Raw genomic sequence first — 140,345 nt, 5'->3', positions numbered from 1 at the left:
CACATACGTACATTAATGATGCAATTCTTAAACGCCCAAGTTTGTGTTTTACTTCTTCTCAGTAGCTCTAAATCTTGTGATTCTTGAATCATCAGGCCTCAAGTGCTGCTAAAAGCCTCAGGCCTCATTGCTATGGACTTCTATACAATCCATTGTCCATCATGAGTCGGCCCAAAATCATCCCGATCCCTTATCCCTTATTTCTGCCCTAGGATTGATGGATTTATGATAGACTCTCTATCAACAAGTGAAGTAACATCATTTTTATACAATCCTAAAAAAAGGCTTATGTCAGATTTGCCTCTCACTCAGACTATCTGTCTTGGCCTTTTCTCCAATTAGCCATGACTTGATGGCAACTTGATTTTAATTTATTAAGGTAGGATAGAGGATGTATTAACCATATTTTCACTCTTAGATTGAGAGTTGAGAAGTGTTTGCATCGTAAGACTGAGTCAGTCCTTAGTTTTCTAAATTTCGCTGATAGAAAAGGATTGCTAAATGTTTAATCTTTGGATAGTTCTGTCAGATAAATGCGTTAAAGTGATTTTCCTACAAGTGAATAAAGTCATTGGAAAGGTAAGTTTTTTAAAAGTAAAACAAAAGAAATATTATTGCTCAAAAGGGCTGGAAATATGAGAATTAAGACAGGTGGGAAGTTTACTTACTTGCTTAGTCCTCATGACGAGGTGGCATTGAGAGCGTCGTCAGCAGCACGGGTCTCTGCATCAGACGATCTAGCCTGGTCCAAAAATTTGCCAAGATTGTCATTCTGACGGAACTTGGGCCTTCCTCTTGGACGTTTCCGGCCAATACTGATTGGTTCAAAGTCATAAAGAATCGGAGCTGGAGTGTTGAGACGCAGTTGCGAAAGATGTCCGAGCTGGCGAGAAGTGTTCGCTGTACAACCTAGTGTGGCAAGGACGACTGAAAAGTCATACTTCTTAGGCGGTTATTGCTGACAAAGTCTGTCCATTGGATTCCCTCAATTGTCCTAAGCCACTTGGATTGGAGAGTGTCGAGACGGCACCGGTAAATGCTAAAAAGAAATATAAAACTAAAACAAACTGGAATAGTCTGTGATCATAAACATCTATATAAATGAAATCGGTTAAAACTCTTACTTTTTAATTGGACAAAGCACTTTGGTTGGTAACTTCGGTAATTTGGTTGTTAATTTCAATAATTTGATTGGTAATTTCTTAGGCTGGCAGCGTCGCACATTTCAACAAGTTTTAAAAAATGGCTATGGCTAGAATAATTCTTGTTTGAAGATATGCCAAACAAATTGGACGTGGTAGATTACCACTTGTACTATCTGTCTCCAAAAAAAAATAGACATCTAATAAAGGATCGTTGACAATGGAATTTTACTGATACCGAAATTTCGCCAGTGCCAATTTTGAGACTCAGATGAAAGGAAACTCATTGACAAGAGAGATTTAGCTAGTGTCCAGATCTAGATCGAGCCAGAAACTTTGAACTAACGATCAGCCTTAGCCGAGCCAATCTTCTTGTTTGGCTTAAGATGGGCCAACTTTTGCACAGTCTCCTCACCAGAATCAATTTCCGAGCCCTACAGTGTGTAGGTGTGTACACAGTGTGTAGCTAGGTTGGAATTCTGGGTCCTGCATCACCAAGCTGCGATCAAACCCACTGCGCCACTACAGGACGCCGAGCCAATAATAATTTTTTGTGGATTTTTTCTGATTGTCTAATGCCTGAACCTTATCTAGATAGAGAAAAACTTCAAACAGAAGTATATCTCCATATGGCCCTGTAGTGCTGTAGCGAGTTTAACCTCAGCTTGGTAATACGGGACCCAGGGATCGAACCTAACTGTGGTAACACACTGCAGGGCCCAGAATCTGATTCTAGTGATCAGATTATTCGAAAGTGTCTCCACATTAATCCAGATAATAAAAAGAAGTACGTCTCCATACTTAATCCAAACAAGAAGAAGAACGAATATTGGGAGGAGGTACTGGAGCTCGTCAGATTTTAGGAACATTTGCGTGACAAGAGAATCTTTCGTCATTATGAAATACATATCGTCGAACCTTTGTTTTTTTTAACAAAGGTAAGGTAAGCTTTGAGAATAGCTGAGATAAAGACAATCGCATTTGATAACTTAGTTGATTTCAGTGTTTACATCATCCATTGAAAATGGTAAAATCCGGTCACTAGCATCAACTTATACCGGTTATCAGTAAAATTATTTTAAAATAACTTTCCACAAAATAAGTTTTTCAAAAAAAAAGTAAAGAACTCCTTTCAATCAAAACTAAGCAAAAAAAAAATCAAATAATCAAGCAAGCATACAACTACCCCAAGTCAGTATAAATAAATAAATGAAACCCAAAACAAACGGAAATTAAAATCAAACAGTTCGTGGTAACGAACTGTAAGTAAGGAAGCGACCCGCCTCAATAGCAACCGAAACTCTAAAGAACAAAATTTTGATACCAATAGATACATCGAAAGAATCAAATTTTAATGCTGATTTCAAATATATAAGTTTCGTCAAGTTTAGTCCTACCCATCAAAAGTTACGCCCTGAGAAAATTTGCCTGAAATTTGAAAAAAAAGGGGAAACACCCCCTAAAAGCTATAGAATCTTAATGAAAATCACACCATCAGATTCAGCGTATTTAGAGAACCCTACTGTAGATGTTTCAAGCTCCTATCTGCAAAAATGTGGAATTTCGTATGTTTTGCCAGAAGAAACATCAAAGGTGCGTGTTTATTTGTTTTTTTCCCCCAGTGGTGAGACTACCGACCAAGTGGTCCTAGAGCATTACGATACGGCTGATTAGAATGAAATTTAAAAGTTCTAGTGCTCTTTTTAAGTGACCAAAAAAATGGAGGGCAACTAGGCCCCCTCCCACGCTCATTTTTATCCCAAAGTCACCCGATCAAATTTTTGAGATGGCCATTTTGTTCAACATGGTCGAACATATAATAACTATGTCTTTTAGGATAACTTAATCCCCAAAGTCCCCGGGGGGAGCTGAAAGTTATGAACTTTACCCAATGTTTACATACAGTATTGGTTATTGGGAAGTATACAGACGTTTTTAGGGGTGATTTTTTCTGGTAGCGGGGGGTGGTCGGGGGTTATGTGGAAGGATCTTTCCATGGAGGAATTTTTCATGGGGAAGGGACATTGATATGAAGGAGGCACCGGACCCAGCATTATTTAAAAAACGAACAGAAATTAAATAGAAAAAAAGTTTTTCGACTGAAAGTAAGGAGCATCATCAAAACTAAAAACGACCAGAAATCAAGGAGGCACACTTGTGCCTCTATAAAGAGGCGACCCACCACAATGTTAAGCGATTTCAGGTCCTAGAGGTCGCAGAGAGACGGCGGTAATCGCATTTTGTAGCCCAAGCTCAAACTAAGAAACGTGCAAAATTTCATCCTCCTCCGACTTTATCTTCATGGGGTAAACTGGGCCGGAAGTTTGGACCCTCCCGCCACAGCCCCCCTTTAACGTTATCCGATTGGGCTGAAATTTAGAGGTTAAGCTTTCCTAGGGCTCGGGAGCTTATCCTTGAAATTTCAGCTCAATCCGGTCACTCCTTCCCTGTTTTCAAAAAACCAAATATAGCCACTTAAATTTCATCATTTCTTTTTTTTTTCTTATCCACGCCTACAGGCCACAGTTGGCAACTGATCCGGGTGAATGAGGACTCATTCGAAGCAGAATTTGACCTGTTAGGGCCTTTTGATATTTTCAGACCGAAAAAATTATCCCCCGTATTTACATTTACGAAAAACCTCGTTTTCCTATAATAGCCCATGTTAATTTTTCCCACCACAACCCCCCTTTAACGTTGTCTCTTTAAAGGAGTGATCAGATTGAGCTGAAATTTAGAGGATAAGCTTTCCTGGGGCCTGGGAGCTTATCCTCGAAATTTCAGCTCAATCTGATCACTCCTTCCCTGTTTTCCAAAAACCAAATATCAAGTTTTGTGGGAATTTGCTTGCGTCGAAAATAGATTCCATTTACTAAAAAACAATTACAACTGTGTCTCTTTAGTCCAGCGTTTGATACTCCAGACTGTCAGGCGGAAAACCCGGGTTCGATTCACCGTCAGAGCAAATTTTTTATATACTGAATTTAAACTTTAAAAAAGAAACTCAGTTTCTTTTTTAAATTATTTGAAAAAAATTACTTTTTCTAAAGAGTTAAAGAGTCTGAGTTACAAGGTCGACCCTTAAAACGTACAGGGATTAGGAGGCACAGTTGGGGGGGCTGTTAAAGAGGCTGAGTCACAAGTTCGAACCTTAAAACGTACAGGGATTAGGAGGCACCCTGTACGACGTGATTTGAGTATTGAGGAATTAAAAGCCTTAAGACAAGAATGTTCAAGAGCGGGGGTTTGGGGGCGGCAGCCCCCAACTTTAACTCCTGACACGATCAGCTAACAGTTAGTCAAGCAATAATAACTAATAAACTGTACAAAAACGTGCAGAAATTATTTGAAAAAACTACGTTTTCTAAAGAGTTAAAGAGGCTGAGTTACAAGGTCGAACCTAAAACGTACAGGGATTAGCACAGTTGGGGGCTGCCGCCCCAAACCCCGCTTTCGCACTTAAAAAAAGAAAGTTCTTTAAACTGAAGTAAGGAGCGACATTAAATCTTAAAACGAACAGAAATTATTCCGTATATGAAAGGGCTGCCCTCCTCAACGCCTCGCTCTTTACGCTAAGTTTGACTTTCTTCAACTCTTTTTTTAAACAATAAAAACTTTAGCGTAAAGAGCGAGGCGTTGAAGAGGGCACAGCCCCTTTCATATACGGAATAATTTCTGTTCGTTTTAAGATTTAATGTCGCTCCTTACTTTCAGTTTAAAGAACTTTTTTTATTTAAAGGCTGCGAAAGCGGGGGGTTTGGGGGGTGGCAGCCCCCCAACTGTGCCTCCTAATCCCTGTACGTTTTAAGGTTCGACCTTGTAACTCAGCCTCTTTAACTCTTTAGAAAACGTTGTTATTTTTTCAAATAATTACGTATATGATTGGGTTCGCCCCCAAGTCAATACCTCGCTCGTTAAGCCAAAGATTTTTTTAGTGCTTTCACAAGAGCTATTTATTCTAACTAACGGCCTTTGTGATAAAGGGGTCATTTTTAAAGAATTGGAACAAAATTCGAACTTTGGGGTAAAGAGCGAGGTATTGACTAGGGAGCGAACCCCCTAATATACTTATTAAAAATATATGAATATAGAAGTTCATAACATATGTCAATTCGTAAGTTACATATATTTATTACTAATAAAAACGTTAGTAAATAAAATTAAACAACTTTCGAGAAAGCCATTTAAACAAATAAAAGTAAAATTAATATGCAAATTTTGTTCTAATTATTCATCTACTGTGAGCCAAAATCAAAACCTGCATTAATTCAAAAACGCTCAAAAATTAAATAATAAAAAAAACAGTTTCTTTTAACTGAAAGTAAGGAGTCACATTAAAATTCAATACGAACAGAAATTATTTCGTATATGAAAGGGGCTGTCCCCTCCTTAACGTCTCGCTCTTTACGCTAAATATTGACTCTTTCTCATAAATCTTTTTTTTTTTAACAATAAAAAACTTTAGCGTAAAGAGCGAGACGTTGAGGATAGGACAGCCCCTTTCATATACGGAATAATTTCTGTTCGTTTTAAGTTTTAATGTCGCTCCTTACTTTCAGTTAAAAAAAACTTGTTTTTCTATTTAATAAATAACAGTGTCAAACTCAAAACGAGCAGAAATTAATATGAGTAGGGGTCTAAAACCCTATGCCTTCTAAAGGTCAGAATATAATTTGTACTTTACTGAAAAAAATCTTTTAAATGTTTTCATTTTTATAACTTTAAGAAAATCAAAAATTAATTTTGATTTTAAGGAATACAGCATATGTATATTAAGCCGTGTTTTCGGGCTCAGCGGGTTCGAACACGGGTTGTTCTCGTCTAGTTTCAAGTTTCTGGTTTGTCGTCTAGTTTCAGCGGGTTCGAAATTTCAACCCCGTGTTCGAAGACGGGTTGTTCACGGCTCAGCGGGTTCGAACACGGGTTGTTCTCGTCTAGTGGTGGCCGGCGTTTATCCCCCCCCGTGGAAAATACCCCCCCCAGAAAATACCCTCCCCCCCCCCAAAAAAAAATACCCCCCCGTGGAAAATAAGACTTTCCAAGTTCGAGAATTTTATTGGAGTTTTATTTTTTTAATTTCCATAGGGGAATGGAATTTTGGTACTTGTGTATTATGCGCCACTCACTCAAGTTTACGGTGTGTAAAATTCGAGAACACACCGTTTTTTTTGTTAGTTTCTTCGTTACTTTAGAAATAAATTTGCGCTATAGATTTGCACATTAGGGGGGGGGGGTAAGCATAACGGGTCTTCATGCAAAATGTGTTTGGTACAATTATTCTGCATATTAGACAGATAGACAAATAAGTGTATTTTAAAGCCGAATATACGGCCATGAACACAGTAAAATAACATAAATGAATATAGCGAATGGGGGGGGGGTGTTTAACCCCTCCAAAAATGTTCTCCCCCACGAAAAATACCCCTCCCCATAGAAATATCCTCTGGACAATTCAATCCTGGCAATTATCCTTAACATCCCCACGCGTAAAATTAAATCGGCAAAGAGAAAGCAAGACATAAAGACGTATATGAATTCTTGCAAATTCACCCAGCTTAAAATTTCTTCTTAAAATTTCATCTCCTGGAAACTATTTAAAATTCTCCCAGCCACTATATTCATTTATGTTATTTTACTGTTAATGGCCGTATATTTGGCTTTAAAATACACTTATTTGTCTATCTATAATATGCAGAATAATTGTACCAAACACATTTTGCATGCAAACCCGTTATGCTTCCCCCCCCCCTAATGTGCAAATCTATAGCGCAAATTTATTTATAAAGTAACGAATAAACTAACAAAAAAACGGTGTGTTCTCGAATTTTACACTGCGTAAACTTGAGTGTGTGATGCAAAATACCCACGAACCAAAATGCCAGCCCCCTACGGAAATTAAAAAAATAAAACTCCAATAAAATTCTCAAATTTGGACGGCCTTATTTTCCAAGGGGGGTATTTTTTTTTGGGGGGGGGGGGGGTATTCGCCTAGAACCTCGTCTAGTACATCAAGCAGGTTATCGAGGAAAACACGGGGTTGAAACTTCGAACCCGCTGAAACTAGACGAAAAACTAGAAACTTGAAACTAGACGAGAACAACCCGTGTTGGAACCCGCTGAGCATGAAAACGCGGCTTTGAATTGACAATCCACATTTTTTTTCAATAAATTAATTTTAATTTATTTTTCAGTAAAGTACAAATTATATTCTGGCTTTTAGAAAGCATGGGGCTTTTAGAAAGCCATCCATTGAAAATGGTAAAATCTGATCACTAGCATCAGCTTATACCGGTTATTAAATTAAAAAAACAAGTTTTTTTAACTGAAAGTAAGGAACGACGTTAAAACTTAAAACGAACAGAAATTATTCCGTATATGAAGGGGGCTGTCCCCTCCTCAACGCCTCGCTCTTTACGCTAAATTTTTTTTATTGTTTAAAAAAATTGAGTTTTGAGAAAGTCAAACTTTAGCGTAAAGAGCGAGGCGTTGAGGAGAAGACAGCCCCCTTCATATACGCAATAATTTCTGTTCGTTTTAAGTTTTAACGTCGTTCCTTACTTTCAGTAAAAAAAAACTTGTTTTTATTTTAATTTTTGATCGTTTTTGATTTAATGCAGGTTTTTTTTTAAGCCTGTCACCTGTGTATAATTACAAAACAACGTGCGTATTAAGGTTGCTTTCATTATGTTAAAATACTTGTGCGGATGTTCCTTTGTTTTATTTACCAACGTCTTTATATGTAATAACTATACGTAACTTACGAATTAACTTACGTAACGAACTTTTATATTCATAAATTTTTAACACGTATATTAGGGGGTTCGCCTCCTAGTCAATACCCTGCTCTTTAAGCTAAGGTTTGAATTTTTTTCCAATTCTTTTAAAAGGACCCCTTAATCACAATCAGTTGAAATCAGTTGAAAAACTTTTTTTTATTTAATTTCTGATTTTTTTCTTTAACAATGCTGGGAAATCCCCTTCATAGCAATGCCCCTTCCTCCATGAAAACTTCTTTCATGGAAAGATCCTCCCATATAACCCCCGCCCACCCCCTCCTCCCACCTACCATAAAAAATCCCCCCTGAAAACGTCTGTATACTTCCCAATAACCAATACTATATTTTAACATTGAGTAAAGTTCATAGCTTTCAGCCCTCCCCCCGGGGACTTCGGAGAATTAAGTCATCCTAAAAGACATATTTATCATATTTTCGACCATGCTGAACAAAATGGCTAACTCAATATTTTGATCAGGTGACTTTGGGAAAAAAATGAGTGTGAGAAGGGGCCTAGTTGCCCTAAATTTTTTGGTCACTTAAAATGGGCACTAGAAATTTTAATTTCCGTTCCAATGATCCATTCCACGATATTCTAGGACCATTGGGTCAATACGATCACCCCTGGGAAAAAAAAACAAAAAAAAACAAAAACAAAAAAACACGCACCCGTGATCTTTCTTCTGGCAAAAAATGTAAAATTCCACATTTTTGTAGATAGGAGCTTGAAACCTCTGCAGTAGGGTCCTCTGATAAGCTGAATATGATAATGTGATTTTCACTTAGGTTTTGGGGCTTTTAGGGGGGTCTTTCCCCCTTTTTTCGAAAATGCGCCAAATTTTCTCAGGCGCGTAACTTTTCATGGGTAGGACTAAACTTGATGGGAATTGTATATTTGAAATCAGCATTGAAATTTAAATCTTTTGATGTATTTATTGGTATCAAAAACCCGTTTTCTAGAGTTTCGGTTACCATTGAGCCGGGTCGCTCCATACTTACAGGTCGTTACCACGAACTGTTTGATTAAACCTCATTGTGAGTGGGCCTTAAAAAGTAACGGAAAGTATTACGAAAAATTGTATTTTTATTCCGTTCCCAGAGAAATGTATTCTCAGGCACATTAAATAAGAAATACAGTTTTTTTTTCGAATGAAAGCAAAGACGAACATTAAAATTTAAAACGAATGGATTTTCTTTTCCGTTATAAGGGGTGCTTTTTTCCCTTCTCAATCTTTACGCTAAAGTTTACTAGCACTATGCTGAAGGCATTTATGACTGTAATCGATCATCTTCTAAAACATTTGAACCGAACATTGTATGGCAAAAAACTAACTTAAGTCTTCTGTCTACTTATTTTTCTTTATCATTCATTGCTAGAAAATGACACCAGTCGTGAATATTCAGCGTGGTAAGGTTTATATAAGAGAAATTCGTTTTGAAAAAATTGAAAGCGGGCAAGGTCTAATTGTAGTTATCCTAGTAGAACTTTTGGCTGAATTCCAAGAGTTTTCTAGTACCCCTTTTTTTACCACTTTCTATTAGTCATCTTTGTCTGGTTATTTTTAATTCTTTTTTGTGTGTGACAGTCCATAAAACATTAATTCAACATCAGAAAACTAAAATATTTTTAGTTGAACAACGGAAAAAATGTGCATACCGCTTAGTTTCTATAGCTTCTAACATACACGAAAATGGCATATTTTTAGACTCTGACAATTTAGTAAATTTAATCACTGTTGATTAAATACTACCTGACCGATAATTTACCATCCAGTTCAAACTGATTTGCTGTAAATCGTACCTTTGTCTGAAAAGTGACTGCGAACAATTTCAGCAATGTTGGAGCAAAACCTTTTTAAGCCACATAAAATATTGTACTGACATGTTAATAAATTGAGAGTTATTTGATACAACAGACCACATGTTGTATCCAATATATTAACGAAGATATGTAATTACTTGTTCTTCTTAGAGCATCTTACATTTTCGACTTAGTTAATTAAGTGTTAATTATCTAATTAATTTAATCTGTTAATTAATTTAAAGTAAATACTAAGATTTAATGACTCGACTTTTCTTGGTTTTTGTCCCATTTTAACGATGCCTATCATTTTGTGATGGAAAAACAACAATAGGAAAACTGCTAGTTATGTCTTTCGATTCCTTCTAAAATCATAATTAGTAATAAGGAAAGAGTTGAAGAGGGATGGGCAGGACATTTTTAGAATGTGCTGAACCAAGATAGAGTTGCAGGAAAAGATGTAGAGGAAAATGAAAAAGTTTGTGATACCTTGGATGTGAAGGAAGATTTGTTTTGTGAGGAAGAATTAGCGACAGTACTAAAAGGATTAAAAAATAATAAGGCTCCAGGTGCTGATAGGGTGGTAAATGATTTCTTAAATATGGTGGGTCTGGTGTTAGAAATAAGTTACTAAAGATCATGAATATTATTTTTGAATAGGGGAAGTAGGCTACCTACCGATTTTAGGAAAGCCCTAATTAAATCACTGTATGTGAAAGGTGATAAATGTTAGTGTCGCAATTATAGAGGCATTAGCCTGATTTCTGTAGGTAGCAAATTACTTAGTAATATGATACTTTTTGGACTGAGAGATGCTGTAGACGAAGTTATAAGAGAAGAACAGTGCGGTTTTAGAAAGGGTAGAGGATGCGTCGACCATAATTTTTACTCTTAGGTTAACAATTGAGAAGTGCCTGGGTTATCAAACACCTTTAGTCCTTAGTTTTATTCATAATGAGCAGGCATTCGGTTTTGTTTATAGAAGAGCTTTAACGAAGGTCTGATCTCTGTATGGTATTAATTAAAAAAACTTATTCCCCGGAATAAGTTTTTCAAAAAAAGTTAAGAACTCCATTAAACCAAAAATGAACAAAAATAGAATAGAAGAATCTACCAAGCATACAACTACCACAAATCGATATCAATGGATAAGTAAAATTCAAAATGAACAGAAATTAAAATAAATAAACGCGTCAAACTCAAAACGAGCAGAAATTAATATGAGTAGGGCTCAAAATCCCTATGCTTTCTAAAAACCAGAATATAATTTGTAGTTTACTGAAAAGAATTCAAATGAATTTACTGAAAAAAATGTGCATTGTCAGTTTAATATACATATACTGATATTTATTCCTTAAAATATTAATCAGTTTTTGATTTCTTAAAGTTATAAAAGAGAAAACATTTAAAAGAATTTTTTTACGGATGGTAGGTTGTCATCTGTACAACAGAAATATTCTCTGAAAGTTTCACCTTCATAGGTTGCGGATTTTGAGCTAGCCAGGAGACACTGTGTGTATACATTTAATACTGCTTCTACGGTTACTGTAACTAACGACACCAATGGCATTAATTTGAGACTTTTAGGGAACGTACAGGAGAAGTTTCAATTAAACGAAAAAACCTATATACATGCAGGTATAAAAAGGACATATAAACACTATAGGTCATATAAGGACCATGGCAGCGATGCTCTATCATAGCTAGTAATATCATTGATATTTTAAAGAAACTGATTTGATTGAAAATTAAAAGTTCTAGTGCCCTCTTAAGAGTCAAAAACAATTGGAGGGCAATCAGCCCTCCTCTTTAGCTAATAATTTTCTAGACACTTCCAATCAAACTTTTAAGACAGCAATTTTGTTCAGCATAGCTGAAGGGTCTAGTAACTATATCGCTAGAATTATTGGGTAGGTCAATCCCCCCACAGTTATGTTATTCGCCCATTATGCTTAAAAATCAAATGTTGCTTTAAATCTAAATCAAAACTCACTGTTTGTATGCTGGTTGCCAATAAGACATCTCAGCAATATATCAAGAACAACTGAGGGTATTAAGTTCAAATTTTCGGTGCTACTTCTATTACTACTTCTGCTCTTAAAGTTTTACTGAATCAAAAGAGTGTAATTGTATCCAGGCTGTGAAAGAGCATAGATGTAATTTTTTGGGAATGGTATTAACTTTTATTTATCAGGTCAACTAGAGGATGGAAAAAAATTCAAATGAATTTACTGAAAAAAATGTGCATTGTCTGTTTAATATGAATGAATGAATGAATGCATATACATATGCTGGTATTTATTTCTTAAAGTCTTAATTAATTTTTGATTTCTTAAGGCTATAAAATTGAAAACATTTAAAAGAATTTTTTTCAATAAAGTACAAACTATATTCTGGCTTTTAGAAAGCGTACGGGTTTTGAACCCTACTCATATTAATTTCTGCTCGTTTTGAGATTGACTGTTATTTATTTTAATTTCTGTTCGTTTTGGATTTCATTTATTTATTGATACTGATTTATGGTAGTTGTACGCTTGGTAGTTTCATGCTTGGTAGATTATTCGATTTTATTTTTGCTCATTTTTTGTTTAATGGAGTTCTTTACTTTGTTTTGAAAAACTTATTTTGTGAAAAAAGTTTTTTAAATTAATTTCTGTTCGTTTTATATTGTCATAGTCTTTTTCAGGGAAAAAGCAAATAATAGTTCGAATTTTTCCGGTTTTTTTTTAAGAAATTATAGTTTGGCCTGCTATTTATATGCTAGAAAAACTTTTTCAACAATTTTTAACAACATGCAGTCTTTTGAAAATCCTAACGGAGAAAGATGTATATAACCCATTTATGTATACCATTCTATTGACTTGACAAACAAAAGTCGATGAAATTCCCACAAAAAGATATCACTAGTATTTCACAGGCGGGATGCTCTTGAACTATATCAATTCAGTAAAATTTTAAAAGCAGAAGTAGCAATAGAATTAGCTTCGAAAATTTGAACTTAATAACCTCAGTTGTTCTAGGTGTATTGCTGGGATGTCTTGCTGGCAACCAGCATACAAGCAGTGTGTTTTGATTTAGATTTAAAGCAACATTTAGTTTTTAAGCATAACGGGCAAATTAAATAACTATGGGGGGTTGACCTACTCAATTACCGTGAAAGTATAGTTACTAGACTGTTAAGCTATGCTGAACAAAATGATTGTCTTAAAAGTTTGATTGGAAGTGTCTGGAAAATTATGAGTTATAGAGGAGGACTGATTGCCCTCCAATCATTTTTGGCTCTAAAGAGGACACTAGAACTTTTAATTTTCAATCAAATTAGCTCCTATAAAATATAAATGATATTATTAGCTATGATAGAGCATCACTGCCTATGTCCTTATATGCCATGTAGTGTTTACATGCCCTTTTAATACCTGCATGCATATAGGTTTTTCGTGTAATCAAAACTCTTCCTAAACGTTCCCTAAAAGTTTCAAATTAATGTCATTAGTGTCGTTAGTTACAGTAACCGTAGAAGCAGTGCATTAAATGAATACACACAGTGTCTTTTGGCTAGCTTAAAATTCACAATCTATGAAGGTATCAAAGTGAAATTTTCAGAGAATATTTCTGCTGTACGGATGACAACCTGTCATCTATGGCCATGCTTTCAAAATAGCATTACGGTAATATCTTAAGATTGAACCCATATCCAAAATTAAAACTTGGGACGCTTGTTGGGAGAGATGCTGAACTATAACCAAAAGGCAGTATTTATCTGCCATGACTACAGCTTTTACTCCTACAACTACTGCTACTATTACTGCTGCTACTACTACTATTGCTACTAAAGCTAAGACTACTACTATTAACTGTATTCCTACTGCTACTACTATATTTACTGATGCTACTACTACAGCTAATAAACCTAAGGATAATAAGGCAAAAATTTTGGGCAATATTGAAACTGTATTGAAATAAATTGAAACACACTATGCCCTTATAGGTTGTCAAGAGGACGTATAAGCAATACGACCGGTTTACGGTATTAAGTTGAAAATTTAATCGTGTGTTGAAGGGGATATTCAAAACAAGGTGCGATGTACATATTTCTGCTACTACCATTGCAACTACCACCTCTATTGCTACGCATAAATACTGAACCTTTCACCAATACTGAAAAAATTGATGTCTCAAAACTTTGCTTGGATATTTGTTAAGGGAAATGATGGGCGTGGGGGGAGAGGTTTCTCTTAAATCACTTTGACTCTTCAAAAGGGGTCTATAACTTCCAATTTTCAACCAAATGAGCCCCTTTTAAAGTTAAACAACCATCCGTTCCATAAAAACGTTAAATACTTCCTGGGCATAACTTACAAACCTTGCCTCTAATCTCTGGGGTTGGTTTCTACCCCAAAAGCCTTGTTATATGATATTTAGACTGCTTTGAATAGAATGACTATCTCAGAATATTTATTAGATGCATTTCGGGACAATACGGCGTGTGTGTGTGTGTGGGGGGGGGGTAGCTGCCCTCCGATCCCTTTGACTCTTAAAAAGAGCACTAGAGCGTCTGATTACCAGTACAATGAGCCCCCTCCGAAGTTTTTATGACCACGCTTTCTATAAAAACATCATATGCCCCCAGGACATAACTTTCAACCCTTGCCCTGAGGACTGGAAGGATTTTTTTTATCCTCAAAGACATAATTACCAGATGTCAAATACGATGAACAAAATGGCTATCTCAACATTTTAATCGGAAGTGTTTGGGTAAATGATGGGCTTGGGGGGGGGGGCTCTATTTGCTTTCTGACCACTTTCGACTAATAAAAAAGGCACTATTCCTCTCAATTTCCAACTGAATGAGCCCTTTTTGAAGCTTCTATGACAAAACTTTCTGTAAAACCTTATATGCCCCAAGGGCATAAGTTATGACCCTTGTCCTGAGGGATATGGGGGGTTGTCATCCTCTTAGACATAATTTCCAGATCTTTCAATTACGTTGACCAAAATGGCCATATCAAAATGTTGTTCGGAAATGTTTGGGGAAATGATGTGCGTGGGGGGATTCTCCCTCAAATTACTTTCTACTATAAAAAATGGCAATAGTCCTCTCAATTTTCGCTTGAATGAGCCCCTTTTGAAGTTTAAATGACTACGCTTTCTATAAAAACCTTATATGCCCCCAGGGCATAACTTACAACCTCAGCCCTGAGGGCTGTGGGAGGGTTGTCATACTCGAAGACATAATTTCCGGACTCTTCAACTACGTTTAATAAAATAGCTATATCAACATGCTTATCGGAAGTTTTTGGGGAAATGATGGGTGTGGGGGGGGGGGGGGGCATTCGCCTAGATTGGATAATACATATATAACAAATTTTGCTATATCCATCATCAGTACCAGGTATCCCAAAAGTCTCTTAACTAGTTTAATCATCAATTTTAGTGCATATGTTGAATTTTCACCCTAAGGGATCGGTCCTTTGGGGCTAGTAATAGACGATACTAAGAACAACTTTTGAACAAGAGTACGGGTTTTGATTTCCGCAAGTCCTGTTATGGCCTCTGTTCTATCTCATCTTAGACCTTTTCAATCGTAAGGGATGTTTAGTCAAGGTGGGGTTTAACTTTGGGAGTAATTCCTTTGTCTCCTTACATCCCACCTTCTTGTTCTGCTCTCTCATTACCCCAACTCTTCACTACCACCGCCTTCCAGGAGCTCTGAGAAATAGGGATGAAAGGTTCAGGACCATAGGATCTCAAAGATGTCCCAGCCTTGGCCACTGCATCTGTCATTTCATTACACTCTATTCCAGAGTGCCTTGGCACATCTAGGTAATTTGGGTTCCTTCTGATGCCAAGCTATTTAAAGCTTCATAGCATCCCGATTCTCTTTCTTGTCGGCTCTTTACTGAAGAGCCTTTAGGCATACTTGATCGTCAGTTAAGATCTAAGAAGTAAAACTGTAGCAAATTCTCCCAGGTGATGTCTAACTACCTCCTTGTCCACATTGAGAGTATCTGGATATATTACTGCTCCGTTCCACAGTTTTCCATCAAACCACGAAACATCAGTATAACAGACTACGGTGTTGCTTTGATGGAGCAGCTCTATCTCCGGCTCCACTTCCTTAGTTCCTTCCTATCCCTCATGACAATCTGAAATTGCCTACCAGGTTTTACTGTTACTAACTGTTAGGATAAAATTATCTTTGGGTATCTTCAGCTCCCAGCACCGTTACAAATGTTTACATGGCCTTTATTTTTCCCATTTCGTATGTGGGTCAGTTGATCAGTTATCTGCAACCTGACAGCACTTTTTATTCCTTATTCCTCCTGAAAATTGTCTAAGGGTTGCAGCCCCAAGATAAGCTCCATGGATGCCGTTGCGGTTCCAGGATATGCTGATGGAATCATTAGGCTTACTTACCTTTCCACCCTTATTCAGGGGGGTCGTTTGGCTCGCAATTTGAGTTGGACTGGTCTAAACCACTATCCCATATTATAGAATCGGTCTGATTACCGTCTTACATAAATACATTATCTTCTTAGGAGTCAAGCCACGGCTGTTTCCCATCATTCGTTGATGTTTAATTAGGAAACTGAAGCTTCCCGTTTTCAAAGCAGTGAGCTTTTCAATTCAGCTGGTGATTAATTATCATCCCAAGGTATTTCACCTGTTTCTCTAGGGACAACGGGCGATCATATATTTTTAGAACAAAGGAAACCTGTCATTTCCTCTTTTTGGCGAATACTGCTTCTTAATTCTTTTCAGTAACTAAATGTAGCTTATGATTCTGTGAACATATTTGTATTTAATCCAGCATAGTGTGTCCCAATTTAAACAGAATCCATTGAATTTTTTTTTCTCGATAGGGATACTAAATCATTCGCATGTATCTGGTTTTATCCGGACTGCTGTTTTAGTAAATTCAACAAACTATCGATGACCAAGTTCCACATGCACGGGGATCTCCCCCCCTCGGATATCGTTTCTGGATAGTTTTGATTTCTGGATTCTCTTTAGCTCTACGGACTACCTGTTGATTCCAGAGCATATGTGAGTTCCGTTTCTGAATAGATTTATCTAGTCTCACTTCGTCCAAGGCTGTTTCTATGGATTCAAATGTGGTATTATCAAATAATCCTTCTATGTCAAGGAACATGCCTAAGGCTCATTCTTTATATTCTAAGTATTGTTCTAACTGCCACACCAATTGGTGTACTCTTGCGTCTGTAGAGCCTCCTATCTTAAGTTTCGCTTGCTTTATTGGATATCATGTTCTTGGTCCCCAGATCACTTGTCAGGAACAAATGGATTAATTGTTACATAATTTTCAATGGATAGGAAATTAACGTAATCATTCTCTAGGACTGGGGGTTTTAGTTAACCTTTTTCCCTGGCTTAGATGTGAAAACACCCATTGCCTTCAGTCATGTGCGGGGGACACAGCCCAGAGCGAGGCTTCTCTTAGAAATACCAATATAATAGATTTGCATTTTATCCCATCCTTTCTGAAGAACTATTGAGCATAATCTATCGGTTGCAAGGGCTTTATAAGGCTGAAAATCATTCTCAACTTTTTTGACCCGGTCCTCCCTCGCAATTCAGGACGCCGGCTCCTTCCCCATATTTGAGTTTATAACGCATGCTGGCACAGAACTATTTTCCTCAAAGTCTTGACATGGATTTCAAGAGTACGGTTAAGGGTTTCTTCTGGGTCCACTCTGAGGGTGCCATTTACTTTTGTCACAATTCTCGAGTGTGTCAGGTGATCTTTTTTTAGAGTATTTAGTAGTCCATTTGCTAGCTTCACCAAACTCTATATTTTCGCATAAACCCCTCCATATCTCCATTTTCAGATTTTATAAACCTTGCAAGTAAATGTTCCAATCTTCGAGATTATTCGTTCGGATAGCTATTCTTAGTGTCCTTCAGGTCAGTTTTATTCTGTGACTTAATTCCAATATCCACTAGTTATTGGTTTGGTCTACTTCCTCAACAAGTATTTTTGGGATTGCCTGTTTAAATACACTGCTTATGCTTTTTGTGAGTCTTTCTGCCTCCTTGTCTAGATTCTCTTCGGTTACTCCAAAAGTCTTTCGGGTTGCATTTGATTATGGGTGCTTCAATTGTTTTTCCTTATATCCCTCAGATGTTTCTTTTGGCGCAAGGATATATCTAATTTTGACTTTTACTATTTGATGGTCAGAGAATAACAAAATATCGTCCACATGCCATTCCTTCATCATTCTCTCATGTTGAGAAGGGATTATTATAGGACCCAAAGCTTTCTTTTTCCTCTTGTTATGAATGTAGGGCTTGAACCCTGATTGTATCAAGCAAGGACACCCGAAAGCTCCCCTCCTATTTCTATCAGTTGTTCCCCATAAAGTGTGATGCATATTTGCATTACATGACAAAATTAGGGGGATTTTCTTATCCTTACAGTATTCCACCAATTCCATTACCTTCTTTGGCGGTGGTGTCTCATCAAATGTTTCCGGTAGCGGGTTTTAGACCTCATATGAGAGGGCAAGGTATACCATAGGACTAAAATCTAAAATAGATAAATCTAAAGTCAGAAAAACTGGGGTGGGGCAGCTACCTCTTCCCCCTGCCCAGGCATAAAATTGACACTAGGCCAGTTATTTTGCACTAAGATCTTACATCTAAGATCTCACATATTTCTGCAAAGATTTCTGTTCTTTTAACTCATCTTTGTTCTAAGATCTTACAGCTCACTGACGTTAGCAAAAAGTGTGAAAGACGCCATCTTTCTGCTATATAGAACAATGATGAGAGAACTTTGATGATATACTCATCATTGTTCTTAGACCACTGATCAAAGCAGAATGATGAAAGACGTTTGCAAAAAACGCTATAAGATGTAAGATCTTAGTGCTAAGATTTAACTTTGAAGCGTTTTTTGACCAAAGATGTAAGATCTTAGAACAAAGATGAGTAAAAGAACGGCCTTACTGCGTGTCTCACCTCGGGTGCATGGCGACTCAGAACAAAAACCTTGCTTGCACAATCAAATAGTACGAAATAATATAAAAGAGCTCTGAAATGAATCGGGTCTTAAACAATTGCAGTTTATAGCAACCATGGGCGTGTTTCCGGTCCGACGAAAAGTTAGTAATATTTAATAAAAATTTAATATTTCGTTCCAGGTGAGAGCGAATTAACAGCTGGAACAATCAAAAATTAAATTTGTATTGATTTTTTGCAGTTAACTAGCGTGTTTACTAAATTAACTTCTGTACATTCATCATCAAAGTGGGAAAAATGGAGGTAAATGACCAATTTAATAGTAATTAATGAGTAGAAAGGGATCAAAACTCAAATTTTAACTCGTGTTTTAATAATAAATTACAATGCATATTAAGGCATTAGTTAATGAACTGTTCCAGGTTGGCAGTTAATTCGTATTAAATTTGAAGTAAATACGAATTAAATTGGAATTCTCACCTGGAACACGCCCCTTGTTTCAAAGAAAATTAAAGCGAGTATTTATTTTCAAGTTTTGGAACAAAACAAAATTTTCATTATTACTTAGATGGCAGTAAATCAAATCTTAAAATTACTGCGAACGTGTTGCGAGCTTGCGACGTAAATAATAAACAGATACATGTGTTTAAATTATAACAAAGAAAATTGGAACTTGATAAATTCATGGAATTCGGTGGGGTTCAGCCTCACCAGTAATGTTGGAATTAGAAGTTCTGCCAGAAAGATCGCTTGGATGTAGTGATCAACAATGGGAGTTTATCCTAGGTAAGTTGTTTTAGGCTAATAATAGGCTAGCTTAACTAAACATTAACACATTTAAATTGCTAGGCTACCTTAATTAGCCTAACACTTGTAAGCGAAATTGAGCTACTGTGACGTATTTGTGTAAATATCTACCAAATCATATTATCAACTCACGCATAAAGTGAATATACCACTCGATGCCTTTTTTAATGCTGATTACAAATATAATAGACCTAATCATTTCTATCGGAAATAAATTTCAACCCCCCCTATATATACCAATTCAGGGTATATATTTCTACATTAGGGGGGGGGGGGTGCAGGTAAAGTTTAAACTTACCTCTCATTTACATCAAAATTTGCCCCCCCCCCAAATGTAGAAATATATACCCTGAATTGGCATAGGCTATAGAGGGGGGGGGCTGAAATTCATTGGTAAATATCTACCAAATCATATTATTGACTTACATATAAATTGAATATACCACTCAATGCCTTTTTTTATGCTGATTACAAATATAATAGGCCCTAATCATTTCTATTGGAAATGAATTTCAGCCCCCCCCTATATATGCCAATTCAGGGTATATATTTCTAAATTAGGAGGGGGGGGGGTAAAGTTTAAACTTACCTCCCATTTACATCAGAAACAAAATTTGACCCCCCCTAATGTAGAAATAGGTCTATATACCCTGAATTGGAATATAGAGGGGGGGCTGAAATTCATTGGTAAATATCTACCAAATCATATTAGGCTATTGACTTACACATAAAGTGAATATACCACTTGATGCCTTTTTTTATGCTGATTACAAATAGACCTATAATAATCATTTCTATTGGAAATGAATTTCAATCCCCCCTATATATACCAATTCAGGGTAGGCTATATATTTTGGTAAAGTTCTACAAAATCATATTATTGAGTTAGGAATAAATTGAATGTACCCTTTAATGCCTTTTTTTTTGCTGATTACAAATATAATAAGGATTTCTATTGGAAATGAATTGCAGCCCCCCCCCTATATAGGCTATACCTAACCCAACCTAACCTAACCCTGAATTGGCATATATAGGGGGGGACTGAAATTCATTTCTGATAGAAATGCTTATTATATTTGTAATCAGCATAAAAAGGCATCGAATGGTGTATTCACTTTATTCCTAACTCAATAATATGATTTCATAGAACTTTACCATAGCCTATATAGGGGGGGGGGGCTGAAATTCATTTCTGATCGAAGTTCTTATTATATTCATAATCAGCATAAAAAAAGGCATCAAATGGTGTTTTCACTTTATTCCTAAATCAATAATATGATTTTGTAGAACTTTACCTATATTTCTACATTAGGGGGGGGGGGGGTAAAGTTTTAACTTACCTCCCATTTACATCAGAAACAAAATTTGGTAAAATTCTACTTTATATACTTTTGGCTATATGGGAAAGGGGTTGGGTTAGGAAAATGAAACTTTCAGGGATGGATTTACATGCTAAGGTATGTCCTGGGAAGGTACTTTGAAGTACCTACCTCCACTCCTTCCCCCATCTATATAATGGTAAATTACTGCACATTACTAGTTGTTTTAGCTCACATTTCATCCTATATTACTATCATAATTATAAATCACTGCTTACCTTACACAACTTCAGCGTTTTAACCTTGTTCATTAAAATATATTCCAAAATCTTATTTTCATTGTAAGCCATTTAGAATCAATTGAGTTAGCCTATGACTAAAGTGAATATACCACTTGATGCCTTTTTTTATGCTCTTTACAAGTATAATAATAATTTTTGTCGGAAATGAATTTCAGCCCCCATCCCTATATATACCAATTCAAGGTATATATTTGCACATTAGGGGAGCAGGGGGAAATTTTAAACTTACCTCACATTTACATCAGAAATAAAATTACCTACACCCCCCTAATGTGCAAATATATACCCTGAACTGGTATATATAGGCTAGAGGGGGGGGCTAAAATTCATTTCAAACAAAGATGATTATTATATTTGTAAAGATCATAAGAAAAGGTATTGATTGGTATATTCACTTTAGTCATAACTCAATAAGGTAAATATATACCAAATCATATTATTGAGTTAGGAATAAAGTGAATACACCATTCAATGCCTTTTTTATGCTGATTATGAATATAATAATCATTTCTATCAGAAATGAATTTTAGCCCCCCCCCATATATATGCCAATTCATGGTATATATTTCTACATTAGGGGGACTGGGGGTAAAGTTTAAACTTACCTCCCATTTACATTAGAAACAAAATTTACCCCCACCCCCTTATGTAGAAATATATACCCTGGATGGGAATACTTATGAGGGGGGGGGGGCTGAAAATAATTTACAAAATAAATGATTATTATATTTGTAATCAGCATAAAAAAGGTATCAAGTTGTGTATTCACTTTATTTCCAACTCAATAATATGATTTGGTATATATTTGCCCTCAATAATATGATTTGGTAAATATTTACCCGAGTTTATAATTAGGCCTACTCCTCTTCAGAAATAAACATGCTAGGCCTATAAGTGTAGAATTGGGGCTGTTGAGAAGGAATTCTTGCTTCCTAATATGCAGAATAATTGTAGGCTACACATTTTGTCTGCAACTCCTCTTTAGCCTATATATTTCCCATATGACCTTTGTTTTTGATTCTTTTACAGTTCATTCAATGCCTAGGTAGGCTAGGCCTATATAGAATGAAGCAAGAGTGATGTGTAGCAAATAGATAATTTGGGCTATATTTTTACACATTAGGGGTAAAGTGTAGGCTAGTAGAGCTGCAATTAAAATGTGTTAAGTAGGATAAAAAAACACAGTATGCAATTGAGCAAAATTAGGTAAATTTTTTGTTGTTCATATTATTGACTTACAAATAAAGCAAACATACCACTCAATGCCTTCTCTATGCTCTTTCCAAATATAATAATCACTTTTGCCACAAATGGATTTTACCCCCACCCCTATATATGTATCAATTCAGGGTATATAGGCTATTTTCACATTAGAGAGGGTAGGGGTAAAGTTTACTTCTGATGCAATTCAATTGGGATGCTATCAAAGATGAAGCAGCACCTGGTTACCAGTGATTCTTGCATACAACTAGTCATCATTCTGGAGCTCTGCAAGGAGAAATCCTTAGATTGCTCCTAGCTGCAATTTAAGGTAATAACAATGTTATTACCTAAATTCATGTTGTTCATGTTATTATAACATGAACAACAAAAAATTTACCCAAAATTATGTAAAACTAAAATCCTCACATCTTGTTACTAAATAGGAATTGAGAAGAATTGTATATCAATGAATAGCTAAAAATCTAAGCTATGTATGAATTTGGTTCTTATTAAAATTATTTAAGATAAAACACTTGAAATTATTAGTTTATTGACTTACCTAGAATGACCTCTTTTTGGATATACCAATTATCTTATTTTGATGTATATATCCTTTTAGTGTTTCAGTTTTATTCACATATTAACTGAAAGCTGATTGTCTTCTGATTATAAAAATGTAACTTTCATTGCTTGAAATTTATTCTACAAATCACAAATATTAAAAATAAAAATTTTTCTTTTCAATTGCTTGTCAAAACAGAGACCACATTTCAAATTTATGTTGACAAATTATTGATGAAAATATCACCAAATTTGGTGAAATTATTAAACCCTTCCCCCAATGCAAAGACACATGATGTCAACTTTTGATGACAACTCTCCTCTCCCTCTTTTCTTTGGCTCTGTGTATTCATTTGAATATAATTAAAAACCATCAAAATAAGATTTTAAGAGAGAGGAGAGAATATGTAGATGTAGATGAAGGCAGACAAAAGTGGAGGGTCTTGTTACTACACTCACATTGTGTCATGCTGTAGTAAAACAGGGGCAGTCCAAAACCACATCTCTTTTTTTTGCTGGAAGACTGAAGAAAAGTGGTCTTTCCCAAAAGGAGTTATTTTACCCTACAATTATTCTGTTTATTATGAAGTAGGAATTGTTTTTTCAACATATTTCTTTCTCAACAGCCCCAATTCTAGACTTATACTACAAACACTACAGAATCCTAAAGACAACTTAAAAAATTCTAAAATACTTGCTGATATCATTCCTAAAAGCACTTCACTTTACTCTTCCCCCCTCCCCCCTAATGTGCAACCAAATAGCCCAAATTATACACTTCATGTATTTCTCTGCTTCTTGATTTTGCCATTAAATCTAGGCCTATTTGAAGAAACAAGTGACATATGGGAAAATGCACAGAACATATATGATTTGGGCTATAGGCTGTATTTGGACATTTGGGGAGTAGAGGCAGTGTATAATGTGATGTGAAGCATTGTTAAGAGTGACATAAGTATTTATTGTTTTTAAGTTTTTTTTTTTTAATTTTTGTGCTTCTTTTTAGGAAGAGTGATTGTAAACTAGAAACTAATGATCCCATGGGAAGGTATTTTGAAGAGTCAAACTTTGAGAAACAGATATAATGCTCCAAAAGCCACAAAGAATGTGTTTTGAACCTCATACCTTTACTCAATCTTGATTTATAAGGTCTTAAAAATTTATAAATCTATATATTTTTTTTGATTTATGAAAAACCTGGATATGGCTTTAGATTCTGTTAAAACAATAGAAATTGCATCATCAGAACTAGCAACTAAAAATAAAAAATTAAAGTTTTTTTCAGAATTTAGAGAGGTTAATTTTTTTCAAAACTTAGAAGTTATTTTTAAGTGGTAAAAGATACAACTGCCCATTAATAAAGAAACACATCACATCAAGAAATGAAAAACTATTTATGGTTATACCTGGGACCATTCAAGGGGGATGTTGTCAGGATGGCAAATATTATATTTGGAAAAAAACACCTATTAGTGAACAAAATGAAAGTATTTTCTTGGTATTATATTGTTTCAAGCTCTTGTCATTATATTGTTCTTAGTAATTTTTCATTAGAACTATGTGTTTCTGTTCTGCTATTTTTTGGTTTTCAGTGAAACATGATTTGCAGTAATTGTATTTTTTTTTGTATATTCCATGCCAACTATAATGAAAGTTACAAAAATGATTGCATACAGTACTAGCAATGGATCTTATAGAATTTAAAAAGAGATTGTCATTTCACAGATGGGTACAAAAATAATATTTGTATTTATAAAAGTTTTAATAAAGATTGGTATAAAAGTGAGGGAATATTCACTAGTATAGCAACCTCAAGCAGATTTCACAGTTGTACAAAACAATATTGCTAGTTATTTCTCTTTCTTTTTTTTTGCCTTACTTCCAAGATTTTAATAGCTTGAACAATAATTAACCATGTATGAAGGCTAATCCTAAGACAAGCAATAAAATAAAATAGGGTAGAACTGAATTTTCCATTCAAAATCCTTCCTAAATATAATCTTCTTACTGTAAAAATTTGCTTCCACTGCTTAAAAAATTACAGTCATAAAGTTATTCTGCTTTTTATATTTCAAAAGTAGACATGCTTTTTGATCCTACACAAAAATTGGCATTATCCATCATATAAAAAACTTCTTTTATATATATATATATATATATATATATATATATATATATATATATATATATATATATATATATATATATATATATATATATATATATATATATATATATATATATATATATATATATATATATATATATATATATATATATATATATATATATATATATATATATATATATATATATATATATATATATATATATATATATATATATAAAATCATCATGCATAGCAAATAAAGTGAAAATGTATAACTGCTCCTACAAAATGTTTTCTTTATATATGTTGAAGTACAAATAATAAAAACTAGAAATATATAATTGAGTGGAAAATCATTATTTTTTTTCAGAAGATGGATTTTAATTGCTCAATTGAAAGATGTAAAAGGACCATCATAATATATACTTTTACATTTGTTTTTGAAAGTTGGCTATTCCAAGCCCAGAAGTGCTGAATTTGAGTCATATGGTTGTTGAATCAATTAAAACTTGCAGAATTTAAAGGGAATTGACCAAATTTATTTACTAAGGACAATTTTGTTTTGTGACTAAAAAATACAAAACAATTTAGTATAAAAAGCCTATATGTACAGGATAAAAGTTGTTCTATATCTTTCAACAGAAAATGTTATTAGGATAAAAACTGGGATTTTTATTGAAGCAAAACAAGAGAGGTAGGGCTTAAGGGGTAAAACTGACTAGGGAAAGGATAATATGTCAAGAAGCCACCCTGCCCAATTGGATGGCACACTGCACTTGTAATTTTATATCCTTTTGAACAGGGGTTTTAGTCCTAGTGTTGTCAATCCTTTGGGTCTGGGGGTCTGTGATGTGACTTTGTAAGGTCAGCTGCAGTGAGTCTGTGGAGCTTACAGTTAAACAAATTACCATTTAATATCAGAATTTTAGAGGTGAGGCAGAAAATGTATAGCTCTTGCAAGTAATTAGAATATGTCAAGAAGCTATGGAAGGCATACATAAAATTACAGCAATACCAGATGACATTTGAGGAAACAGCTGTGTGAACTTGGGCCACACATTTGGCCACTATCCATTACACTGCTGAGTGCTGGCTCTTTTTACAAAAGAAGGCACTTAAATAGTGAAATTAAGAAAAAACTACAATTAATTTCCACAGCATGTTTATTAGAAAAGTAGCCAAAAAAACTGATCAGATACATGGAATATTGATAAGATAGTACCTGGTAGACTAATAGCAGGTGGACCAAAGAATGATTATCTTATGTGTTAAATTTACAGAAAAATTGTTTTAAAAATTACAGAAAATCCCCCCTCCCTTTCATACCTCCCCAATATATTGGCTCAATATGTGTTTCCATTTGTTTATATTTTTAACACCCTTCCCCATAAAATATTTTTTTATCCTCAGATTGGATTTCTTTCCATAAGGTAAGTTTTTTTTTAGGTATGTTAAAAAAAAATAAAGATACAAAAAAAACAGCGCAAAATTTAGTAAGTATGCTTAAAACAGGTGGTAGCTGTGAAGAGGGCCTAGTTAATAGTAGTGGGAAAATAAAGCACAGGTGTGTCTAATATACATGACTGGTTTGACAGTCTTGGTGGTTCAAGATACCATCTAGGTAAAATGCAAAATAGCTATGGAATAGAGATAAAAATTTGTTTTTCAAAATCTAGCAGGAGTGTGCCCTTTCCTTTCTAATGGGCACCACTGGAGTAAAGTAAACATTAATTCGGAAAGTTTTGGCCAGCCTTAACTTTCTTTTTAGGGAGAAGAGGTCGTTTCAGGTTTATTTGATGTTTTAGCGCATTTTTTTTCTCCGTCTTGGTTTCTTATTGTTCCAGCTTTGTCTTTTCTGTTATCTTGCAAAGATTAGATTACACTTTTTTTGGGGGGGGGAGGGGGACTTGCTTAAATTGTGCTCAACAATATGTCAAACATTCAAATACTGTATTTTTTATTAAAGTGTATATACTGTGTAGTTTGACAAATAAAAATGCTGATTATGCCAAAAAACTGTTATTTACATAATCGAGTAAAGCTTATTTGTGTTAGTGGGCGTTTTCCTTTTTTGTCTATGTGTAGTAATATTTAGTGTAACCTGGCTTTTTTTTTGTTTTTGCATATGACTAAAATACATTAAATATTAGGCTATTCTGTTGAGTATTATAATATTGTTCTTTTTGAATTTTATTTAACTCTTTGTGACTTATTCCTGTTATTTAGGAATGCATTTTAGTCAAAGCGTAGCAATAATTCAGTCAAAAGTTGGAACAATAAAAGAAGTTCAAGCATTATACAATGCAAATGTAAGTCACATTTTATTCTGTTTTTGCAAAGTGCCTTTGCTATATTTGTTTTGTTTTATCATCTTACTAATGGGTAATATTACTTATTGTTTCAATGTTGTAATTTTACATAAGTGAACTTGTGCATGTGAAAATGATGTACAATGATATTTCTGATAGGTATAGTTCAGGCAAAATATTAAATTTTGCCATGGACCATGACAAATATTTTTGAAAACACTTAATTTCTAATTAGAATCCTCCAGGTTATAGGAAAAAAAGTAGCACAAGAAATTTTACCACCTAAGATAGGATTGTGGAGCGTCACTTTTTACTTCTTTCATGGTAAGTTATTTTGGATGGAAAAAATACTTTTCACAGCCTCAATGAAGAATAATTGGCTGCAGCTTTCCTACTTCATGTTGAATTACCATTGGTAAAAATACAAACTTTTTTTTGAATATATAGAAATGAAAGTTTCAAACAGTCCCACTTCCTTTTTATTAGCAAAACAATCATTAGAAAAATACTTTACACAGAGACAACATCCTATTCTTGTTTTTCTGAAAGTTTTCTAATGTTTCTCAATCCAGGGTTTTCAAGCCAATGTGCTAATCTGAAAAAATTGTCTGAAGAATTAAAATAGGATTTCCTTATGATCCATTTCTGGCTGAGGCCAGATACTATACACACTAAACTTAAAGTGCTGGCCTTTTTGTTTTTCTGAAAGTTTTCTACTTTTTGAAGCCAGAGTATTTAAGCCAATGTGCTAATCTGAACTCATCATCTAAAAGATTAAAATAGGATTTCCTTAGGATCCATTTGTGGCAGAGGTCAGACGCTATGCACATTAAACTTAAATTGCTGGACTTTTTTTGAAAACTTTATGCCTTTTTTAAGCCAGATTATTTAAGCCAATGCGTTAATCTGAGATTACTGTCTGAGGAATTAAAATAAGATTTCCTTGGTATCTATTAATGGCTGAGGCAAGATGCTATATACATTACACTTAAATTGCTGGCCTTTTTGTTTTTCTCAAAGTTTTCTACTTTTTGAAGCCAGTGTATTTAAGCCAATGCGCTAATCTGAGCTCATCATCTAAAGGATTAAAATAGGGTTAACTTATGATCCATTTATGGCTGGGGCCATATGTTATATACATTAAACTTAAATTGCTGGACTTATTTTGAAAGTTTTCTGCTTTTTTTTAGCCAGTTTACTTAAGCCAATGCGCTAATCTGAGATCACCATATGATGAATTAAAATAGAATTTTCTTATGACCTGTTTCTGGCTGAGGCCAGATGCTATATACATTAAACTTAATCTGCTGACCTTTTTTGTTTTTCTGAAAGTTTTCTATTTTTTTCTAAGCCAGAGTATTTAAGCCAAAAATGGCTGGACTTTTTTTCTGAAAATTTACAACTTTTTAAGCTGGAGTTTTCAAACAAATGCGCTAATCTGAGATCATCATCTGAGGGATTAAAAAGGATTTCCTTGTGATCCATTTCTGGCTGAGGCCAGACGGTATACACATTAAACCAGATTACACATGACACAGAGTATTTAAGCTAATGCGCTAATCTGAGATTACTTTCTGAGGAATATAAGATTTCCTTATGATATATTTCTGGCTGAGGCCAAACGCTATACACATTTAACTTAATTTCCTGGACTTCTTTTTTTGAAAGTTTTCTGTTTTTTTTTTAAGCCAGAATATTTGACCTAGTGCGCTAATCTGAGATTACCGTTTGAGGAATTGAAATAGGATTTCCTTGTTATCCATGTACGGCTGAGGCCAGATGCTATACACATTAAACTTAAATTGCTGGCCTTTTTGTTTATGTGAAAGTTTTCTACTTTTTGAAGCCAGAATATTTAAGCCAATGTGCTAATCTGAGATCATCATCTGAAGAATTAAAATAGGATTTCCTTATGATCCATTTCTGGCTGAGGCCAGACGCTGTACACATTAAACCAGATTACACATTACACAGAGCATTTAAGCCAATGCGCTAATCTGGGATAACTGTATGAGGAATTGAAATAAATTTTCCTTATTTTCCTTATTATTTGTGGCTGAGGCCAGATGCTGTATATATTAAACTTAAATTGCTGGCCTTTTTGTTTTTCTGAAAGTTTTCTACTTTTTGAAGCCAGAGTATTTAATCCATTGCGCTAATCTGAACTCATCATCTAAAGCATTAAAATAGGATTTCCTCAGGATCCATTTGTGGCAGAGGCCAGATGCTTTACACATTAAACTTAAATTGCTGGACTTTTTCTGAAAACTTTGAGCCTTTTTTAAGCCAGATTATTTAAGCCAATGCGTTAATCTGAGATTACTGTCTGAGGAATTAAAATAAGATCTCCTTGGTATCTGTTAATGGCTGAGGCAAGATGCTATATGCATTACACTTAAATTGCTGGCCTTTTTGTTTTTCTGAAAGTTTCTACTTTTTGAAGCCAGAGTAGCCTACTTAAGCCAATGCGCTAGTCTGAGCTCATCATCTAAAGGATTAAAATAGGATTACCTTATGATCCATTTATGGCTGAGTCCATATGTTATATACATTAATCTTAAATTGCTGGACTTTTTTTGAAAGTTTTCTGCTTTTTTTTAAGCCAGATTAATTAAGCCAATGCGCTAATCTGAGATCACCATATGATGAATTAAAATAGAATTTTCTTATGACCTGTTTCTGGCTGAGGCCAGATGCTATATACATTAAACTTAATCTGCTGACCTTTTTCGTTTTTCTGAAAGTTTTCTATTTTTTCTAAGCCAGAGTATTTAAGCCAAATATTGCTGGACCTTTTTTCTGAAAATCTCCAACTTTTTTTAAGCTGGAGTTTTCAAGCAAATGCGCTAATCTGAGATCGTCATCTGAGGGATTAAAAAGGAATTCCTTATGATCCATCTCTGGCTTAGGCCAGACGGTGTGCACATTAAACCAGATTACACATGACACAGAATATTTAAGCCAATGCGCTAATCTGATATTACTGTCTGAGGAATATAAGATTTCCTTATGATCTATTTCTGGCTGAAGCCAAACGCTATACACATTTAACTTAAATTCCTGGACTTCTTTTTTTGAAGGTTTTCTGTTTTTTTTAAGCCAGAATATTTGACCTAGTGCGCTAATCTGAGATTACCGTTTGAGGAATTGAAATAGGATTTCCTTGTTATCCATGTATGGCTGAGGCCAGATGCTATACACATTAAACTTAAATTGCTGGCCTTTTTGTTTATCTGAAAGTTTTCTACTTTTTGAAGCCAGAATATTTAAGCCAATGTGCTAATCTGAGATCATCATCTGAAGAATTAAAATAGGATTTCCTTATGATCCATTTCTGGATGAGGCCAGACGCTATACACATTAATCTTAAATTGCTGGACTTCTTTTTTGAAAGCTTTCTGCTTTTTAAAGCCAGATTATTTAAGCCAATGTGCTAATCTGAGATTACCGTCTGTGCAATTAAAACAGAATCTCCTTATGATCCATTTCTGGTTGAGGCCAGATGCTTTATACAATAAACTTACTCTGCTGGTCCTTTATTTTTTTCTAAAAATTTTCTACTATTAGCTGGAGTATTTAAGGCAAAATTTGATGGACTTTTTTTTCTTAAAGTTTTATACTGTTTTAAACTAGAGTTTTAAATTAAATATTCTAATCTGAGATTACCGTTTCAGGAATTAAAATAGGATTTGCTCATGATCCATTTCTGGCTGAGGCAAGACGTTATACACATTAAACCAGATTACACATTACACAGAGCATTTAAGCCAATGCGCTAATCTGAGATTACTGTATGAGAAATTAAAATAAATTTTCCTTATTATCCATTTGTGGCTGAGGCCTGATGCTGTATACACTAAACTTAAATTGCTGGCCTTTTTGTTTTTCTGAAAGTTTTCTACTTTTTGAAGCCAGAGTATTTAAGCCAATGTGCTAATCTGAACTCATCATCTAAAAGATTAAAATAGGATTTCCTCAGGATCCATTTGTGGCAGAGGTCAGATGCTTTGCACATTAAACTTATATTGCTGGACTTTTTTTGAAAACTTTGAGCCTTTTTTAAGCCAGATTATTTAAGCCAATGCGTTAATCTGAGATTACTGTCTGAGGAATTAAAATAAGATCTCCTTGGTATCTGTTAATGGCTGAGGCAAGATGCTATATGCATTACACTTAAATTGCTGGCCTTTTTGTTTTTCTGAAAGTTTTCTACTTTTTGAAGCCAGAGTATTTAAGCCAATGCGCTAATCTGAGCTCACCATCTAAAGGAATAAAATAGGATTACCTTATGATCCATTTATGGCTGAGGCCGGACGGTATACACATTAAACCAGATTACACATGACACAGAGTATTTAAGCCAATGCGCTAATCTGAGATTACTGTCTGAGGAATATAAGATTTCCTTATGATCTATTTCTGGCTGAGGCCAAACGCTATACACATTTAACTTAAATTCCTGGACTCTTTTTTTGAAAGTTTTCTGTTTTTTTTTAAGTCAGAATATTTGACCTAGTGCGCTAATCTGAGATTACCGTTTGAGGAATTGAAATAGGATTTCCTTGTTATCCATGTATGACTGAGGCCAGATGCTATACACATTAAACTTAAATTGCTGGCCTTTTTGTTTATCTGAAAGTTTTCTACTTTTTGAAGCCAGAATATTTAAGCCAATGTGCTAATCTGAGATCATCATCTGAAGAATTAAAATAGGATTTCCTTATGATCCGTTTCTGGCTGAGGCCAGACTCTATACACATTAATCTTAAATTGCTGGACTTCGTTTTTGAAAGCTTTCTGCTTTTTTTAAGCCAGATTATTCAAGCCAATGTGCTAATCCAAGATTACCGTCTGAGGAATTAGAATAGGATTTGCTTATGACCCATTTCTGGCTGGTCCAGCTGATATATACGTTAAACTTACACTGCTGGTCTTTTTTGTTTTTCTATAAGTTTTTTACTTTTTTTTTAGCCAGAGTATTTAAGCCAATGCGCTAATCTGAGATTACCGTCTGAGGAATTAGAATAAGATTTCCTTATGATCCATTTCTGGCTGAGGCCAGATAATATATACTATAAACTTACACTGCTGGCCTTTTTTGTTTTTCTAAAAATTTTCTACTTTTTTAAGATTGAGTATTTAAGCCAAAAATTGACGGAATTTTTTTTCTGAAAGTTTTTTTTACTTTCTTTTTTTAAGCCAGAGTTTTCAATTTAATCTGCTAATCTGAGATTACCGTCTGTGCAATTAAAACAGAATCTCCTTATGATCCATTTCTGGTTGAGGCCAGATGCTATATACTTTAAACTTACACTGCTGGTCTTTTTTGTTTATCTAAAAGTTTTATACTTTTTTAAGCCTGAGTATTTAAGGCAAAAATTGACGGAATTTTTTTTCTGAAAGTTTTCTACTGTTTTAAACCATAGTTTTCAATTCAATATTATAATCCATTTCGATAATTTAATTATCCATTATGATCCATTTCTGGCTGAGGACAGATCCTATATAAATTAAAATTACACAAACATCAACAACAAGAAGAACAGTGGGGAATTCTTTTCGCAAGAAAGTGAATTCTATATTTGAATGAGTATTTCGACCGTATGCCCGAGGGTCGTCCTTAGCAAAACATAAATATATAAAAGAAAAGGGACTTACAATAACTTACAACCGTTAAAACTAAAATGAAAATTTTAAAAACAGTCCCAGCATCCTTATTTCAGCGACGTTCAACCAGGACTGATTGAATCATACGTTTTTAGTATATTTTGATTTTATTTTGTCTTTTTTATGGCATTTTTTTTCAAAATTTCTTCCCTTCCAATAAGTTTCCAGTAATGAACATATATTGTATTAGGTTAATTTTTTATGCTTTTTTTATTTTCACATAATATAATGGTACATATTTATTTTAGAATCCTTTATCAGCTGATCTTGTTGTCGCACTACCTCAGGATGGCATTAGACTCGTTTTTGATTCTATTTCTCAAAGACTTAAGGTAGGCCAATCAGTTTCTCCGTTTAAGTTTTATTTTCTGTACCTATATTGCCGTCAATAGCACTAAGCCTCCAAGTTTTTCTCTTGTCATATCCTTGTTCAGGATTGAATTTTTGAAAGGGTTGATAAGTAATGCTTTCTACTTCTTCTTCTTGCTAATAACTACTGTAGGTGATATTACTTTTTTTTTTATTAGTACGTTGACAATCAAAACAAAAATTCTAAAAAACAATACAATATATTACGACTTATGTAAGAGATATGGGTTCAATATATTCATAAATATTCAAACGTTTATAACTCTTAAACCTTTTTGTATTTGTCCATTATTGTAAGTTATTTGTTATTTCTTTTTGAAATGTTAACATGTTTTAAATGAATACTGTAAATACAGTACTTCTAGTTCATATTACTTCATAATAGTTCAATAATGGTTTGTATACTTTATGGTATATATTTCTTTTGATTATTCTCCTTTTTACTCTTTATTACTTCTTTTGCTTTGATTTATTGGATGTAACTGGCAATGTAATTTATGTCTCTTTAATTATTTGGTAGTTTCAGTACATCAAAATAGCTTTCTCAGATGATAGTACCAGAACGATAATCCGATTTCTTCGCAATCCTCGATCTATCAGCAAAAAGGCGCTTGAAATTCTTTTTACAAGATACCGTCTTGCCATGTACTAGTGATCCAGCTTTGTTCTACACTTGATACTTCTCTTTTTGTGTGAAGCACCTTGGCTTTCATATTATGGAGGCATTGCTAGCAATGCTATTCTTATTTATTCTTTTTTTGGGGGGAGGGGGGCTTAATTATAGCAATTTGGATGGACATCATCTCTTTTAGATATTTTGGCGATGATAAATTTAACAGATACAAAGTGATATTATATTATATTCAGCCAGACTTTTCTTTTGTTTATTGATTCTTTACTTAAAAGCAAATAAATCTATCTTTTGTTTCAGAAGTGAGAATGATCAACCCTGACCCTGAGGTCAATTAGTTGTAAACTAGAAAAAAAAAAATCTTTCCGCAATTTTGAAAACTTATTTATCTCTCAAAAGTTTTATGGTAACAACAAACATAGTGTTTTAGTTCTCTTCCGCCTCTAGGCCATCTCGTATACTTTATTCTACAAAGAAGGTGAAAAAGAGTAACACTAAAGAAGTGGCATCTGATGAGACGTTTGCTTGATGAGGAAACGATTTCTGACCTTAATTCTCATCATTTTTTTTTTTGAATGGTCTTGAGTTAAGACGGGTAGATCAGTTCAAATATCTTGGGATTATTTTAGATGAAAATTTGTCGTTTCATAAATATGTAAAAACACTGTCGTTAAAAATTTCCCGAAATGTTGGCATGCTAACTCGTCTTTGTCACTTTTCCTAAAGCTATTCTAAAATCTATTTATTATTATTTCGTCCACCCATATTTTCTCTATTGCATTTCGGTTTGGGCATCTACCTTTCTGTCTGTTTTCAAATCTCTCCAAATACTTCAGAATAAAGCAATGAGGATTCTTTTTAATGTTGATTGCAGAACTTCAGTTAGACACCTATTTGGGACTTCAGGAATTTTCTAGTTGGACCAACTTCATTTGATTTCTATCTCTAGTATTTGTCACGATTATCAATATAGTAATATACCTGTAAGTTTCTCCGGCATTTTCTCAACTAATTCTCAATTTCATAATTATCCTACTACGCATAGTTCAGACTTTTCATGTGAAATTCGCCCGACATCGAGAGCGGGATTCAGCATCCGTCACATTGGCCCAAAAATCTGGAACTCAATTCCTGCATCAGTTCGAGAATGCAGCAACAAGCGACATTTTCTAAGACTGGTGAAGAAATATCTTATGACATGCTAAGCATTTTGTTCATTAAGGTTTTCTTTTTCGTTGTTGTAAAATTTAGTTAGAAAATGGCTGTGTATTTTCGTTGGCAATATTTTCAGCGCTAAAGTATGCCACCAGGCATGTGCGCTGTTTTTGTGACATTTATTTATGTACGTGTTATAGATAAAAATATTCTACTCTATTCTACTACTCTACTCTGGTCAGAGCATATACCTGATGTTATTATACTGTAAATGCTTACGATATTAAGGACACCCTAGACGGTCAATGATTTTGATCAACAGCTTCCGTCGGTCGATTGATTTAAGCATGATTGGCCGTCTAGGAACCTGTTTGACGCTTGAGTCAAGCGTTGACGGTGATTGATAAAAAGTTTGAATGACTCAATCGGTTGACGAGGGTGATTGACCGTCTAGACTAGTTTTGTTCAAATATTGCGTTAGTCAAGCGCCAACAATAATGGAAGATATACTGGAAGAAAGCAAAAATGTGTAGCGCGAGTTTATTTTTTTATTAATAAGGTTATACCGGGATCACCCTGAGTTATGGAGAGTTAAAAGTAAAGACTTTTGACCAAAACATGAAAAGTGCAACATTTTGCAGGATATTGCAGGCGGTGAAGACATTAAAACCAGATCATACAGTTCCCGATCTAAAAAAGAAAATTAATAGTTTTAAGAACGAATTTCATTCGTGAATACAAGGCGATCGAGCAAAAAAAAGAAGTCTGGAGAGTCAGCAGATGACATCCCACAACCTTCCCTGTGGTACTACAATGACCTTGCATTCATTAGAGATCAGATCGAAATTATTGTACTAGCAGTAGAAACTTGATTGTTTTGTGCGTGGCGTTTACCCCCTCCCCCGGAAATAACCCCCTCCCTCTTTGCGGAAAATCTTCCCTTGGAAAATAACTCCTCCATGCGGCTGGTTGGTCTCTAATCCCTTTGCACTTTAAAAAGAAAGGACTAGAAATCTCAATTTCTGATCTAATGAGCACACTTAGAAGTTTCTGCGATCATGAGGTGGAGAAAGGGGCAGTCCCCCTTCCTATACAGACTGTATTCATGCTCATTTTGGGGTTTAATTTTGCTCTTTACTTTCATAATAACAGCGTAGACTAGATTTATTCCGAGAAATCATAACGGAGTAGATATCGATTTAACAGTTTTGATGCGTTTTTTAAGTTTCCGTTCCGCCTCCCAAAATTACCTTTATTGGAAAATACCCTTTTGCTGGGGTTTTGATGAAAAATTTTCCACGGAGGAGGGGATTATCGGCATGAATTTAAAGCCTACAAAAATTAAAGTGTTTTTGCAAATTAAAGTATGCTAAGAAAAAATTTTAACCCGAGTTTTTCGTTGGAATTTTCAGCTAGAATGGAGTTGTCTGGGAAAATTTCCCCGGTGAGGGAGGGGGAGAAAAGAACTTTACACTGAGGAATATTCCGTAGGAGAAAAGAATTTTTCTTGGAGGGGGAGCCGGATTTAGCGGTATTATTTAAAAACGATAAGAAATAAAATTTAAAAAAAGGTTTTTCAACGGAAATAAGGAGCAACATCAACACTTAAAACGAACAGAAATTATTACGTACATAAAAAGGGATGGCTCCTCTTCAGGACCTTTCTCTTTACTTTTAAAGTTCTGACTTTTTGTCCCAATTCTTTAAGAACGATTCCTGGAACACAATGACCGTTTAATTCGGATTATAATTCTTTTAATTATATACAAAAGTTTGCCACCACCCATAAAAAACTCGTAGAATTTCACAACAATTTCGTCCTTAAAAGCTTAAACAATAAGAACTTGGTGGTTCCCAAAGCCAACTATCTTTTCAAAGGCAAGCTAAACGTTCTTAAGCTTTATGATACCGTATGTTTTTAGCTTAATTTCGATAATTTTTTGCAGATATTTTTCTCTTCTTTCATATTAATTTGGCTCCCGCTACTGCCAAAAATTGCAGAAGTTCGTATGGAAGTTGTTTCAACAAAAATGGATTTGTGGTTTTAAGTTTTATGATTCTTGTGGTATGTAAATTCATTTTTATCCCTTTCCTTAGCACTTCTCAATGAAACTAGAAAAAAATTCAAATAAAATTTTCAAATTTGAAAACCTTATTTTCTGTGTGTGTGTGTGGGGGGGGAGGGGAGGGTATTTTCCAGGGGGGTAAACCTCTAGAACCAATTATTCAGTCCATTTGGAAATAAGGATGGCCGGGTAAACAAGAACTCATCGCTTTGGACAAGTGCGTGATACAGCAAGGATGAGCGGGTTAAGTTAGGTGCTTTCTTTCTCCCCTTAATTGGCACATTTCCAAGATGCTTTCCTCAACCATAACACCATTTTTTCTATGCTACGAGTGGACTTTTTCGTTGCTTGCTGTTTAACTCGATTTCCTTCGTCCATGTCAAACTAGTCACACAGGAAATAATTATGAAAGATGGTCGAGTAAAATAAGATCAAATAACACACCAATTCTTTTGTTATTATTTCAGGTTTCTTTATTATTTCTATCTGTTCAGCGATTTCTCATCTTGTACCACTCCTTGGACAAACGGCGTTTCCTATTTTCTTTTTTTCCGCTTTAACGCAACCAAAATACAAGCAAGAAACGCCAAATCAGTATTATGTTGCATTTCACACACGATAGACAATCACTACCCGACTCTAAAATAAAACTAAAAATCTGACCAGTTTGTAGAGTACATATTAGTAGTAATACCCCATAAGGTTTTACACGGAAGCTATAGGACTTCCAAAATAACTTCATTGTGTTCCAGGGTGGTTAAGAAATTCAGGCGTGAATTGATTTTGTCCTTCATGTATATCTTTTCAAACGCTAAAATAAAACTTCGTCATTATAGCGTGAAAAATCAGTAACTTGAATTTAATTAAACAATTCTTGCGTGATTTCAATTTCTTCTTGTTGTTTATTATTCAATGATTCCCGCACGTTAAACCAACATGTTCCTTCATTCCATTGCAATTTCTCTTTGTAATTTTGCACTATTTCGCTTTGTAATTTTGCACCTCATTTGGTCTTTTAATTATTTTATATTCTTTTCATTCGTATTCTTCGTTGTTTATCGAACTTCATGTATAGCCAGTGTGGTCTTCGATCAATGTCGTGAGCACAATAGTTGTATTTTGTTGAAGGCTTGGTGCGATCATTTGAATTTTGTTGTTGTAATAATAAAGATTTATAGATTCATTGGAACCAGCTCAAAGTTTTTGTCAGCGCTCATTCTCTCAACTTGGATTTTTCTGGGGTGACTCTGGTCCTTCCCCCCCTCGTTTTCAAAATTCATCATTACGACATGGAAGCTTTCAATAGGTTTTAATGGCGGAAAAGTCCTTGTTAAGTTAGTATTCTCATGAAACTATTTTTAATACATTTTTAGGCGAAAATTTTCCAAGTTAGAACAGTATTAAAATATAGCTAAATAAATAAGAGTTCCAAAATAGGGACAGGTGCTTTTATTAGACAGTGAAACAAAAATATAAAACAAAGGCTCTAAATATTTCGATGACAAAGTCGGTCATCATCATCAGTTGAGTTACTAACGTATCAAAATTAAAACAAACTATATTTATACTAAACGAAATAATCACTTCAGGTGATTATTTTGACCTGAATGAACAAATCATGTACATGAAGTGATTATTTTGTTTAGTATAAATATAGATTGCTTTATTTTTTATACGTTAGTAACTCCACTGATGATGATGATCGACCATGTCATCAAAATATTTAGAGCCTTTGTTTTATATTTTTGTTTCACTGTCTAATAAAAGCACCTGTCCCTATTTTGAAACTCTTATTTATTTCGTCATAGAAAAGGCTATGTGGTCATGGAAAAAACTAACAATATAAAAATATAATTCCAAATAATAATTAAAAAAACTAGATTTTTTTGGCCACATTTCCGAGACATAAATACTGGAAAAAATAAGTAATCGTGAAGCTAACTCGAACCATGGAAATAAAGCCTCTAAAAAGCTGAAACTGCTGATAAAACATCCTAAAAGGAAAACTGTTAACTCTTCGATTGGGTAGTATTTCGATCGAGAGGTTCTTAGCTATTTGACAAGGGGTTTTGTTTTTCAAGTTTTAATGTGTTCAATAAATTTTGTTTTGCTTCTGACAGTCGATGAGAATTATTGTAGTTCTATTTTTTTTTTTTTTTTTGAATAGCTGAAGAAAAAGTAATAACCCTAGTATGTTTTAGCCTCTATGGCAATCTCAGGCAAGTGTGATCTAATGGTTTATCTGAGTTATCAGTAATAGTTTCTATATTGAAGTGTATTTTATTGAGTTTATTGATTGAATAATATTGACTGATTGATTGATTGATTGATGAGTGTATTCTAAGCTGAGATGCACTGGCAGTGGCCAGCGGCTTAACAACTGGGGTTAAACAAAGGAACCCCCCCCCTCCAAGAGGGGCGTAGAAAGCCTTTTCTCTGTATACATTCGAAAAGTTTCAAAATCTGTCTCTAGTAGATCTAGGTCTCAAAAATCAACTTAGCCTGTTTTACAAGATTCGTGTTTTCTGCTTTTTAAATATGTCAGAGGCCATTTCTGAAGTCCTACTACTACTATAGCGAGCCTCTACATCTAAGCTGCACCACTTTCTAAGACAGGCTATCTACATAACTAGTGCCTTTTTCCACGAATACATTATTTTTAGAATTGGAACCAAATCAAGCTTTCCGTTAATACTTGAAAACGGTATCCTTGAATATAAATTTTGAACAAAAGTGTAGATTTGGCTTAACAGATTAGGTTTTTTTTCTTCTTTTGAGTGTTTCAAAGCCATGGAAACTCCCTTAATAATTTTAGCATAAACAACAATATCAAAAAATAATCGTGGACTAACCAAATATTATGTGCATAAACGTGCTGAAATGTTTATCTATTAAAAAAAGAAAAAGAAAAGAAAAACAGAAAAAACCGAAAAGAAACAGAAAAAAAAAACAGAAAAAAAGAACGATCCTTTAATATAAATTTTGAACAAAAGGGTAGAATTGGCTTAACAGATTTGGTTTTTTTTTCTTCTTTTGAGTGTTTAAAAGCTATGGAAACTCCCTTAATGTTTTTAGCATAAACGACAATATCAAAAAATAAGCGTGGACTAACCAAATATTATGTGCATAAACATGCTGAAATGTTTATATATTAAAAAAAAACACAAGAAAAACACAAAAAACCGAAAAGAAACAGAAAAAAAAAAACAGAAAAAAAGAACGATCCTTGAATATAAATTTTGAACAAAAGGGTAGAATTGGCTTAACAGATTAGGTTTTTTTTTTCTTCTTTTGAGTGTTTAAAAGCTATGGAAACTCCCTTAATGTAGTTAGCATAAACGACAATATCAAAAAATAAGCGTGGACTAACCAAATATTATGTGCATAAACATGCTGAAATGTTTATCTATTAAAAAAAAAGAAAACAAAAACCGAAAAGAAACAGAAAAAAAAACCAGAAAAAAAAGAACGATCCTTGAATATAAATTTTGAACAAAAGGGTAGAATTGGCTTAACAGATTAGGTTTTTTTTCTTCTTTTTAGTGTTTAAAAGCTATGGAAACTCCCTTAATGTTTTTATCATAAACGAAAATATCAAAAAATAAGCGTGGACTAACCAAATATTATGTGCATAAACATGCTGAAATGTTTATCTATTAAAAAAAAAGAAAAGAAAAACAGAAAAAAAAACGATCTAGTTGCGGTATCCAGAACGACTTTGCCACTGCTGTCATATAAGTCTCGTTAATCATAATTACTTTACTATGAGAAATTTTTTCAATTTTTTTTTTGTTTGAGATAATTGATGTTTATGACGTGAAGAAAGTAAAGCTAAAATACTTTTAAGTATTTTTGATAATATTTTCCGTTATGTCTATAGACTACTTTCTGATGCTTAAATTTTGATAAAAATCGAATATTTTCCATTATTCTTCTTCTTTTTTTAAGATACAAATACAGCAGTAATACGTTTTTGCAAAAATAAGGAAACTTTTGCTTTATCAATTCTTTAGTTTTTTACCTAAGATTAGCGAACTTTGTATATCATTATATATTTTAATATCTAATTTGATTAATGAGAAAATAAAAACTTTAAACGCCATCTATAATAGTTGTGTTAAAATGGTTGAATTTATGGCAATTGAATTAAAAATTAAGCTCCTGCTCAATAAGAAATAGATCTTTGGCTTCTTGCCATTTTTATGCTACATGATGTAAGTATAGGGAGCCCTGGTTTGAAAACTCTGAGCGTGAACATACATGAGAACTTTTATTTTTTATATCTATTTGTTCCTTTTTATTTATGACGGAAATTCAGTATTTACCTCCCCTTAACGGGTCTTAGGATTTTAAGAAAAGGTGTAAAGGTAGAAGAAAAACTAAGTATTTTAAGTCTATACCCTTATTAAGTATTCTACTTCGTCGTCTTTATTTATCTTTGAGTGAGGTATAGCCGTGCTATGTTCTTTATTTATTTTTACTTTGCTTCTCTTCTCTTTTTTGCGTTTTTTTCCTGGTTGATAGCTATGTGAATATCTGGTGGTAAAATTTTTTTGAAGGGTGTTTGTCCCCCGAATGGAGTGGGAGGATTTCGTAAGGAAATATTTAAGGGAAATGGGAAATTTTTGTGAGGGTGTAAAGGGGATGCTTTCAATAGATTGGGATGGAGGAGGAGCGTGCGTAGCTGTGATGGCCTCAGGCGGCTTGGTGTTGCAGTGAGTTATTAGTGAGTAGTTTAGTCTAAATAATATCGTATTGGCGATTGCTCCGTTTATTTGTTAAATTAAATAAAGTCCATATTGAGTTGAGTTGCGTTCTTTATTTAATAATAAAAATCATAACAAAAAACTACATCAACAAAATCTCCCCCATAAGGCTCCATGGCTGGGAAAGAACAAGGGAGAAAAAAAAAATAACACAAGAATATATAAACAAAATACCAACACAAAAAAAGAAGTAAGTAAAAAAAAATATCCAGTCGCCTCCCCTTAAAAATCCCCAAAATGGAGATTATTGTTTATTGTATTTATTTTGTCATTCTTGTTATTATGACCGCTCTCCATAATCTATCTCAGAATGTTGTGCAAACCTAGAAGAAAAAATGCTGGTTAATAGTATTTCAATTTATTTTTGCCATTTTTAAGTGTTTTTAATCTAAAAGTATCTTAGCTATGGATTTGAATAACAGGTACTATCCATAATATAAAAATAAGTTGCACGCATAGCTTATTCTTATGCGTTAAATTGAGATTTCTAGTATAGTGCTATTATTTTAGAATTGAAACTAATATATATTAAAAACGGGTAATTTTTTGTTAATAAGACCATGAAAATTATCTTAGTGTCTTATGAAAAATTCTTACCCGTTTTAAATATATTTTCGTTTCAATTGTAAATAGAAATTCAATGCTGTCTAGTAAAATAATTATTGTGTTATAATTTTCTAATTTTGGTTTTCATTTGATAATTGTCTGTCAAGCTCTCCAATAATGTAGAATGTCTGCTCTTTTTATTAGAACATTTCCAAGGGGATCACGACCTTACCCCTAGAAATATCCCGATTTCTTCAGACTTTTTTGAATTTTGACATCACCTTTACTGGGAATATGTCTGAGGTCATTTGTCTTTCTTTATCTTATGTTAGGATGTTGTCTTTGGAAAAATCTCCTCTGGTGTATTGACTAGCCACTCATACAGATGGCAAGTAAACGATCTAGTGGTATATCAATACGCACTGAATACCCTCGTGAATCATACTGTATGAAAATACTATCTCCACGTAATGCACCTTTTATCTAAAGTTTTGACAACTATGACCCCACCCTCCTCCAAGGAAGTCCTTGTATATGTTTATGGCTGTGGCTACAGCAGGGCCATATCCAGGATTTTTGTTCGGGCGGGAAGGGTGGTGGTGGCTACAAAAAAAAAACATTACAAAACGCAACAAAGATTTGTCTACATGCATTTTTGTAACTTGTGTACGAGTCGAATGATTTTTTGGGTGGTGGGGGTTAAACTGTGTCTTTGATTTTTCAGTTTAAGGGAGCTCTTCAGGTTGAGCCGCTACCACAAAAATGCCGCCCGGTGTCTTCCAGCTGAGCGTGGCAATCTCTATCTTTGTGTCTCGTTTCCCATTCTAATGAAACCCTTGTCATGATACTTGTGGGCTTTTTCTTTCTTTCTTTTCCTTTAAGGGTGTTGATCCTCTCTCAAGTGGCGTATGAGAAATTTTTTGTTTCGGTTTATAAGGGAGTCAGTATTTTGAATGCTTTATTAAACTACATAAAAGAGGTATCTGCTTGAGACTATAAGAATTGCATAATTCTACGTTTTTGTCTTCTTGTTCTTTCTACATTTTTTTACAGCCCTTTCTTTCATCACTTTTTTTTTATTGGTAATTTTTTTGTAGGGGAAACACCTTTAATGCTCCAGAAGTGCCACCAACCGTGCATGTAATCGATCAAGTATTTGGTGCCACTCACCCCGGTGTCTATGACGTGCAGAAACAATTGTTCACTCTCAATTTTCGTGGACTCTCGCTGTCGTTCCCAGTAGACTTAAAATGTCAAGTAATTACTACTTTTACTTATGCTCTTTTACTACTATTAGATCCATCCCCTCCCAAAAATATAATCCACCAAATGCCAATTTTTTCTTGTGTCGGTGCGATTTGCTTCTGATCCGTCTTTTTACCGGCGCACAACAGAACCATTCAAGTTTTAATTTCCGAAACGTGAACCAGTCAGATGAAACTTTAACTTTTCTTCTTTTTACTAGCACACAAAAGAACCGAATAAACAATCAGGTTGTAATTTCAAACTCGGGAACCTATCAGATGTAGTTAAACTTATTCATTCTTTTTACTAGCACACAAAAGAACCGAATAACCAGTCAGGTTTTAATTTCAAACACGGGAAACTATCAGAAGTAGTTAATTTGTCATTCTTTTTACTAGCACACAAAAGAACCGAATAACCAGTCAGGTTTTAATTTCAAACACATCAGAAGTAGTTTAATTTGTCGTTCTTTTACTGGCACACAAAGAGCCAATCAGGTTTATTAAGGTGTGTTTATGGGTTTCTCCTGAAGTTTTCTTTTCTGACAAACGCTTAAGGAATAGTATGATTGGCTTAAGTGAATGCGTTGCAGATGTAAACCAAAGGAATGGAAGCATACTTTTTGCCACATAATGTTGTGGTAACGTGTTTGCAATGTTACCACTGAGTTGGCAATTTTGCCAGCTTTTAACCACATAACTGTTGGCAAGTAATCTCTCCGTTTTTAAACTGACATTTTCCCAGTTTCACTGGAAGCTGTCCCACTTTCACTGATTTGAAGTTTTAAAATTTGAGCGAATACAATGCAGCAGAGGAACGATTTGCGATAGAAGATAAGCATGGTATCTCCAGAAACATTTTGAAAATATAACTTATCTTCTTTTTTTTTCTAAGACAAGAGCAGAGCTCACTTTCGAATATTAATACATTATTCTAAAAGTAGATAAGGAAAAGAGCAAAAAGCTGGCATAATTTTGCCATTAACAATAATATAAGAAAAAAAAGAACCTGAAGAATGGGAAGCTTAGGATCTGGCAAATATGAAGGCGAAAATAAGAACAACTATTTGAATATCTACTCATCTCTTAAAACTGTTATTAAATGAGTCTTGCTTCTTCTTTTGAAGAACATCACCTGGAATCCATAATAGACTCCTATCGGCTTCTAGGAGATTTCTTCTAAATACATAATTAAAACATAAAAATCAGTACAATCATCATATAAACAAAAAGGTTCTTAAATTTATTATTATTATTTTTTTGCCTTCAAAATCAACACAATCATTATTGTTAATTATTAAGCTTGCTGTTAATTATTAAGTTTCTATTTTGAACTAATGAGGTTTACATACTATTGCAGTGAAATTTAAAAGGATAAACTTAGTCTTGTACGAGCCAACTCCCATTCAGATAGAAAAAAAAAATAATCTAAGAATAAGTAATGCTCAACTAAATCAAAATCGTGCTGTGTTTCCCGAGTCCGTGTCTACTAAGGCCACGGTTCGAATTGTAAATTGTATGTATAATTAAGAGATAAAATAAAGCCATTTTGCATGAATTAAAGCCTAATCTAGCAGATGCTAGCAGTCTTTCTGTATCCAAAATAAACATACAAATTATTCAATTTTCAAACGTTAAATTATGCAAAAACAGAATTTGGGAAAGCCAGAACATGGGAAAGCCAGTAGGCCGCAAAAATTTGAAAAATCATCCTTTGGAAAACAAAGAAAGAAACTGCTTGGACAGGCATCAGAACCCTGTTCTCTGTGACCGTCTTGTTCTCGTCTTTTTACCGCCTGTGGTCAGTTTGGGACCCTTGACTTCAAAATGTGAAATAGTGAGATGGTATTACGGGTCAGGTGCAGTTCTAAGAAAGAGGGCTGATGATTGCCAAGTGAAGCGTGGTGGTCTGGCCATAAGATTTTTTTTATTTTGATTTGTTTCTTTGATGAAGCAACTTTAAGCAAAAAAGTCATTTTCCTTGTTGCTCAAGATGGGAGACTGTAATTCTCCAAAATAGGCGAAGTATGTGTATAGCTTACATACTTCAGGGTCAGATATGTTAGATTCTAAACTAATGCTGCTAATCATTACATAAAAATGTTTCTTTTTATCTATTTCTTAGAACGAGGGCCGATGGCTGCCAAGTGAAGTACGGTGGCCTGACCATAAGTTTTTTTTTTATTTGTTTCTTTTTTTTTCAAGCAACAGTCAACAGAAAATCCTGCGTGCTTATATTGGCAATCAAAATTATCCATTGATGTATCTCAAAATATTATCTATTGCATCAATTCTTTTCTATGTAAACATAGAAGTATAGGAAGGAAAGAATTGGCCCGCTCAGACTATTCAGTTGACTGGATTTTAAAGCCATTTTATAAGTCTAGTCTGAAAGTTTCGTCCAAACTAAACTAATGAACTTAATATATTTTGAATCAGCATCGTTACCATTTCGTTACCCCAAAATAAGTCAGTTTCGGATGATGCTTAAGTGCTCTATTTAATTTTTATAAAATTTTATAGCCAAGATAACGTCCATAGTTTGGACTCATTATAATTTCACCATACAGATTATGAATATTGCCAATAGGCGTCATTTTTCCTTGTTAACCTAGTGCTAAGTGGAGAAATTAATTAGTTTCAATCATAATATAAACCTGATTGCTTTGTAAAGCTTTCGACCCTTATGGGCGTAGGCAGCATGTTGTTTAGGGGGGGGGGGCAGTCGATAGTGTGATGGAGTTTTATCAACTGCTTTTTCAGCCATATCTAATGTAAATTTGAAGGTCTAGGGGGGGGGGTAGCTTCCACCCCCCCCCCCCATCCCCCTCCCTACGCCCCTGAGACCCGTCATATTATCTATGACGTAACAACAAGTTACGTGCTAGTCTCTAAGACTAGCTTTAAATTTCGATCAGTTTTTCCTATGCTATAGGATATGTTTTTGCAATGAAACTTGAATTGGAAAAGGAGGAAGAGAGGGGTGCCATGCCCTTTGGGGGCATAGCACTCATGCCCCTGAGAGAGGGGGGCTGCTTGAAAGTCAGTTTAGGATGTAACTTCTTTGTTGTGTTTTAATTTGTATGATATTTTCAGCCACGGTACGTTCATGGTTTGGGTTCACTACAATTCCCACCTGGGACTCTCCCGACGTTGTCTCAAATGTTTGTTTATTCGGGTACTAACCTGACAGAAGTGAAAGCACCCTCACTTCCTGTCTCACTCTATGCTGGAATGGTCTTTTTGGATAATCTTACAGTAATGCGGTAAGTTTTCTATCTCTTTTTCATTTTGTTCGTCTGTCTCCTAGACGGACAGACGTAGATTGTCATTTTTTGAGAAAGTGACAAGCAAACTAAGAGAGTGTTCCAGGTTCGAGAAAAAGTAATATATAATAAAAATATTATTCTAGGTTAGAGTGAATTAACAGCTGGGACGATAAAAATTAATTTCGTCTTAAATTTTTGTGAATGCGGTTAACTGTATCTGAAGGGTGGATACTTCTACCCATTACATCAAATCGATAAAAAAGGAAGCAAGTGACCAATCTAGTAAGAATTTAGGCATCATTTATTATATGTTTTTTATATTTTACTCGCTAAAATTACTCCTGTTTAATAAATCATTATATTGTGCATTAAGGTATTAATTAATAAACCGTTCCAGGTACGCAGTTATTAAGTTTCAAGTAATTAGGGTAGTAAACTGCAATGTCAACCGGGAACTCTCCAACATAAACGTATATTTTGGAGTTAGCCCAAGCGTAGTCCTCGGCGAAAAAGAAGATTAACACCCTAGAGATGATTCAGAAATAAAAACTCAATAAAAAAAGTCAAAGGAACTTAAAAGAGCCTCAACGTCATTACTTCTCAAAATTCCAGCCGAGACTGATAAAAAAAAAGGTTATTCATTCAAGCAAATACTGGTGTTTTGACGGCCACCAAAAAGGTATCACCTTATACTGGCCACATTTGCCAGCCACGTGGTGTTAATCCTAGGTACATCCTGAAATTCATCTTTTATTGATTTAATTTGTGTTACACTGCATAGTATCAATTTTCATTAAATGTGTGTACCAATAGGCTCACTGGCTAATGAATGACTTCATTTTTTCGGTGGTAGTTGGGTATGTTTAAGTCAACTTTTTCTTTTTTAGAGATCTGTTTGTGCAATTGACTGGTGAACCCGTTTTTATTACGATTCTTAGTTAGAGTGTTGATTCTTTGAAAGACTTACAATAATACCTGAGTAAATCATTGCCCCTGCTCTGATAGGAGTTGACTGCTGCTAAGAAGTGAATCAAAAAGTTCCTTATTGTTTTAACGTTATACGATATCTTGAAGCACCACCCTATTTCGTACATTTTTTTTTTGTGTGAGGCCTAACTATTTAGAACTGACATTTAGTCTTTGTTTGGCAGCTAGGCCATACCCAGAGAGGGGGTTAGGGGGGTTTGAACCCCCTCCCCCGAAATGTTCGTTTGACTCGTAAAAATGTAACAAAAATGGATATAAACAAATTTTGTATGCGTATTTTGAGGGTTTTTTAGTATACCCCCCCCCCCGACAAAAAATCTGAGTAAAACCCCCTCTGAAAAAATAATCCTAGGTACGGCCTCTTTTGGGAGATATTTTAAATTTGAAAAGCATGGACGTATAAAAGAATACCTTAGTAGTCAAGGAGCGTCGGTAGTTTGATATAAAGAAAGTGTAACTGGCCATAACTTTTAGAGCTTTGATAAGAGACCTGAATGACAGGCAACTAGAAGCAAACACCTACTTTCCTAAAAAATTTTGGAAAACCATTTAACTTCTCGCGTTTTATGCTGGAGACAGAGATATTCATAATTATTGAAACTTGGATGATCAGAAAGCGTAATTTGTTTTCACAATTAAATGGAGCAGAACTTTCTTTTTAAAGTCCAGCTATTTGAGCAATTTGGCTTCTTTGGGAGCTCTCTGTGGTGTCAACCGCTTCGCTTGACACGCTCGCCGATAAAAGGGACGAAAATCTTTTGTACGATTTCACTGTCGAACCACAAACTCCCACCAGCTCTTGATAGGGGACTAATCTGCTGTGTAAATTCACTAATGAACCCTATGTCTTTGTGATGGTCATCCGACGCTGGAGCTCGCGAATTTAAAAGTACCGTATCGCCTTAAAAGTTTCTTTTGTTCCTTTGCTTTTCATCTTGCCATTGATTGTGTACCTTGTTGCGTTAAATCCCCAAAAGTGAGTATAATTCTCCATTTTAAGAATTTTGTCAATGCCAATTTCGGGTTGAAATGGCGACATTTCAAGCTTGGCTAACAGCAAGAAAGCACAATAATGATGGTTTTTTCATTACTTTTGATATTGCGTTTTAAATTTAATTTGTGTAGATTAATATATAAGGTTTAATATTAAAATATTAGGAATAATTAATATCTCAATTTTTGGCTTTCTGCAAATGGGGTTGGAGGGTGTCATAAGGAAAGATTTAAAGGAAATAGGAACCTCTTGGGAGGGTGTAAAGAGGAAGGTTTTGAATAGATTGGTTGGAGGAGCGTGCGTAGCTGTGATCACCTCAGGCTGCTTGGTGCTGCAATGAGCTGTTAATGCTAGTATTAGTAGATTTTGGCTATAAGGTGAGAGGATTTAAAAAGTATAAAGATCCTGCAGCGCCATTGATGGTGTATAGCACGTCGAATCGACGTTCCAGTTGCTGCGTCTTTTTCACAGGGATAATAGCAAGCATATCGCCCAACGTTGTGGCAGCAGGGATCTATCCCTGAGCCTCGTGGTGCCAATCAGAGCCTCAAACCACTCTGCTACCTCAGGATTAAGAGGATTTGTGCTACTAAGATATTATCTTGGTTACCTTCTTGGAGGGAAATCCTACGTTTAGAAAAAATAAAAAGGGAAACAAATAAGAAAGGGCTATGAAAAGAAACAATTCACCCAATCAAAGAATAGTTCAGAAATCGCTCGATGGAATTATAGCCGACTTTTTCTCCAGAAGTATGGAAACTGCGTTTTTGTAAGATTTTACTTTTTGTTGTTCAAAATTAAGAGGTTTCTGGGGATATCACATTCTTGTCAGCGCTGCCACATTGAAATGTGGAAATAAATGAACAAAACTAATTATTTTTGATTTGGCAACATATTTCCTACGTAAAAACTCAAACATTGACAATCTGTTGATTTCCGAAGACAGTTATACCTTCTTAAACTGTTTGATGCCATATGTTTTAGCTTATTTTTTGCTGAGTTTGCGCTTGCATTTTTTTTTCTTTTGGCATTTTTGTTTTGGCATTTATTTATTTTATATTTTATTAAATTATTGAAGATAGATTAGAATAGAAGTATCCAGTGATAGATTAGAATAGAAGTATCAAAAGAAATTTCAAGTAAAGTGAAGGGCAAATCGCCTAAGCAGTGAAAAGAGTGGAAAAGAGTGAAAATTGTGGGAAACTCAAAACTATTTATCTAGAGCCAATGTATACCATAATTAAATATAAAAAAACAAGATTTTCAATTGAAAGTAATGAGCAACATTACAACTTAAAATGAACAGAAATTATTACGTATATGAGGGGATCACCCCTCGTCAATGCCTCGCACTTTACGCTAAAGTTCTAATTTTGTCCCAATCCTTTAAGAATGACTCATGAATCACAAATGCCGTTTGATTAGAATAAAAAGCTCTTAAAAGTACTAAAAAACTTTAACGTAAAGAGCCAGGTATTGATGAGGGGGCGACCCCCTCAAATACATAGGGGCGACCCCCTCAAATACGTAATAATTTCTGTTCGTTTCAAGTTTTAATAGTGCTCCTTACTTTCAGTTGAAAAAACTTATTTTATACTATTTGATATCTTATCTTTTTTTTAATTAATGCTGGGAAGTCCGACTCCCACTCCCCAGGGAAATCCCCCTCCCCCATGGAAAATTTAGTCCATGTAACCCCCCTCCCTCTACTGAAAAAAACGTCTGTATGCTTCCCAATAACCAATGCTATGTGTAAACAATGGGCAAAGTCCATAACTTGCAGCCCTTCCCCCGGGGACTGTGGGAGTTCAGTCATTCTCACAGTTATTATAACGACATTGTTATTAGGCTTTTTGACTGTGCTGAAAACAATGGACATGTCAAAATTTTGATCGGGTGACTGGGGAAAAAATGAGCATGGGAGGGGAGCTAGCTGCCTTCTAATATTTTCGGCCAATTAAATAGGGCACTAGTACTTCTGATTTCCGATTACGTGAGCCCTCTCCTGATCTTCTACGATCACTGGTTCAATATGATCACCCCTGGAAAGAAAAAGCATCCATGATCTTTCTTTTGACAAAAAAAAGCAAAATTTCACATTTTTGTACATAGGGGCTTTAAACCTGTACAGTAGAGTTCTCCGGTATACTGAATCTGATGGTGTGATTTTCATTAAGATTACTTGAATTTTGGGAGGGTTCCCCCTTCTTCAAAAACTGGGCAAATTTTCTCAGGCTCGTAACTTTTTATGGGTACCATTAAATTCGATGTATCTGTTGTTATCAAGACTCTTGTTTTTTAGAGTTTCGACTACTATTGAGCTGCATCGCTCCTTGCTCACAGTTCGTTACCACGAACTGTTTTATTGAGTGCTGACGGGTCAGACCTCTTTTTTTTGTTTTTTATTATATAACTACTTTTTTGTATATATTTGGTAGTATATATATATATTTATATATATTTATTTATATAGTATATATTTCCTTTCTTCGAATTTTGCACTTATCAACCACGACTTTGCCTGCTAGTGGCTGCTCTGTTTATGACTGTTTGTTAAATCTGTTGGTTTATGGCTGTTATTCGTTGTGTTGGACAATTATATAACAGTATCCTCAACTTCGTATTTGATATGAAAGTGAAATGAACAATCGAAACGAAAACATAAAAATGAGTAAAATTGATAAATAAAAAAGCGAAAATAAAATAAAACTTATTTACACAAAAACAATAAACTTTTGTTCAATTTAGATGCGAGTTCCCTTTCGGTATCCTTTCTGTGTTTTGTACAGCGTTTGTGTGTTTTTCTTTGTTTTTCATACGTGTCATTTCATATGATTTTTTTTCTCGTTGATAAAGGATTCTGGATGTGAAGCCGAAATTTTTTGGAGTTTTATTATTATTTTTGTATTAAAAAGTTTTTCATTTTATTTTTACTATCTTATCAAAAAAATTTACTTGCTTTTTTATATATATTTTCGTTTCAATTTGAATGGAAAGGGAGTGTGACCAAAAAGATCATTCGTTAAAATTAAATATAATAATATAAAATGAAAATTTGACTGTATATTTGCTGTAGAATGAACAAAGCAAGCAAATTATTCTTTCATTGACAAAAACAGAAAAAAAGTGTGTCTATTTTATTATTAGATTTTTTTGTCTAGTCTTCACAATAACTGCAATAAAAGGTTAAAAAACGAATATATGGAAATTAGTTGGAAATTATATTATTATTCTTCTTTTATTTCAGAGAAGGCAACCGTACTCTAGGGATTCAATTGAGTCTGATGTGTGAAGGAATTCAGCGGCTGTTTCAGTTGAAGAAAGTGGATCGATCGGCTAAAATAATGTTTGGCACGTCCCCTCAGGATGTTGTAACCGAGATTGGTGCACCATCTAGAATTTTTTACAAGTCAGACGACAAGATGAGAATCCATCGACCAAATGCGCACAGAAGAACTTTAACTACTCAGTCAGACTATTTTTTTAATTACTTTACCCTCGGAATTGTGAGTAAATATTTATAATTATTTTTTTGTAGAAAAAATTACTTACTTTGACTTAGGTCTTCCCACGCCTAGGACCGCTTAAGGTAGCAACAGTAGACCTTTATTTCAGCCGATCTTGACCAGAGCTTATTCAGGGTAGTTTTAAGCTTTGCTTTCTCTTTCACCAGTGACTGAACTAGTGTGTTGCACTCTCTTTCCCTCCTTCAATAACAGGATAGGGTCCAACACCATATTTTGTTTTTGGAGGGGGCCTTCGTTAATGCGGACCATGTGCCCCAGCATCTCCTTATCTTTATTCTGACCTCGTTGGTCACTAGTGGCTAAAGGAGAAAAAAAAATGTGTCCTCAGGAAAAAAAAATTGGGTGAATTTTTACTTCCTGAAAAATCGCAGTTATTGCCAGGTCTCCAAAAATTTTGCAATAGTCAGTTGTTGATCACCTCTAAACTAAATTTAAATGTTCTTAAGAATAATTTTGAAAAGAAGAGATATGGACACGATCTAGGGCTTTTAAATTCCCTCCCACCCCCAGAAGAAAAAAGATACTTAAACCCTCATACTTCTAAAAATTCAGAAAATTTTAAATTTTTGTTGCCAAAAAGTCCCCTGTTCTAACTTTGTATCCATCACCATCTAACTACAGTTGGTGATTAGACAACGTACTTCAAACTTGTTTCCCGAATCCTTGTTGCCACACGCTATCTCCCTGGAAATTGTCAAGTTGAAAATTCTTAATCCATAACTTTTTATAAATACGCTTCACAAAATTATTTGCTCCTCAATCTGCTTTATATGCTTACAACCGATATTGGTTCACAATAGAACAATACAACAATCCTCTTTTTATTAACTAAGTATTAAAGGAAGCGAAATCGCTAAGTACCTTTTTTTTTAAGACGACTATTCTTTAATTTTTTCCCTATGTAAGCTCCTGTTTTGGGTTTATTTGTCTGCAAGACCCCCCCCCCTTCCTAGAAAAAAATATGGCCATAAATTGTGTTTTTTTTTCGTGTTTTGACATGCAGCTATTCGTCAATTTGTCTATTTTATAGGACATTTCATTTTTCGCAAAATTCGCATTTTCGTGACTGAAATTTTTTAATTTTGTGAATATTACCCAAAATTTTTTCGTTGAAAATTCGCCTTTTCCCTCACTGCTTATAGCGCCCCCTTGTATAGAGCAATTTGAGTAAAATGTACGAGTTAATTTCTTAAGGTATTTCCTTTTTTTTACCATGATTAGATACGCGGCGTGTTTCAACGCAATTGTACAACTAAATAATTATTGCGCAGTTATTGAAGAGAATTAATAATTACTATCTTTTTAATAAACATTACCATGGACATTTCCAGATATGCGGACAAAAACAGTATGGATGTATCGAAAATGGAGACAAATTCAAAACTATATCTTCAGGGGGGGGGGCACGCGCCCCCGGGTGGCGAAACAAGCTAAAGGGTAATTAAAAAAGAAAAACTTCCCGAAGGAACGACTAATTCAGCATTCGAAATTATCTAAGTTACAACATAAGTATTTTGTCAAGCATAGTTACACGTTTTTAGCTCCCTCTGACCTCCCCCTCCTGTTTTGACTTCGGGCTTACTTATGCATTGAGGTGATACAGCGATATATTGGGCATGGTGAGGCTTCTACGGTTGCCTTTTGTGTCTAGCTAAGTAGGTATACTAAGTAGGTTCTCCTGTTAATAATTTTAGAGTTTCCAATGGGTGTCCATTCACGAAAATAAAGGGAGGTAGCGATTTTACCGGTGTTTAATGAAGACACAAAACACATATTTTTTGAAAATCTATGGAATATATTCCAGCATACTTGTCTAACGACACAGTGACATTTTTATTTCATTTAATCAGTTGCAATTGAATTGAGGAAAAAAACAGGGGAGAAACAAAACGAAAAATTCAACAAATACATCCATCAAACATGTTTTAAATAATACACTCACATCACCAATCCCCACAATCCCCCCCCCCCCCAAAAAAAAATAAAAAGTAAAAAATCCAATCTAGGCAGGATTGGGTACATGATTCCACCTACCCAAATAAACAGCAGACCCAATCCAGAGACATCAACTCCTCATTTTTTACATCATGACTCCACGCTGGAATTGTTTTGAAATTAAAGTGGTAAGATTCAAGCTACCTAAACTAAATAAAAATAATTAATCCCAGGCAAAGCTAGTATAATCATAGCTTTGCCTATATTTTTGTTAAAATTTACACTTAATGCTTAAGCGACTCAGTGCCAGTAAAAAAGACGAATAAAAGTTTTCTATGAGGTAAAAGCCCACCGTGATTGGTACTGTGGCTAATCTTAATTAAGAGATAACGGTATTAAATATCCTTCACTTTCGTAACGGCATCAACGGTAATAGGGCGACTACCACTAATAAAGCTCAAATAAAACACCGTTCTGTTTTATTTACTTACTAGGTTGAAGCTATCGCTGCAACCATAATTTCTCTTAGATTTGAAGTGATTCACGTTTGCAGGTGTAATCTTTTCCGATTGTCTTGCAAGGAAAGGAGAGCGACAAGGAGAAAAATGATAAAGCAAAGAAAAATAAAGAAAAGAGAGCCAATAAGAATGCTAAGAAGAGGCGGATAAGACTAGACTCTTCCAATCATCTTATACATTGATTAAGGCAATGCGGGACCTATTCCCCGTAATTTGTGTACAAGTTTCTTAAAATATAGACTCCTTATGAGACTTGTGCTCAACCTAGATTTGTGCATTGAAATTAAGATCAAAACTTTAAGGTAAATCCGTGAATTGGTAAAATTAGCAACATAAAATGTAGCGCTAGTATAAATACGAACCCGTACCTGTTTCGATAACCACCAGGGGTGTACGTGCGTGTTAAAAAACTTTTTCTCACAAAATTTCAAAAAAAAGTCTTTCTATCCATATTTATCCCTGAAAGGAGCATTGAATTTGTAAAACAGAAAAAATGTATATCCAATTTTGATATTTTTCATTATATAGTAAGTACATTGTTGTGTTTTATATGAAAAAAAAACTGCGAAAAACCTTTAAAAACCCATCAAAAATTTTTACATGAATTTTTCTTACGTTTTTTCGAGTTGAACAAAATTTTTTTTTTGAGGGGAGGGTCAACTCCGGCACCCCCTCCCTTGGACACGGCCTTGACTACTATGCACTTTTAAAAAACCGTTTGATAATGCATTTTTATTCTTCTTTATTCTGACGCTAAGCAGTAAAGGTACTTTAAGCCTTACTCTTCCCTTTCCCTAACCTATTTATTTATTTTCATTAGAATGTTTTCTGGTCTTAACTTATAAGTCTGATTCTGGAAATAGAATTGAGCTTTACAGGAAGTAAATTGAACTTTCGCATTAGACAGTTTGAAAATTATGCGCTTTGATGGTAACTATGGCTAGAACTAAATTTAAAAAACAAGCTATTTTTCACATTTAAGCAAAGAACTAAAAAAGAAGATAAGAGTGCTGCCACACCTTAGCAGTGGCGTCATGTCATGAAATTGAGGTTTTTTTTTCTTATATTAAAAATATAAGAAAAACACGTTTTTCAACTGAAAGTAAGGAGCACTATTAAAACTTACAACGAATAGAAATTATTCCATATACGAGGTTCAGTAGAAAAGTAATGAGACTGACGATACTGTAAGCGATCTAGCAACCCTTTGCTGTAGTGCCTGAGGCTGCAAGTGTATCAGGTCCCTTCAATAGCTCAGTTCAAGTTTGTACCCCAGCCGTTAACTACGCGATTTGATTACCCATCAAAAGGTACGAGTTTGAGAAAATTTGCCTTATTTTGTTTCTCACAAGGGTGATCGTATCGAACCAATGGTATTAGAATATCGGCAGAGGGCTCATTCAAATGGAATTTAAAATTTTAGTACTCTTTTGAAGTGACCAAAATGATTGACCTGTCATTTTGGGACTTAGGAAGCCTTCCAAAAGCAGATAACACACATCCAGAAGACCATAACGACTAAAGACTTCCAGCGCTGCTACGAAGAGTGGCAACATCTCTCCATCAGTGTGGAGCTGCCCGAAGGAACTACTTCGAAGGAAATAACATTGATGTTTAAATTTTATAAAAACTTAGTTAAGAAAAAAAATCATTACTCATAGTCTCATTACTTTTCTACCGTACTTCGTATGAGGGGGACTGTCCCCTCCTCAATCTCAAAATATTTATGCTAAAGTATATTAGTACTTTAATAAACCTTATTATCAGTACCCCCCCTCCCCGTTTGTCTTGAAAAATTCTCTTCGGACAATTTTATCCTCGCTGAAATTTCTCCTGGAAAAGTTTTCTGTGGTCGATTCCCCCTATAAGATTCTCCTTACTTTCATTTGAAAAAGAACTTAATTAATTTTTGATCATTTTTCAAATTGTGCCTGAAATCCGTGCCCCCTCCCTGGTTGGATAATTTTTCCCCTGAAAACTCGCTCCCCAATGGAAAGTTCTCCCCGTGGAAGATTTCTCAATGAAGAATTTCTCTGGTGGAAAAATCCCCTCAGACATTCCCAGCCCTGCAGAAAATTCCCCGTGTACAGTTCCGCCAGAACATTTTCACATGTCATAAATTGAGTCGCGAAAGGGAACGTACGATAAATAGAACGAATTCGATGGATAAATTCGGGTAAATTTCCCCCATTTGAAATTTTCTATTGAAAATTTCCCAGGAAACTTCGCTACCAACGGAATATTATCCCCGTTGAAAATTGCCTCTATTAATGCTACTATTTGTAAACAACGGGCAAATTTCGTTTACCCTTTTCCCCCGGGGCTGTAGGGGGTTATATCATTCCCAGAGGCAAAGTTGTTGGACTTTTCAACAATGCTGAAAAATATGTCATTCTCAAAATTGTGATTGGATGTTTTTTTGGGAAAAGGGGGCGTGGATGGGGGGGGGCTTGTTCAATTAAAAAGGATACTAGAACTTCCAATTTTCGTTTGAATGAGTCCTCTCCCGATCTTCTGGGACTATTAATTCGATACCATCACCCCTGGGGGGAAACAAACAAAGAACAAATAAACCCGCATCTGTGATCTTTTTTTTCTGGAAAAAAAAAATACAAAATTCTATATTTTTGCATATAAGGGCCTGAAACCTCTACAGTATGGCTCTATGATATCCTGACTTTGACTTTTTGGGGGTGTTTCCCCCTTTTTTGAAAATCAGGCAAATTTCCTCAGGCTCGTTGCTTTTGATGGGTAACATTAAACCTGATAGGTTTTATATATTTGAAATCAGCATAAAAATCCAATTCTTCTGATGTCTGTATTGTTGTCAAAATTTCCGTTTTTAGAGTTACGGTTACTAGTCGGCTGGGTCGCTCCTTACATATTCTTAGTTGCTGCAAACTGTTTGATAATTGTACTGGGTAAATATGTATTTCATTAATGTAACGCTTTTCATTCGATTAACCCAACCCACTACGATTTTACTAGGCCTGGGCTTTAGACTATTTGAGAGAGTGGAGTTTTTTTTAATCAGTAATATTATGCATCTTTCAAAAGTAGTGAAAATAAATTTTGGGTTGGTAAAACCAGCATTTTGAAAAAAAAAATCATTTTCCTATTTAGAAAAAAAAACCCAGTATTTTCCCAGGAAATATGTTTGGTATTTTTTCTTATCATTTCGACTGAAGACGGTCAAGCGGAGGTGTTGACAGAAATATTTGCATAGTTCTCTCCGTTTTTCTTCACTGGCTGATACTATACTCGTTTCTTTCTTCTCTACGATTCTTTTGTTTTGGGCTGATTTGGGCTGCAGCCAAAAAAGTTGCAGATCCCAGCTATAAAATAATATAATCTAGAAGTTTCTCTAAAAGATGCAAGTATCCAAAAGTGCTTATTTTTACCCCCATGTAGGTGTTCTCGAAGTTGATTTTGAACTGAAAATATCATTTAGGAATGCAATTTATCTATTTCCATAAAGATTTTATTGTAGTACGTGTTTTTTTTTAGTATGGATTAGAGAATTTCTAAATTTTCGAAGTGGAAACACTGCTCCATGAAGCTCTGTCTCACAAAAATTGCGTGGTCAATTATCTTAATGGCCCCATATCACCCGACTTGGTTTTGATGAGAATTTTTTTTTAAATATTGATAGGTCAGAGGTAACCTAGAATAATGTCCCTATGTTTCAGGACTTATTATTTGACTCAAAAACCCATCGACTGAAGAAGATCCTACTTCACACTAATTTCCCAGGGCATTATGATTTTAATATGTATCACAGATGCAATTTTACCCTTAATTTGCCGTTTGGTGAGGAGCTTTCTACTGGCCTTCTAAGCTCTGGTCAGCAATTGACCAGTAATTTGACGGTAAGTCTTAAATTACGTTATGACAGGAGTCAAATTTCGCTTTGGTAGCCGCAATTTTATGTCACTTACGAATTGCATTATTTATGTATTTTGAAATTGCGTCACAATTTAAGAGCACAATACTAACAATTGGCTAAAAGAATATTGGTAACCTATAAGAGTAGAAACTGGCACTAGTGTCGACAGAAAACTATAAACGCCATCTAGCGTTTGGCGACACTTGCCATTTTTTTAGTGTAATGATAAGAGTGATTAATTTAATTAGTGTAATTAGTGAAATTAGGGTAGTAATAAGAATCTGATCTGAGTTCTTGACAGAAAAATGATTATAGAGCTTGAAAAAATGCCAAATGTTGCCATACGCTAGGTGGCGTCTATAGTTTTGTCGACACTACCACCAGTTTACACTCTTACAAATTACCCATATTCTTTGAACTGGCTGATAATATGAGGATAATTATATAATTCAAATTTCGCTTTGACAGCTCAAATTTTCAATCATCCTGGAAAATATATTGGAAAAAATATTTTTATCTTAGCAGATATTCGGTTTGCTTCTGTTTCGAAAAAGTTTGAAAATTTCATTTATTTGATTTGAAGATTTATGTTTAGAAGTAGTTATGATCCGAATAAATGGAATCAGGAACCGTTTTGGAATGAAAACTCCAAAAATTTTGAATTGGAATTGTGAAAGTTTCCCCGATTCTAAAAGCGATGCCACTCACAAATTTTGTGTGACCATAAATTTGTTTTATGTCAGGTTGTCAATATTAAATTGTCATATTAAGTCATCTTTAAGTTGTCAATTAAACCATTAATTGAAATTTATAGAAAAGGTTTAATAGCAACAACGTGTAAGAACGTAAGGTGACGTGTAAGAACGTTCGATGGTGTATTCTCCATGGGTTTAATTATCGGAACCTCAAATATTGAGGCTCCACCAACTTTAAGAACCTTAAAAATTTAATCTCAATAATTCTAAAAGGCAAATCAATGGCATTCGAAATTCTCTGCCCATAGTTTCTGTATTGAAGGGTTTCAAATCTAAATCAGGGAAGTGAAAATTTCTATTTACGTTTAAGACGATTTCTTAAATTCTCTTGTTTCTTGCTTAACATTAAAAAAAAGAAAATTTTTGAGGGAAGCCGTCTGATGCAACTTTTTATGCTGAATTCTTAAAAATTAATCAAATTTTCCAGCGCAGTTATGCCTTTTAGGAAGTTTCACTTTGGCAGGTGAAGTTGCCAGGGGTACTCACTGGACACCTTGAGTTCAGAAAGAGGCACATCAATAAAGACCCATTTTGTTATTCACCATTCTCAACTCAAGTCTGGAAAGCTATAAAAGACATCCTGTCTTCTGAACTCTCCAGTGTCTGAACCCAGTGTCCAGTCTCCAGTGTCGGAGTGTCTGAACACTCCAATCGCAAAATTGTTATTTCATCACATTATTTCTTCTTGCTGGATTTACAGAGTCGTTTCCGGTTTTATTGCACCCTCCCCTCACTCCCCTAATGCCAAGCACAGAGGTTTGTTGATTTTTTGGGTTTCTTTTTTAATTATGCATTTGGCATTTTGTTTTAGATATAAGGAAAAAATTAATGTAAACTAAGAAAAAGCAAATATTTGTATATGTAGCCTGGGTCTATATTGAGGCAGTAGAAGAGAGGGGATATGTAGTTGAATTGGAAACGACTCGAAATCCAACAATTAGAAGTTTTGTGTGTGTAATTTGGTTAGGATTTTCCGATTATATTGTTTAGCTTAGAAAAAGGGATTAACTGTCCTGCTAGAGTTTAAAATTGCTTCGCAAAAAAATTGTTTCCAGGAACAGTCTAACAAATTTTCAAAAATCAGTTTAGAAAGTTACTTTTTTTAAACGTTCTAAACAGTCAGACAAAAAAATCAATGTGTAACATTAAAAATTTTGTAGAAAATCAAAATTTAAGGACTTTTTGGTTATGGGCTGATTCTTCGCCCATTTAATAGATATCGGGCAATGCTGCTGTAAGATCACAAATAAAAAATAGCTGGGGACCTATCTTTCTGAATTTACCCACCTGGCGATAAATACGCTCACTTATTGATGAAAATGTATTATTTTTAGTTTTTAAAAGGCCACGTTTCTCCAGCCCATAAGTACAATTATTTTGTGCTGCTACTGCTGCCAAGATTGGTTGTGGCTAATGAATGCTTATTCTGAAACACCAGTTAAACAGCCTGTCATGTACTGAAGTTGAGTCATATCGTAAGGAGCTTGATAAACATCCACAGAAAAAGAGGAGTGTTTAAAATGAGCTAAATAACTATAGAACAACTATAAATAACTATATAACTATAAATAACTATAAATATATATAACTATAAATAAATATAGAACAAGTTTTGGCTAATAGACCTATTCTGCAAATTCTTATATGCCTTTGAAATTTATATTAATCTTTGAGAAGAATCATTATTTGTTCTGCTCTAAAGTTTAGAAAGAATGCTAAATTACCTGTAGTTCAATAATATCTAACAATGTGTTTCAATAGCCTTTAATCAATTCAAAATCCAGTATCAGTTTTTTTTTTTTCAAAAAGTGACTAAACTTGTTTCAACAATCTTCAGTCAAATTAAAATTCAGTATCAGTTTGCTTTTTTTCAAAAAATGACTAAATTTGTTCAATTTTCTTCAATCAAGTCAAAATATGACATTTTGTCAAAAAAATGACTAAGCTTTTTCAAAACTAAATTTCAAGAACTAAATTTGTTTCAATAGTCTTCAACCAAGTCAAAATATGACATTCTTTCAAAAAATGACTAAATTTGTTTTAATAACCTTCAGTCAAATTAAAATTCAGTATTGGCTAGTATTTTTTCAAAACAATGTGACTAAATTTTAATAAATTTATATTTAATTTTCAAAATAGTTATGATTCTTTTTGAACGACGGCCAGAATAAAAATCTATGGAAATATCTATTCTGAACCGAATTAACAGCTTTCATGACATAATAAATAATATTAACAGACGGACCAAGAGTACGAAATCTGTATGTTTGACAGTCACATAGAATCGTATACTTATTTTCAGAATTTCCTTTCCCCCATCTATGGCTCATTTTGGTCCAGTGTTGCCAAGCAGGTGTTTAAACCGTAATTTAGCCGTCGAATTTGTCTGAAATTCACCTGGTTATAATCATGGACGCATGAAACGATATTTTGGTGTGATGTTTTTTTTTAAATAATTGGAGGTTATTGTAAAATGTTATCAGGTGTATCAGCAAACATTGGCCAGTTGCCAAAATCATTTTCTATGCATAAAAGAGTTTATTGGAATTAAAGAAGAATAAGAAGATATGATCAATTAAAATAAAAAAGGGGGATCTGAGAGATACCATCCAAAAGTCCTCCACTGAGTAAAAAAAATGGTTGACAGGTTCACTTATTGATTGAAAAAAAAATGAAAAATAGCCCCCCCCCTCCCGCCAAAATATCCATATTTGTGTCACGTTTCCTATAATTTTTTATCATTTATTTTCTTTTTTAAGTGATCCTCCTTAGGAACAAAATCAATTTTATAAGTCCATACGAAAAGGCAAATTAGTTGTTACCAACTGATGTAAAATTATTTATTTTGAGCTCAAAATATTATAGTTCTCATATTCTGTATCTTAAATTCAGATCACAGCGTTGACGAAATGGAATGAAATAGCAGATAAGCTGAAACCGTCGGATAAACCAATAATTTTAAATCGTGTTTCTACACCAAATGCAACTAATCCCTTTGGTTCAACTTACTGCTTTGGATACCAGGACATAATTTTTGAGGTAGGCCTTCTCTCATATTAGATTTTTTTTTTTGAGGGGGGGGGGTGACGATACATTCTTACGCCAACTGTCCCATTCACCCAAATCGAATGGGTAAGTTATAATAGTGGAAACAGGCACTAGTGTCGAAGAAACAATGACCAACGCCATCTAGAATTTGGCGTTTTCTTTAGGGTAACACTAAGGCGAAATTAGTGTAGTCATAAGTGTCTAATTTTAGTTTCTGGAAAACCGAAATTATGAAGTTTGAAAAAATGCCAAGAAACACCAAACGCTAGATGGCACGGTGACTTTTTTTCGATGTTAGCGCCAGTTTCCACTCATATAAGTTATCCATACTTGGCCTCCCTCGAAAAAGGCATGTTTCAGACATACTTAGTACATATTAAGTATGTTTCAGACATACGTAGTTAGCCACTCATATGTTTTGTCTATATCTAAGTCTTTCTTAAAATTAAGTTAAAGTACCAGATTTATCAGAATCAGAATCAGAATCATTTTAATGAAAACAGCTGTCATAGAAACATTAAAAAAATGCACTAAAAGGCGCTGTTTTTTACATGAAAACTTTTTTACATGAAAACACTTCTCTACATTTTATTAAAAGAACTTTTAAACAAAGGAAAAAAGGAGTTACTAAGTCTGTTTGTATGGCACAAGACGCACATAAGTTTTCTTTTCCTTCTGGTATTTGTGAGGAGATTCATTTTAGATGGTAAAATTTTCATCAGAGGTGTACCCGACAATGAAAACTGACCAAATTGAATCATCAGCTGGAAACGGCAATCATGAAGGCTTGGTATTTCAAGTGACTACAGAGCGGAGCTGTAATCTACATATTTGTCGCAAAGAATGATCTTTACAGCTCGTTTCTGGATCCCCTCCAAATCATCACTTAAGTAATCTATGTGATGAACTTGTTGGCCCCAAACGGGACACGTATATTCAAGGATGGGTCGAATAAAAGTGAGGTACGCTGTTTTCAGCTGATACACTGGAAAACCTAGGTGGCGCATCGCCACCAGTGTCCGCATAGCATAATGTCCCTTTTTAACCAGCTCTTGTACATGAATAGAGAACGAACAGTCCACACTAAAGGTGACGCCCAAGATAGTCGCACACGAAGCGGAAGGGAACAAAGTCGCGGGGTAGGTAAAATCGTGTTTAAGTGGGTTGAACCTCAAAACCTTTGATTTATTCTCATTAATTTGAAGACTGTTCGCAGTACACTGTGATTTAAACTGATCGAAAAAATTTGGGTCGAACTGGGCTACAGCTTGCGAATCCTTTACGTGGTATTTAAGAAGCGCAAACAAATCATCTAAAGTAAAGGTAAATTTAAAAATACGCTATATAAGTTATAAGGTTAAGGAAATTTTTCTGCACAGTCTCCAAAAAAAGTTTGCTGTTTTTAGTTTCAAAATCTTTTGGCTGGATTTTCCTATAGGGTAAAATCAGGAAAGAAAGAAAAGTCAGCTGAATGTAACTAAGAATTGGAAGAACGCTACAGCCATGATATCTAGGTTCTCCTTAGTTTCGACTCTTTATCACTAATTTTTTTTTAGGGGGATAACTGGTGTAATTTGACTTTGCTAGGAAGGATTGATCGCCTTCTATACTTATTTTTTTTTTTTTTTTCAAAAAAAAAGTCAGTTGAGATTAAAATATTTTTTATATATTATAGGATTTAAAAAAATTATTTGATAAGTTACTAATTTAATAAGTTTCCTGTTTACTTATTTCATTCAATTCCCGTTTTCATTCAGGTTCTTACTTAGCACAATTAAACCATATTAAACTACCATGATTTTTTATAAATGTTAATTTATAAATTGCTTTAATTAATTATTGTAGATTATTTTGTTATGTATTTTTTTTATTGATTATTTTAGTTATTATAGTGATTATTTGGGATTAATTGAAACTGGTTCGCGAGTGTGGGAATCGAACAAAATTTGTAAACAATAATTTTTATTTTAATTGTGAAATATTTTGATTGTGTCTTAACCAGCCTATGAGGGGGAGAGGGTCTTTTTTTTTTTTTTTTTTTTTTTTTTTTTTTTTTATATATATATATATATATATATATACAATTAATGGCCACCTATATGTCCTAATGGTCATCAAAATATTTGCCTTTAGTGATTACCATGCTTAATTTTTACCTTGCTCACTTACCGAATTACCAATCTTGGGAAAGGTGGGTTCAGTGAAAGTACCTTGCCCGAAAGACAGTAGTAAGTTCGACCCCGCTGACTAACTATGGAAAAATAAACTCAACATACGCACTTTTACTTTTCCTTAATATAGAGGGGTGAGTTATGTGTTGGAATGGGGGTACTGTTTTTAAGTGTATTTTAGTGTTTCCCAAGTCATATTGAATTGAAAAAGTTTTATAAATATTGAATTGTCTAAATTTCTTGTAATTTTGAGAAATCACTTCTCAGTTAACCCTAAAATCCATAGGTACATCTAGGGAGGGGCTTTTGGAGTAATGCAGCCTTTCCCTTAGCAAAAAGGTAAACAACAGAAACTTCCCGTTGGGACCTAGGTCCCTGTGGATTCGCCGCACCTCTTTTTTGTCTTCGTGTCCGTAAAAAGCAAGTCGTTTTCGTTTTTTTGAAGGTGCCACCACGTATTAAACGCGTCTAAAGTTCTTTAATTTATTACTGTCACACCTATTCATTGAAAATTACCCCCTCCCAATGGTGAAATTTTCCATTGATGTCCTTCCTAGACGTGCTTTGACCCTAAAATCTTGAAAACTCCTGACATTGAAACTAACTGATTTGGCATCTGAACATTTGCTCTTTCGAAGCCGCAAATTCCAAAAACAGTATGAAAAATTATTCTTCTTATTATTAACCATCAAGGAAAAAAAGGTATAAAGGACGTAGTGTAGAAGAAAAAGAAAAAATGAAATTCACTTGTGAAACAATATCAAATACTGCTACTAAGGACCTATTGCCCCATCTAGATTTACTTGCCCCCCCCCCCCAGATTTTAGAAATACTTCGTATGGTACTTGGTCCACGAGTGGTCTGATTTAATTAATCGGCTCTGAATTTTTCTTTTTAGGTGACGTCAAATGATCATCGAGGATCTGTTACGTTCTATGCCTATGACGAAATTCTATCTTCCCCCCCTTTTTTTTCGCATATTCATTTTGGAAAATAAATTAAAAATGGCAAGATTGTCCGCCTTCTAGCCCCCCCCCCCCGTCCCCTTTTAGTCCACGAGTGGCCTGATTTAACCACCTCATCTCTGAATTTTTTCTTTTTAGGTGACGTCAAATGGTCATCTAGGATCTGTTACGTTCTATGCCTATGACGAAATTCTATCTTCCCCCCTTTTTTTAGCATATTCATTTTGGAAAATAAATTAAAAATGGCAAGATTGTCCGCCTTCTAGCCCCCCCCCCGTCCCCTTTTAGTCCACGAGTGGCCTGATTTAACCACCTCATCTCTGAATTTTTTCTTTTTAGGTGACGTCAAATGGTCATCTAGGATCTGTTACGTTCTATGCCAATGACGAAACTCTATGACAAGTTATGGATTTTAAGGGAGCGTTTGTTGTGCAAAACTACATGTCCATGGAATGGTGTCCATTTATTTCTATAATCAAGAATTTTAGAATCTGACCTGAGACACAAAAATAGCTAGATAATTGGCAATTGAATATTCGCTTTTGACTACTGACGGCGCTTTTTTGGAGGAGTGGTAATTCTAAGATGCGCATGAATTAATTTTTGAATTATTTTAGTAATTTAATTCATACATAAAAAAAAAATCTAGCTACTTTTGTTATTCGAAATGTGTATTAATACCGTCAACCAGTGTTATAAATGCTTTCGTTCTTAGGTAGAATTTGTAAATAGGAGTAGCCTTTTTTTTCTTGCGATTCTAGTTTATTCGGATTCTATATAGCCAATCGTTTAACTATTTTAACTTTAAATCTTATTTTTGACTTATATTTAATCGCGGTCTACAAATTTCTTTTTGCGTTTCGGAATAGTATTTTTTAAGCTTGGTCCTGACAGAAGTTGAATTTCTCTTTGGCACTCGGATCCCACGTCGCCTGATGAAAAATGTTTTCACGTTGGCGAATATTTAACTTGTTTCTGTTCCGTATCAGAATTCAAAATTTGTCTCTGGCTAGCAAAGTTACGTTTAAAACAAATTGAAGTGTGTTATCTATCCTGGTAAAAAGAACTTGTGAAGACTTCGTGAATTTCACTTTCAAAAGTCTCCCATTCTCTTTGTTACCGGCCAGACTTCAGATACCGATATCGCTTGGTCAAAGTTACCATCTTCTTTCAGAACTGAACTTTATTCTCGGATGTATTTGATTCGTCGCTTAATGTAGCATAGTGTTGGGTAGAAATTGTTTAGGAATAAAGAAAAACGGCGTATCTTATTTTTATTTTCTTTTTTTGATGTTGTTGTCAGAAATGTATCCTTGCGACATTCTGGCTACGTAACGACATCATTTAAAGACCCTTTTTTACACGCCCCGTGTCTTTCAATTCCACGTTTTTTTTTTCTCGTGGGAACCAAAAAATTTTATAATCGAGAAAACGAAATAAAAATATCTTGTCAGCGTACTGTTGCTTATTGCATTTAGGGCTCTTATCGATTTTTAGGAGTGAGTAGTTTCATAATAACAAAGTCGGAGGTTCCTACTCCACCGCTTCTGATTCTCACAGAATTTCCTACAGATGGGCCAATTCATGAAAATATATGGGATTGGGACAAGAATTTACATGTCTAATTAAAATTTAGCATTGAAGGATTAAAATTTGTGCTGATTAGAATGTGTATATTTAGCAAAGTTTCTACAAATCAAAGTAACTTCATAAAATGATATAACCATTTACCTTTTGTTAAGGTTTCACTGGATTTTCGTATTTGCCTAACATCATTACTTTCTTCACAAGAAAGACGGAAAAAAAAAAATTCTAAAATCGACATAGCTTATTTGAATGATAAATAATTGGCAAGTGCATCATCATTTTATGCTTTTTAATCACGGAGTAGAACGTAACATTTAAGGACTAGACCCGTGGCTCCCAACGTGGGGCGCGGGCTCCCCTAGTGGGGCATGGTAATATTTTGGTGGATCATCGCAGAACGTGCACCCTTTGGCTGACTATTTTTTGTAAATGATGTCATTTTTTGTAAATGACGTCACGTTCAAATGCATTTAAAGAGCGAAAAAGATACTTGATACTATTGCAATGATGTTATACATTGTATAAAAGGTGTAGTATTTAGACAATGTTTTCATTACTATAAAATATGCCCAGAAGACAGTCCAAAAAAGATACCAAGTTTGAAGCTTGTTTAAGCTGAATAGTCATAAAATTTTGACTGACAAAATTGAAATATCACAAGGGGGGTATCAAGATTTTAGAAATACCTAGGCAAGGCATGGCCCAAGCCAAGGGGCTAGACAGACGTAGCATTTTTCAAACTAAAAATGGCCTTAGTTCAGTTGTGGCGTATCTTACGCCCGCTTTCTAATTAGGATTTCTTTATAGGTTAACGCTCATTTTGAGCCTGTTAGGCTTTTTCAGTATGTTACAATATTTTGAATAAAAGATTTGTGGAGTTACTTACTAGCTCACTTAATTTGCTTCCTTACGGCTTGGTTAAGTAGACAGTCTCCATTAAGTATCCATGTTCTAAAGATTTAAAATAGTTTGCCAAGAATACACACTTTTTCTGTGAAAAGCCGGCGTACCATTTGCATTATGTACGCACTTAAAACGGTGAAAGAAAGTACTACGTCTACCTGTGCTCGTCATTGCTATGGACCAATGAGAAAGATGATTTTCAAAAAATGGACATAATTATAAACATGTATACAAAAAAAAAAAAATCTGCGAAACAATTCAAAGTACATTTTTGAGACTTACGGTTTCAGTGTAAGCGCCGATTGTATCATTTTTGTTAAGAAAACATTTTGACTTTTTTTGCGATTATTAAAAATTCTGTTTTGCACATTCTGGAAACTTTTTTTTTACATTACTCCCAAAAAGATTCTTGGGACTTCTTCCTGCAAGATGGCCCCCCTTCCTTATTTCTATTCAGGGATTTTAATTGTTTCCTAACAACACCATTCTAATCTTTTTATTTTATTTATTTTTTAATTTGAAGATGAGGAAACAGTCCTTGGACGTCATGTTCATTCCATGTAATTTTTCCTGCTGGGGTATATACCTGCTAGGGTGTATTGTGTAAAGGACAAAATTGTAAGCCACTTGCCAGCGATATCTTTATCGGTGGCAAGAACTGTGTCTCGTTTTGGTGTCTGCTGCGCCACATGTGCTGTTTACGTGGAGTTCAGTTCCGTTGAAGTTCAACCCCTTTTCTTCTCAACCCATATTTAACTCGACCTTTATTTAATTCAACCCTGATGCAACTCTACCTCAAATAGCTCAACTCTGCCGTTTCTGGAGAATTCTCAGCTTCCATTTAGGCAAACACTAATTAACTCAAGAATAATCTTTATCCGTGAATGGATTATTAAATTAATGTTTCTTATTTTATGCTAATTTAAGGAATTTTGGGATATTAGTTCCAAGCAGAATGGACACGGAATGTTTTTTAGCGTATTTTCGTTTAATTGATATTTTATCATCAAACATGAACTGATTAAACTCCCGACTTGAATGAAATAATGCGAGTGGAGTTAGATTGTTGATTTTTGCGATGTTCAGTTGAATGGGGTTAGTTTCCTGGAATTGATGTCGAAATACGTTCTAAGACCACATTGGCTATACATGACGTATGGCAAAAAGGATGAAGAAAAATAATTAAGAAAAAGATAAAATTAAATGATGATGATTTTTTTAGTCGTCCTAACCAAGTGGTTAGCGTGCTGGGCTTGAAATCCTTTGCCTTTGACGACGAGGGTTCGAGTCCCGGTTATTTGGTTTGGAACGGGGGTCAACGGTGTAACTGTAAGCTCCGCCAAGAGTCGACCCAGCTCCAAATGGGTACCTGGAGAAATATGGGGGAAAAAACACGGGAAGCGTCTGATGATTTGCCCCCAACCAAGCATTGTACTCCCGGCCGAAGACAGAGAAGCAGGAAATTGGTACCTTCGCTACTCAGACCATTGGTCAGCTTGCGAAAAAGCTAAGTTAGTGATTTTTAGCTAGTGAATAAAGGAAAACATGAAGCAGATATTTTGGCAAAGACTTCAGCTAAGATGTCCTCAGTGCAAAAAAGCTAACCTTTTGAAGTAACCTGAACATAAGGAATAAAATGACCGAAGAAAAACAAGCCACAAATGAAAGACCATTAAAAAAATTTCGGGCCTCAATTCTTTCCATGGTGGTTAATACGGTGGCCGGCGCTTACGACTACGGAAAATATTCCCCACCCCGTGGAAAATAAGGTTTTCGAAGTTTGAGTTTTATTTTTTTAATTTCCTTAGGGGGAAGGAATTTTGGTACTTGTGTATTAAGCGCCACTCACTCAAGTTTACGCTGTGTAAAATTCGAGAACACCGTTTTTTTTTTTTAAATTTCTTCGTTACTTTAGAAATAAATTTGGGCTATAGATTTACACACTGGGGGGGGGGGGGGGGTAAAGTATAGCGAGTCTGCATGCAAAATTTGTTTGATACAATTATTCTGCATACTAAACAGATAGATAAGTGTATTTTAAAGCCAAATATACGGCCATGAACACAGTAAAATAACATAAATGAAAGGCAAAAATAACATAAACTTTGATCATTGATCATCATAAAACACTTAAATGAAACACTACATTGACCTAATAATAGTAATTAACACTCGGAAAAACAGTAATTGAAAAAAAAAAAACACTTAACACTTGGAAAAAAACCCTTAAATTAAACATTATATTTACTTTATACTGGGATTTTTTTTTTTTAGTTAATAAAATTTTCAGATACCTCGATATTGTTTTGTAATTTTTTTGTGGCCATATACCTATAAAGAATTGTTTTCTGACTTCAAGCTGTCCAAATACTTCCCCCCTCCCACTTATGTGCACATATATAGCCCAGATTATATATTTCCCATATATTCTGTCACTTGTCTTGTCTCGCGCTAAGCTAAAAAACACTAACGAAGAAACCGGTTTGTTCTTGAGTTTCACAGCGTAAACTTGAGTGAGTGGTGCATAATACACAAGAACCAAAATTCCTCCCCCCTACGGAAATAAAAAAACAAAACTCAAATAAAATTCTCAAATTTGGAAAGCCTAATTTTCCACGGGGGGGGGGGCGTTTTCCGGTGGGTAAACACCTAGAACCAGTTAATACAGCCTGTCTACTGAATTGATTTGCATTAAGATGACTGGCTTATATTTTCTTTAAAAGAAAAGGAATGGGGGTTGAACATCTGTGTTTTGCCTTGAGTATGGTTGTAAAATTATTCTTAGTGCCTCTGTTTTTAGCGATGTCTTTTATGTGTATTTTTTTTTTTTTTTTTTTTTTTTTTTTTTTTTTTTTTTTTTAGTTTTAATTGCTTCCCTAAAATATTAAAAATACTAAGTCCTAGTATGTGTTTCAGCCAATTTCTTGAGATTTCAACTTTTTACTTTTGCTATACAAGTTATACGCTAAAACCAAGTAAATCACTTGCCATTTGTAAATTTTTGGTTTTTCTATCAATAGGGGTGACTATGGTATAACTTGTGATTTTATATAAGCGTCATTCATTCACGAAAATAGAGATGCATATTCTCTACGAAAAATATTCTCGGCAGAATAAATAACACATTTTAGCATTTTTCAGTTACTAAGATGGGAATATAAAATGATGGCAATATTGTATTTCGAAAGAAGGTATATTAAAAAGGAACATCTAGTGGTTTCACTTACGTCACCAATCAACAAAGCAGGCCGATAACCATATACAGTATGTCATACTCAAAACCTTTTTTGCAGTGTGTTTGATCTAGAAAAAATTCATTATTCCAGGACTTGGTGTCCTTAAGTTTGATTCAATTAATATTTCCTAATCAAATACGAGTAATTAACCAAACACATTCAATAAAACAATATGTGCGGTGTTCCAAAAATCGCCATGCCTAAGAAATTATCTAAAAATAACCTGTTATCTAGAGGGTTCAGAATTGAAGCAGATCAAATTGGTTTATTTTCGTAGTATCGATAACCTAACATAGTTTGAAATCAGTATGCTTCTGTGTATTGACCAACTAACTACAAGTTATTCTTTCACTGATTTGATATTTTGAAATAATATCAGGTAGTAGCCCGAGGTTTCCTCTGAGACGTTTGCAAAAGTGCTCGGGTACTTGAAGGAGCTGAGGGTACTTCATTCCTTCAGGAAACTCAATATTTTTGAAAGTTTCTTCTATTAGGCTTAATGATTTTGACCTACATTGATCTATATTGTGATGAAACAGTTCATGGTAACGAACTTTTAGTAGGGAGCGATTCGACCTAATAGTAACCGAAACTCTTAAAATAGGTATTTTAATAACAATTAACACGTTAAAGCAATTGGCCTTTTGTGCTGATTCCAAATATATTTAATTCATTAAGTTTAATGTCACTCATCAATAGCTACGAGCCTGAGAAAATTTGCCTGATTTTCGAAAAGGGGCACTCCCAAAACGACAAGCAACCTTGACAAAATCACACCATCAGATTCACTACGTCAGATAACCCTACTGTAGAGGTTTGAAACTCCTATCTTAAAAAATGTATAATTTAGAACGATAGAGTTCGTTCTGCATGTTTTTTTTTGTTTTTTTTTTCAGAGGCGATCGTATCGAACTAATGATCCTAGAAGGTCGGGAGAGGAGAGAGGGCTCATTCAGATGGAAATTAAAAGTTTTAGTATCATTTTTAATTCACCTAAAATAATGGAGGGCAATTAGCTCCCATCCCGCGCCCCCTTTTCCCCAAAGACATCCGATCGAAATTTTGCGATAGCTATTTTGATCAGTATAGTTGCTCTGGGGATGAAATAACTCCCCACAGCCCCCGGGGAAAAGACTGAAAGTTATGAAACTTGACCATTGTTTACATACAGTATCTGTTATTCGGAAAATACAGACATTTTTCGAGGGGGGGGGGGTCCATCGAGAGTTAAGTTTTCTGAGGGAATCTGTCAGAATTCATACACGAATTCATTTTATTTGTCTTACTTTCTCTTTAGCGACTCAATTTCACATATGGAGATGTTTTGTGGGGAATTTTCTGCGGGGAGGAAATTACCTGGGGGATTTTTCCGTGGGGGGTTGATCTTCCTCGAGAGAAATTCTCGGGGGGAATTCTCAGCAGGAGAAACTTCCCCTTGGGATCCAAACCCGAATTCTTAAAAAACTACATAGCGTTGCAAGGTATGAAAATTCCGATAGAAAGCTTAGTCTCTCATTTTACAGGTTTAACAAGAAAGAAATATCTTTGAGGTGTCAAGAGCTAAATATATCAAAGCCCACATAGTCCAATTTTAATTTTTTTCCGATTTTGATGGCCTAGAACCAGATTCCGCAAGTGCATTTGCTTCAATTCAGTACAATGCTTCAATTTGTAAATCAACATCGTCAATTATGTACTAAGCTTACTTATTACAAATAAACAAAGTTGGCCATTGGAGTCCATGTTAAGCTAAAACTAGCTTTGTGAACTTTCCTAAAAGGCCAGCTGCAGCGGTTTCTCCTCTACAAAGGTTTTTAATGTTAAACGACGGGTGCTAGCCCTTTATTACATTTTATACCTTTATGACATACATAAAACAAGTATCCGTCTTCTGTCCGACCCACCCAATTTTAACCTTAACTTTCCAAGTGAAAACATGGAATGTTCTGCAATTAATCTTAGAACCCGGTGAACTGTTCTAAACTCAGATAATTAATGGTAAATTACAACACTACTTCCAGCCTAAGACCTAATTATCCTCTTTAGTCCAAACCCGAACTCTTAGAATTGTCAGTTATTATTGTATATGCTCAGGTAGCGAGTTAGTTCGGATGTTTTACCATGCTTAAGTAATTTCATTTTACTTTTGATTAATTTTTTAATTGATTAGTAACACACCGTTTGTCACTAACCAGGTTTTGCAAGTTAGAGAAGTGTCATTAATGTCGTTATTTCCTGACAAGAGCCAGCCAGTTTCATCAAACAATTAGTGGTGGCGAAAGGACCGACTCAGGCTGAAAGTCAGAGGAGGTTTTAGGGGAGGGGGCAGAGGGCGCACTTGCCCCAGGCGGAGAAATTTTAGGGGCGCACAATTCAAATAAACAACCAAGCAGTTATAATCTTTTTGTAATTTTTTAAACTTTATTTTATCAAAATAAAGTAGAGGGCAATAAAGTAGTCGTCCCCGGGCGAAAGAGAGGCCAGAACTGCCACTGCTGAAAGTAACAAACTAAAAAATAGCAGTTTTGACCAAAAATACACAAAATAAATAGGCCTTTTACGGCGATTCAGCCTCAGATCTAACTATTTTAAAAAAACTAAACTCAAATTCTTAGAAAAAGCATCATACAATATAGTGGAACCAATTTAATAAACCGGTTATTGGAAGTAACTCCTAACAGTTAATGACAACTGATTTATACAGCAATAAACACCATCTAAACGACAACACTACTTCTTGTAAAAAGATGGCGATGGTTATCTATTAACGAGCTTTGAAACCTAGAAGAGTGATTGATCACTGGGAGCTCTCCTTTGGCTTAAACTGAAATTTACGGGACTTAACCAATGCAAACTTGTGTCTCTTCAAGTAGTAGATTACAGAAGCAACCATTGAGAACATCATAATAACCTAAAATAACAAAGAAACATCGAATAAAATAGATAAATTTCGTATATAATAATCATCTTAAATAACGAAGAAATATCGATATATGTCGGTAATATACATCATCGTGCCCACATGGAAGGGTTTATCTCATGGCACTAAAGTGTTCGTTGGCCCAATCAAATAGGTTCCTCTTACCTCGTATAGATTCAATCTGGTATGTGGTTGGCCTTTCCAGAAGGAAACACTTAAAAAATATAAAAACTACTTTAAAAAATTCTACATCTACATAACCTTAAAGTAACATCGATAATGACGATAAATGTCGTAATAACAAATAATAAATACGATATACATAATATAATAATAATAATAATCTATTTTTGACCCACTATACAGAAAATGAAGTGGAGTAACACAAGAAAAGAGAAAAAAAAAAAAAAAAAAAAAAAAAAAAATAAAAAATTAAAAAAAAAAAAAAAAATAACAATAAAAAAAAATTTCCGGTGGCAAACAGGAAAATTAGGAGGTTAAAAACCAAATTAGAAAAAATTTTATATTTAAGACGGCTACTTTGTCTGACAAAACAATTTACAATATCCGGAGCGCCAAAAATCCGCATCATCATTCTATTACTGTATCTGCGAGGTAGATACAATAAAAACTTGCAATATCTAAAATACATAATTCTAATATTGCTAATATCCTCTGGGCGAAAAAGGATGTAAATGCAAGCTGGGAACAAAACTGCGTGGTCATAAAATTTCTAGAAAAATTGAGGCGATGCTTTTTTGTTAAACCTTCCCCTGTTGGGGACAATTTTGGCATACCCCAGTTTCAGTTTATCTCTAATATCACTCAATGCCCGGAAACGAAATAAAGTAAGCGATTTGCAAATATTGATCCCAAGCCATCGGAAAGATTCAACACTTTTTACAGAAAATACGCCGCAATCAAGCGGCGTTGCTGAAGATTTTGAATTAAACACTAAATATTCGCATTTATCACTGTTGAGGCTTAATCCGATTTCCCCATACAGCCGCGATACAAGTAGCACAGACTTCATTAATGTAAACTTTGACCTGCTAACAAGCAGAAGATCATCCGCATATGCAATATAGGAGACGTTTGACAACCCTGAAGAGTAAGAAAGCGGTATCATATTAAGAACACTCAATAAACAAGCTTAAAAAATATGAGGTGAAAGCACACTACCATGACGGACCCCAGATCTAACTGGGATTTTGCCAAAGGCCCAGGAACCCTGCCTCAACTGAACAAATGAATTCTGGTACCAAAACCAAAGTACACAAATAACTGAATTATTCATATCCAAACGTGCCAGAGAAAACAATACCTGAGAGTGACACACAGTGTTAAAAACTTTAGATAGGTCTAACGCACAAAAGTGAACTTCCGTTTTTCAACGTTGAGCTTCTTGTAACACCTTTACAAGTATACGGTGAGCATGTTGGCATCCTATACGTGACTTAAAACCGAACTGATTAGCGTCATAATCCACCTTATCTTGAATAAATGGGAGCAGTACATATTCAAATAGTTTGCTTAAATTACACGCTACAGTGATAGGGCGGTAGGATCCACAATTAACCGGATCCTTCCCTCGCTTCAGAATAGAGGTAACAGTACCACACAGGAAAGAATCAGGCACTAGTGAGCTACTAACACACATCTGAAAAAGTAGTTGCAGATGGCTAATCAACTCGGGAGAATCGATTCTTAAATGTTCAACACAAATTCCATCCAAATCAACATACTTAGATTTTAGTTTTTTAATGCTTTTCACAACAGACTCAGCACTAATAGGGATAATATCTTTCTGGCGTAGTCTACGCGGAATAACTGAATCAAGCAATCTACAAAACCTGGAATGGACTGCATAATTTACTGTACTGAAAATTGTCGAGTAATGACTAAGCCATGAATCACCAGGAATTAAACTGGACGAAACAGTCGGGTTTAGCTTACTAGAATTCAACGCTTCACTCCATTGCCGAGGACTTTTCGGAAATTCCTTACCCTTATATCGGACGCTTCGCAATATAACATAGGGTAATAAATATAATAAACATCTTAAATAACAACGAAATATATGTTGATAGAGTCAATCGTCCTGACCATATGAAAGGGTGTATTTCACGGCACTGAAGTGTTTGTTCGCCTAATACTCCTACAGAATAATTCTAGTACTAGATAAGTGGTTGGACCTTCAAGAAGTAAACACCATAAAATTTTAAAAACTACGTTTAAAATTCTAAAATATCATTTCTAAAAGCGCATCACTTCACACCTACCCCAGTGGTCAAACATACATCCCGAATTGTACACACGCAATGAATTATTCTCGATACGTGGCTTTTATTCAAATGAATTGAACGGCAAACAATCAACGTCAACTGCATCAAGCGACGGTAATTCATGGAGAATATATGTTTTTGTCTATATATTTCATCATTATACAATTTTAGGAATATAAGTATGTTAGCCTTTTTTTTTATATTTTCCAGGATTTTAGAGTGTCCTCTTCTGAGGGGTACAACGACTAAACTAGAACCGTAAATTTGTCTCCAAATCAGATCAGAGCATAAAGATGTACTACGCAGACTCACGACAATATTGGGAGGTGAGGGACCTACTTAGGATTCTGATGTCATTTTTTTCTCGGGAAATTCGTGTAAGAAAAAAACACAACCAAGCCAGGGAGAGGGGGTGGTGTGTCAACGATATATTTAAAGACAAATCGTTCCTCAGTTTCTTTCTAATTTCTGCAAAAAGTACAAGATACACACTTTCGATTCAGGTATGGTAAAATACAGCTAATAAAAATCATAAATTAGATCCTCTAATCGCAAGGTAAACAGATGAGTTCACAAATTCATGCAGTGACCGAGATTGTACATTTCGGGCGTTCTAACTGAAGCAAAGACCATGTGATGTTGATTCAATCTCCGAGACTGTAAAACTTAAAATTAATTAACTTTACTTAAAATTAACTTAAAAGTAAATTAAAGAAAATACTGATGTCAGGTCATGTAGGTCTGAATTAAAAGTACTCGACCTATTGGATGTGAACCTAGTGTCTTAAAGTCAATTCTAACTTCGTCTCGTGATAGCCATATTGTCACGCTATCTATATAGGCAAAAACGATTAGAAGTATCAACTGAAGGCTTTTTTAAATGCAATTATACAGTCAAGCTCATTTTTACCCAATAGAAAACACTATGATTTTGCTGTCAGGAGGTGAAGTCGGATTTGACTTTCAAACCACCCTCGATTCATATCCAACAAGTCGAGTAATTTCAATTAGGTGTAGTATCTTAATGCAAGTCTTATAAAAAGTAGCAGCTGTATCCAGACAGCATAATCCTCTATAAAAAGGATTCAACTAACACTTTTAATTCGCTTTAACCCACGACAAAGAACATGAACCCAAAGAACACGACAAAGAAACTGCAGATCTTTTATTAGCACTTAAAAAACTGCTGACTTTTCAGATACCTCTTTTTGGACATCCTGCAACTTTATTTGAAGGTGCGGGATGGCTTTAGAATGTGGGCCACAAATTTAAAAAAACATGGAACTCATTGTCGTAGATTCTGTTATTAATAAAAGTCGAATGACTTTTGTCCTCTCAAAAATCCCTAGAGCAATCAAATATTCTTGAAATAAGAATATTTTAACTCTAATATAAAGTTTTCTAAAACTAATCATGTTTTAGAATGCTGGGCTATTTAGATCTGTTTAAATGTTTTCACGTTTCACTTTCTGACATGGGTTCCACAAATAAAATATCTGCTTAGTGAGTTACTTTGGGGGAGAATCCCTTTTCCTATTGTTTATACCTTTACCCATTATCTATCAAATCTTTTTCTTTAATCTGTACAAGAATGTTGTTAGCATAAAGTTGCTATTTTTTATGTTCTGTATATCCAAACTCAAAATATATATGTTCCAAAAGTCGAATGAAAGTGGAAATTTTTGAATATATGTTTTTAAAACCAATTTTGTACGTTTAACATTTAATGTATTTTCTCTCATTTTTCTATTTTGATTAATACTGAAAGAGAAATGAAAAGGTACGGGGAAGTTAAAGACTCGCGAAAATTTGACAGGCCAAACTTGATTCAGTAGAATTTTATAATAGTACAAATATTGAGTCAACATTGGGTAAGTTGTGTCCGCGAAAAAAAAAGGTCCGCAACACAGTTCAAAGATTGCCACTTCTCTAGGGAAGAAGCATTTCGGAGAAAAATGGAATTACCAAGAGAAACTTGGAATTACACGACCCATTCAAAGAAAGAAAAATCCTTTAATTGAGCCAAAACGAAAAAAGTTAACTTTATTTAAATTTGGCAAGAACTGATGTTCAGCTAAGAGTCTTACTTCTATTACATTCTATCACAAAGGTCTCCATTTCACGTAACTTCTAGTCTTTTATGTGATGGAAAGGCACATTGGTTTACAGCTAAGGAGGGACGCTTTTTGTAACTTAACAAGTCAATCCGTTTTGTTTTATGGGGATATAAAAAAGTTGTAAGGTTTTTCTTTGCTCTTCTGAAAATTTATAATTATGGAGATACGACCTTTTTATATCCGACTGACGAAATACTATCATACTGCACACTCTCATACTATCATACATCAACGGGAATTAAGAAAAAACATAGAGAAACATATTATTTCCCACTATCTGCTTTTATTCTACCACTCAATAAATGATGGTACACAAAATCTACTATGCCTGTCATGGCTGGACAGTAATGGGAAAAGAACAGGATCTTTCTTCATCAATTTACGATGCGTTCCGGAATAAGAATATGGGAAGGGGGGGAGGATAATTGAAAAGACAGAGAGAGCTCTAACCCGAACATAGCTGTCGAAGCCTGTGATTTGTTTTCTCTGCACATACTATCTGTACAATCCTCTTTCTTATGTTTTCACTTGGGTCTTAACCAGGGCCACATCAAGGGTAGAGTTTAAGGGGTTTGGACCCGCCCCCCCCCCCTGAATTTTTGTCCGACTCGTAAAAAAAATTCATACAAACAAATATTTAGTGTTTTTTTTTTGGTTTTTTTGCAACCACCTCCCCCAACCGAACAAAATCATGGATACGGTCTTGGTCTTAACATCTGTTTTTCACATTAAAAGTGAAAAATTGATTACATAAATCTAGTTACATAACATTCCTAAGTTAGAGTTATAAGTAATTATACTGTAGGTATTGTAGCAATATAAATATTGGTATATACGTTTTTACTATGTCCGCAAGCGTTAATTTGTTCTTTTTTTTACCATGGCCCGAAGAGGCTTTTGTAACGATGTCTATCCACCTATCTATAATAACATGCTACTACACTATATTATTAAAATACTCTACTATATTAGTATAACATATTACTTAACTACTTTTACTGTATATTATAGCAATACATAGTAGTATTATATAGTAACTACACACTTGAATAAATAAGACAAACCTTAAGAGCCATCTTTTTCCTTGTGTCATGTTCTGGCTCAGAAGCCCACCTCAAAAAGACAGACACATCTTTAGCTAGTTGGCTAGCAGTTGCTGGGGTTCCGTCAGAATACTCAATAAGCTGCGAATAATTGAAACATTACCACTAAGGCTACTCAACAAACCGAGATAAAGAGATAGATATATATAGATATATATTTATATTTTGTTAGAGAGATATAGTTATATATATTTAGAAAGAGAGATATAGAAATAGAGATACAGATAGAGATAAAGAGATAGAGAGAGATACAGAGAAAAAGAGATAGAGAGAGAGAGAGAGAGAGAGAGAGAGAGAGAGAGAGAGAGAGAGAGAGAGAGAGAGAGAGAGAGAGAGAGAGAGAGAGAGAGAGAGAGAGAGAGAGAGAGAGAGAGAGAGAGAGAGAGAGAGAGAGAGAGAGAGAGAGAGAGAGAGAGAGAGAGAGAGAGAGAGAGAGAGAGAGAGAGAGAGAGAGAGAGAGAGAGAGAGAGAGAGAGAGAGAGAGAGACTGGCTGAGGAAGATACTTCCTTTTTAAGCAAGATTAAAAACTCAAAAGGTACTTTTAAGGCAGTACCTTGAGAAGTTCCATAAAACAAGTTGGGATGGAATTCGGTTTGTCTAAAAATCCCTTAGGAAACCATAGGAGTTTGGGATTAAAGACTCTTAAAATGCATTTATTACTTTTTAAAGATTGGAGAGAAAAAATGAGAAAAAGAACTTAAAGAAGCATAAGAATACATTTTACAACTGCAAAAATAATAAACTGAAATAAATTTCTCATTATACCTTGGGATATATGTAATTTTGATGCAGTAGAATTGAGTTACAATGTTATATAAAATCTAGGAATCCATATATTATAAAAATAATATATATTTGAACCCCCTCCCCCTCCCAAAAGTAGTGACACTTTCTCCTTTACAGTGTTAGTACCATGCACCATACAATAAGGAAAGGAGAATATATAATAATTTGTCTAATAATATCTAATATCTAATAATAAAATAATATCTAATAATAATAAAATAAAATAAATAAAAATAATATCTAATAATATCTAACAATAGAGCGTTGTTAATCTTGTATCTGAAACCAGCCCATTTGCTGATCAGAAAATAAAAACAAAAAAGCTGAGAAAAAAAATAGAAAATAAAAACAATGAACAGGATTTGTAAAGTTTAAGGAGACTGTCTACAAAATACCCAGCTAATAAGAATTCCAGTTAGTAAAGATTTGGATATCTAAATCCTAACTGTAAAAAAATCGCAAAAAACACCATCAGCTACGAAGTAGAAATCACCATTACTAGAAGATTTTGTTAAATCAAAATTAAAGATTTTGCACTAGTGAATGAGATGCATTTACAATTTCTCAATTTGAGAAACTCAAGTTCTGTGTCTTATCATGTATCTTAGGCTAGAGTATTAAACGGTAGCTGTAAGTACAATTATAAAATGAACAGAATTTTGTTGGATCATTGAAATTTACAGAAATTATGTATAGAAGTGCAATTTCATAACTTAAAAAAAAAAAAAAAAAAAAAATCTACTGAATTAACCAATATGACAGACCAAATTTCCGTTGGTACTGGAAGCTTGTTCCTCGACTACGAGGGCTACCTTCCTTGACTACGAGGGCTACATTCCTCGACTACCAGGGCTACGTTCCTCGAGTACCAGGGTTACATTCTTCGACTATGAGGGTTACGTTCGTCGACGGAAGGAGAAGTTTATTGAACTCGTAATAATTGAGCTAAATACTTAAGGGTAAAAATCTTGGAATAAGCAATACCGTCTAAAAACTATTCCCTGCTCAAAGCTTTCTCGAAAATTTATTAGACCAACAAGACTCGCCAGGTCACAAAACTGCGTAAGATGGGTGTTTTGTGAGTTGAATTAGGGACCGTCCCATCCTTATAATCACTCAGACCCTCGGAACTTACAAGCATTTGGCCCCACCTTACTTACTATGGAAGTAAGGCGGTCATTTCAACCTCCTGGTAAACTAAGACTGCAGATCGACCCACCAGTGGCAAGGCATTCTCATGCTCCACACTCAAAAAGCGGTAACCCTTGGGACACGTACAGCCAAGAAACTGACTCAGTTTTGTACTGTGTTGGCCTGTATGTTTTGTTCTATTTTTGACGTTTCTGAATTTGTTTTGTACAAACTTTCATTTCGAAGTTTTATGTGACGCTACCATATTGTTTTGTTATTTTGTTGACTCTGTGGCCGAATTTTTTTTTAATTTCAAATCCATTTTTTATTTGTTCTTGGTGCAATTGTTTGTGACACTTAGAAATGCAAGCTCCATCCACCAGGGCTTGGGATGGACTAATTCAGCTTAAGTCTTTTTATTCTTGAGATAAATGCTGACACGTCTCAGAAGGCTGAACAGCTTTACGCTGTGTCGGCCTCAGACACATTTGAGCAGTAATGAGCTTAACTTTGAAGCTGGATTTAACCAACTGAGTCTCCTGTCACAAGTCCCCCCCCCTCCTCTCGATGAATGGCAGCCCTGAAGGACCGACACTAACCTGGCTACTGAAACGGTTAGCAGCAGTATTACTTTGTTTTTGCACGTGTACATTCAACTTAAAGTGAAATCCCTAGTTCTTTTGTGACACATTTTTATGTAAAGTATAGAAGGGAATTTAAGTATTTACTTTTTATTGAGTATGTTCATCCTTATTTGCAGTTTAGTAAAAGAACGAACAACGGATATTACCATAGAAGTTATCCCTACTACAGTCATATTAAGTTTGATATGACTAGTGCTTGGTAAGCGGATCTTGGCTCGATATATAAAATGTATTATATGATATAAAATGTATCATATGATATAATATGTATTATATATACATGTATAATATGTATAGTATGTAGTATAACATTATATATAACACAATATGTAAAACGCAATCCGCCAAGTCATTGGAGCCAAACCCCTTAGTATGCTTTGAGTAGACCCAGAAAAATTTCATTCTATCTATAAAAGAATTGTGATAAAAACACTCACTGATGCTACAATTCTCCTTTTCCTTCCCTAATCCAATTTTCAACTTGTTCGACCAGCTTCGATCTAACAATTTTTACAATTATTAGATAGCTATTAATAACTATTAGTAGCTATTAATAATTAATAGCTTCGATCTAACTATCGTGGAGATACTTTGTTTACAAACTGAGTTTCAGTTAACTTCTACTAAATTTAAAAGATACTTACTTCATTGTAAAGAGCTTGGGCCATACCAATGGCGCCACCAACAAAATACGGGTTATAGTACAATCCATCTCGAAGCTGGATCCCAGCAGGGGGGTCGCAATATCCAGTCAACAACGCAAATATATAATTCTGGAAAAATTTATATTTATAAATCTATAACAAAATAACATGTATAATATAATAATATAACATATAAAATATACAATATAAACATAAAATTTATGGTAAAATCTATAATTTTGAGAAGAATTATTAAGCTTTACGATTTTTCACAAATTTATTAATGCTTCAGATTTTGCAATCGGTCTTTGATGGTTCGTTTACACATTGCGGAAATCCGTCCGTATCTGTTCGAACTATGGCTAAAATAATGCTGCGTTTTAAGGCAAAGATTTCAAATTATTGCAACAGCATGACCTATGTTCTTACCCTATTCTGAAAGCCGTTGAACAATAAATAGCCAAATGACACCGTTTTTGTTAGTTTTTTTTTATAGCCTGGGTGCACAGGATCATAGAAGCTGGGTGTAGCCTTGAACCAAAGTTATAAGATCGTGTAATTTTTGATAATCCATACTCATGAATTTATTCATTTAAAAACCTTGCCAAGATTCCGTCCTGATTTGACCAAAACGTTGCGGAAAGCTAGAGATTTTTTCTAGCACAAAAACAGACAGAATTTCCGTACGGATTGCCAAATCCGCATGAATTTCCGCAATGTGTAAACGAACCATGAGAGTGGAGGTAGATTCTGACAAAAGTCAAAGGCAACGCAATTTTAAGTCGGCCGAAATAAAATAAGCATATGTTTTCATGCGGGCGAATATTTGATCCGTTTTTCGTTCGGGTCCGCATTGATAATAGCCTTGCTCCGGACAGCAGATAACGCTTAAAATAAACAATTAATATCAACTCGTTTTTGTTTTACGGTTTTTGGATGGTAAATAAAACAGTTGTGAAGTTTTTGTACAATTCTGAACATTCACAATTATGGAGATTCGACCTTTTGATACCCGGATGACGAAATGCTTTCTGTTTATTCCCTGGTTAAAATATTTTAATTATTTTTTATGAATTTGATTGGTACTTAAAATAAAACCTACCTTCTTTAGATAGATAAATTTCTTCAGATAGAAAGACTTGAAAGAATTTTGTTTCTTTCAATCAAACATACCAGCCGGGATTCATACAGCTACGTTACCCAGTCGCTTTCGCTTGGTAACTTTACCTTGTTATGTCAGATCTTAACTTTAATGTCATGTGTAAAAAATGGGAACTTCTTGGGAGGATGTAAAGAGGGAGGCTTTGAATGGATTGGGCTTGAGGAGGAGCATGCGTAGCTGTATAGGCCTCAGGCGGCTTTGCGCTGCGGTGAGTTTTTAGCAGTAATAGTAGTAGTAAAAATAGAAGCATACCTTTTTAGCTTGAATTTTCTATCATGATACAATAAAAAGCAAATTATTCAAGGATGCAGGAAAAACGTTATGGACTATTCTAATACGAGGAAAATTTATCAGCAAAAAATTTCATCTGGGAAACCATTGCAGTACCCCAACCCCATCCAACTCCATGTCATTAACCTATTGGGCAACCTTGACACAAAAACTAGACCGCTAGGTTTTTTTTACAATTTATTTGTGCGAATTTAAAATGAATGGCAAAATTAACTTGACTGAACTTGTATCCAGAGCACCCTTCTGGGTTACATGACGCCCATCTCTGTATCAGCTTCCTATATGATGTCTGGTCGTCTGTTTATTTCACAAGGTTACCAAACTTTGTTTCGATGGAGACCTTTCAATTATTTTAGTGCAATCTTCATTTACATTATACGAACTCGTCAAGCACAAAAAAAGTAAATAAAAATAAATAAATAAAAAGGGTCGAAAAAATCGCAACATCTTAATCTTACAAAATTCCAATTTTAGAAAATTCCTCCTGCGTATAACAATGCGTCTTTGATGGGGACAAAGTATGAAAACAAAAAAAACTGGAACATAAACAAGAAGAGAAGTCAAGAGTCAGAAATACAAAAAAAAAAAAAAATTAAATCCATCATCAAATAGTAGCAAAAAGCAAGGGACAGGAGGTTGAACATTAAGCCTGAATAAACGCTGGTAAAGAATTGTAGAAAATGTCAAAAGTGTTATTGTCTGAGGTACTGAACGAAATAGCATTTTGACGGCAACATTAAAAAAAATACAAAAAAAAAACTGGGAAAATATGAGCAAACAGTAGAAATCAATATTTACCGGAGGAAGAAGGGATACTCGAAGCCCCCCCCCCCCAACCAAATCTGCGTAACCATCTTCTCTTCACATAAGGTTTTGTGGCCACAGTTTTCGAGTACTGTTTGGCCTTGATTTCAAGATCCGAACTTTTATGGTACACTTTTATGGCATAAAGACGCATAAAAAAGAAAAATAAAAGATTACCTCACCACCATGACGAGCAGAGGTGATGTAGCTAAGATCAGGAGGGAGTGCACCGTTATTGGCAGCTCGTGCAGCTTCGTCGTTTGCATATGGCCTAGGGAAGTAATCAGACAACTTTCCGGGTCTTTGGAACATTTCACCATCTTCGTTGGGGCCATCAAGAACCATGACTGACTCGGCCTCAGTCTTAGCCTCGTCTTCTGTGTGACTGACCCCCACTAAATTACGGTATGCCAAATACTTCATACTGTGACACGCAGAGCACACTTGTTTGTACACTTCATAGCCACGACGAATACTAAAGAACGATATGTAGTTAGAACATTGATAAAGATCATTGCTGCTTTTTTACACGAGCTAAGATTAACCTTATTTTCCTTCTGATTGCGCTCATGAAATATGTACTAATAAAACTTCATGATCTTAACGAATTTTCTTTCCGTCTAGTTAATTTTTAAATAGCATGTTTGATGTTCTCCTCTTTTACAGGTCATGGGGCCTTTGTGGGGATTAGCGAATGTGTTTGGTGAATGATATTTTTGAAGATATATATTATCATTTGAGGCTTCCTCACAACACAAGTAGGCTATTTAAAGCTGTTCTTTTTTGTCAATCACTGTTGCTGGTGATAAATGACTTATCGTTCACTCTGTTATTACCTAAACTGATTTCACTAGCTAATATAATTCATTTTACTATATTTTTTTCGTTTCTGGAATTTCAGAGTTAAAAAATAGCAAATAAAGCACTGATAGTCATGCAAAGTTTTGATTTGCTTCGTAGCTTCGGGTAAATCTTAGCAAAAATAGCTAACATAATTTCAATCTTCTATGAAAAAAAAAAAGATAAAAACAAGTTCAACTTCAATATTTCAGTTCAACTACAGTATTTCCCCATACAAAGATTGTAAAACTTAGAAAATACCACAAAGTTCAATATTTTCATGGCTGAATGCAGGAGTTTATTCCACCCTCCCCCCCCCCACACAAATTTTTTTTTGAAAACACATCAAACATGTAAACATCCCAATGTTTTCTTTAAACAATACATTTTGTCCCCCCCCCTCTCCGACTTTAAAATGGCACTGCCCTTCGGCTAATTCTAGTAAAAATAGCCAATATAATTTCAATCTTCTATGCAAAAAATAAATAAAAATATAAATACAAGTTCAACTTCAATATTTCAGTTCAACTACAGTAGTTCCACATCCAAAGACTGTAAAACTTAGAAATTATCACAAAGCTCAATATTTTCATGGCTGAATGCAGAAGTTTATTCCCCTTACCTTCCAACAAAAAAAAGTATTTGAAAACACATCAAACATGCAAACATCCCAAAATTTTCTTCAAACAACACATTTTGCCCCCCCCCCCCAGACTTTAAAACGGCATTGCCCGAAAATCCCCCCTAAAATGTCGAAAGATTCGTATTTTAAGAATCAATCCTTAAAGTCCCCATCTACTGCACCCAGGCTACACAAATTAGGAACAATTTAATCAGAAGTGTAGTCATCTTTCCTGAACTAACAAGTCTACTCCAATCTGTCTTGGTGACAAATTTTCCTATTGACAAATTTTTTATACAATCCTGAAAAGGGCTTATGCCAGCTTTGGCTGTCACTCAGACTTTCTGTCTTGGTATTTTTTCCAATTAGCCATGGCTTGATGGCAACTTGATTCCTCTGATTTCTGAATTAAAGTCAAGTTGTCACCAAGCCATGGCTAATTCGAGAAAATGCCAAGACAGAGTCTGAGTGACAGCCCATTGAAAGATTGAAAAAGTCAAACCCTCACATCTTATTACCAAAGATAAATTGAGAACAACTGAATATATCAATGAATAGCTAAAAATCTAAGCTATGCACCAATATGGTTATTATTAAAATTACTTAAGATCAAACACTTGAAATTATTAGTTTATTGACTTATCTAGAAGCTTTTTGAAAATACTAATTTTCCTATTTTGATGTATCTATCCTATCAGTGTTTCAGTTTTATTCACATATTAACAGAAAGCTGATTGTCCTCTGACTCTAAAATATAACTTTTATTGCTTGATATTTATTCAATAAATCACTAATATTATCTATAGTTTTTGTTTTCAATTGCTAGTCAAAACATAGACCAACTTTTGAATTTATGATGACAAATTACTCCTACTGGGTTGGATCTAGTGACAGGTGATTGGGTCTACACTTGTATAGCTTCATGCTGTAGTAAAATAGGGGCAGTATAAAAACCCATGTCTATTTTCCCGGAATACCAAAGAAAAGTGGTCTTTTACCCTAATTTCATTGAAATGCCATTTTGATACTTTCATTGAAAAAATGAAAAAAAAAAAAAAACACCAAATTTACACCCCTCCGTAAATATTGAAAAATTCATTTTGTCCCTTCCCTTAAATTTTCATGAACTGATGCTGGTGATAATCTGGGGTATCAGTTTAGTACTCCTACTCTCCAAAAGGAAACACCATAAATTCCTAAGAACTGTTCAGAAACAAATACTCTGGATAGCCTATTCATTTCTAAATGTAGACAACTACAATTTGTAAGGCAAGGGCAATTTGGTTTAAAATCTAGTTGCCATCAAGCCATTGGCCAGTTGGAGAAAAAGCTATGACAGATAGATTGAGAGAGAGGCAAAGCTGGCCTAAGCCTTTTTCAGGATTGTATAAAAATGATGTCATTTTAACTTGTTGATAGATAGTCTCTCATCCATCCATCCTAGGGCACAAATAAGGTAGATAGACATAGAACTAAGGGATGATCAAGATTTCTAGGACGACTCAAGACAAACAATATTTAATGGAGCTGTATACAAAAGGGGGGGGGGGGACTGACTTACAAATACTGCTGCCAAATCAGCCCAATTTTCATGATTTGCGTTGAGAAAAGTTTAATTTGGCCTAGAAATGTTTCAAAAACTCACCTGAATAAACACTTCTTTTTTCTATTTTTGTCAGCTCTTGGCTATATCAATTTAGAAAAATCCAGTCACCAAAGCGGAAATTTGCAAGTGCAAATTAGGGAGCTGATTATTTTTGCAAAAGAAGAATTTGAAGCACTCAAAACTACATTTACTTTACTGAATTAAAATATATTTTGAATAAATCATTATATTTTTCTCTTGCAACTTGCTAGCATATGCAAAACTAAGTAGCAAAATCTCTATGACTACAGATGTTGAACTTTTGTACCTTATATATTTAATCAAACTTTTCTTTTGAATGTGTTCAGCATAACTATACTGTCTTACAAAATGTATATATAAAACATCACGAGGCATATCCTCTCTGATCTATCCTTGCTCAAAATGTTGATATATCATAGTTAGAATATGCCATATATGGCGATTGGCACTGCTGTATTTATCAGACATCTAAAAAAGCATCAGGCATCTTCTTTCTGGTTTATCAATGTTCAAAATGTTGATATATAATGGTTAACATGTGCCACATTTAGCAATTGACTTTGCTATATTTGTTAGCGGCATCTAAAAAACACAAGGCACAAACACCAGCGACATCTAAAACATCATTGTTCAAAGACTGGTTTATCATAGTTAATATTGCTGAATTTATCCCACTTGATTTTCAGCAAGTCAAAAGTTACTAGCAAATTTTGGACTCCCAAATCAAACAGAATAATATGGCTACAAAAAATTAATATAATTTAGCTAAAGTACTGCAAATATACTGTCCAAGATTGGCAACTATTTTAACTTTATTCATTTTCTATTCAGTTTTTATATCCTGTAAAACTAAAGCATGATTTGCAGGATTTGAAGAGCAAATATTAATTCCAGAGCACTTGAATGTCTGAGAAAAGAAAGCAAAAACAAAAGACATAGAAATTTATAGATTATACAAGGATTATAAAAAGAGAAATTAATACTAAAGAGTTACAAAAGAATATATTAGGTTAATGTTACATCTTAAAATACAAAAATTCTAAAAATATGGAAAAAAAAAAAAAATACCTTGCATGGTCAAATGACTCAAAAATACCATTATGGCTCCAAGAATATACTGGGGGATGTGCATCCAATCCTGAGGCTTTTACAGACTGATCAAGAGCCAAACAGAGAGCAGCACCTCCTCCAAGTAATGTTCCAGCAACAGTTAATAGCTATAAAAACAGGCAATGATTCATAATTAAAGAAAGGCCTTCACATGATATTCTTTTAACAGTTTCGCTTTTTAGGGATTGCTTATTAGATAGGAATACCTTAATTGGGTGTGACTTTAGGGGCGTGAGAGTCAAGCTTTATGTTGATAACTGACAAGAGACAAGGACCCGCACTTTGCTCATCGTTTGACATCCCCCCCTCCAACTTATAAATCTTGATTTAGAAATCGCAATGCATACATTTCGTTTTAAGGTTCCATCAAAACTAAAAAAAAAAACACACTTCATAAGATAGACATTTCATCTTTTCTACAAAATTTCTTGGAAACAAACAATTTTTAAAATGAAAATATTTTTCTTCCTCAACCAGAACAAAAGCAAACTAAAACACAATTCTAATAAACAATTAAACTTATTTTTTATGAAGAATTGCAAACATGTAACAAGGGGATTTTGGTACCTGCCACAAAACAAACAAAAGCAAGATCTTGAACTTTTCCAATGATTTATGATATGCCTTCTAACTGTTGTTCTTACATGTATCGTCTACTTCAAAACAAATCTCGGTCTATTTTACTCAATGCTGCCAACTTATAGGGCAATTTTATTAAAAAAAAATTTTTTTTTAATAATTCTGGAAATACAGGTAGAAGTGGACAAGTGCCCCCCCTCTCTCAATTCGCACTGCTGGTTTTACTATTATCATTCTCTTTGCATTTGACCACTGTAACATTCCAACAATCTCACGATTATGATTTATTAAGGAGAAATGGCAAGTCATTGAGAGATAAGTAGATATGAAATATGTTTCATCTATATTTCCTCTAGCCATTAACTAATAAAAAAATGTGCAATTTCACCAACATTTCTGCATTCCCTCTCCCTGTTAAAGCCCTGGATATCTCCTCTAAACTAACACTTTTTCTTCTTTTTAAAAGATATGTCAATGTTACACTAGAAATGACATTGTGTTCAAGATAAATTTCGATGTCAACAAAGAGGTTATATTCAAGGGGGGAGAGGGGTCTAGGGAGTTTGAAACCCCCCCCCCCCACCCCCAAAAAATTCTTGGGGGATATATCCAAAATGGATATGACAAATTTTTGATGCGTTTTTTAATTTTTTTTTTGTATCTAATCTTTTACTTCTAACATTAAGTAAATAATATACAATTATTTATTACATGGTATTGAACTAATAATATTAATTACATAACAAGAGGAACATTGATTAAATAATATTCCGCATACATAAAATGTTTTTTTTTCAAAGAACTTTCATTATCAATTTCTCCTCCTAATCAAAAGTTGGAAAACTCATTTAATCCTATATACAATCTTAAAAAAAATGTGTATACATTCATGAATAATACTTAGGGGAGGGGCAATTGTCCCAACAGGATGTTCAAACACACTTTTTTGGTAAATTCATTGAAAAAAAATAATACCCCCCCCCCCCCCAGTACTTATGTTAATTTGTGCCCATGAGCCGGTCTAAATATGCCTAGTAAATCTAGTTCTACCATTAAGGAATACAACTATTTATTACATGGCATTTAACTATATAATATTATTTACATAACAAGAGGAACATTAATTACATAATATTTCACATACATAAATATATATTTTTTTTAATCCAAACTTAATTTTAATTCAAAACATCTCCTCCCAATAAAAAGTTGGAAAACTTATTTAATCTCACCTCACACGGTCTTAAAAAACTTAAAAGAAAAAATTGTGTATACATTTTCTTGTGGTGTTTTCATTGAGAAAAATTCATACCCCCTCTACATATTTTCACAAACTGGTGCCCATGAGCACATTAAACATAATCACATATCAAGAGGAGTATTGATTACATAATATTTTACATACATAAAATGTCTTTTTAAAATTCAAAGAGTGATTCTTTGTAATGTCTATCATTTCTCCTCCCAATAAAAGTTGGAAAACTCCTTTAATCTTACCTCACACAATCTTAACAATTTGTCTAGGCTACATTTGAAATAGAATCAGCTGTGAATAATTTTAGTTCAATTTTCATTTTAAAGCTTGCTTTAATTTTGGGTCAGATGCTGTTTCTTTGTAGCAAATTGTGTGGTTTTTATTTTTTTAAATTTATTAAGAAAATGATTTCAAGACACTACTATACTACATAGCATTAGAAAAGGCATTTATGAACCTTTCAGAAGTCATATTGATTAGTTTAATACAAAATCCTCGTTTTTTCACCCTTTTTTAATTTTATTTTTCATTTTGTTATTTTCTTTCCTCTCTGAGTTTCATTTGGTTTAATACAACAAATTACAGAGAAGACAGAGTATGATACTCCTTTTCATGGATGGCGTTACTGTATTTTGAAGAATTATTTTTGATTTTATACTAATGTTTAATTATTTTATTTCTAATTGGCAGAACTTTGGTAAAATAAGATATATACATCTTGAGAATAAAGAATATGAAAAAATCCTATAGACTATTCAATAGAACAATCTATAGACTCTTGTTTTTTATAGGATCCTACTTGTCATGTTTCAGTCTTGGAAGGATTTGTGGGAATATGTTCCATCATTGGCTTATCTTTTTTGAAGATATGCTTCAATGATTGGCTTGGTTATTCCCTTTTCATGTTACTGTTCACTGTTCTTTAGGCGTATCTTCATGAACTGAAACAGAGTTCCATGTTTTTCAGAGAAGAAATTGCCTATGGATTGTTTTGGATAGATGTCTGACTGACCTAAAAGAGTAATCTATGCAAAAAAGTGGTCTGATCCTGCTTTCTAGGGCTAGAATGAGAGAAAGGTTGAGATGGCTAAGACACATTCAATGGATGAAGGGTTAGAGATTGGGAGTGTCCTTGTCAGCCAACCATCTTGGGCCAAACACAAACATGTCATCCCTAAATGGGGTGGGAGGATGTTGTAAGGAAAAATTTAAGGTATTTTGGAACTTCTTGAGACGGTGTAGAGAGGGAGGCTTTGAACAGATTGGGATGAAGGAGAAGCATGTTTAGCTCTGTTGGCCTCAGGTGGCTTGGTGCTGCTCTGAGTAGTTAGTAGTAGCAGTACTTTGTTTTCCAAAACACCAGATAATAAAACAATTTGGTCAACACTTTGTACTAACAGGGCACAAATAACAAAATTGTGAGCATATTTTGCTTATTATAACCATAACAGGGGTAGGGATACATTTGGCTTATAAGAGTTATGTGACTCAATTTAGTCCTTTTTAAATATTTTGATGATCAATAAAATTTGTTAGTATAATCAATCTATAACATCATTTGATATCCAAAAAGACAAAATTATAATATCTAGATAAACAATAATGTTTAGTAAAAAATTCATTTTTCCTTCCAGGTAAGAACAAATTACCTGCCAGCACAATCCAAAGTTATCTTTGAATTACATTTTTTTGCAATAAGGTTAACCACCATCTTTAGTGTATTAATTTCTTCACAATCATCATCAAATTGGAAAAAAAATTAGAGGTAAGTGACCAAATTTATGAGAATCAATGGCATTAATTCAGTAACACTCATATTTCCCATACTTTGCTTATTGGAATTTGTGGTAAAGCTTTCTAATTAAATCAATTTGGAATTTAGTAAAAATATATTAAGACACAAATACAAAGTTTAGAAATACCACTTTTTATTGAGATAAGAAACATGACATGGCATTTTCTGCTTAACAGGAAATTGAGGAATTACCACTTCCTAGCTAATTGCATGTGTTGGATCTAGGAAGATGTGGTAGACGAAAACGTATAAAACGTTTCTTTTAAGGGAAGGGGCAGACGGATAATAGTTTTATACTGGACTAACCTTTGATTCGTTGATTTAGAAATACATTTGAATCTTGTCGAATTATTTTAAGTGTCTAAGTATCTTATTATATATTATTATAGTTTCCGAGACTTGTTGTCTACTTGGGACAACCCGTCTCAGTAGACTATATATGTATTATCAAACCTTGTATCAGTATATGTTAACTGAATAAAAGTATTGGGTTATAATCAACCTCTCTACAATCTAACTTCAGTCTACCGAAAATACCCAGCTGGCGCATCTCACTAGTTAGGTCATAGCCTAAGGCACGCTACCAAAGTTTAATTGCCTTAGGGCCATAGTTTATCTACCCTATAAAGGGAGAATAAAGGCATCTACAACTACATCCCCCTAAACACCATAAAATCACGTTACCACAACTGGTGGCATTGCGGATAAACTGGATCGAGGAGACTAAGTAAGGTTGCAAAAATTAAAAAAAATCGAAATGACCTTACCAGAAGGGGTAAGCAAATTGACTTCACTTTTAGCGGCGCTCAAATTAGCAAAACTTCAAGCAGCCGTGCTCGAACTTTGGCTATTAGAAATAGATTTGTGCCCCCTCAAAGATTTGGATACAATAGAAAAAAATGGAAAAAAGGCTCAATCAAGAATTTTAAAATAGAAAAAAATACAGTATCTAGTTTTTACCAAGTAGAAGTAAGTGTATAATAGTAGTTTTCTTAGTGTTACTAATAAATGTAATGTAGTAGTGTTGTACATCACTCAATAATGAAGTATTTGTGCTGCAAATTAAAGGAATAAAATGAAAGATATTACGTAAAGAAAAAAAATCTAGCTGGACCAGTGAAATGTTGGTAGAAACGGAAGAATTTGAGGCAGAATAATAGTAAATATGGTCCTAATTCCGTATTACTGCAGGTACAGACGAGAGGATTTTTGTTCAAGGACAACACTGATACAATTTAGACAAGGAAACACATGAATTGCGGTACTAGTAGTCACAGGTTAGAATCTGCCGCTTCCAAGTACTCTTAGGAGTAGAGATGTTTCGAAAATAGGGTATTTTATAACGTTATCAACATTAAAATTACCTTTGTTAAAGCAAACACAAAGACTAGGTTAGTTGTTTAGTCTCACAAACATAGGGAGGGAAAAGGTATATAAAGTTATAATTAAAACACTTGAGCAAAATGGTGAAAAAAAAAAAAAATAATCTTATAATTAAGAAGGAAAGTTTTAAAGCTTAGTAAAAGTCACCGAAGGAAGCGAAAAAAAAAGAATTGCTGCCCAGCTGTGATGCAAACTCTGCACGAGGCAAGAAATTCGGTGAAAAAAACTATTAATCATAGTAAATGAAGGAGAAGGGCTCGGCCTCTAAAGAGCCTTCTTTATCCACACAAAGGGCCTTTCTCTGCATAACTTTATTAGAAAAAGTACGAATTCTTTAACAGTTCTATAACATCAGCCACAACAAGGTTCAAATTTAAAATTTAAACCATTGCTTGTTTTAATTCATATAGATGTAAAACAAGCCAGTGTTTGAAATTCGTCATGGTTGTTTATAAAAAATGTAATACCACGCTAGGAAAACCAAAGATGACGGTTCATCCTTTAGGATAACCGGAATTAACTATTCTGGTCAACGCCTACATTTACTGAATGGCGAATTCAATCTTTCTAAAGTCTTATATAATTAAAAATATGTACATTTTATCAAATGGACGAAATAGGAAAAATAAGTGAAAAAAAAGCTATAATAAAATTTGCGAAAAAGGAGCGAAGTTCGTTTCTTCGTTAAAGAAATAAAAATATCCAATAGTTACCTCATTAATCCTATGACACAATTTGAAACAATACAGAGAAATTTACCAACAGATTAAGACAGATTTAAATAGGACCAAGATTAAATCACGCTCTACCGCGAGATTCCACAACCCTATTCAGAAGTTAGGTAATAAATGTGAAAAAAAACTCACGTGATTAAGCACAAAATGTTAAACTATAATACCATAACAGAAGTAGACAATTCAAAATTATCAATAAGCTTCTCATTTTATGTAAATCAGTTTTTATTGAAAAGTTATTTTTTACTGAACGTGATTGGTTTCTTCAAGAAATCTCCGGAACATCTTGGAACTTTATAGATTTAATGATTAATATCGAAATTAGATTTATGAATATTATGGCTGGAATAATATTTATCGCTACATAATTAACAAAAGTGTAATTCAATCGGACAAAGCAATGTTTAAAAGAAAAATTTTTGTACTACATTGATCTTAAATAAAAAAACAATCAGCTAGTTTAATACAGTAATTTGCGATAAGCGGGCGCATTAATGGCCGCATTCATGTAAACTGTTCGTAACATTCATTGCCGTTATATGTGTTTATAAAAAAAATGTAGCTTTAATTTGACTTTTCCAAATGCTGGTGAATTGAAGTAAATCCTGTCACGATTAAGGCATTTATGTCGCGCAAAAACCTAACTAAAAGTGCTCTAAAAATCAGCTGAAAAATACAGTACATTTCTAACACAAACACTGTCGGACGGAGAAATTTAAATAATTTCTAATTAATACATGTTGCGACAAGAGACACCCCCCACTTCTTAATAATGAGGAGATAATGAATTTGGCAATAGAAGGGCAATTAGCGTAAAAACTTGCTTGAAAAAGCTATTGAATAAAACATGAAACATATAAATATAGGCTTACAAAAACACCTATTTTACTGAAAAAGCGGAAAAAACTTTAAAAAGAACCCTTAGGCTTCATTGAAGTAAATAATCGAAAAAAGAGAGAAGGGTTCAAGTAGAAAACATAGCCAGACGAAATTAAAGAAAAAGAAATTAAACGGGGTCAGTTAAACTCTGTTATACGTGCAGATTGAACCGACTAATCGAGACTAGTAAGATAATTGTACTAAATAGATACAACATGCGTACCATCAATACGACAGAGCCACCGTTATAGTGCCGTTCTGTGATCAGGACGAGTTGAAATATTTGAAAGATATTTAATGAGGACAGGAAAAATTATGCTATCTTATGTGAGAGTTGTTTTTAAAAAATAGACTAACATGGCATAAAGACAAGACCACTAAAAGTTAGGTAGTTAAAGTGAAAATAGTCAGTATCACTGGTAGTCTAAAAGTAAGTTACCGTGTGCGACGAAGGCCAGGCATATTTTCTGCAGAAGAGCTACTTTGTTTGATAACAGAATAGTCAAAAAAGAAACGATGTTAACAAATCAAAAAGTGAGAATATAATGCAAATAAATTTTTGTTGTAGTTATAACTTCATAATAGTCCATTTAGATGTATAGCTGATGACAGGGATCCTGTAAACGTTATAACACGCTACCTGAAAATAGCTCCAGTAAGCAAATCTTCAAGGTGTAGACACAAGTTGATCTGTAGTACCGTAATAGGCGTAACAACGAATAGCTAAATTGTTAGCTCATCAGATCTAAGCTGTTAAATAGTGTCTTATCTTAAAAGGACATTAAAGCTGGAAAAAAAGAGATTAGAGACAAATATATTTTTATTAACTATCTGAATCACCTGAAAATTCGAAAAAATTTAAAAAGCTCAAAAATCTTAAAAAAAAAGCAGGCATATTGTGAGCAAATGACCATTAATAACTCGAGTTGGTTTAAAATAGAGCCAAAGTTATAAAACAAAGATAAGAAAATGTCTATAGTCATACGACTATGGGAAAAGTTGTATAGTTGTAACAAATGTTATTGAGAAAATATATATAGTTGTAAAGTGTATTTTGAAAATCCTTAATAAATACAGAATTGTTATCATAAAAATAAAAAGGTAATGATGTAAATTTTAATAGTAAAATCATATTATATGAACTATTGCCAAGCCCTTGCATAGAGGCTAATTACAGTTTTCAATTATAATAGTACAAATCTACTTGTTAAGGTTGATTTTTTTTTTTTGTAAATATTTTAATCGCAGTTAAGAATTATCAGATAAAAGTCTCGATGGACTAACTGAAAAGTTGTAAAAACATCAAATATTGCAACGATTAAATAAACTGTTAAGGTAAATAATCATTATTTGTTTTTAACAATTAAGTTATGTATCACCATAACTTCTGCTAATATATATATATATATATATATATATATATATATATATATATATATATATATATATATATATATATATATATATATATATATATATATATATATATATATATATATATATATATATATATATATATATATATATATATATATATATATATATATATATATATATATATATATATATATATATATATATATATATATATATTTATATATATATATATATATATATATATATATATATATATATATATATATATATATATATATATATATATATATATATATATATATATAAAACCTAAACTATCCATGTAAACATAGTGAATTAATATGTTGAGCATTTGTGTTTTTTATTTTTATATCATTCAAGAAGTATTCTACATTAATACTTTATAAACAATTAACAAAACACTAATTGGAATTAATTCCAATGCTAGTCTATACTGTGTTTTATTTATTTAAAATGCTGTAAGTTTTAACCAGTAGTTAAATATCCTATCTAGTTTTCCGACTTAAAAAAGTACTTGTGCAAGTTATTACACAATGCTCGTATATATATATATATATATATATATATATATATATATATATATATATATATATATATATATATATATATATATATATATATATATATATATATATATATATATATATATATATATATATATATATATATATATATATATATATATATATATATATATATATATATATATATATATATATATATATATATATATATATATATATATATATATATATATATATATATATATATATATATATATATATATATATATAATTAATTATTAAAACTATTCATTAAGTTTAAACTAGTGACTTAATGTTATATACAAATTTTTGACTTCGAGTCAACGTTAAAAAATGTTTTTTTATCGTGAAACAATCTGTTAAGTGATTAATAATTCTATATTAAGTTGAAGAGGATAATGAAACAAGTCACCAGCAAGAAACATAATGTTTCTATTTAAGCAGCGTTAGGTTTAGAGTAATTGAAAGAGAAAAAAGTAATTAAAATTTACAAAATTGAGTGTATCTTTCTACTGTATATGTAGCACTTTATGCTTTATGTGTAGTTTAGAGTGAATATGCATTTCAGAGACAGCCTAGCTTTTTTGGAATTCAAATTTTCGTAACATCCTTTCGGATCCATTTTTTCAACCATTTTATTTACGCATTTTTGGAAAGTAACAAATTTTGAAACCAGTTCTAATTTATCCTTATACTAACATCTCCTATCATCAGAAATAAACCCATACCTTCTCAATTGATATTTTGGAAAACGTACGCAGTATTACAGAGTTTATTACAAGTTAATTAGAAAGGAAAATAAAATCAGTACTGAATTTAAGCCAAGGAAAGGTGCTATATAGTCTCAAAGGAAGTACATTACTGAAATTTATGAAAATAATTTGTGCTGGAAATATATGTGCAAATTTAAAAACCAAAATTAATACATCTTGTTTATCCAATGCATTTCTAGACCTAAAAAGAAGGTGGTACATCTGCAAAATAGAACAGATATATGGATTTAACCTGGGGAAAACTTAACTTTAAATAGATCGTGGACGTTCCTAACATGACTTGAGAACTGAATGCTCCACCGTAGCTAAAATAAGGTTCGAGTTACTTTGGGTTGGAATAAGGCAGAAGATGTGCATGAAAAGGGCAAACAGAATACTGTCTAGTCTCAGCGACAGTGAAAAAGAGAAACAAGGATGAATTGGAAATTGAAATCCTTCAAAAAAAAAAAAGAACATTACCTATATTGGACCAGAAACATGACCCTAAGGAAACCCATTGAGGGTATATGCACATAATAACTCAAAGATGGCAGCAAAATAGCTGTAAATAAAATTAAGTTGTTTTAAAAGTAAAATATTGAGAGTTGGGACAAGTCTTCTTTAAATGGAGAGCATTGTGGTAAAGCTTTCTAATTAAGTCAATTTGGAATTTAGTAAAAATATATTAAGATGAAAATACAAAGTTTAGAAATACCACTTTTTGTTAAGATAAGGAGCATGTCCTGGCAAGTTTCTGCTTAACAGGAAATTGAGAAATTACCACCTCCTAGCTACTTGTGTCGGTTGGGTCCAGGAAGGTGTGGTTGATAAAAATGTATAAAAGATATATTTTATGGGAAGGGGCAGACTGAATATTGTCAAATTATTGTAAGAGTCTAAGCATCTTATTATATATTATTATAGTTTCTGAGACTTGTGGTCTACTTGGGACAACCCATCTCAGTAAAATATATATGTATTATCAAACCTTGTATCAGTATATGTTAACTGAACAAAAGTATTGTGTTATAGCCAACCTCTCTTCAATCTACATTTAGTTTCTCAAAAATACCCAGCTGGTATGCCTCATTAGTTTGGTCATAGCCTAAGGCACGCTGCCAAAGTTTGATTGCCTTAGGGCCATATTTTATCTCCCCTATAAAGGGAGAATAAAGGCATTTACCACTACACCACTTAAATACCATAAGAACCACATGACCACAAATTACTGATGTGTATTTAAGAAATTAGTTAATAAACTGTTTCAGGTTTTCAGTTGATCCACATCAAATTCAAAGTAAATGCATAATAGATTAAAATTTCCACCTGGAACATACCCTAAACCACAGAGAAACAGAGAGTTTACTTGCATTGATCTATTTCATTTTGAATTTCTTAGAAAAATAATTTAACAAAACTTACTGCTTTTTGTTTTGCTGGTATCTCCCTTAAGGTTGACAGCTGAGCAATCTAAAACAGAATAAAAAGGGTTAAACAAAAGATTGTAGACCAGAATACCTGTAAGAATGACAATAGAGCAAAAAAATATGCATACATCTCTTATGAGTAGTTGCAGCCCCCCCCCCTCAATCATTACAGCTGAACAGTATATGTTAACCCCACTAACAGCCCATTTTGGCAAATGTTCTAAAACAATACAAGAAATAGTTATTTCAAGCTTCACATGTCAACTTAAAACCATCATAAAACTTTGGAGAGCTAGCTTCAACTCCCCTCAGCTGAGAATTGTTAGTGTAACAGTGTCTACAGGCAATAAATTTCCAATGTTAGAATTCATCCTACTTAACATTTGTTAAATCTAGCTAACTCAAGACAGGAAACATTTGGGATTTCACTCCTATCTTAAAGAACCAGGGATATCAAAATAAAAACACTTTTGTCCCCTGGGTCCATCTTAAATATGGTCATACATTAAACACTAATTTTAAGATTTATTTTGGTTGTTTCAAAACTATACAGTTGCTAAGACAGTGAGACATTTTTGTCAGTGTTGCCATACTGAACCATGAAAATAAATAAGTGAAACAAATTAGTTGAATTTGACAGTGCTTTTTATCTATCAAAATTCAGACATGAATTATCTGTTGATACACAAAGACAACTACACATTCAAAGAACAGCCACATCTTTTTAAGGTGGTTTATACCACATGTATTTCATTGTTTTTTAACTTGGCACCTACTACTACCAAAAGCTGCTTAACTGCTGCTGTGATGTGTTTGCAACTAAAGAAGTATTTTATTAAAAATTAAGTTTATGACTTTCTCTAGTTTAAAAAAAAATATATAGTTATGTAATATTCCATAAGATTCATTAAACTTGTCCACACTTTTCATCCATTAAACATTAGATATTAATTATCTGTTGACTCCCCAAGACAAATACACCTTCTTAAAGTGCTTGGCCCAATAGGGATAACAGATTTAAAAAGATTTTACATGACTTGATACAGCCTAAGGATTTTTTTTTTTCCTTCAAGAAACTCCTTTTTTCTATATTTTTTCCTATTCAAAAAAATTTCCTTACAAGGTATGTGTAATTGGCACATTACCACAGTGGTATGTGTAAGTGGTACTAAGGTAATGTGAGTGGTATATTACCATAGGCTATGCATTAGGGGTGGAAGGGGAGAGGATGTTGGGATGAAATTAAACCAAAAGCAACATTAAAAATCTAATATAAACTTTCTAAATATAGCAAAGTCAAACATTGTTATTATCCTGTAGTTTCATATACTAGGGGACACAAATTGGATTCTCTTTTTTGGATAGGGTTAATAAAGGTGCATTTTAGGAATAAAGCTTATAAATTCATAAGTGAAGTTTCAGTCTTGTAAAACAGTTAGAAAGCAGTAAAATCCAGATGATAAATGTTTACTATCTTGTAAAACTTTTAGGTGAGTTCAGTGAGTGAAACTTTCACCAGTTTCTAGAGGCTAAACAAGATCCTAAGAAGTATTTTTGCAGAATCTACCTCCAGTACTTCCCTTTGATGAAAGGACTGACCTTTGATGATCTTGTGCAAAATTGAATTTTAAAAGTGATACCTTCAGAATAAGATCTACAGCACATACAAGGGCAAAGGAAAGTGTTTTGACCTCAAAACTTGACACAAGATTTAAAGTATTCAGAAAAAATATATCTTAAATAATAATAAAAAAAACTAATACAGCTTTTTTAAAACCTAAGGTCAAATAAGCAAACTCAGACCAAAATTAAGGAATGCATAATTTCTTCCAAAGTTAAGACAGTACAGGATCTGACTTTCATACAAATTTCTAAGCCTGAAAGGCAATAGGCATGATTCTGAACAATACTTTTCTTTTGGGTACTTTCATTGAAAAATGTATGCTCTGCATTATCATTTAAAAAATTGAAAAAAACAACAAAATTGCCCCTCCCTAGATTTTGAAAGATGTTTTATCCCCACCCCCTGTAATTTTTGTGAATTTACACCACTGCCCTACTCTAGAATTCTACCCAATACTGTCATTCAGGTAGTACAACCAGAAGTCAAGCAGCTAATCATTACTTAAAGAGTTAAATCACTAAAATCTCCATTATACTACCAAGTAGGCAGATAGTTTCACCTTTGGATTTGTCAGAACTTTTAAATCAATATACAATTATCTTGAATCATTCAACACTAACAATTTTCAATGCACTGATAGTCAACAGCAGAGCCTAATCACAGACATATAGTTTAAGCTTGAAACTAAATTTGGAAAATGCAGCCAACTGTTGGACATGGGATATAAAGCAACTGTTGGGAAGCACAATAATTGTATTCTAAAATAGGCTAGCCTAGGATGTAAGAGTAACTCTTGTTTAAGCATAAATGTTTTTAAAAATTCCTAGGTTATATTCAGTCAATCCTAACTAGCCTAGTCCCATCCATTTGCAAATTTATCTATCACATCCAAGATTAGGAACCTATTACCAATGTTTATGAAAGATACATCTTAACCAAAATATTTTGTACAAGATAAAGCCCTGTCTAAGTATGGTACTGGGTGTATAGCCCTAGACTATGTAAAATTAGAAGTGTTGTTGATTTTATGGTAAATTTGGGGCAGTTTATATTGCTGACCTACAAATAAGGTGGACATGCCTCTTATTGGCATTTTTTATGCTTTTTCCAAATATAATAATTACTTTGCTTGGAAATTCAATTTTAACCCTTTTATGCACCCTCAAAGATGATACCTTTTTCTCTTATTTTAGACCACTTATATCCTGCTGTAAGCATCACACTTGTTTAAACTGGTTTGCCCATGAATTGAATCAATTGTGATAAAATCAAGAACAAAAAAAAAAAAAAAAAAAAAAAAAAATGGGAAAAATATAATTTGGGCTATATATTTGAACAGGAAGGAGGAGTTATTATTTTAGTGGAACTGTAGTTGAAATGTGTTAACTACAATTATTCTATATATAATGAAGTGATAATTATTGTTTCTAACCCTTTTGTATAGCCAAAAATAAGAGAAAAGAATATAATCTTTGAGGGTCTGTAATGGGCTTATAATTGAATTTTTAAGTAAAGAAATTATCATATTTGGAAAGAGCATAAAAAAGTCAAATGTTATGATAATAAGATTTATTGCAAAAAGCCTGTGGGCCCTTGCAACACAGAATACAGTCAACAAACAAAGCTTAAGAACAAAATACAACTTTAGATAATAATAATTGAAAAAGAAAAACAAAAAAAAAGAAAACAAACATGATTCTCTATATTTAACCCCTAAAAAAGAAACATACACAACTGTTTAATAGCACATGCATTCCTATCAGCGATCTGCTCAATTAACCAGCATTCACTCCCAAACACTTGTCCAAAACATTCATTCTGCAACTCAGACAGCTCTTCACAATTGGACACAAAATGAAATAAGTTCTCATTCACATATCCACACATCGGGCAAAAATAGGGGCCAGCTGCCAGCCTAAGCTCTCCAAAAATTTCCTTCTCTCACATAAATCCAAACTATCCCCTCTCACCAACAACAAATACTTCAAATCCTCTTTATTCAACCCAAATTTAAAATAAACCTCCTCCCCCCCAACTGTTTTTAGCTTGGGAGTAAAACCTCAAAGACATATATTGATCCTTATGAGCTTGCCACTCTTGTATTTCTTGGTCATTTAGGATTTGCTTGACTTCCTTCCATACTGACATGCTTTCCCCCATTGGGCCTTTTCCTTCATTCCACATTTCCAAAAGGCTGCAAAGTTCCAGTATTTTCTTGACCTGATTTGGCTCCAAATCATGTCTACTGTCCTTCAAGCTCTCCAAATAAGGTGACTTAAGAAGCCAAAGTGTAGGTAACCTAATTATTTTCTCCCAGAATTTGACCATTCTAACCAATCTAACACTCCTTAAAATGAAAAGCCCAAAATCTCCTTTCAGTATCACTGAACTAGATGAACCCTTCAAGCCTAATATTATCTTAAAATATCCTAGCTGAACTACTTCTACTGATTTTAGCTGAGCTCACATTTACTGATTTTTTTCCCAATTGGATTTATTTGGTGTTATTAACTGCTGATGAGAAACAAGCAAGAAAAAATGCAAATCAATGAAATTTTGAAGATAGCCTTCTCAGGCTGGTAGTGTCAATTAGGGGCAGGGGGTCTGCCTCCTCCTTACCCCCCCCCCATAGATTTTGAAAAATACTTTTCCAGGAGTAGGATAAAAAACCAGTATGCAATTGAACAAAATTATGTAAAACTCAAACTCTCATCTTATTACCAAATATAACTTAAGAAGAATTGTACAAATCAATGAATAGCAACAAATCTAAGCTATGCATCAATATGGTTAATATTGAAATTATTTAAGATTAAACACATGAAATAATTATTTTATTGACTTACCTACAAGGATCTCTTTTTGAAAATACTAATTTTCCTATTTTGATGTATATATCCTTTCAGTGTTTCAGTTTTATTTACATATTAACATAGAGCTGATTGCCTTCTGATTCTAAAATGTAACTTTTTTGCTTGATATTTATTCAATAGATAACTTATATTATCTAGTTTTTGTTTTCAATTGCTAGTCAAAACATAGACCAGCTTTTGAATTTATGATGACAAATTACTCCTACTGGGTTGGATCTAGTGAGTGGTGATTGGGTCTACACTTGTATAGCTTCATGCTGTAGTAAGATAGGGCCAGTCCAAAAACCCATGTCTATTTTGGCAGAATGCCAAAAAAAAGTGGTTGGTAAATTACTAGTGGGCCTTATAATTTAGCTTAGATGAAAGTAAAAATGCCATTTGATGCCTTTTATCATGCTTTTTCATAATTCAATAATCACTTCTGGGGCTTATTGCATTTTGAGCCCTTAAAGAACCCTGAGGGTATTTTATATGAATAATGAAAGAGCATAAAAAAGGACCAAATGATGTTTTCACATTCATCCTAGCTAAATTATGTGGCCAACTGCAAATATACAATGAAATTGACCCCCCCCTAATGTGCAAATATATGCCCTGAATTGTTGACAGCAAAGTTTTGAATCATTAAATTTAGCACTGTTTTTGTCAATGGCATTCTAAAACTTGAAATGGTAGGAAAATGGTTTATATTTAAGTTGCCTAATAAATGAGGTTTGAACTCTGATAAATAAGTATTTTGGGAATATATTACTCTTGAACAACCTATTTATAAGCTAGTGGTTTTTAACCACTTTTCAATAACTCAGCTAGTGTTGATAACTTCTTTGCATGGTTACAAAAATGAAATACCTTTGGAGCCCCTTTAAGGGCTTAAGATTTAATCCCAGAAGCAATTATTGAATTATCAAAAAGCGTAAAAAGGCATCAAATGACGTTTTTGCTTTTGTCTTAGCTAAATTATATGGCCCACTAGAGATTTACCAAGTGGTCTTTCCTGAAAAGAGGTCTTTTACCCTATTTTCATTGAAATACCATTTTGACACTTTCATTAAAAAATAGAAAACTGCATGAAATTTACCCCTCTCCCTGGATACTGAAAAATACATTTTGTCCCTTCCCTTAAATTTTCATGAACTGATGCTGCTGATAATCTAGAGTATCAGTTTAGTGCTCCTACTCTCCAAAAGGAAACACTATAAAAGGAACCTTTTATAACACACAGATTTTTAAAGGTCATCAAAGGTCAGGACCCTCTAGAGGGAGAAGGAGTGGAGGTAGGTACTTCAAAATACCTTCCCAGTACATACTTTAGCCTGTAGACCCATCCCTGAAAGTATCATTTTCCTTACCTAAACCCTTTTCAAGAGAGCCTAGCCAAAAGTAGCTAAAGTACAACAATTATTGGTAAATATTTACCAAAACATATTATTGACTTACAAATAAAGTGAATATACCATTTGATGCCTTTTTTTTATGCTGATTACAAATATAATAAAAATTTCTGTCGGAAATTGATTTCAGCCCCCCCCCCCCTATCCTAGGCCTATATGTCAATTCAGGATATATATTTGCACATTTGTGGGTGGGTTTAGGTTAGGTTAGGGGGGGGGGGGGGAGCTAAAATTCATTTCCAATAGAAATAATTATTACATTTTTAATCAGCATAAAAAAAGGCATCAAATGGTATATTCACTTTAGTTGTTAGCCTACTCAATAATATGATTTGGTAAATATTTACCAAAATATTTTAGCTAGTCTATATCATTCCTAAATATTTCCATTTACAATAAAAAGCCAGAGAAAAAGAAACTGATAATTGAAAATTAAAGTAAAATGTTGTTTTGTCAAAATTTCAATACATATAGACCTGTCATGTAGGCAAATTTCAGGACCCTCTAGAGGGAGAAGGAGTGAAGATAGGTACTTCGAAATAGTTTCCCAGGACATCCTTCCCAGGCCTGTAGACCCATCCATGAAAGTTTGATTTTCCTAACCTAACCCCTTTCCAAGATAGCCAAAAGAGGCTAAAGTAGAATTTTACTGTTTATTACACTTTAAGTGATGTAGCCTACTTGAGTAGGCAACCCTCAAGCAATTAGATATTAGAGAGCTTTGTCAGAGCAGACAGGCCAAGTTTTATTACACATACAATAAATCATACTTGAAAATGCAGATTTTATTCCAATAAGTGTACTTTACCCAATGGACTAGGATCTAAAAGATTCTAGACTAGCTAGGCTACCTGTTGATTATATAATCACAAATTTAACTGAAAAAGAACCCTACAGAAACTGGGCACAGAAGAAAATTAACTGTTATTAAAATAAATACCTGTTGTGCTTTTTGGCAAGCTGCTTTGGACAGAATCGGCTTGACTAATTTTGTTGCTACTCCTGCCATTCTATAGGCTATAATCTTGAGAGAAAACTCTCCTAAGTAAATCTTTTCTTCAATGAATAAAATTTAATTACAGTGCGTCCAGTTCTTTGAGTCTACATACTCTACATACTACCTACAGACAAAGTATATGCAATGCAGACGTACAACTGAAATCATTTATGGTACTAATTAATTTGATGCTTGTACTATCCATGGGTTTCAGGCTTCCACAATGTATTATCGTCACCATGCAGTGGCCCTTGTTTCTATGATAATGTTTAAGAAGAAATAACGTCACTTTCAATTAGAAGCATTTGAGATGGCACAATATGACGTCACTTTTTAAAGCATTTCAGAGGGTGGAGGGTATGACGTCATTTTTAAAAGCATTTCATATGGTGGAAGATATGACGCCATTCTCATTATATAAGGCATGGTTCTGATTAATAATACATAGTTTGAGTTTATCAAGCAAAGAGAAAACAACTATTTTATCATGTCATTTGGAAAAGTTTTAAGTGCACCAAAATATACTGATGAGGTTATATGACTTGATAGAAGAAAGCAGATATGGAGACATATGGAAGAAACCTGGAAAGAGTTGGAAGAAACTTCACTTAAACAGCCTAATAATTCCTCTTCGAGACCTGTTCAAGACATGTTATTTGGAAAAGTTTCAAGTGCACCTAAATATTCTGATGAGGTGATATGGCTTGATGGAAAACAGATATGGAGACACACCGGAGAAACCTGGCACCAGTTGGAGGAACCTTCCTTCAAACAGCCTGATGATTCCACTTCTAGAATTGTTCAAGACAGTACTGCTGCTGAAAGTCTCATATCCTCCTGACTACTGGAATAGATTAAGGCATTGAAGACTCGTCATTTTTGCATAGCTAGTGTTAAAAAATCATTGATTACTAAAATGACCTCCAAAAATTTTTCACTCCCACCCCCTCTCCAAAATCCACTGTCCAATTCCGTGGACATCGGTTCCTAACCAAATAAATCAAACATATATGTCGACTCTGAAACGTGAAAATGATATAAGATGAGTTTGTTCAAGCTTGGCCGGCTATTTTCTTCATGAGCCTGTATCTCGATATAACCATTTGAGCATGAAGCATCAACAAAATGATGAAGGAATCTTACGGTCCATTTACTAGTGCTGGAAGTGAATTGGTAATAACTGATCATAAGGTCAGCCATGTGTGCTCGACCTTGTTACATGTTGCATTAGCTAGAGACCTTGGGCAATATATTGCGATCTTTTTTAATTGCTTTTTGTTCCATATGTCCACTGCTGTGTCTTCTTCTAATGCCTGGCAATTTGAGCCTAGCTTTACAATCCTTGAACAAAATCATTTGGTGATGGCTAGCTTCTGATGTTCTCGCGCAAATGCAACGCTTGACCCTCTCCCATTCTTCTACATTTCTTTCTCTGGCTTTAGAAGCATGGTCACTTTTCCAAATCTATTTTGCTTGATTTTGTCAGTTGCAATTTTCTGCATTTCACACAGAAGGTCGAGTACTTTTGTTTAGTTGAAAAACCGATCTAAGCAGGGGCTAGGTCCGGGTGGGAGAGCTAAAGATAGCCTGAGTACAATTCCATCTGCAAAGCCAGGGCATCGCATACTTTCTGGAAGCGTAGTGGCACCCTGATAAATCTCGAAGTCAAGTAATAGGCCCTTTCAGATTAGCCAAAGCAAATTTTTTGAGACCGATGGGGTTTGGCTTATTGGGTACATACTGCCTTAAAAAGTAGCTTTAGAACCTCCACTCTGGAGTAAGATTAATCTTATGATCTCTACAGGGTTAGTAAAATAAGATATTTATATAAAAAATCACTACCGAAAGCCAAAGCACCAAATTCGAACTTCGGAGTCAACATATTATATGAAAACACCAAAACTGGCAAAAATGCAAAAACAAGAACGAAAAAGAAAAATCAGAATGAACAATTATTGGTGAGTTAATAATTTTACTATAAGAAATCAATTAAAAAGTTGAAACGATAATAACTGGTCAAACTAGACTCTAAAAAAATAACATGAAAACAAGCTAAAAAAAATGAAAAGGGACCTTAAAAAAGAGGTGGTGGAGGGATAAAATAAGTGAATAAACACAAAAAAAGAACGAGATATAAATATATATAAAATTAAAAGGGACACTAAAAAGATATCAATAATTTAACTACATAAATTCAGTTAAAAAAATAAGTGCTTGTGACCTAATATTAAAACCATAAAGAGTGAGGTGGCATATTGCCTGGCTCAAAATTTTTTTTCTGGTGCAAGTATGGCTATTTTTACCATCTGTTGCTTTCTTATTTCTAAGTAATGATGCCAGATTTGTTTTTGGAATGGTTTTTTATTTAAAAAAGGTTGGTAGACCTTATTAGATCCAATGGACATTCCGGAAAATTGTCTCTTTCTGTGCCGGAGTTAAGCCGTTTGTACTGTTTTGGAACCACTCCCGTTCACAGTATACTTTTTTGACTATCTACCAAGTTTTGTCTATGGTATAGAAAACACAATTAAAAAAAAGTTGTACAAGTGCGTAAGCTATTAGCTTCAAAATACTTGATTGAGAACCGCTATACATGGGGGTGAACATTGAACTTTAGTCCCCCACAAGTTAACGGCGTAATAGGTATATGTGGCAAAATTCCTCCCAAAATAAAGTTGTAATCCTGCTAAGTAAGCTTATTTTTTTTCCATGCCCCACCTTCCATTCACAGAAAGACTAGAAATTTTCTTACCTCTTAGCCTCCTGCTCTTTTTCGATTTTCAACTTTAATCCATTTCTTTAATGCAAAAGCAACTCTTCCAATACTAATAACAATCTGAAGAAAAAAAAAATCACAGATGGCAAACCAGATACGGTGATTTCAACTGTAGTGCTTAGATAGTGTTCCAACTAATAACAATTACGCTAAAAATGTTAACTTTAAGTCCACCCTGAGGGACAAGGGTCGTCAAGAGGATATCCTAGTGCAATTTCCTTAATGAGTGCTGTATAAAACATGAATTTGATAACATTCCATGTCTAAACGAAAGAGGATGTGAAAGTTCAGTCTTCCAGTGTTCAAGGAAAGATTACGTGCAAGTGTTTACTCCTCCGATGATGCCAAATACAAGGAGAGATGAGATAAAAGAGCCAAAAAGTTTTGTGAAAACCCCATCACTGGGCCGACAGAGATACAAGAGGACTTAAATAATGGTGTTGCCAGATCCCACAACAAAGAGATTGAATATCCGCTTAAGGTGTTTATTTCAAACATCCCATAAGGGTGTAGGATATTATTAAGGATGTTAAATCTTTCGGAACTGAAATCAAAATTTCTGTTATCTTAATTATGTAAATGAAAAATTTCACATTTTATATTTTCCTTTGCTTACTTAAAAAGAATTCTACGTATTTATAGGGTTGTTAAAAATGTCTTTGGTCTCCTAAATGATAGAAATAGAATAAGCTCTAAAGGCTGTCATGCTAAGATCAGTGCGTTTTATCAAAAAGTTCGTGGTAATAACTGTTGGTAAAGAGTAATTTGCCACTATAGCAACTGAAACTCTAAAAAAAGGAATTTTGATGGCGATAGATACGTAAAAAATAATCTGATTTCAAATATAGACAGTTTGTTGAGGTAATGGTTAACCATCAAAAGCTTTGAGCTTGAGAAAATTGGCTTGGTTTTTGAAGAAAAACTGCCCTCGAAAAGTTGAAAAGATTAACGAAAATAATTTTGTTTTTCATGTCATTTTCTAGAACTTCAAAACTTCTTTGTTATACTAGATGAATGAAACAGCATAAGCTCGAAAAGTTCAAGGGATACGATTTTTCATGCTAAGATCAGCGTGTTTTATTGAACAGTTTGTGATAACAAACTGTAAATAAGAGAGGAATCAGCCCAATGGTAACTGAAAATCTAAAAAAAGTAATTTTGATAAAAACATATACATCTAAAAAAAAAGCTTTTTATGCTGATTCCAAACATATAAGCTTCATAAAGTTAAATGTTACCCTTCAAAATCTATGAGCCGGAGAAAATTTGTCTGATTTCCGAATAAGGGGGGGAACAACCCCAAACAGTCCAATGATCTTAACAAAATTATACGACCAGATTCAATGTATCAAAAAACCCTCTTGTAGAGGTTTCAAGCTCCGATCTGCGAAAATATGAAACTTTGTGTTTTTTGTTGGCAAAAGAAAGATCACGGATACGCGTTAATCTTTTTTCCCACGGGCTGAGCGTATTTAGTCAACGGTCCTATGAGATTAGGAGAGAGATCATTCGGATGGAAAGAAAAAGTTCTAGTTCTCTTTCTAAGTTACTGTTAAGTTTGGAGGGTACCTAGCGCCCTCCCATCACCATTGTTTGCCAGAGATATCTGATCAAAATTTTAAGATAGCCACGAATTTAGCATAGTAAAAACGTCTAAAACCAAACTGCTATAAACTGATTTGAGGGAGCATTTTCGTTTACCATGCTGTCACTCACTGTATAAATGTCCATGCTCAACCTTACATGGCAGTGACAAGTGTTTCCCAAGTACATGTCCACCGGAATGCATAATTACGCGCTGGTTCTAATAGTTAGTTCACACGGATGAGAAAACGATTAGGGAAAACGATCAAGGATCGACGGGAAAAAGTTCACACTCATGGGAAAGTGTTCGAACGCCCAATACGTCGTGAAGGGAAGCCAAAATTTTAAATAAATGCAGCATGAATGATTCCGACTCAGAAGCTTTAGCCTTGGCAGCAATTTAAGGGGTTTTAGCTAGTTCCAGTTTGCTATAATCTGAGAAACTAGTTAATCCAGAAAAAAAAGAAGATGGCATGTCCGACCATGATTTTCTTTTCATCATTTCCTTTTTCAGGAAATATCCTACCGTATTTGTTGTTTTTTCTTTACATTTTTATATTCTTTGTGACAAGTGTCAAATGAATATAAATAATTCTCGGCCACGGCTATACGATTATGGGCCTGTCAATGAATTATTCTCGACATGATTCTAACTTTTAAATATTTTGTCTTGGAATACCCATGAAACCCATCGGGTTCCAACAGAAGGACACGACAGGAAAAAGATCAATCCTGAAAGAAATTCCTTTGAGGAATGATGGGAATCTCATCCGTTAGAACTAACTATAAGTGGTGTCGCTTCTGAACTTGCTCCACTCCCACCACGCATTGGCCTGGTGTTGTAATATCTCTGGGAAAGAAGGGTAAGGAGCATTTGCTCTTCTTCTTAGATTTCTCCCAACCTTTGAAAATCCTTTTTTTTGTCTTTTAATAGAAAAATAAGTTTCTTCATTCAAACTTAGTCGAATAGACAGCAAATTAGCACCCAGCTTAGAATTCGAAAACTGCATTTTGTCCCCTCCTCCTCCCCATACATTATGTGAATTGACGCAACTGGTATGTACTCCCCCAAAAACTGCTAATTCGACCCAGAATACAAAATACTTTTCCTTATTTTACCTTGCTCTTGCATGGCATCCTGAAATTGAAAAGAAACGCCGTGTAAAAAAAAACTTAATAAATTTATGACTAATGGTGAAGATTAAGGGGGGACTCGAAAAAAGAGTTGAATTATGTATGTTTAAAATATAAGAAATTATTTTATAAGGATTCTGAGGGTGGGTCTGGACTCCCTGGACATGAACACACTTAATTGCACGAGTCATACCTAGCTCTGAAAGGATTTTCAGTAACATCTGACAATGCACAATTTTGTTTCAACTAAAATTGATAATTCTGATGAGAACAAAAATACCAAAACTTTTAGCATCTTTTGTCTCAATTCACGCACCACGTCAAGATAAATCACATTCTACTACTTTTTAGTTTATAAAAACATCATGCTTCCAAAACGGGCTTTTCTACTGATATTGAAGTTACGCTTGTAACTAAAAACAAATTTATGTACGATTAGAGCGTCAATAATTTGTCCCATGTGTTTTTGGATGAGTCGGTACTCTTCCGCTTTTTTACACATAATGCTGTGTACCCAGTTTAAAATCTTCAAAATATTTGGCTTAATTTGCCTCAGCAATATCTTTTTTGCTGAATTCGCTGCAAGGAAGAATCCCTTACAGTAGCCTTAGTAGTTTCCCACAATAGTCAATGACAGGGGTGCCAATTAAGGGAGAGGAGGGCAGGTAAACCCTTGACCTCTATATCATGAAAAACATTTTTTTCGTATCTCTCACTAAATAATGATCATAAAAGAATTCACTAAACACAAAAATGATAAAGAACAAAAAAACACCTTCAATAATTTTGCAAGATACAAAGCCGTTTACTTATGCTTTGTGTATCTTGCAACTTGATGTGCTCCTATTAGACATTAAAACTTAAAACGAACAGAAATTATACCGCATATGAAAAGGGATGTCCCCTCCTCAACGCCTCACTTTTTACGCTAAAGTTTGACTCTGTCACAACTCTTCTTTATAAAACAATATAAACTTTAGCGTAAAGAGCGAAGCGTTGAGGAGGGGACAGCCCCTTTCATATTCGGAATAGTTTCTGTTAAGTTTTAATGTCGCCCTTTTTCTTTCAGTTAAAAAAACTTGTTTTATTTTAATTTAATTTCTGAATGTTTTTCAACTAATGCAGGTTCGAGTTTAGTTTACCGTACATGAAGAGTTAAAACAGCATTTTCATATTAATTTTGGCACATTAATTCCGGATATGAAGGATTGCCCCTCCTAAATACTTTGCTGTTTATGCTAAAGCTGTTAGCACTTAAAAAAGTCTCCTATTCTATGTAAACGGCCCTCATGTGTCAATCATAGGCGGCGCAATCGCGCTGGCAAACTTTATAGAAACATCATGCTTCCAAAAACGGATTTTTTTTTGTTTTTTTCTTCCATACCAGGGCACTTCGTATGGAAGAAGTTGTCGTAGAAACTTGAAAAAGGGCTCTTCGATTGGAAATTGGACCGGCTAATGACCTTTTTATAGTCGAAAGTGACTGGAAGACAACTAACACCCCTTCCACACCCGCCAATTCCCAAAACACATCCAACCAAAATTTTGAGTCAGCCATTTTGTTCAGCGTTGTTTATTTTCAAATATAAATTATATTTTTGAGGAGGACACTCCCCCACAGCCCTCAGGGCGAGGGTTTTAAGTTATGCCATGGGGGCATGTAAGAACGATGTTGGCACAAGTCGTAGAAATTTTGAAAACAGCTCATTCAATTGGAAATGGTAGTGGCTTTTGCCCTTTTTAATAATTGACAGTGATAGGAAGACAACTAACACCCCTACCACGCACACCATTATTATTATTTATCATTTTTTCCTTTAGACCAGGGCAGTTTATATCGTGAAATTGTCGTAGAAACTTCGAAAACGGCTCATTCAATTGGAAAAAGGAGTGGCCTGTGCCCTTTTTTATAGTCGAAAGTGATCGGAAGGCAACTAACACCCCTTCCACGCCGACGATTTCCCGAAACACATCCAATCAAAACTTTGTGATAGCCATTTTGTTCCGCGTAGATGATTTCCAGATACAAATTATGTTTTTGAGGAGGACACTCCCCCACAGCCCTCAGGGCAAGGGTTGTAATTTATGCCTTAATAAGGTTCTTATAGAAAGTTTTGTCGTAGAAACTTAAACAAAAACTCGTTCGAGTGGAAATTTAAAAAGGTAGTGCCCTTTTTAATAGTCAGAAGTAATTAAAGTGCAACTGACCCTCCTCTCACCTGCACCATTTCCCCGAATAAATCCAACCAAAATTTTGAAATAGCCATTTTGTTCAACGTAGATGAAAGGTCTGGAAATTAGGTCTTTGATGATGACACCCCCCCCCCCTCAGAGTCCTCAGTGAAAGGGTTACAAGTTATGCTCTGAGGACATATAAGGTTTTATTGAAAGTTTTGTCGTAGAAACTTGAAAAAGGGTGCATTCCATTGGAAATTCAAAGGGCTAGTGCCCGTTTTAATAGTCAAAATTGATTGGAGGACAACTAACCCCGCTCTCACACCCCGCTTTTCCCCAAGCACATCCAATTAAAATTTTTAGATAACCATTTTGTTCAATATAGTTGAAAGTTTTGGAAATTAGGTCTTTAACAATGACAAGCCCCCCCCCCCCACAACACTCAGAGCAAGGGTTGTAAGTTAGACCCTGGGTGCATATAAGGTTTTTACAGAAAGCTTTGTCGTAGAAACTTCAAAAATGGCTAGTTCAGATGAAAATTGAAAGGTCTCGTGCCCTTTTTAATTGTCAAAAGTGATTGGAAGGCTTGACATTTTTATAGTAAAGATCGATCTGGGTACAATCTATTATTATTATTATTATTATTTGTTTACGCCAAGGCACTTTGTATTGAAGGAGTTGTCGTAGGAATTTCGAAAAGGGCTCATTCGATTGAATATAGAAAGGACTAATGCCCTTTTAAATATTCGAAACTGATTGGGGGGGGCAACTAGTCCCCCTACCACACCCACCCTCCCATTTGCCCATTATGTTTAAAAACTAAATGTTGCCTTAAGATTAAATCAAAATGCATTGTGTTAATGCTATTTCCCAATAAGGCATCTCAGCAGCGTCCCAAGAACGACTGAGGGTATTATGTTCAAACTTTCGGGGCTACTTCTGCTCTTAAAATTTAACCGAATCAAAAAAGCCTAAATCTATCCAAGCTAGCCTATCGAAGAGAGTAAACAGATTTTTTTTATAAGTGGTATCAAGTTTTCCATTTCGGGTCAGCTAGAAGAGGTATGAAACTAAATTAAATACTATTATTTGTGTCGAGATTTTTAAAAGGGTGTACGTTGTTAAAAATGGCTGAAAATTTTTCTCCGTCATACAAATAGCAGGCAAAACTATAAAGTCTTAAAAAAGAGTAAAGATTAGAAATTTTATTTGATTTGTCGCTGAAGAGAATATGTCAATATAAAACGAACAGAAATTAATTAAAAAAAACTTTTTCCACAAAATAAGTTTTTCAAAGAAAAGTAAAGAACTCTATTGAACCAAAAATGAGCAAAAAATAAAATTCAAATAATCTACCAAGCGTAAAACTACCACAAATCAGCATCGATAAATGAATGAAACCCAAAACGAACAGAAATTACAATAAACAACCGAGTGAAACTCAAAACGAGCAGAAATTAACAGGAGTAGGGCTCAAATTCCCTATGCCTTCCCAAGGCCAGAATATAATTTGCACTTTACAGAAAAAAATACAAATGAGTGTGAATTGTCAGTTTAATATACATATACTGATATTTAGTAATCAAAATGTTAATATCATTTGATTTATTAAAGTTATGAAAGTAAAAACATTTATTTTTTTCAGTAAAGCGCATATTATATTCTGGCCTTGGGAAGGTATAAGTAGGGATTCTCCAGGATATACGATCAGTACAAGATCACAGTCAATCAAATGAGCTACAATACGACCAGTACAAGACCACACCCTCTTTCTAGACCAATAGGAGAGCTAGAAATACTAACGGGAGTGACGCAACTAATATAAGGAAGGATTTTCAGTATAGTTGTTATTAGTGTGAGAATAGAATTCAAGGAGTAAGAACAGTTTGACTTTACTCGTTTATTTATTTTGCAGGATATATATTTGCAATAATGAGTCGAGTTTTTACACTATTAAAAGTCGATAGTGAAGCTGGTAGCAAAAGCAATGATACAAGAGCACCAAACGTTGCGGTAGAAATCACAAGAGGATCTCAACTTTGTCTCGAGTGGGAAGCTGTATATGCAAGATACGTGTTATCTTTGAGTAAATTTATATTGGAGGACCAATTATATTGGTCCAATTGTATATTGGAGGACCAATTGTAATTATGATCACACAATAAAATTGTTTCGAAATCGAAAATGCTCCTCTTTCTTTTTGTTAGATTTTTTTTAAAGTAGGTTATCGAATATTCTTGAAGTAGAACAAATCGTGGTTAGTCTAGAGTCAACAGTGAGAGTGTTAGAATGTTAGGAGAGTGTGAGAGTGTTAGGAATGAAGTTGAGAAAGAGAGAATTAAGTCAAATCTTGTGATTATGGAAAAATGTTTTATTCTAGATGAAGATTTTCTCGAGTTATGTCTTCAACGGAAGATATTTTTCAGGGAAACAAAAAATGTTCGATACATGTCCACTATGTATGTATACTCTTGGCAGTTAGTCAACATGTGAGAATTGTACAGAAAATTTTTCTTACTGGACAGTATTAGTAACCCAGTGGGTGCGGATGTCATAAATGATCATTTTGCTTCAATTTGTAAAATTCACCCGCCACTCCAGCATATGCCGGCCAACAGTGCAGTGAGTGACATTCCTGTGATTGAAATTCATCAGACACAACTTAAATTCGAAATTCTTGACACAAATAAGTCAGTATACCCAGGAGATATCCCTACCAAATTGATCGTGGAATGTGCCCAGTATTTAAGTGTACCTCTAACTGCTATTTTTAACCAATGTTTTGTAGATGGTATTTTTCCAGTGTTTTAAATGAGCTATTATATCTCCTATACCAAAAAATAAGACCCCAAGAGTTCCTTCTGACTTAAGACCAATATCAAAAAACCCCCATTTTATCTAAAATCTTTGAAAGTTTTATTTACCATTTTCCTTTTGGCGATATTCATGATAAAATCAACCCAAATCAGTTTGGCTTTAGGCCGAATCATAGCACCACGCATTGCTTAATTTATATACTTGATACTATTTTCAAGCATCTTGAGTTGAATAGTTCCTACGTTGAGGCTGTTTTTGCTGATATTAGCAAAGCCTTCGACAATTTCGATCATCAGACAGTTATAGATAATGCAAGGGCTTTAGGTGCAAGATTTTGTTTTAAGTATGTGAGCTAGCTTTTTGTCTGGTCATGAGCAATGTGTAGTCCTCCCTAACGGGGATTCATAAGTTTTTTCCTCGATTTCCTGTGGAGCACCTCAAGGGACTAAGTTAGGTCCTTTAGCATTTTAATAGTTTTTAATAAAGGTTTACCAAGTTTTGACAACTCTTTTAAATTTGCGGATGATTTGACATTACTGAACCTTTGTCAAACATCTAATACTTTGAATGTTACACTCGATTCATTAATTAATAATTTAAAGAATGATATTGACAATGTTAAACTCAACTTAAGCATACCCAAAAGCAGTTTCATGTTATTTTCTTTTTTAAAAAATATAACCCTTATCAATAATTACCTTTGCATACGAAATTTTAATACCGTTAAATTGCTTGGTGTGCAGTTGGACAATGACCTTAAATGGAACTCCCACATTTCCCACGTATTTAAGTCAGTTTTTTTTCTCCTTAAATCTTTCTCTCTTCTCAAACGGTTCTCCATATCAATCCAAAACCTTAAAATAATTTATTTGTCTTATATAAGGCCCTGTCTGGAATATGCTTGTCCTGTCTGTTACCCTGGGTTGACCAAAGACCAATGTTCTAAAATTGAAAGTATTCAAAAAATAGCAAAAAAAATTATTCTAGGAACGGCCTATACTACACACGATGAAGGTTTGGCTAGACTTGAACTTATTACATTGGAATCACGACGTCACATCCTTACCATGAACTTTGGTCACAAATGCCTTAGTTCTGAATATCATCCACGTTTTCTCCCTCCCTTTAAAATAAATCCTCCAACCCTCCTAATACAAGACTCAATACTCGTAGAGCTTAAAATACTCAAATTAACCTGTATCCCCAAATGGTGGCCACGAGGTACCAAAACTCTTTTGTCCCCCATTCACTTTTCAATTTCTATAGTTGATATAACTTTTGTTTTATGTTTATCCCCTAACATCTGTTTTATTATTGATTCAATATTTTGTTTTATGTTTATCCCCTAACATCTGTTTTATTATTGATTCAATTTTTTGTTTTATGTTTATCCTATAACATTTGTTTTGATATGGTAATTTTGAAGTGCTTATGCTAGCTCTTATGCTATTTTAGCCAATAAATCATATTCTATTCTATTCTATATTATTGATGAGCATAATGAAAAGTGCAAATTATGCAATCCGTTATATAGAGGATATGCAGTACAAAATAAAGGCTGTAATTCATGTCTTGAAGAGATTTGTGACTCTGACCCTAGAGGGCAACTATGCTCCAATTGCCACCATGACAAATGGGATCAGTGGGAGAATACTTATCCTGGCATGATTGCAAAGAGCCCTAAATGAGATTTTAGTTTATTTCTACGAGATGGGTATCATCGTGGTTTTAAATTATTTTGGGAGGAAAAATCAGGTCAACGATTCAACTGTTGGGGTAACAAGACAATTTGGTTTCTACGTCATCGTTGTGACGACACTGCCTATTATGACTATAAACCTAGTGATTTTTATTTGGCTGTTACAGAATGTGATTCACCGCTTGAAATCACTGTATGTGATATTGCTTCAATTACACAAATTGAAACACGTGAATATCACAATATGAATACAAATAGTATCATTGACTATACAAAGAGATATGATAGGAGTGAAGTTACATTGTACTGTAGAAAATGGGATCCTGACTTTTTAGCCAATTAAGATAAATATACAGTGGATTCAAATGATCTACCAGCATTAGTGGTTCTCGACAGTTGCCTGTACACCGAAGAAGAAGAAATCTAAAGTGTAGAATAAAGACATTGTTGTTGTGTATATGCATTTTTTAATAACAAACAAATTCACATACATTTTTAAACACTTTACTCGTCGGGCACTAAAATCAATATTATACAGATCTTAGAGCATATTTTCCACCATAAAGTCGTTCAGACATGGATTGTCTACATAAATGTTTATAAACTGCTTGTAAGGATAATCGCAACATCTGAAGATGAAATTTAGTAGCGTATGAAAACCGCAACTTATAGTTGTTAGATCCTGCACTCTCTTCCAATTTTAAATAATACTTTTCCCAATGATTTCAATATAGTTGTTGGTGTGTGGAGTGTAGAATGCGTAAGGTAGGCCGAGAGGATAAAAAAATTCAATAGTCTTCGTTGTTTGAAAGATGCACAGCCAATGACCAATATCCACAATCGACGGACTGCTTATTAACCATATCAATGGTATTGTTTGCACTTTGAATTTTTCCAAGGAAGTCTGATGGTAGACAATAGTATCTGTATTTGAACATGTAGGAGTCCATATTGAATATACTGATTATTTTACTAGTGTTCAAGGTGCAAGGTCTAGTAGAACACTATCTTCGGGGGAGATTTCCCAAAAGGTTTCAAATTGATTTAACGAGATTAGTGCGATTCTCTCAGGTAATGGATCGGCAAATGTACACTCTAAACGCATCTTCCCCGTTCTTACTATACTCATATCTTGAGTGCCAGACAAGTCTAGTACAATGATACCATGTGTTTTAGCGAACATTTCTTCGGTTATACCATTTTCAAATAGTTGTGAATTATGATCTAGGGTATTCCTTGTCAACTCAAACAATGTCCTATAGGATTTATCAAAAGATAGATTGTAGAGTGGGATTCCATGTACTTTGCAGACAAGAGATGAAAGCCCAAACATCTCAAATTTATGTTGGCAGCCAATCCCCGAACCTATTGTGCTAGCGTTTTTTACCAATGCCAATGCTAATTTTGATGGAATTTCACCATTGATAAGGGATGAGTCGGTGAAGGTGCACGAGCCTGTGGCAATATGATGGTGATTGATTATTGTATGAGGAACAAGTAGTTTAATATTATTTCCATTGGCTCTCAGTTTTTCCACTTCTAAAGCAACAGAACTCGTAACCTGCTGCTTTCGTACATGTAGTGTTGCCGAGGTGAGGGAGAGAGTTACATCAGGATTGGCAGGGAGTTCCTTTCGTAAAATGAAATTGAATAGAGGAAACGTCAATTTTATATCCAGTTTAATATTTGGTGGTAGCCATTGGAGTATATTAGATATCGCATGATATATTTTTTCAACTAGATGTAATTCACTAGTTTTAGCATTTTTAAGTGTATCTGTACTATCAGTATATGTTTTATATTCATATCCATTGAAGGTGCGTCTCAATTCCTTTTATGACTTGGGTGTCATGAACATAAACTGTATATAGCTTGTATATTTTGAGAGGTTTTTATTTGTGCTCGCCCAAGTGCCATTTATGTAGACAATAATTTCATGAAATAAAAGTTGTAATGTAAAATTTTCATAGGATATTCCAACAGCACGAATTGGCATTCCATTGTCGGATTTCTTGACTATCACATGTAAATCTATAAATTTCGAAAACATGCCCATAAAGTAGTTCTCATTGAAATAAATTTGAAAGTAGATATTATTGGAGAGTGGTTGTTGTGGATAAAATTGTTCATAGTATCCCTGTTTAACAATCACATCAACATTTTCTGCATTGAATAGATTTAAAGATGAGGTGATTGAAGGATGAGAATCCTTATGCGGTATATATGCCATTGTTCAGTCTATGAATAGAAATCCAGTTTCGATCTAACAATTCTCTTCCTGGGGCTTTTTTTTTCTTCTGTTTATTGTACGTGTCGTCGTTTTCCTTCTTTTCTTTGACAGTGGTGATGTCTTTCGTTTCTGACCTGAGTACAGACGAATGAATGGTGCACTGTTTCTCAACCTTTACAAACCTTTTCCATTTTGTTAAGATTTCAATTGCTCACCAAGGGTTCGTGCACTGGACCTAAGATTCTCCAAAGCATTTTTTTAAGTCCTTGCCAGAGCTCCAATCGTATAGTGTAGAGGATGAAAAATGCGTCGCAGACGGTACAATATATTTTTTAGCCAGAGGAAGTGCAGAGCTTAGCAAATCAACGGCCAAGACCACAGCCAGACGTTGATGAACGACCTTTGTAATAGTCCTTTCCATTGCCCAGTTGTCTTGGGCCAACAATATTAACATAGCAGTCAATATCAGGAGAAATGAATACCTCTTATCTATTAGACATCTTGTTTGTTTTGAACACCGACAACGATGGGTCGAAAATGGCATGTTATCACAGCCAAATCTTTTTATATTACTAGAGTATGACCTAATTCAGTTCTTAGTGTTAACTGACAGAGTTCAAAAAAGGAAGTGTTTACGGGAATATAATGAAGATGCTTTATATTGTAATGATGAATATGATCTTGATTAGTTTTTGTTCAAGAACTCCTAGGAGGGGAGCATTGCTATTGGCAACTCTGGATGTTTCAACAAATGAAGCATAAAGAAATATACAAATGTCCGTAGAGAACGTTGTCGGATAGTCAGCAAAAATAACATTTGTGTTTCCGGCACTTTTACCATTGATTATACTAAGTTTAAAGCCAAGAACATCTTTTAGATTATCATTGAGAATAACCTTATCACTGGCGATGGGTGAACTATTTTAGATATTGTCTCTTCCTTTGAATAGTTAAAATGAAAAGCTCCTTTTTTACAAGCAGAAACTCTTTTACTGATAGAACGACATAAATTATTCATACAAGTGAGTTCCTCGTATGGTAATTCAACATATGGATCTTTTGAATATTATGTTGTTCGGTAACGGCTGGTGGCTAATCATAGGGTCAAATTTTAATATCATATTTGCGATCTTTTCTCAGGATATCATAGATATTTTTGAGAATAAAGTCGACATCAGCCACTTCATACGCGCCATCGAATTTTATAGTTGGAGAGAGTTTCTTCCAAAAATCCGTTGTTTTATTCAAATCATTATAGAGAGGGTCGGAGACATTGCACATTAATATTACATAGAAATCATTGGGCATTGTAAATGTCTTCAACTGCAACCCAAGAATCAAAATCAGAGTTGTATCCTAGCCAACGAACAAGCAACTTTCTCTTGCCCCCGTGAGTACAGCTCTTTAATATCTTTTCAGTATGATAAATTTCACTACTGTTTATAATATTTTGTAGTTCATATTCATAAAAACCGCCGAGGATCTCATCATCTTTGGTGTCTCGCAGAAGATATGTTGTGGGTTCGATGTCTAGGATTTTTGACGCTTTAAAAAGCTCAGTGGACCATAAATAATTCCCCTTTTCTAAAATATTGGTGGTTCTATTAATTCGAACAGTAACGCCAAAATTGAATTTTATTCTTCATATTTTTTTTTCACTGGAATATTGTTTGAGAAAAGTGTCAAATTTATTTTCACTGCAAAGAACTTCCTGAGGGCTAACACTGGACAGAGATAGATGAGGTCGTTTGTTAGTTATTTGCATGATTTTATCTAAATCATAAATAAAAGCAGCAGTACTTTTCAGTGTACAATATCTCGAAACTAATTGACGAATCGTTCGTATCAATCGTTCTGCCAATGCAGCCTTTATTGGACTGTGACAATGATAGAGCTTTGTAGTATATATCAATTGAACTGTTTGCACATGTGGATTAACAAATTCGCTACCGCAGTCACTTTGAATTTTTCTATAGTTATCTTGTTCAAAAATACCTTCAAAGGCCTGAGCAGCTTCAACACCTCTCTTTGTTCGCAATGGAATGGCATATGCATAGTGACTAAAGACACTGAATGCCACTAGAATATATTTTTAGGGTGTATTGTGGCGTCTTTGAATCTCATCTTGAGTTAAAAGATCTGTTTGCTTTATATGTAGAGAAAAAAAGGCTTTAGTTTGTCGATATTGTTTGCAACGAAGTCTGCGATTTCGATATAGAGTGTAACTCGGTTCATTTTCTAGATACTATTTTACATTTTTTAAGGTGTGGGTGCTGTTGCAACCGTTGTCAGAGGCAGCTTTAGAAGGTGCTATGGGGGAACTTGTGACGATGAGTTGATAACAATACGTCTTCGCTTTTGTCTAGCCATCATCATCGGTGTTATCAAATCATTGCTGCTACTAGGAGTGCTAGTATTTTCTAAGATTGATTTAAAATCTTCTTCTTCTTTTTCTTTTTTAAATGTTGTTGGCGTTTTTAGAGGGCTGAAACCCCTACTATATTCCCTTAGTTTCTTTAGAATTTGTTTATTGCCAATAAGACTTTTATGGAAGTGTGATGTATTTCGAAAGCTGTATGGATTATTGTTAAAAGATAAAAGTCCTTTACAATTTGTAAACATATCACAAATTAAATCGAGTAGATTATAATTTTTTCCCTGAATTATAATTCGTTTCCCAGTGCTATAAACTTGATCGTGATAATCATCAGCACTTTCCAACATGAGATATGTTAATACTCTTTTACTCTGTTCCCGATAGATGTGTAGCATTAGGTTTCCCATTGATGTCACTATTGAATTCAATTCCTTCTACTTTGATTGTGCTGCTGCTGTTGTTGCTGCTGCAGAATCTTGAGGAGATGTTTCCTTTTTTTTTGGGGGGGGGGGGGTCAGTGACTTTAACGGCGGTGGGTCGCTCACGATATGGTCTATGTTTATCCACGCGACAAAGTGCATCTTGAAGTAAAACTAGCTTTTTATCATCGGCAATATTTTCAGCATTATTGAATTTGCTTAGATTGTCCTCAAAGTGTTCAATTGGTGAAAGGACAAGTTTTTATTGGAGTCAATTTTTAGGGTTTAGCCATTTAGAGAAAACTGTTCACAAGTCCTGCAATTATTGCAAGCTAAAGTGTAAAAAAGCTACCACCCGCTGGAAGGAGACGTTTTCTTTTAAAATCTTTTTCATTGTTTTTGCAAGCCAAGGCACGTACAGTGGAACGATGTTGCTTTGTCTGTTGTCTAGCACCTTCTGGCAAGTGTACATTGCCCTCAGTTAAATTAAAAAAAAATTCAGATAATAGATTAATAAATTCTTTTTCAACAACATGTTTGAGTATCACCTTGTTGACTCGTGGTTTTTAAGTGTCTCGTAATGAAATTATGTGTATATTTTCGTATAGTTTCTTCTATGTCATAAGAGAAGCTATTATTTCTTTCTACCCTTCATCAGAAGATATATATTAATTTTTTTGTTGAAAATACCATTGACTAAACGTAAATACTCGGGTGTATTCCGATTAAGATCCAGTAAAATGTACTCGTAGGGCTTATTTTTTGCCTGACATTACGCTGAAGGTAGAAATTTTGGGCACCTGGATATATTTGCTTATTGAGACTTATTAGAGAACATGAATAACGAACAACACGGTAGATAATATAGACGGCGCAGTTCAAAGCAAGGGTCCTCATACACTTGCTCTGATGAATCTAATTGTGTAGAACTAGGGTTATGGAAATGTGTTCATGATGAGAGAGAACAGTAAACAGTTGTAGCATTTCCTGTGAGAACTGTTCAATGGATTCAGCTAAATCATCAATAATCAGTCATGAGTTTGGCTCAATACTATTTGAAACGTCAAGTCCCCGTATGAATTGTATTGGAATAGATGTAGCAGTGGCAATAGCTTTTATTTGGTCATAAGACTCTTGCCAAATACCATAGAAATAGTAAATTTTCTTTGATTTTTCCAAAACATTTTAATTTTTACTTATTTTAGCTAAAAGTGTCGATTTCCCAAACACTGAAGGACCACAGAGAAACGATCTGAATGATGTTTTAAATTGATATATACTGCTGTTGACAGCAGTTGGACTACAACTAACTGTAAATCATACTTGTCTAACGAATAAATAATAATAATAAGTTTCCCTAGAGTAGCAGCATCTACATAGTATGTTATTCAATAGCAACAAGAACAACAAAAACATATTTTTTTTTTTAGTAAGAACACTTTTTGTGCAACAGCAGCAATAATAGAAAAAAAAAATTTAAAATTTTTCATTTATTGGCAACAACAAGAACAAAGAACAACATATATTTGAAATAATGCATTAAGCAAGAACAGCAAGAACAGCAATAGCAGCACAGTTGAGCACATTTGTAGACTAAGAGAATAGAATATGAGAAAACACTATTTACAGCATTTAACAGATGAGAATCCTCCAGGGCCGATACCCCTTGTCCCCTGGGCCAATGGCCAACCAACGAGCCGGAGCCACCCCCCCCCCCCCTTGGGCCGAAGGCCAATCCACGGCCGGGACCCCTCCTCCTGGGGCCAGGCCGGAAAGCGTGGCCCGCTGCGGTGGTAAACACTCTTTATACAATAGCAGCAGCAAAAGTTAAATGATGAAGATGTTGATGAAGATGATAGCAACGAAAATGGAATGTAGATTATATGGGAAAATGCTCTCCCCCCACCCACCAAGTACTATTTATTTTAAATTAAGTTGATTTATCCAGACCAAGTTGTTTTCGATACTTCATGCATTCAACTCGATCTGAAATGCTGTAGTGTCCATGGGGGAGTACCTTTGCACCATCCTTGAGTACATAAACTTTGTCGGATATGGAAGACATGGCATTTTTTCCACTCTAACAGTAGAGTTTTTAAATTGTAGTGAGTAAATTGCCATTACTTTTGCTCTTGGCACTGGACTACTCAACACACAGTTTCTGTAGACACTCATGTTGAAATTATTTTTTACAAAGTGTGTAGGCACCCTTTTGCACACTTGTTTTTACATCCTTATCATGTGTTGGACCGGGGAACAGCCAATTGGATATTAAATCGCTCCCCATCTCAGATTTTAACATGAATAATTGATTGAAGGCCTGACATTTCACCAATTCAGGGTAGATGCTCTCATTCCATTTCGGTTAATCCATCTGTGAGCTGATGTGGGCACCATTTTCCAAATCTTTCAATAAATTCTTGGATTTAACTTTTCACAACAGTTAATCTGTGTCTCCATAGTACACTTGAGCTTCCCCCTACCTTGGTCATTGTAGCTTACACACATTGTAAAAGAATGATAACAGGATTTGTTAGGAAATTTCCAGTACTGAACTCCCTCCCGCAATATTCTTATTCAGATCAACATTTCTCTTTTTTTCTGTGTAGGAGAACCATATTCGGGTCTATGACCTTGAATGTTGTGAAATTGGGATCAGCAACGATTCGTACATATTCTCTGGGGCAGGTTACAACGTCAAAACGAGAACTGTTTCGTACGCTTTCACACATTTTTCCAAAAGCTGAATTAAAATAAGTTTAAAAATTTCTTTTTGAACTTTACTTTTTGCCTGTGAACGTTTACTGACAAATGTGTCAATAAACGTTTTCAAGTAGAGTTTCTAATTGAATTGCAGGGTTCTGTGTATCTTTGTAACCTGAAACCATTGGTCACCATCCACCACAATAGCACATGATGAACAACAATATTCTGTTTCGGGTCCAAATCTGCAATTAGTTTCTGCTTTGAGGGGGTCCAATGCATGCCCATATTTTCGAACAAAGACCGATTGTATGGACTGAAAGAGTCCTTGGTCACCGGTGTCTTTACACAGGGAAAAATAAAATCTTTGAGAGAATCGTGGAGCTTGATTGGTATGTGACCGTCAATTTAAAAAAAAAAACCTTGGGGACCGTTTTCCTCACAGTGTGAATGTCTGGGAAATTTAGGGCACAAGGATATTCAAGCCATTTGTAATTGCCACGCGGTAAACTATAGTGAGACATTGCCCAGGGGTATAGTGAGTTCATGACCAGAAAAACACCATTGAACTTTACACCATCAACAGTTCTGGCCAGTTGGATCAGTTGTTAAGACATGATTTCCATGAAAAACATATCCCCCTCATAGATCTTTCAACAAATCAGTGTTGATCCATATCGGTGATTAGACCTATTTCCTCCCTACTGATTTTTAGAATTAAGTCCATCACGAGGTGCGGTGTTGAAAAATAATAGCCAATGTCTAGGCTGAAGTCCGAATAAATTTGGTCTCTGTTCTTGCAGACAATATCTAAAAGAGTTCACACACCGCTTGCCAAGTAAATTCTGCAATAATCCCAACCATTTTACAGCCTCCTTAGTGCATACCCTCTTGGCAAATTTTTAGTCATCAGCAGTGCATTCTCTATTGGTAAGTGAACTATAGAATTTTTCAATGGGGGGGGGGGATTCTCCTCATTTAGCCTTGCACCAGAATTGTAATAATCATATGCATATATGCCTTTACAAGTCAGTAAGTCTTATATTTCATTGTCGGGAAAGCGCTGTTTAAGCAGAGGGAAACTATCATAACTGTCATTTTTCTGTACTTGAATTAAATGGATGAGAGCCTTGGGGAAAAAATTATAAGTATCTAAAAAACGGATTTTATTCCAACATGTATGCCCATTATCCACTGATGCCATTTGAATTCTAAAACCATCAGCTTCTCACCTGATTTGGGTATAATATTATAGGTAAATGAGTTATTTATCCATGGGCTATTTGCAACCCCCTCCCTGTGCATACGTTCCAAAGCCGGTAAAATAAATTTCAAATCGTAATTTAAATTGTGAATGAAAGTAGGTATAAAATACTGCTGGCTCACATTCAAATTGCATGACTGATGCGCTACTCCACAAAAATTACTACCCCCTGATGACATTTCCTGGCATAAATAATCATGGTCCCTAAATTTACCCTTCCCCCTTAGTCTTTTTTCCCCTAGTCCATTTTCCTATAGCCCCCTCTTCAAATTCCCCTTTACATAACCAGCATATTTTCTTATTTTTAATGACCAGGCGATCTTCTGCTGATAGTATCATTGGGTAGTATGTGTGTCTCAAGCGGGAAATTGCCCCATTCGCTGTGACAATTAAGTTAGTCAATGCTTTGACCATGCAATGGGCATGGGCAAAGGAAACTGCAATAGCTTGATGTTCTTTGATACGATTTGGATATTGTGGGTCGTTTATATCTGTGAGCTCAGACTCAAAATCTAAACTTATTTTATAAGTGTATTCTGGAAATTACTAAATCATAAAATTGCCCGGTCACCACCAACTGTCTCTACCGATTAATAGCCGTGTCTTTTGCAATTTTTCATTTGATTTTGTAGCTTTAATTCAGTCCAAAATCTAGACAAACACATTGGGCAATAGTATTGTATTCCGTTCTTCTTTCCCTCCCCCAGAGCTATACTAATATCTGTTATTGGATTAAAATGGCCGATTGAATTAGGATCACTAGGTGGTGCGTACAACAGCCAAACCCAGTGTTTCACAGAATCAACCGACGGGGCTCTTACTGGTAATATTACTCCCTTTTTATGAGAACGGTAACCCTCTTCAAACTCCGTTTCGTATTGTAGCACTGTAAAACCAATCTTTATATGCGCGTTTGCCCGTTCAAAAATATCTATTCCTTTGAGTGTTACAGAAAATTTACATGTTAAACAACTGAAATCTACTTTGGGGAAATGAGACCCTTCTTTCCCCTGTAAGGCCCACTGATCCAAATTTGTTTTTGTAGCTTTATCTTGTAGAGGTAGGAAAGCCAATATGAGAAATGCGTACATGAAACACTTTTTGCCTGTTTCGAAACTGATTCGCTGGACACCCTGACAGCCTTCTAAATCAGGATTCTATTTTAATTTAATACCCCTTGGCCCGAACCCCCTCTTAAAATAAAATCTTTTTTAAATTTACATATATTTACACTTAAATTTTCAACAAATAAAAAAACTGAACCACTACAATTTTCATTATAATTTTCCTGATGAGAAACAGTATTGTCGACCGAATGCATGAAAACATTCTCATAATTATCCAAATGAGATTGCAGCACCAACAATTCAGTGTGCACATAGTGATCATATACCTCACCATGATTTTCATTTAAATAGAATATTTTTAAAACAATTGAGGCCTTAATGCTGTCCCGTCCCCCCCCCCCACAGTTGAATTCGGTGTTCAAAAAGTTCTCGAATTTTCTCCGCATATGCATGGATGAAATTTATAGAGTCGCGTATTATATTCCCAGCCAACAGTGTATTAAACAGATCGCCAAAGGTTGCAGTAAAAACGTCTGTTGTATTCAAAATTTAATTTGTTTGCTGAAATTCCAGTGGCGGTGAAAATTGTATATTATCACTACCTGCTCCCCCTTCCCTCCTTTGTTCAACAATTGGGCTGGTGTATGGAGTGAAATATCCCAGTTTCCTCAACATAGCCCCTAGTGCGATAGGACTATGCGAGTCAATCCAAGAGAATTCATTTTCTTTTCCAATTAAATTCGATTGAAATGGGGCTATTTTCGTTCGATCCGAAAGGGAGGGGTTCTTGTTTAACTTACAACAAAAATTATTTAAAATTTGTTTGGTGTTACGGCTCAGCCAAGGTAGATCGCTCTCTAGCAAATCTTGTTCTTAGCTAACTTCATTACATTGTTCAACTGTACTAGAGTCTATATCTGAAGAATTATTATCAACACTGAAATATTCTCCTAATAAAGTATCTGCCCATTCCACGTCGTCAATAACGTTAGCAGATGTACCATCTAAATTATCACTACCATCATAACACTCCCATCCCTGAATATCATGAAACTCCATTGGTGCTTCAATTGAAACTGTTTCGTCAATGCGATCACATAGTTCGTGACTTGTTTCTTCAGGATTTGCGTATAATAAGACATCTGTTCTAACCTATAAAGAAAATAGACAGTTATTATCAAAGTTTATAAACCACCATTTTTTTTAAGAAAAGTCGAAAATTGGATTAATAGTAAAGGAGTCGATAGTCCGTTGTTGACACTTTGACAGTTATGAGAGGTAACATGGCCTTTCAATTACAGCTACTAATGTCTTTGCAAAGCGATAGCTGAATCAGCCTATATTGATAGCCTTCAGATTTGATTCCCTAATTTGTTGACTATCTCAAGATTGAATTTCTAAATGAAAAGTGTAAAAGAGATATTTAAATTCCAGGGTATAAAGAATGTCCCCCTAGGAGAAGTATAGAATATAGCGCTGGTAATGTACATAGAAATTACCTGGAAAAGACATTTTGAACAAGTGTTGCTAAAGCATGGCGCATGTGTCAAACTTGATGTATTGGATTAGTATTAATCAAACTTGACTTTTTAGAAAGGCCCATATAATGCAAGAGTACCAAATAATCTGTGCCCCTGTAGTGGTGTAAATTTACGAAAATATAGAAAGGTGCTTTTTTCAACGAAAATGCCAAAAATAATATTTTTTCCAGATCCAGAAGGGGGTCATCACCCCTTCCCCCTCCCCCTACTGCCCCCCAGTCAAAATACTTTAATTGCACCCATGCTCTTTCCAAATATTGAAAAGGGACTTCTTTCCATTTTCATTATAATTAGTAGTCATCCTTAGGAATCCTAAGGTTAAACAACTGTCTATTGTTTTACTCTAATCGATAAAACAGTCCAGAATTATAAATGACCACAACAGACACATCGGGTAATTCGGAACAAGATGAAAAATCGCTGAGAATAATAATCAACATTTTTTTTTCAAGCTCTTCAGCCCTGTCTGCGATAGAATAGAAGTGTGTATATTTCAAGGTTTCAAAGAACTAGAATCATTGAATATAAGTAGTCAAAAAGTACCTTTTCTGCATGAGAGCGGAAACAGTTTTCTAAGAAATTAATTACCTGAACGACCAAAAAATGATGCAATTATTTGTAAATCTCAAACAAAATTCAACTACAGACTTTTTAACGTCGTTTTAAATTACATTTATTTTTTTCCCAGTGTCGATTAAATTCATGCATCATATGTTTTCTTTTAGAAAACTTTTAAAACTAGGGACTCTAAACTAATAACACTACACACGTGTTTACGGTTAAGGATGCAGACATCAGACCAAGTCAGTTCTGAGATAAAGACGGACTGTTTAATTATCGTCTCGGAATGTAAATTAGCACAACAGGCATATTGGGTAATCTGGAACAAGATGAAACACTGTTGAGAAAAATAATTAAGATTTTGTTTTCAAGTTCTTCAATCCTATTTGCGATAAAATATAAGTGCGTATACTTCAAGGTTTCAAAGAATAAGAATCATTGAATATAAGTACTCGAAAAGTACCTTATTCTGTATCAGAACGGTAACAGTTTTCTAAGAAACGTAATTACCTGAACGACCAAAAAATTATGAAAATATTTGTAAGTCTCAAACGAAATTCAACTACTGGCTTTTTAGCGTCGTTTTAAATCACATTTATTTTTTCCCAGTGTCGATTAAATTCATGCATCATATGTTTTCATTTAATAAACTTTTAAAAGTAGGGACTCTAAACTAATAACACTTCACACTTGAATACGGCTAAGGATGCAGACATCAGGCCAAGTCAGTTCTGAGATAAAGACGGACTGTTTAATTATCGTCTCTCTCTTCTGATTATTAAAATACTACATTCTCTGATTTAAACGGTCATAATGCATGATTTCAAACAGGGTATTAGAATCAAGAAATATATATGAACCAAGCAAGATGTATTTCCTTTTGGGAGAAAAAAATCATTAGTGAAAATATCGATAAAATTTAAAACTCACTTTATTTGTTCCTTGCAGTGCCATCGTATTCATTGTCAATTTGCTTTCTTCTTGTATATAGGCCCGTGTATTCTTGCCTTGTACATAGGACGTCGCAGGTCCAATGTATTTTATTACTGAGGGACGTGAGTGGTTCTCATGCTCAATTTGGGCCTTTTTGACGGCAGGAGGGGCATATTCTTCAAAATTATCCTTAAAAAGAAATTAAATTATAGTTGTTTTTTTAAAAAACATTTTACAACTTTTGGGGGAGTTTTATTCTTGAAACCATCTAAAAAGTTGATTATTCTTACACATCGTTAGGCTCTTTTATCTATTTATTTATTATAATATTGTATGGAAAATTAAATATATAAAAAAGTTATTGTCATTCTGCATTAAAGAAATTATGTTTTGTAAAAAAAGAATTAAGTGGGGATAAATTTTACTGTAGTCTAGAGTAGGCTATAGACACCTCCCCACCCATTATAAAACATGTTATAAACTTTAGAAAGCATGTTCCCACTATAATTAGATAGAACGTGTTCCTTAGCACACAGTTTATAGGCCTAAAATTTATATCAAAAGACATTTTAAAAAGCAAGCCTAGTAGAAAATAAATTAATGTGTTCAGAGAAAAAATACTTGCAGGGACACAATTAATATTTGCTTTAAACAACCCCACCCCTCCCCCAAAATGTGCAAATATGCACCCCGGATTTGTTTCTAAAGTATTTTTCATCCATTCTCTATTTTATTGAGTAAACTTGTCTTTTTTCATGCATGTAAAAGCTTGTTAACACGCAAAAACAGCTTATATATCTAGAAATTATATCAAACGACATTTTCAAAAGCTAGCCTAGTAGAAAATAAATGAATTAATGTGTTCAGAGAAAAAATGCTTGCAGGGTCACAATTAATATTTGCTTTAAGCAACCCATTGTCCCTAATGTGTAAATATGCGCCCCAAATTTGTTTTTAAAGTCTTTTTCAGCCATTCTCTATTTTGTTGAGTAAACTCATCTTTTTTTCATGTGTCTAAAAGCTCGTTAACACACACACACACATCATATATATCTAGAATTTATATCAAACGACATTTTCAAAAGCTAGCCTAGTAGAAAATAAATAAATTAATGTGTTCAGAGAAAAAATGCTTGCAGGGTTACAATTAATATTTGCTTTACACAACCCCATCCCCCTAATGTGCAAATATGCACTCCAAATTTGTTTCTAAAGTGTTTTTCATCCATTCTCTATTTTTGAATACACTTTTCTTTTTTTCATGTGTCTAAAAGCTCATTAACACACACACACACACAGCTTGTAGGCCTAAAATTTATTTCAAACGACATTTTCACTACTAGCCTAGTAGACACCAAATAAATTAATGGGTTAAGAGAAAAATGCTTGCAGGGTTACAATAAATATTTGCTTTACGTAACCCTATCCCCCTAATGTGCAAATATGTACCCTGAATTGGCATATATAGGGGTGGGGCTAAAATTCATTTCTGGCAGAAAATGATTATTATATTCGGAAAGAGCAAAAAAAAGGCATTGAGTGGTATATCCACTTTATTCGTAAGTCAATAATATAATTAGGTGAAAATTTGCCATGCAAATATCTCAATTAATTATTTATAAACAAAACTTACGTTATAAATTTGCGTAGCAATAACATCAATATCATCCATTTTATCGGGTGTTTGTTCATCAATGTCCTCAAAAAAACTGTTATCTTAGCCTCTAAGCGCAAACATTATAAACTAAGTCTCAAGGTGGAATTTGTCATAACATATTCTCTCTGTTTCTTTCAAAACTGAGCCAAAAGTTGAACATTTTTTCAACTCAGGAAAGGATAAAACTGACCGTGTACTGGGTAGTGGTGTCTACAGAATCCCGTGTTCGTAAAAAAAATAAAAAAAAAAATACATGAACCGAAATTTAGCAATAAATAGAGATACTGGAGATATTTCATTAAGCCCAATTTACGACAATTTAATTTTGAAACACTCAATCAATATTTTCACCCGGTATAACTAGAAAGAACCTACTTGCACATCAAGTGATGAACGAAAATTTAGGCTAGCCAAAGCTATAGCAAAAGAAAGGATTATTGCCCAATCCTCTTGGTAGATTTCTTTTTCATTGATTCCAACCTGGTTCTTATTTAGTTTCCGTTCTGTCGTTGGAAAGTAAACTTTGAAAGGTTCAATTTTCATTGGTTTATTTTTCTTTTCTTTATTTTTTGTTTAGCATTGAGGACGACTCGCCGGAGGTCCTTGTTGAAATATTTGCTTAGTTCTTCTTTTTCATGGTTTGCCACTGGCTGACAAAATCCTCGTTTTTTCACCTTTTTTGATTTTATTTTTCATTTTGTTATTTTCTCTTCTCTCTGAGTTTCATTTGTTAAAAGATGGTTCAAGATCAATTTTTTTACCTTTCAAAGCTTAAACCACTCGCTATAGTGATCTGTAGTACAAAGACTAAAGATTATGCAGAAAATATTAAATATCAAATTTTTTGTATATTTTCAACAAAACTTTATTTTTGTCTAGCGGGATGATTCTTATAACTTAATATTTTGTGTATCAATATTTTTACGTCGTTTCAACTTCAGCTCTTTAATGCTCACCAGATTGATTAAATTTGTGACCATTTTCACTACCCACTTACGACGCATAATTGTTGAGGTTCGCTTTAAATTACTGATATTTTTTTTGTTCGCAAGTTTATCGAAGCAACCTATTTTGCCCCCCCGCTCCCTAAGAAAAATCTTGGATCCACCCCTGGGTGGTGGAAAACCAATGTTTAGCCTATGAAGTAATAGATTGCATAAATAACCTATAAGGATAACAGCGAATTCAAAACTGATTTTTATTTCGGAGTGTGGGTAACTGAAAATATTTAAAGAATATTAAGGAAATTTGATGGGCTTTGCTTAGCATTCTTATGAACTAAAACATCATATGAATAATGAGCCTGCGAGAGATAGTCAATTAATTGGAACGTCATAACTTTTCACGACAAATTACCGGGAGTAAAAAAATTTGCCATTTGAGGAAGTACTTTGATACGAATTGAAATAAACTTTATTAGCTGCATTTGGAATTTATGTAAACGGATCGAATAGGAAAACAAGGTCTAGATCTCTTAGACAAGGTGAAAACTTGATTAAGTTAGATATTAACTCGAGAAAAATTACTCCTGTAAAATAAAGATGCGATGAAGTCACATTTGGTGACGCTAGATTACATACATGCTTTTCATGGAAGAAAAGAGCTTCATTTGTTATTCTGATGGGATTTTTTTTAAAGCACTTAAGATGTTTAAAACTAATTGCTTGAAAGGGTTCAAAAATTATTGCTATCCATTCGAATAAAACTACTTAACAATTACAAAAACGACCCACTCATCAATTATTTCCTGAAAGGATTCCAAAAGAATGACATAGACAATATTCTGCTTTATCCTCCTGTTATTGATGATGCTATTTCAGCGAATACTAAAGATTCCAAGATTATTGGTCAACTAAAAGCAGTTGTGTATCAGAAACAAAGGAACTTCTTGGAAAGTTTGCGATTATCTGAATTTCATAGTCAGATAGAATATAATCGAAAAGAGCTATTGAGTGCAAAAGAGAAGCGTAACTATGCTCTTCTTTTACTTTATCACCTATGGAGGGAAGTTTTGTTACTGTATTCATCAGGAAAATATGCGGATTTGGAATATTTACCACACTTGACTGCGTCTTTTTAGTAGTAACCTATCAGGAGGTCCTGGGCTAACACCGTGCTGCCATCTACAATTTAGTCTAACGCTGACGGGACATAATTTATTCAAGGATTATCGATCCACGAAGGGGAGAAAATTTCTGAGAACTTGATTTGCATAATCGAGGGGAGAGAATTTCCGAGAAATTGATTTGCATAATCGAGGGGAATGTATTGATCGACTCGAGGGGAATTTATTTGTTGTTTCTAAGGGGAATTATTGATTCAAGAAAGGTGAATTATAAATGACATCACTTGTTTCCTAGGAATTATACGGGACTCTAAAGAGATAAATTAATATTCTATTTTTAAAATACGGCTTCTCTGATCTTTAGACTTAGCGATAAAATTAATATTCTATCGAAACCATAATAGTGTAGCTAGGAACACCTATGAGATGGAGGGATTAACACAGGAAATGGTTTCCTAGGAATTTCAAATGTGACAGCGCAGGGATGCCGAAACAAAAGGAACACGCAGAAATAACGTTTAGGGATTATTTGGGCGAAACCGCTCGAGACATTCAAGGGGAGTACTTAAGCGAAACCGTTTGATGCATTTTAGAAGATGATTTTAGAGGATGATTTAGAAGAGGATTTGAGGGTGAAACTCTGTGGTCGTTATAATACACAAGTTCCATTTGAACAATGTTGTGATGTCCCCTACCCCAACCCCAAAGGGCCCCGATCCCCCTACCCCAGCCCCAATGGGTCCCCGGGCCCCCAAATTCCCCTGAGCCCCCATAGGGCCCCCGAGCCCCCAAATGCCCCCGGCCCCCCAAATGCCCCCCAGCCCCCCAAATGCCGCCTGGCCCCCACATTTTTTAATACTTTTGATTCTATTTGTTTGCATGTCTGGGTTGATGTTTGCAAGTTCAAGAATTTGTCTTCGTTGGTTTGAATGTCAAAAGTGTCTGCCATTCTCGGTTTGTGTGTCTGATTCTATTTGTTGGCATGTCTGAGTTGGTATTTACAAGTCCAAGAATTTGTCTTTGTTGGTTTGAATGTCTGAAGTGTCTGTCTTTCTCTGTTTGGGTGTTTGATTCTACACCCACGTGGAATATAACAAATGAACACGCATTTGTGATCTTTCTTCCCGCAAAAAGTAAAAAATTTAACATTTTTGTAGGTAGGTGCTTAAGACATTTACAAATCTTACAATTTTTCTTGGGTTCGAAACCTTTGTTAGGTACCAATAACTTAATGAATATTAAATATTTAGGATCAGCCAAGGTTGTCGTTATGAGGGAGGGGGAGTTGCCCCCCAATAATTTGGAGAAGAAATTATTATATAGCCCATGCCCCTTGACCATCCGGATATGGACCCCTCTTGCCCCCCCCCCAAATAAAATTGCTGGAGCTACTCCCCTGGAATCAGTAGAGCAAGTCAATTCTTTTGATATACATATTGATATAAAATTTTCGTTTTTAGAGTTTTGGCTACTACTAAGCCGCGTCGTTCCTTACTTAAAGCTCGCTACCACTAACTGTTGGATACTTTTTATCTAACAAATTTTTTACCAGGGTTGCATTTATCTGTTCTTTGTTGTATTATTGCTACGACAGCAGGGACGTAGCTCCGAAATTTTATCGGGTGGGCAAGACGGGGTCTAAATCCGGATACCCCATGGGCATGGGCTATCCCTCAGAGGAAAGCAGTGGTGGTTCTGGCCTCTTCAACTTGCTTACAGTTACAGGTAGTATTAAATATTATTATATTAGTATTACAGTAAATAAATAATTGTCTGCTAACTATGATCTCTACTTTATTTTAATAGAGATAAAATTTCATGAACAACAAAATAATTATAAATATGCGCCCTTAAAATTTCTGCACCTGCGGCGAGTGCCCCCTGAACCCCCTCCTCTAAAACCACCTGTGGGGAAAAGGATGTTTAAAAACTTGTGTAAAAACACAAGCCTAAATATGTTTTAAAGATGTCTGAAAATTCTGATGATTCTATTTCATATTTTATCCTTTAAGTCTAAGTGAAAACAAGTCTCTTCGTTGAAATGGGTTGTCACAAATATGAGCAAAGGCTGAGGCTAGACCATTAACTGGATCACGTTTATTAATTAATTTGGTCAAAGTTGTGCTACTTTCACTTTTAAGATTGTCTTCTCTTTCTATTACTGTTTTACTAGAAGAAGAAGTAGATGGGATTCAAATCTTTTTTCAATACCTTTCTCTTCTTGTTCCACTTTCCGCTGATTTTCTAAATTTGGCTTTGAGTCACAGAACGAAACTAACGAGTCTTTCCCTTATTCCTTTAATTAGCCTATTATAACCAAATAAAATTGATACAAATAATATTTTTAATAATGTTGTAAAACACAAGTTGAGAGCTGGACAAAGCTGTTTTTACAGAACTGGTTAAAGGACTGGACCATTAAACAACGCTGAACAAAATGGCTATCTCAGCATTTGGATTGGATGTATCTGGAGAAATAATGGGCATAAGGGAGGGGGGCTGGTTGCCCTACAATTACTTTTATGTGTTAAAATTCGCTCTAGAATTTGTAATTTTCACTGAAATGATCCTCTTTTGAAGTTTCTACGACACACATTATGCCCAAATCGCATTTTACTTCTATGATTAAAAAAAAATAGTTGCAATATTATTTATCTCAGATATATTGTATACGAGTGCTAAATTAGAAAAGGAGTCGCCCTCATATTGCTCTTGTTCTCCATTATATGAACTCCTACGCGTATATTCGTCTTGCTTCAGGATGGGAAATAATCACGGGTTTTTGTCGAGCTTCGGGATGGAAAATTATCAGCGGTCTTGGCAAGCAAAAACTTCCTGAACCCATTCAGCTTTTCAAAAGAGATCTTCATTATTCCCTATCATCCTCAATTCTGCGATAAATATTGCGGAGCAGCAGTAGTAGTAATAGCATTAGTAACAGTATTCGCATAGTATCTTTGGCTACTTCAACATCCCCTTCAACACATACTGAAAGTTTCAACTTAATGCTATCAACCGTTTCTGAAGCATTGCTGAAACCTCATCTTGAAAACCTGTGTGGGGATAGTGTACTCGGATTTAGTTGAATACAGTTTCAATATTCCCCATATCTTTTACCATAATAACCAGTGGCATCGTTGAGAGAGGGGGGGGGCAGTTGCCCCTCCAATAATTTGGAAAAAACTATGATTTATTAACTAGCTTTAAAACTGTTTAAAAGCTCCTTTTAAGTGCCAAATTCGCACTTTACTTTGAGCAGACATATATTTCTTATTAATCCATGCTCGCATTTAACATAAGAAAAACAAAAAACATAGGGGTCCATTACACTTCATAGTATGTTCCACTTAAATATTTTTCCAAATATACTGCCTTTAAACCCTTATTATCAAGTAAAATACGACCCTGTTTCACCACATTTGCTCAGGTCAATTTTTTCCCCTGATAATTAACGTTATTTTACTTCCTAAAATCTATCAGTTCAAAATTAGATTCTCTTGTTTTAAAACTTTTAAAAGTGGAAATGAACACACCTTTCTACATCTGCAAATAGGACAGAAGTGGAATCATTGAAGAATAAGAAGGTGAAAGATATACACTGAATATAATTTCCTGAATGAAAAAGAAATCATTGAAAAATAAATAAGAATTAGTGCTTTTTATAATGATATTCATACCAGGCTTGCAAAAAAGTGCCGTTGCAAAGTAGCATGCTACTTGGCAGTTTTCAAATTTGTTTGCAGATTTTGTCTGAAAATACCATTTTTACATATACAAATACTTTTTGCTCAAAGATAAGCTATCAAAAGACAAGTTGTGCTGCTAAAGTGTTGGCATTTTGTAGACAATTCTTGATACGTTCGTATAACAAAGAAATCGCAGCTTACTATTCGGTAAATCCATCTGATATATTAGACATTGCTGAAAGTCTTGAAGTTGTCACAAACAAAATTAAAAGAAAAACTTACTACCATAAAGATTTCCCCTGCAAACTCTGATCAAAAAAGGCAGCTATTCAACTAGAAGAGCCTTTGCGACATCAAAGTGGTTTTATCGTGTAAATATTGGAGCTTACCTTCGAAAAACC

General features: G+C 34.3%; 2 protein-coding genes across 3 annotated transcripts; one reads left to right on the top strand and one right to left on the bottom strand.

Annotated features, from left to right (window-relative positions):
* The first annotated feature begins 19,332 nt into the window (after positions 1-19,332).
* On the top strand, positions 19,333-67,269 carry LOC148946638 (PHAF1 protein CG7083). Of its 2 annotated transcripts, none has more exons than XM_089096288.1 (10): positions 19,333-19,487; positions 27,230-27,312; positions 33,228-33,311; positions 40,999-41,042; positions 43,610-43,769; positions 46,853-47,022; positions 52,254-52,512; positions 58,676-58,855; positions 62,520-62,666; positions 66,151-67,269. In XM_089096288.1, the coding sequence occupies exons 1-10, from the start codon at positions 19,418-19,420 to the stop codon at positions 66,208-66,210; spliced, it is 1,257 nt and encodes a 418-aa protein (XP_088952414.1). In that variant the 5' UTR covers positions 19,333-19,417; the 3' UTR covers positions 66,211-67,269. The 2 variants fall into 2 exon arrangements, with proteins under 2 accessions (XP_088952414.1, XP_088952415.1); XM_089096289.1 differs by lacking the exon at positions 19,333-19,487 and adding an exon at positions 22,536-22,660.
* A 3,839-nt stretch (positions 67,270-71,108) lies between these two features.
* On the bottom strand, positions 71,109-107,336 carry Cyt-c1 (Cytochrome c1). The gene is made up of 7 exons (XM_089096287.1): positions 107,200-107,336; positions 100,367-100,414; positions 89,583-89,731; positions 85,603-85,900; positions 83,169-83,297; positions 79,924-80,043; positions 71,109-74,448 (listed from the first exon to the last, which is right to left on the bottom strand). Exons 1-7 carry the CDS (start codon positions 107,266-107,268, stop codon positions 74,335-74,337), a joined length of 927 nt encoding a protein of 308 aa, XP_088952413.1. The 5' UTR covers positions 107,269-107,336; the 3' UTR covers positions 71,109-74,334.
* Positions 107,337-140,345: the final 33,009 nt, after the last annotated feature.

The sequence above is a fragment of the Artemia sp. Qi Xiang Cuo genome, chromosome 11 (assembly GCF_049724085.1).
Source record: "Artemia sp. Qi Xiang Cuo chromosome 11, ASM4972408v1, whole genome shotgun sequence".
Classification (NCBI taxonomy): Eukaryota; Metazoa; Arthropoda; class Branchiopoda; order Anostraca; family Artemiidae; genus Artemia; species Artemia sp. Qi Xiang Cuo.
This window is presented reverse-complemented; position numbering and strand designations above follow the sequence as displayed.

What these genes read in the sequence shown, in the direction of transcription:
- Cyt-c1 (XM_089096287.1), bottom strand. Translation starts at nt 107,268, where the DNA reads ATGGCAGGAGTAGCAACAAAATTAGTCAAGCCGATTCTGTCCAAAGCA. An exon ending in CTTGCCAAAAAGCACAACAG is followed by an intron (nt 100,415 to 107,199) that starts GTATTTATTTTA and finishes ATTCTGTTTTAG; the next exon opens with ATTGCTCAGCTGTCAACCTT. An exon ending in CTGCTCGTCATGGTGGTGAG is followed by an intron (nt 83,298 to 85,602) that starts GTAATCTTTTAT and finishes AAATTTTTCCAG; the next exon opens with AATTATATATTTGCGTTGTT.
- LOC148946638 (XM_089096288.1), top strand. Translation starts at nt 19,418, where the DNA reads ATGTTGGAATTAGAAGTTCTGCCAGAAAGATCGCTTGGATGTAGTGAT. An exon ending in AAAGTAAAGCTAAAATACTT is followed by an intron (nt 41,043 to 43,609) that starts TTAAGTATTTTT and finishes ATTTTTTTGTAG; the next exon opens with GGGAAACACCTTTAATGCTC. An exon ending in CAGTAGACTTAAAATGTCAA is followed by an intron (nt 43,770 to 46,852) that starts GTAATTACTACT and finishes TGATATTTTCAG; the next exon opens with CCACGGTACGTTCATGGTTT.